General features: G+C 37.1%; 1 protein-coding gene and 2 long non-coding RNA genes across 3 annotated transcripts; 1 reads left to right on the forward strand and 2 right to left on the reverse strand.

Moving 5' to 3' along the window:
• Positions 1 to 9,282: 9,282 nt before the first annotated feature.
• LOC119624908 (uncharacterized) lies at positions 9,283 to 74,552 on the reverse strand. The gene is made up of 4 exons (XR_012093715.1): positions 74,208 to 74,552; positions 73,835 to 73,917; positions 65,637 to 65,735; positions 9,283 to 9,599 (listed from the first exon to the last, which is right to left on the reverse strand). It is a non-coding gene; the product is annotated as an uncharacterized lncRNA (long non-coding RNA).
• Positions 74,553 to 85,110: 10,558 nt separating this feature from the next.
• Positions 85,111 to 106,193, reverse strand: PEX2 (peroxisomal biogenesis factor 2). The gene is made up of 3 exons (XM_008000935.3): positions 106,013 to 106,193; positions 91,937 to 92,080; positions 85,111 to 90,321 (listed from the first exon to the last, which is right to left on the reverse strand). Exons 2-3 carry the CDS (start codon positions 91,971 to 91,973, stop codon positions 89,387 to 89,389), a joined length of 972 nt encoding a protein of 323 aa, XP_007999126.1. The 5' UTR covers positions 91,974 to 92,080; positions 106,013 to 106,193; the 3' UTR covers positions 85,111 to 89,386.
• A 352-nt stretch (positions 106,194 to 106,545) lies between these two features.
• LOC140712212 (uncharacterized) lies at positions 106,546 to 113,154 on the forward strand. Its single transcript, XR_012093714.1, has 2 exons — positions 106,546 to 106,874; positions 107,645 to 113,154. It is a non-coding gene; the product is annotated as an uncharacterized lncRNA (long non-coding RNA).
• Positions 113,155 to 144,179: the final 31,025 nt, after the last annotated feature.

A 144,179-nucleotide genomic window follows, 5' to 3' on the forward strand; every position in this document is an offset into this window, starting at 1 on the left:
CATACACCAAATTCACATTTCCTGAAGGCTGACAAAGATATCACACTTCCAACAGGACACTTGCTTTTTCTAATGTATTTGAAGCAATTACTCCTCACAGCTCTAGTAGCAGTAAAGACGAGTAATATTCCTGTTTTACAGATGAGAAAGCTGCCATTTACTATAACCTAACAATTTAATATAGTCAGCAAGTCCATACAGCCGGAGAACTGGGCACCTGGAATTCCATATCAGGCCTGTGAGATATCAGAGCCCAAGACTGTGAACATGAGGCTGAACTACAGAGTTACACCTCTTTGGAGGTAGTAGAGTTGGTGATCAGGAGCACAGGAGTCCCGTGAGGTGAGACAGGGTTCTTTCACTTATCAGCTATGTGAGTTGAGTAGGCTCTGAGGGAAATTGAGAAAATAGTTATTTCAAATGGAGATAATTAATGAATAATTAATGAAATGGAGATAATAGTTATTTCATAGAGTTTTTGACGGGCTTAAACATTCAGGAAACTTAAATCCTTGGTAAAAAGTAATTGTTTTTATTAAATAACTAATTTTGGAAATGCTTATTTGTTTTACTTACTCTTTGACCAGAGATTTCCAAAGTAAAGCTCCACTCCAGAACAGTAAGTCATCATTCCTGGGAAAAGACCTTAAAATATGAACTGTCATCTCTCATCCCTTGTGATTCTTAGGATGAGGCTAGTTTGGGACACAATGCCTTCGGTCTTTTGGTTCCCCTGCTCAACTTCATACTAACCAATCACATAAGTAATTTGTTAAAGGTCATACCATGCCATTGCTCCCTAGATCATCCCTGCAAATTACAAACCACTCTTTATTTTCTCCTTGATCTATAAAGATTAGCGATGCTATAACAGTATGTCAGATAAGCTTCAGCTCTGGTTCTGTCTGGCACTGAATTATAATTGGTTCAAAGCACACATCCAGAGGGAAGATTGTCTGAATCCTTCACGAAGAAATTGCTTTTCTTAAACAGGTAATGTGCTGAGACCTAGAAAGTAAATCCTCCACAGAGCACCCTCCCATCCCAATCATCTGACAGTCTTTTAAAAGTCAATTCAGAATTCACCCCTTCCAGAATTTGCCACTGACTAATAGTACTTGACTTCAGCCACTTCCACATTACTCTCAGAATTTCAGTTGTGAATCTAGGGAAATAATTAGCATTGGTTACATGACATATGTTCTTAATAGCTGTGGTTTAGTATCTTTCTTTAACTAGATTATATGGAACTTGAAGGTAAGACTCATGTCTGCTACATATTAAAGTTTATGACAGTACAAAAGAAAGAGAAGATATGGTCTTTGCCCTCAAGGAGCAGACAATCCAATTGATGAGTGATATTGATCTGCAACTTTTTTTTTTTTTTTTTTTTTGGACTTTAAGTTCTAGGGTAGATGTGCACAACGTGCAGGTTTGATACATAGGTATACATGTGCCATGTTGGTTTGCTGAACCTATCGACTCATCATTTACATTAGGTATTTCTCCTAATGTTATCCCTCCCCCAGTCCCCCACACCCCAATAGGCCCCAATGTGTGATGTTCCCCACCCTGTGTCCAAGTGATCTCATTGTTCAATTCCCACCTACGAGTGAGAACATGAGGTGCTTGGTTTTCTGTCCTTGTGATAGTTTGCTGGGAATGATGGTTTCCAGCTTCATCCATGTCCCAGCAAAGGACATGAACTCATCCTTGTTTATGGCTGCATAGTATTCCATGGTGTATATGTGCCACATTTTCTTAATCCAGTCTGTCACTGATGGACATTTGGGTTGGTTCTAAGTCTTTGCTATTGTGAATAGTGCCGCACTAAACATACGTGTGCATGTGCCTTTATAGTAGCATGATTTATAATCCTTTGGGTATATACCCAGTAATAGTATTGCTGGGGCAAATGGTAATTCTAGTTCTAGATCCTTGAGGAATTGCCACACTGTCTTCCACAATGGTTGAACCAATTTACACTCCCACCAAGAGTGTAAAAGTGGTCCTATTTCTCCACGTCCTCTCCAGCATCTGTTGTTTCCTGACTTTTTAATGATTGTCATTCTAACTGGCATGAGATGGCATCTCATTGTGGTTTTGATTTGCATTTCTCTGATGGCCAGTGATGATGAGCATTTTTCATGTGTCCGTTGGCTGTATAGATGTCTTCTTCTGAGAAGTGTCTGTTCATATTCTTTGCCCAATTTTTGATGGGTTTTTTTTTTTTTCCTTGTAAATTTGTTTATTTGTAGATTCTGGATATTAGCCCTTTGTCAGACGGGTAGATGGCAAATATTTTCTCCCATTCTGTAGGCTGCCTCTTCACTTTGATGGTAGTGTCTTTTGCTGTGCAGAAGCTCTTTAGTTTAATTAGATCCCATTTGTCTATTTTGGCTTTTGTTGCCATTGCTTTTGGTGTTTTAGTCATGGGGTCCTTGCCCATGCCTATGTCCTGAATGGTATTGCCTAGGTTTTCTTCTAGGATTTTTATAGCTTTAGGTCTAACATTTAAGTCTTTAATCCATCTTGAGTTAATTTTTGTATAAGGTGTAAGGAAGGGATCCAGTTTCAGCTTTCTCCTTATGGTTAGTCAGTTTTCCCAGCACTATTTATTAAATAAGAAATCCTTTCCCCATTTCTTGTTTTTGTCAGATTTGTCAAAGATCAGATGGTTGTAGATGTGTAATATTATTTCTGAGGGCTCTGTTCTGTTCCATTGGTCTGTATCTCTGTTTTGGTACCAGTACCATGCTGCTTTGGTTACTGTAGCCTTGTAGTATAGTTTGAAGTCAGACAGCATGATTTGTTCTTTTTGCTTAGGATTGTCTTGGCAATGCGGGCTCTTTTTTGGTTCCACATGAACTTTAACGTATTTTTTTCCAATTCTGTGAAGAAGGTCATTGGTAGTTGATGGGGATGGCATTGAATCTATAAATTACTTTGGGCAGTATGGCCACTTTCATGATACTGATTCTTCCTATCCATGAGCATGGAATATTCTTCCACTTGTTTGTGTCCTCTTCTATTTCGTTGAGCAGTGGTTTGTAGTTCTCCTTGAAGAGGTCCTTCACCTCCCTTGTAAGTTGGATTCCTAGGCATTTTATTCTCTTTGTAGCAATTGTGAATGGGAGCTCACTCATGATTTGCCTCTCTGTTTGTCTGTTAATGGTGTATAGGAATGGTTGTGATTTTTGCACATTGATTTTGTATCCTGAGACTTTGCTGAAGTTGTTTATCAGCTTAAGGAGATTTTGGGCTGAAATGATGGGATTTTCTAAATATACAATCATGTCATCTGCAAACAGGGACAATTTGACTTCCTCATTTCCTAATTGAATACTCTTTATTTCTTTCTCTTGCCTGATTGCCCTGGCCAGAACTTCCAACACTATGTTGAATAGGAGTGGTGAGAGGAGGCATCCCTGTCTTGTGCTGGTTTTCAAAGGGAATGTTTCCAGTTTTTCCTCATTTAATATGATATTGGCTGTGGGTTTCTCATAAATAGCTCTTACTATTTTGAGATATGTTCCATCAATACCTAGTTTATTGAGAGTTTTTAGCATGAAGGTTGTTGAATTTTGTCGAAGGCCTTTTCTGCATCTGTTGAGATAATCATGTGGTTTTTGTCATTGCTTCTGTTTCTGTGATGGATTACATTTATTGATTTGCCTATGTTGAACCAGCCTTGCATCCCAGGGATGAAGCTGACTTGTTCATGGTGGATAAGCTTTTAGATGTGCTGCTAGATTCGGGTTGCCAGTATTTTATTGAGGATTTTAGCATCGATGTTCGTCAACGATATTGGTCTAAAATGCTCTTTTTTTGTTGTATTTCTGCCAGGCTTTGGCATCAGGATGATGTTGGCCTCATAAAATGAGTTAGGGAGGATTCCCTTTTTTTCTATTGATTGGAATCATTTCACAAGGAATAGTACTAGCTCCTCTTTGTACCTCTGGTAGAATTCAGCTGTGAATCCATTTGGTCCTGTACTCTTTTTGGTTGGTAAGCTATTAATTATTGCCTAAATTTCAGAGCCTGTTATTGATCTATTCAGAGATTCAGCTTCTTCCTGGTTTAGTACTGGTAGAGTGTATATATCCATAAATTTATCCATTTCTTTTAGATTTTCTAGTTTATTTGCATAAAGGTGTTTATAATAATCTCTGATGGTAGTTTGTATTTCTGTGGGATCAGTGGTGATATCCCCTTTATCATTTTTTTTTATTGCATCTATTTGATTCTTTTCTCTTTTCTTCTTTATTAGTCTTGCTAGTGGTCTATCAATTTTGTTGATCTTTTCAAAAAGCAGTTCCTGGATTCATTGATTTTTTGAAGGTTTTTTTTGTGTGTGTCTCCATCTCTTTTAGTTCTGCTCTTATCTTAGTTATTTCTTGCCTTCTGCTAGCTGTTGAATTTGTTTGCTCTTGCTGCTCTAGTTCTTTTAATTGTGATGTTAGCATGTCGATTTTAGATCTTTCCTGCTTTTTCTTGTGGGCATTTAGTGCCATAAATTTCCCTCTACACACTGCTTCAAATGTGTCCCAGAGATTCTGGTATGTTGTGTATTTGTTCTCATTAGTTTCAAAGATCATCTTTATTTCTGCCTTCATTTCATTATTTACCCAGTAGTCATTCAGGAGCAGGTTGTTCAGTTTCCTTGTAGTTGTGCAGTTTTGAGTGAGTTTCTTAATCCTGAGTTCTAATTTGATTGCACTGTGGTCTGAGAGACAGCTTGTTGTGATTTCCATTCTTTTACATTTGCTGAGGGGTGCTTTACTTCCAATTATGTGATCAATTTTAGAATAAGTGTGATGTGGTGCTGAGAAGAATGTATATTCTGTTGATTTGTGGTGGACAGTTCTTTAGATGTCTATTAAGTCTGCTTGTTGTGGAGCTGAGTTCAGGTCCTGGATATCCTTGTTAACCTTCTGTCTTGTTGATCTGTCTAATATTGACAGTGGGGTGTTAAAGTCTCCCATTATTATTGTGTGGGAGTCTAAGTCTCTTTGTAGGTCTCTAAGGCCTTGCTTTATGAATCTGGGTGCTCCTGTATTGGGTGCATATATATTTAGGATAGTTAGTTCTTCTTGTTGAATTGATCCCTTTACAATTATGTAATGGCCTTCTTTGTCTATTTTGATTTTTGTTGGTTTAAAGTCTGTTTTATCAGAGACTAGGATTGCAAACCCTGCTTTTTTTTGTTCTCCATTTGCTTGGTAGATCTTCCTCCATCCCCTTATTTTGAGTGTGTGTGTGTCTCTGCATGTGAGATGGGTCTCCTGAATACAGCAAACTGATGGGTCTTGACTCTTTATTCAATTTTCCAGTCTGTATCTTTTAATGAGCATTTAGCCCATTCACATTTAAGACTAATATTGTTATGTGCGAATTTGATCCTGTCATTATGATGTTCGCTGGTTATTTTGCCCATTAATTGATGCAGTTCTTCTTAGCATCAATGGTCTTTATAATTTGGCATGTTTTTGCAGTGGCTGGACTGGTTGTTTCTTTCCATGTTTAGTACTTCCTTCAGGAGCTCTTGTACGGCAGGCCGGGTGGTGACAAAATCTCTCAGCATTTGTTTGTCTGTTAAGGATTTTATTTCTCCTTCACTTATCAAGCTTAGTTTGGCTGGAGATGAAATTCTGGGTTGAAAATTATTTTCTTTATGAATGTTGAATATTGGCCCCCACTCTCTTCTGGCTTGTAGGGTTTCTGCTGAGAGATCTGCTGTTAGTCTGATGGACTTCCCTTTGTGGGTAACTCAGCATTTCTCTCTGGCTGCCCTTGATATTTTTTCCTTCATTTCAACCTTGGTGAATCTTACAATTATATGTCTTGGGGATACTCTTCTTGAGGAGTATCTTCGTGGTGTTCTACGTATTTCCTGAATTTGAATGTTGGCCCATCTTTCTAGATTGTGGAAGTTCTCCTGGATAATACCCTGAAGAGTGTTTTCCAACTTAGTTCCATTCTCCCCATCACTTTCAGGTACACCAATCAGACGTAGATTTGGTCTTTTCAATAGTCCCATATTTCTTGGAGGCTTTGTTTGTTTCTTTTTACTCTTTTTTCTCTAACCTTGTCTGCTCAATTTATTTCATTAATTTGATTTTCAATCACTGATACCCTTTCTTCCACTTAATCAAATAGGCTATTGAAGCTTGTGCATGCATCAAAATGTTCTCATGCCATGGTTTTCTGCTCCATCAGGTCATTTGTGGTCTTCTCTGTGCTGTTTATTCTACTTAGCCATTCGTCCAGTCTTTTTTCAAGGTTTTTACCTTCCTTGACAAGGGGTCAAACATCCTCCTTTGGCTTGGAGAAGTTTGTTATTACTGACCTTCTGAAGCCTACTTCTGTCAACTCATCAAAGTCATTCGCCATCCAGCTTTGTTCTGTTGCTGGTGAGGAGCTGCTATCCTTTGAAGGAGAAGAAGTACTCTGATTTTTAGAATTTCCAGCTTTTCTGCTCTGGTTTCTCCCCATCTTTGTGGTTTTATCTACCTTTGTTCTTTGATGTTGGTGACCTACAGATAGGGTTTTGGTGTAGATGACCTTTTTGTTGATGTTGATGCTATTCCTTTCTGATTGTTAGTTTTCCTTCTAACAGTCAGGCCCCTCAGCTGCAGGTTTTTGGAGTTTGCTGGAGGTCCACTCCAGACCTTGTTTGCCTGGGTATCACCAGTGGAGGCTGCAGAACAGCAAATATTGCTGCCTGATCCTTCCTCTGGAAGCTTCGTCCCAGAGAGGCAGCTGCCTATATGAGGTGTCATTCGGCCCCTACTGGAAGGTGTCTCCCAGTTAGGCTACATGGGGGTCAGGGACCCACTTGAGATGGCAATCTGTCTGTTCTCAGAGCTCAACCACTGTGCTGGGAGAATCAATGCTCTCTTCAGAGCTGTCAGACAAGGTTGATTAAGTCCACAGAAGCTGTCTGCTGCCTTTTTTTCAGCTATGCCCTGCTCACAGAGATGGAGTCTATAGAGGCCTATGCTGAGCTGCGGTGGGCTCCTCCCAGTTCAAGCTTCCCGGCCACTTTGTTTACCTACTCAAGTCTCAGCAATGGCAGATGCCCCTCCCCCAGCCAGGCTGCCACCTCGCAAATTGATCTCAGACTGCTGCACTAGCAGTGAGTAAGGCTCTGTGGTTGTGGGACCTGCTAAGCCGGGCACAGGAGAGAATCATCTTGTCTGCCAGTTGCTAAGACCTTGGGAAAAGCTCAGTATTTGGGCGGGGAGTTTCTCGTTTTTCCATGTAGTCTGTCAGCACTTCCCTGGCTAGGAAAGGGAAATCCCCCAACCCCTTGCACTTCCCAGGTAAGACGATGCCCCACCCTGTTTCAGCTCGCCCTCCATGGACTGCACCCACTGTCCAACCAGGTACCTCAGTTGGAAATGCAGAAATCACCCGTCTTCCACATCAGTCATGCTGGGAGCTGCAGACCGGAGCTGCTCCTATTCAGCCATCTTGGAACACCCCCTGATCTGCAACTCTTAAGCAATATTTGACATGTGACCAGGAGCAAATGACAATGTTCTGGATATTTCATGAACCCAGCAGACAAATAACATACAAAATTCAGAATTGTCATCAGCTTCCTAAGAAGCCTCACATCTGAGGTTCATACAGTGTTTGCTCTCTTGGGAAGCAAAACAACTCATTACAGATGTTTGAAGAAAATAAAAATGACATTTTCTCTTATGTAACACCTCTGTCTAGAAGTTGTTTTCAAAGTCTGTTCTTTCCTAGTACCTGGACATATTATACTGTAGTCTAGCATTTTTCTTTATTTTTATTTTTTATTTTACTGTAAATTCTGGGAACAAGTGCAGAATGTGTAGGTTTGTTACACAGGTATATGTGTGCCATGGTGGTTTGCTGCACCTATCAACCTGTCATTTAGGTTTTAAGCCCTGCATGCGTTAGCTATTTGTCCTAATGTTTTCCCTCCTCTCTGCCTCCACCCTGTGACTCGCCCTGGTGTGTGTTGTTCCCCTCCCTGTGTCCATGTGTTCTCATTGTTCAACTTCCACTTACGAGTGGGAACATGCAGTGTTTGGTTTTCTGTTCCTGTGTTAATTAATTATTAAAAATATATTTCTGGTTTTCAGCTTCATCCATGTCCCTGCAAAAGACATGATCTCATTCCTTTTAATGGTTGCATAGTATTCCATGGTGTATATGTACCACATTTTCTTTATCCAGTCTATCATTGAGGGGCATTTGGGTTGGTTCCAAGTCTTTCCTATTATAAGTAGTGCTGCAATAAATGTTCATGTGCATGTGTCTTTATAGTAGAATAATTTATATACCTTTAGGTGTATACCCAGTAATGGGATTGCTTGGTCAAATTGTATTTCTGATTCTAGATCCTTGAGGAATCGCCACACTGTCTTCCACAATGGTTGAACTAATTTACATTCCCACCGACAGTGTAAAAGCATTTCTATTTCTCCACAGCCTAGACAGCATCTATTATTTCTTGACTTCTTAATGATTGCTATTCTGACTGGTATGGGATGGTATCTCATTATGGTTTTGATTTGCATTTCTTTAATGATCAGTGATGTTGAGCTTTTTTTCATATGTTTGTTAGCCGCATAAATGTCTTCATTAGAGAAGCGTCTGTTCATATGCTTTGCCCACTTTTTGATGGGGTTGTTTTTTTCTTGTACATTTGTTTAAGTTCTTTGTAGATTCTGGATATTAGATCTTTGACAGATGGGCAGAGTGCAAAAATTTTTTCCCATTCTGTAGGTTGCCTGTTCACTTTGATAATAGCTTCTTTTGCTGTGCAGAAGCTCTTTAGTTAGATCCCATTTATCAATTTTGGCTTTTGTTGCAGTTGCTTTTGGGATTTTCATCATGAAGTCTCTAACCATGTCTATGGTCTGGATGGTATTGCGTAGGTTTTATTCTAGGTGTTTTATGGTTTTGGGTTTTACATTTAAGTCTTTAATCCATCTTGAGTTAATTTTTGTATAAGGTGTAAGGAAGTGGTCCAGTTTCAGTTTTCTGCATGTGGCTTAGTCTAGCATTTTGCAACTGTGACTTGCGATTTATTACCAGGTCAGGTCAGGAAATTTATTTAGGGACCATGACCATTATTTTTATAACATGAAATAGAACAGAGACTATCAGAGATAATGCACATAATAAAAATGACTTTATGAAAATTGCTGTGTATGTATACTAGGTCACAATGTAAAATATGTTTCTTAGTGTGACTTATAGTAAAAAAGAATTTGAGGAACGATGCTTCTAGTCAATATCTCAAAACTGAACCAGATAGTTTTATTAAGAGTATAGGAAAGGTTGATGCTTGCAAGATGTTTTCTTTTTGAAGAAAATAATCTTATCTCGTGGTACTACTTTCCTTGCTAAGTTCAAAACTAATCATGGAGAAAAATTTATTACTCATGTTCCTGACAAAATGTATTAAAGACCTGGTTTAGACGGTTGGCCACAGTGGGCTTCCTAATATGTATTGGGGTACATGCTACTCAGTTGCATGCAGAACTAAGTGACTGCAGATCTCATTGGGGTCCGCACTGCTCCAACAAGCTTATCACATGAAGGATTCTTTAGACCTGCGGAGAAAAAAGAAAGAGCTCAGAAGCATTTCTTTACCCACACTCACCAGTAAGGTACTTCATATTTCCTCTATAAAGGGGGCAGAATAAGTGAGAAAAGTCTAGACGAGTGATCTGGATGAGTGAAAGCAGATGTGGAATAGAGGTCCAGAGTGTTATTCTAGTGAAAATCCCTTCAGGGAAACACAAAGCCATGGAAGCGTGAGGCCTATGAATTCACCTATGCATGGTCTCTTCTTTCAGAGTGTGGCATTTGAGAAATCACCGCCTTCCACAACTTACCTTCTCTGGTTTGAGTTGGATAGTCAGCTGAGGTGAAGGACATCCACTAGGGGAAGTAAATCCGATAACTTATTGTGGGTAAGTTACCTACCCTACCACATTGGCACTACTCTTTCTTTGTGTACTTTCCTGGGGGACCTCTGCGGGCAATTAAACTTTAATACCCAGAAGATACATCTTTTCCATGCACACCCAGACTCCCCCATGTAAGCACACCCAAAAAGTGTAATAAAATGGCACCTATGTAGGCTAGATGTGCTAACAGCAGGTTTTCCACCATGCCCCATTTTGGGCCAAGGCCTGTGTGCATTAGTCATGGTGTTTTCACGCTTATTCTCTGTTCTGTGGTATAAAGATAATGTTTAAAATGTCAAAAGGTCTGAATATATGCCTATAGCTAACAGTATTAAGAAAAAGAGAGAGTATTTATGTTTCTATAGCACAGGAAGTCAAGCTTTTGGAGAAACTGGATAGTGATGTACATATAAAACATCTTACAAAAGAGTATGGTGTTGGAATAACCACCATATATAGCCTAAAGAAACAGAAGGATAAACTGTTGAAGCTCTATGCTAAAAGTGATAAACAGAAGTTAACGAAAAATAGTCTGAGCATGATGACTCACATCTGTAATCCTAGCACTTTGGGAGGCCAAGAGTTCAAGAAGTTAATGAAAAATAGAAAACACTGCATAAAGCTAAAAATGAAGATCTCGATCATGTATTGAATGAGTGGATCCATGAGTGTAATTTCCCCCAAATGTGATTTTATTAATTTAGCCACATAACCAGGGTATCCTTAGATCAACGAAGAATAAATATAAAAACACTTTCTTGAACAGCAGGCTAGCAGTCTGTTCACACAGAGACATGAGTGTGGAAGGTTTTCAAGAGTTTAGCATGAGGCATGCCATATATGCTACAGTCAATGCCTGGAACACCATGACTAAAGACACAGTTATACATGCCTGGCACAGTCTCTGGCCTGAGACTAGGTTCAGTGATAATGATGAACAAGGTGGTGGCTTTGAAGGATTCTGCATGTCAAGTGAGAAAAAAATGATGTCTGATCTTTTTATATATGCAAAAAATATACCTTCAGAGTCCATCAGTAAGCTGAAAGAAGTGATGATCAAAGAAGTTTTTAACATCAATAATGAGGCTCCAATTGTTCATTCATTGACCAATGATGAAATACCTGAAATTGCTCTGAATCAAGGTGTTTGTGATAATAGTGACAATGAAGATAGCATTGTTAACACTGCAGAAAAAGTGCCTATAGATGACATGGTAAAAATGTGTGATGGGATCATTGAAAGACCAGAGCAACATGCATTATAACAAAATAACGTATTATATCAGTTCATAAAATCAAAGAGAAACTTCTAAGATAAAAACCATTGTTAATGAGGCAGATGGCTCTGGAGGAAACATTTTTCAGCAGAATGCCTCCTTATCGCTAGAGGGCCCACTTCCTTGTCCATCACCTGCTTCTGATGCTTCTTCTCACTTAAAAAAATAAAATCTGGTGTACAGTAACCTTCAAGTAAAACACAGCATCGTAGGTAGAGAATGAAAGCCTGCTGCTGTTTGTTGTTGCTATTGTTTAACAGCTGATCTGGGTGTTCTGGTGATGCCACTGTACTTCTTGGCTAACCTAAGCACATTATTTCTTCACCGCACTAATGGTACGTGGTTTTTTTTTTTTTTTTTTTTTTTTTTCTGTTAAGTGCTTATGTCTGAATATGTATAAAAAAGTGATTGCTTATCTGTAACATATAAATTCAGAATCAGGAATCATGGTGATGACAAACAACCACAGATTGTCCACAGGGGTGGCTGAGATAGTGGCGCCTTTGCTCTCTGATAGTTCAGTGTTCACAAACATTGTTTCTTGAACACAATTATTAAAAAGGTATTGTATGAAACTGCCTCCAGGCTATGTGCATATAATAGATAAAAAATCAATAAATTTTGTGTTTAAACTTCGGTCCCATCCCCAAGGTAATTCATTGTGTATATTCAAATATTCTAGACTCTGAAAACATTGGAAATTCAAAACACTTCTGGTCCCAAGCATTTTAAATAAGGGATACTCAATCTCTACATAAAAATATCTCAAACTTAATCATGATACTTTTATCAATTCTTAGGAAGAAATGATGAAACATTAAAGTTTGGAGCTTTCTAAATAAATCAAAGATCAAAAATTCTCAACAAGGGAAAAAAAGATAAATCCAGACTTCTTAAGTTCAAAAGAAATTTGTTAAATTCCAAAAGCTACCCCATCATCAAATTTTCTTATTCTGTTCATTCTTAGTCACCGGCAGGTCACTGTGATACCTGAGTAGATTTTTTTTTTTTTTTTTTTTTTTTTTTTTTTGTAGCTACTTGCAATCTTGGCTATATTCTATGGGAATACATTTATACATTTTCCCTAGGATCAGAATTTGAGTTATTTTGAAACTAGCAATATCAATAAGGGTTTGATCAGAAAACAGAAGCTACTCCAGGTTAGCTTGATTAAAGAGATATTTATTATATGGAATTAGAAGTTTATATAATCATTTGAAGAACTGATGGATTAAGATCCGAATACCTCTTTCAGGAAATCTCAAAGTGTAGCACTCACCAGGAAGTCACAAAAAATGATCCCAGCCTCAGCCAGGTGGGTAATTCTCAAAAAAAATCACAGAAGCCATGGGAAGCCACCACTGTTGTTTTGAGCTGCTTACCTCCAATTACTTCTTTTCTACTTCCTTTCCTACTCTATGAAAATGCGCCTCACTGACCAAAGCTAAGGGTATAAAAATTACCCTGGCACTAGTTCTACACCCATGAAAGTTTGAAACTCAAGCAAATTTGTCTATGGCCACACCACCCTGAGCGCACCCGATCTCATCTGAAACTCAAGCTAATTTCTAGGTCTTTGAGGCAGTTATCTAAATAAAACATTTTTCCTAGAGAGCAGTACTTAGTAAAAATCTAGATCCTTGTGACAGGTATCAGAATAAACTCAGTAGTATTCAGTGGTCTCATTGCCCATAAGTCTAGTACAATCACATGAAATTATGGTTCATGAACATGCAGTCATTTGGGAGAACTCTCTCATTGAGAGTTAGATACAGATATTGATCATGTAGGGAGGAGAGGAATGCACCTATGTACAGCTTCCTCTGTCAGAGAGTAGCATTTGAGATATCACTGCTTTGTTGCAAAATTTAGAAATTTCCCAAGCCTTCTTTGGGCTGCCTTTCTTTCTCATCTATTTAAAATCTCATTGTGCTACCCTTTGAACTCTTTGCTGTTGGCAGCCCAGCAATGAACCCACCGTGGCTTCTGTCTAATCGTATGGCCTATTTTTCTGAGCTAGCATTTCTTGCTGCTACTGTTCATGAATAAGGCCCCTGAATTCTGCTTCTTAGGTTTCATTTCAAAACAAAATTTGCTTTGTTTTGCCTGAAACATTTATTTTGCTTCACCCTAGCGGATTGCTGAACAAAACTGTTGCTGGAGTTTGAGAATCTGTGTCCCTCAAGGCCTGGTCAGACCCAACATTTTGCCACACACTATTTCCCAGAGCCTGTTCTTCCCCAGCCCCTTGTCTCTTCAGGTTGTGAATATCTGAGAAACTTTAATGTCAGCAAAAATGTTTTCTTCTACTGTCACTTTTTCTGGAGTACTACAATGTGTCTCTGTTGTTCCCTTTTTCTTCTGATTTGTTTCAGGGAGACCCAGTTGTGTTCTTACAATTAAAAGCACTTTCTTTGTAGTACCACCCAAAAACCTCATCCTGTTGTCTGGAACTTCCACTTTTCTTTTCAGACATTTATTTTTCTAACATATTCCTCTAGATTTACCCTTGCTCAACTGTCACCAGTCTGTCTGTCCTAGAAGAAATGTGAATTTAATGAACTGTGAGTCTGCCAAAAAACCCCACTTTTCAAACAAATGTGTCTACTCTCCCCACCCCATCCTGTGTTGGGTAATCACACCTAGAAAGCATCCTCTCATCAGATGACCTAATCCAGCACTAACCTTCAACATAAGACTGACAGTAAATTATAGTTCTCAAGAGCCTAGATGCTGGAGCTGGGCCACATGAATTTGAATTCTAGCTACTTCATTTACTAGTTATATATCTTTGAGAAAATCACTTACATTGCCATGCCTTAATTTTCTTATCTGTACAATGGTAATATTAATAGTCTCTCCCTTCTGAAATTACTGTAAATATTAAATGAGCTCTTATGTGAAATTCTAAAATTAGTATATAATGTATATTAACAGGTATTAGACCCTGTCTTCCCTGTGCCTTCCCTTAGCCATACAGTTCTCAAGCATTTTATCTCAGGAAAGATTTTACTACCTGCAATCACTATAGGATCTTCAAATGCACCTACTAATGCCTTAAACATGGTACTCTAGTCTTCTCCTCTGATACATATCCAACTTTTATAAAACCACTCATTGACAGTTGACTTAAGCCTTAGGAGGATGATTATTTGCAGCTTTAATGGTATGCCTCCCCTTGGTTTTCTGGATCGAGGGCTCCCTCTGGGAGAATCATTCCAGTGAGCTTCTGGAGATCTCGCTGCCATTCCTCTTGTAGTTTTCTTTGAACTTCAATCACCCTTCCTGATCAAGTAACAACCAAAATACTCTTCTCTAATCCTATCTGCAAGGACAGCTAAACCTGGGTTCATGACCTTTCTCCTGTCTTATTTGCCCAGCCTGGCTGCCAAGGTTTCTTTTCCTTGCTCATATTGGCTTATTCTCTTCTCTAAAAGCTTAACCTTGCTCCTAAGAAAATCTCTGTCTTCCCCCACTTAACCAAACTTCCTTCCTTTTTTTTTTTTTTTTTTTCACTCTCCAATGATCATGTTCTGATAGTTTTAAAAACCAACCCAGGCCGGGTGGGATGGCTCACGCCTGTAATCCCAGAACTTTGGGAGGCTGGGGCCGGCTGATCATTTGAGGTCAAGAGTTTGAAACCAGCATGGCCAACATGGTGAAACCCCGTATCTACTAAAAATACAAAAATTAGTCAGATGTGGTGGCGGACACCTGTAATTCCAACTACTGGGGAGGCTGAGGCAGGAGAATGGCTTGAACGTGAGAGGCGAAAGTTGGGGTAAGCTGAGATTGTACCACAGCACTCTAGCCTGGGTGACAGAGCGAGATTCTGTTTCATAAATAAATAAATAAATAAAATAAAAAACAATCCAGTTCCTCCTTGTTACCTGAGCAAACTTGGTTCCTGAGAACTGAGTATTCCTGGCACACACCTTTTAATTTGCCTTCTGAGCTTTTGGGTTTGAATATATTTCACTGGGATGCTTCTCTTCTACTTCATGCAAAGTTAGTCTATTCCTTATTTAATAAGGACTCCACTACTGGGGGCTATTTGTTGATGAACCAGAGTCAACTGTAGATAATATGTAGGGACAGAGTTCTTTTGAAACAAACCACATGATACAGGGGGTGGGCCCCTGCATAGTTCACCTCCTTTGCATTAAAGGCAGGTCAGGAAAAAAATTAACTCAGATTCCTATCAATGCCTGCTATGAAACTCCGTTGCTTGAATGGAACTTAACGACTTTTGAAATTTAAAGTCCTAGCTTGAAGGTCTGGAAGGAAAAAAAAAAAAAAAAAGAAGCAGCAGCTAAGATTATTTCCTAAATCCAGTGCCTAAAAAGTCTTCACAGTGATATCTGAGAAAAGAATTCCCTTTTTTCAAGATATGTTTATCTTTTTCTGGGTCTCACCTGCAAGGCTTGGCCTAATTGCCTCTGTGAAATCATGGGCAGCAACAACAACATGCACACACAGACCTGGGCAGCCAGCTTGCTTGGGTCTGTCCCAACTAATAAACAGCCACGCCACTGGAATAACAGCCACACAGAGGCTGCCTCAAAATGCCAGGACTCAATTCTAGAATACCTGGATCTGCAAACTATTAAATGCTTCTGTCTCTTAGCCGCATCCCCATGAGCAAAGACCAACACATGTTATTCCGCATCCATCTTTCAAGGTTAATAAACAGTGCATCATTCCTTTCTTCTCTTGAAACACTCAATAAATAAATAACGCTCCATAGCCACAGGAAGCAGATGACCATCAAAATATTAGCTTTCTTACTGATAAAAGCTAAGCTGCAGATATGGCTTAGGTTTGTATTTTTCTAACTCTTCACTCAGATTTATACTTAGCCTCACTGTCACAGTGAGCTGGGCCACCACAGGACATCCCTGTAGAAGCCTCCTGACCCAAGAAGCCTAGCACGACAGAGCAGAATGTAGACTTTCTATGGGCAGGTAGCTTCACAAAGAGAAGCTGGAATTACTCTGTGTGCTTTTCCAGCTTGCCAGCCAGAAAATCCCATAAGAAGAAGTAAGTCACTAAGCAAGTAGGGAAAGGCCACAAACACCTGTCTATGGGAGCTCCCGCACGGGAAAATGAGGCTAGGCCAACATTTTAGCCTTGGCTTTTAAAGAACTGCCTTAATATTAAAAGACTGAGAGGGTGGATAGGGAATTGTTTAGTAAATCCCAAGGACTTTGCTAATATTTTTCCCAGTTATTAAATGTAAATAATGTGGGTAAAGGCTACTTAGCCATTTGTTCAACATTATAATGTTTGTAGTATGGACAATCAATCACATTGACTACCTAGAGCTAATGTTGATTTTTCTTCTTGCATGTCTGTAAGACTTATCTTACTTTATAGACTGGAGACTTTTAAATTCAATTTAGAAAATAAATCCACAGTAATTATAAAAAATAACTTTTCCAGCATATTTTAGTAAAAATGTAAATCATGTGTAATATTTTTACATTTTTTCTTGACAGTACTTTAGAAACTCTAAGATACCGTACAGAAGTATGATGTTTTCTATAAGTTTGGAGTTTTGTGTAGGGCCTTCATCAAATAAACCATATCTTATTTCTAAAGAAAAATGTATGGGTAGATACAAAGCTTATAAAACACATCTTTAGATTATCTGTTCTGTTTTTAAAATGTTTACTGGCCTGATAGGAGGTTAGATTGATGGGATATATTTTTTCTTCATTGTTAGGACACACACAAATAGGAATTGTTCTTTCTTTTGGAAATAATTAAGTATCAATAATCAATAATAACCAGTAATACCCAACTCAATTACTATTTTTATTTTTGTGTTTTCCTCTCTAGGCTCTCCCTCTGTTATACTCTTTCTCAAGAAAACAGACTAGTCTTATGTGCTCTTTTTCTAAGACTACTTATTGATCAGCTGAAATCGTGTGTGTTTGTGTGTGTGTGTATAATCGTGTGTAATCTGTAATTATTGGAATTGTACAGTATAAGCTGATTTCAAAATATTTCCCACTGACATGTAACTGATGGAATCATTTGCATATGATTGGTATCTCCCTTTTTTGCTAGAGAAACTTCTCTTCATTCAGGCTGCCACATGAAATACTTGGGTTCCATGGGGATCTTGGATAATTGTTGTGATTGATGTGCAGTTAAAGCCCTTCCCATGCCATCTTTCTTCTTCTTCATGAGCGACTGTTTGAAAAGGTATGTAAACATACCTGTCAAGTTGGATTAGTTCCTAATAATACCATTATGTGGCATGGAGGTCTGTGATTTACAGACTCATGTTATAATGTTAGTTTTAATTTCCTTCTTGCCATACGATTATTCTTTAATGAATAACTTAATAATCTTAACCTGAAGATTTCCTTTAAATGAAATACTAGATAAATGGAATGAATCCAAAATCTCTTACACCTTTATGTGCTCAAACTACATTACATTTTCCTGTAATGTAATGTAATTCCTATCTTTAATGTAAGACAAGTCACAAACAAGGTGATTTTGTTAAAAGAGACTGGGGTCTGCTCATAGGAACACATAAGTTCACAATAAAAACATCTAAAATAAATCTTCTGGATTCCCCGTTTTTATCAAAGTAATCTCATAGGTAAGTCAAACAATAGTAAGAGAGACAGCTAAATATATAGACGAAGAATAATGAAAATAGTGTTCTACTTTTAAGAGGTTAACAGGTTAGAGAAGCTACTCTCTGGAGACCCCCAGGAAACTCCCTTTCTGCTAGGTGAGAGGATTTGCAAAGCAGCTTCTATGTAAATTCTAGCCTTCATGCTCTATCCAGTTCCTGTGTTACTCTCATCTCTGTATGAAGTGGTTGACTGATGCAGCTATGCTGTTCTACCTGACCCACTGATGGAATAAATTATCATCATGGTCCTTTTGGCAGGCCCAGGACAAGATAGTACTATGACAGGTATAATATAGGAATAATGTAGATCCAAGTGTAAATAATTAAAGTTGTAATTCAAGCTCAGCTTACCAGTGACACCATTTTTCAATGTCACTAGAGCCTCTCAATGAAATTACAGCTTTATATGTAGAATTTAGATGTACACTATTCATCACAATACATGAAACATGTTCCTGTTATCAATAAGTACTAGATACATTAACATCAAGGGGAAGATTTTCATTCCAATAACTAAGTCTCCATTCTCTTTTCTCCTGCCACTAAACTGAACTCAAAGATGGCCTTTTTTTTTTTTTTTTTTTTTTTCCGGATACAGTGAATATTCTCTTAGTTTAAAAGGGATTGTCTTCCTTCTAGAGGGTAGTTCAGAGAAAAAAAGCAAGGCTAAGAAGGTGAAGGGGACAAGTTTTGGGCAAGTGTGACTTAGTGAGGAGAATCAGACATCCATTTCCTAAAGTATGCCAGAAGCCTCATTTATCTGCATCAGGATCTCTTTAAAGATGTCCATCTTACTGAGATATAAATGTATACATATATCCAAACATGACACTGTGCCCTATTAATTTGTACAATTATTATTCATCAATTAAATATCAAATAAAACTTTAAAAAATATCAAAGAACTTGACTTTCTGTTAACTGATTTCTTAAAATAAGTAAATTATAAGAATGTAATAAAAACCACGCCAGAATATAGCTATTTCAAAATGGCCGTAATACTATGTAGCATAAAATAGAAGAAAATAACAGAAACTTGAAAACAAATTATTCTAAATAGAGAAAATAAGCAGAGCATATGCTTACTATATTTTTAACCAACATTTATAAATCTTCTGAGATGCCCATCTATATGTTTTTTCTAGGTAGAGATCAATCCTGGAAAAATGCAGAAGTAATCTACACTCTTTCAATCTATTGGACTCTCTCTTCATTTATTTCTCTGTCTCCAAACTTCCAATAAGAGAGTATCTCAGGCATGGCTCACACAGGGATAAACAATATGTTTATGTAAACTTAAAAGGACAATATTAAATTATTATGACATATACGCTATTGTCTCAACCTTTTTGGAGGATAATTTAATAGCAAAAGCTTTGAAATATGTATATCCTTTGCTCCTTGAAATTTCTATTTGACAAATCTATCCCAAAGCTATAATTTAAAAGATGCTGAGATGCACAAAATTATGGTCATCACCATATTCTTTATAAAAACAAAAACTGAACACACTGTAAATGGCTGACAATAAGGTGTTTTTTTAGGTTAAGAGAAATCAATCAGTAGAATATTATGCAGTTCTAAATGGCTGTATCATAATGTAGAAAAATGTCTAATGACATAAGACAATCCTTGTAATATACTAAGTGAGGAAAAGCAGGTTAAAAATGGTTTGTGTTGTATGATCTCAAGTTTTTTTTTAAAGCTATATCTTAATATTTAATTTTTATTAATAAAGAGGACTTAAAATCATCTGTAAATTTAGAGATTATGAGTGATTAAATATAGCAGTAATAGCTTATTTAACAATGGTATCTCTGCCAGGCAGTCTTCTAAGTGCTTCACGTGCACTGTTTAATAAACTTTCCACAACACCTGGAAGACAGGCAGTACTGTCCCACTGAGAAGATAAGGAAGTTGAGCTATGCACAAATGAAGAAGCTTGGTCAAACTGAAAATGGCAGACATGGGGTTGAACCCTGGCAGTCTACACAGAGAATACACTTTTAATTAGTACGCTGTAGTAAGATTCTGATTTTTTTTCATTTGTTTATATCTTTGTCCCAGTGGTCTAGAGTGAATATGTATTTTTTTAACCAAAAAAACATCGATTTTATTTTAAAATTATATTTGATATTGTTAACAAAAAATAACAAAGTTTCTAAATAATACAGAATAATATTTCTATTTCAAGAAATAGATGTTCGAAAACTAAATTGATGGATTAGAGTTTCCTTAGATTTTCTTTTTGGATACAGTGAAACGATGTAGCTGATGAAATAACAAATAACTACATTTCTACCTTACTAATCATCTGTTTATTTTTTATAAATTGATTAACCTACACCCAAAACATGACATTTCCATAATATGACTGCATTTGTATTTAGTTCAAATCTTTCCCCTTCATTGCTCCTTTCTAAAGAAGAATAAACATCTCACGTAGACATTTGAAAACTAGTTCTACTTATAAATAAGGAGAGAACAGATTGCAGAAAATGATACCATTGTGGAACAAAGCCTATCATCCTTCTTTCAAAAAGAATCGGTCACAATTTGCTTCGATGGAGCAATGTGTCCCTTGTTACCGATTTATTTTGCTCCGTGGGACTGTGTTAGAAAAACATTATTATTATTAGCAGTAGTAATACTTGGCAGACATTCAGCACATTTCATCAAAGGCTCCAAGAGCTCAGCCATCAATCAAACTTGCCTTGGTGTGCTCTTGGGAGGAGGTGGTATTATTTCTGTTTGGAACAGAGGTTAAGTGACTTGCCCAAGGCCTTGAAGCTGGTGAAATTCAGAGTTGGGAATTAAACCCTGGAGACTTGACACCCAGCATCCCACTCTCCTTCCTGGAGCACATTCCCTCCGTCTGTCTAAAAGATGTAGGGATAAACAAAGCATCTAATAGAAAAAAATGTCCTGCTCCCCAGCATGTGTTCTTGTATTCAAACTCTTCTGGCATTAAATTGAAAAAGCACAAGTAGTTTCATTCAGAACTTGAGCTGGTAGCTTTCAGTTTTGGCACTCATTCATTCTTCACCAAATATATATTCAGTGCTAGCAGGTGTTAGGTATGATGGTAGGAACCCAGTTCAGTTGCTGGGAGCAAGACAGCTATGGCCTGCAGTGAGTTTTCAGTCTAGCAGGGAAGAAAGATTAAACAGAGACCATTACAATACTGAGTAGTTACGACTGTGTCATGGTTCACAATTAAAATCTTAGATTCTCCCTCTTCAGGTGTACCTTATAAATTTTAATGAATCAAAATTTGAGTCACAGAAATCTAAAGCATATGTTTGTCCTTTAAGTAAAGTATAAATAGATACTAATTGCTCTATATCTTTTTTTGTTTTGTTTTGTTTTGTTTTTTAGAATTCGGTAGAGGATAGATATGAAGAAATGTTAGAAGTAGAATGTGACTCCTGAAGAGCAAAATTACCTTTTGTTATTTACTTTTGCAGTATGAAAAGTAATTATGAGATTCAAATACATGTTGTTAGAATTTAAGTTGAATACTTCATTTCAGAAGCAGCAGAAGCAGGGGTAGTATTACAGGCTGCCAACCCACACATGTTTTTTGTTTGTTTGTTTGTTTGTTTGTTTGAGACGGAGTTTCGCTCTTCTTGCCCAGGAGGGAGTGCCGTGGCTCCATCTCGACTCACTGCAACTTCCGCCTTCCATTTTCAAGCGATTCTCCTACCTCAGCCTCCCGAGTAGTTGGGATTACAGGCGCCTGCTGCCACGCTCAGCTATATATATATATATATATATTTTTTTTTTTTTTTTTTTAGTAGAGATGGGGTTTCACCATGTTGTCCAGGCTGGTCTCGAACTCCTGACCTCGTGATCCACCCGCCTTGGCTTCCCAAAGTGCTGGGATTACAGGGGTGAGCCACCGCACCCGACTGCCAATCCACACATTTTTACTGTGATCTAAGTGCCACGCACTGAGCTATGGACAGAGGCAAGCCCAAGAGACTAAGAATCACCCTGTCATTTAGTCACTTAAATTTATTACACGATGAGTTTACAGCCTAGGTAAACATTTATTTAAAGGGATTCTATGTTTCAGATTTTGTCACATAAATCCTAAATTATCTCTGAGGAAATAGAATTGCTCTTAAGAACGAAGAGATTCCTTGTCACCATCCTTAGCAACCATTTTGTTCCTACAACCAACTGGAAGGTTTGACTAGCACAAAGTTGTGCACAGAAGTGAAACTCCTATGTTAACATTACATATCTACAAAAATGTTTCATTTAATCTGTCTGACCCCTATTTCTTCCACGGTAGAATGACTATAGTAAAAAATAATAATAATAATTAAAGTTATCTCAGAGGCTTTAAGGATCAAATGAGATCTTACGGGTAACAACTCTCAGGTAAACTGTGAAGTATTATGTAAAGGTAAGCAACTATTATCTTGTTTGGAGGAATACAATTCTTGAAATACAAACAGTTCCTTTGGGGAAGATATTTCTTGCTTGATATGTCTAATACTAATGAGATGCTTCTTACCCTTTTCCCATATCTGAACAGATAGGGGCAGCAGCACATTATAAACAATATTTTTTCTTAAAATATTTTGCTTTAAAATCCAGACCACAAACAACTTGTGTGTAAACACAAAAGCTACATAGATTCCAATTAATAGTGGGTTCAAATCTTAGTTGCAATAAAGCATACATTTAGGAAAAAGATTCATAGCAATTAGAAATAGCAGATAATATCCTTAATATGAAAAGGGACCTCTACAAAAAAGTACAGCTATCATACTGAGTGCATTCCCTCTAAAATTGAGAAAGAAATAAGGATGCCCCTTCTCATCATTTTGGTTAGGCATTAGAGTGGAATCCTGGCCAACGCAATGAAACAAGAAAAAAGCATGCATAAAGACTGAAAAGAAGAAATATAACTGTTTCTATTTCCAGATGACATAATTATCTATGTAGAACATCCCAAGAAGTCCACACAAACACACATACACACAAACACACACGCACACACACGTACACACAGAGTGAGATACTAGTATTTATCAGATACAAGGACAATTTATAAAAATTAATCATTTTTATACATTAGCAACAAACAGTTAGAAAATAAAATTTAAAAATATACCACTTACAAGAGAAACAAAACCAATTAACAGGAATAAAATTAAGACTTCTACAATAAAAACTGATAGACATTGCTGAGCAAAATTAAAGGGGATATAAATAATTGGAAATATATATTCACAGAGTAGAAGACTCAATAGCATTAAGATGTACATTCTCCCCAAATAGATAAATAAATCCAAAACAACATCTCTTAAAACCACAGCAGAGCTTTTCATAAAAATTAAGAAAATGTGTCTAAAAGTAATATGGAAATACAAAGGATCTAAAGTAGTTAAACAATTTTTACAAAACGATTAAAGTTGGGTAACACGTTTCTTGAGTTCAAAATTTACTTTAAAAATACAATAATCAAAACAGTGTGATGTTTATACAGATAAGCATATAAATCCATTAAAAACAGTATTGAACCAGCCCTTGCACACTTATGGCCAATTAATTCCGACAAAGGTGTTCACTTCCAAAAGAAGAGTAGATAGACTTTTCAAAAACTGGCGTTGGAACAATCGGTTATTCAGATGAAAAAATTAGCTTTGCTCTTTGCCTCATATCTTATGCCAAAATTAATTAGTAATGGTTCATATCTAAACATAAAAGCTAAAATTGTTAAACTTCTAAAAACAAACAGGAGAAAATCTTTGGGCCTTTGGAGCTGGCAAAGCTTTCTTATAAAATAACTAGAAAATAAAAGAGAAAAGTGTTTAGTTGGACGTCATCAAAAGTAAAATCTTTTCTTCATAAGACGTCATTGAGAAAATGAGAAGACAGTATGCAGACTGGAAGAAAATACTTGCCACATACATCTGATAAGGGATTTGAAATCGGACTATATAAAGAATGTTTACAACTCAATAAAAAGAAGAAAATAGCCCAACACAAACAGGCAAAGAGATTTATACAGAGAACTCACAAATCAATGAATTCAAATGGACAGTAAGCACATAGAAAAATGCCCGACATTGTTAGGTAGCAGGGAATGTGAATTCAAACAATATATGACCTCAGACCTACTAGGATAACTAAAATTAAATGACTGACAATACCAAGTGTTGGTGAGGAGGTGAAGCAATTGAAACATTCGACTTTGCTGTCAGAAGAGTGTAGCAGTTTTTAATAAAATGAATCATATGCTTACTATAAGACATGACAATTTTACTCCTACAGTGTTAAAATGAGCAGAGAAAACATTCACAAAATCTTATATCCAAATATGTTTATAGCAGGTTTGTTCATAATAACCAAAACCTGGAAACAAACTCCATCAACAGTTGAATGTAAAACATTTTTTTTTTTTTCGTGCAATGGAATACTACTCAGCAATGAAGAGGAACACAGTCATCCAACAATATAAGTAAATTTTTTAAGCATTACACTGAATGAAAGAAGCTAGACAAAAAAACGACGGCAGAGAATTATTCCAGTTACGTGAAGTTCTAGGAAAGGCAAAACTAATGTATGATAGAAATCAGATCATCAGCTGCCTAGAATGGGGGGTAAGATTTGCTGCAGAGGGCCATGAAGAAACATTATAAATTATTTTGCATCTTCATTGAGGTGGTGGAAACCTTCTGCATCTTCACTGGGAAAGATGGCTTCAAGGCTGTGTACATTTGTCAAAATTCATCATATTGCACACTTAAAATGTTTTACATGCATTTTGATATACATTTTATCTTAATAAGCTGGGTTTAAAAAATCTCAGTCACAGATTTAAGCATTCAATGAGTATAAATTATTTGACTTGATAGCTGGATCTGATATCTAATATTAAAACAATGCTAAAAAGCTTTCTGCTACAGCATGAATTCAGATTTAATGCAATTGATGATTCACTACTGTCCTCTGCTCTGCTCCTTTTCTCAAGAAGAAAAGCTAAAGTGGGCTAAAGTTTTATATTCTCTTTTGCGTATGGGTATGAGAGATAGGAAATAAACTTTCTCATGATGACAGTTTATAGAGGAATTTTCCGTTCAGTGTAATAGTTTCTATCGTTTTCGCCACATTTATTCTTCTGCTTTGTTTTTTTTAAATAACAAATGAACTCAAACTATCTTCTTTAACCTTGGCTTAATGCAACCTCTTCTGTTTTTTACTTTTTATTTTTAGAGACAAGGTCCTATTCTGTTACCCAGGCTGGAGTACGGTGATATGAATGTAGTTCACTGTAGCCTCAAATTCCTGCGCTTAAGTGATCTTCCTGCCTCAGCCTCTTGAGTAGCTAGGACTACAGGCATGTGTCACCATGCCCGACAAATATTCTAAAAAACACTTTGAAGAGACGGGGCCTCACTATGTTGTCCAGGATGGTTGTGAACTGACCTCAAGTGGTCCTTCTGCCTTGGCCTCCCAAAGTGCTGGGATTACAAATGTGAACTACTGTGCCTGATTAAATGAAGCCTCTCCTTTTACATGATTACATTTAGTGTACTCCACTAATAATAATTATTATTATTACTACTAATAATATGTAACTATTATTGTTATTATTTAGTGTAGCCTACTAGTTATTAGTGTACTTCACTAATTATTATTTTATGTACCTCACTAATAATAATGATTCTAATAATATCTTTTATTTTGTTTTATGAAAGGATTTTACTGTACTCTCCATCACTGGGGAATAAAATTAATTAGCCAATGTAGAGTTTCCTTCTTCCCTAGTGCTGTGTTTAAATTCTGGGAAGACTCTATAGTGTCAAAGCACATGAAAAGGGCAACTACCAGCATCCAGTAAGATGTCCTCATTCCTGTGATCTTCAGTTGTTGTTGTCCTCCCAAGTCACTGAGGTGTTGTCTTTTATTTCCGACTGCAAGATGTCCTCAGTTGTTGCTCCCGGCTGTTAGTACCTCGCTCCTACCCTGACGTGGGAAATTATTGGGACTACCTATAGACTTTTCCATCTACAAGACAATCTTTAGCTACAGTGGAATTACTGTACTGTTGTTATGTAATTTATAATAACAAAGATAGGGAATCAACCTAAGTGTCCATAGATGGATGAATGGATAAAATGTGGGATATATACTTAATGGAATACTATTCACCCACAAAAAATAATAAAATCCTGTCCTTTGCAGCAACATGGATGAAACTGGAGATCATTACACATAGTGAAATAAGTCAGGCCCAGAAAGACAAATATCACATGTTATCACTCACATGTAGGAGCTAAGTAAGTTGATCTTATGGAGTTAGTAGAATGATAGTTAAGAGAGACTGGGAAGTGTATGATGGGGGATAAAGGGAAGTTAGTTAATGGGTATAAACATAGACAGAAGGAATAAGTTCTAGTGTTCAATAGCACAGTTGGACAACTACAGTTAGCAACAATTTATTGTGTTTCAAAATAACTGGAAGAGAAGATTGGAAATATTCCCAACATAAAGAAATAACAAATAAAGTGATGGATATCCTAAATACCTTCATTTGATCATTATACATTTTATGAAAATGTCAAAATATCACATGTACTTCATAAATGTGTACAGTCATTACATATAAATAAAAGTTAAAAAATTAAATGCAACAAAAAGTTATGTCTTTCTGTAGGTTATTTTCATCATTAATTTGATTCTTTTGCATAGGTTACGCAGTTGACTTAATCTGAGAATTGTATGGATAGCTGGGTTCCTGTTCCAAGTCACTGTGTGTGTGAAAGTACCTGGAACTCTATGCAAGTAACACTTTCAGATGATAGGGACTACAGCTTCACAATTTTCTATTTGTACAGTGAAGTAAAGCACTTAAAAACCATTCTTTTGACTTGAACTAATTTGTTCATCTTATCAAAAGTAGAGAATGCATGCTGTAAGTAGCTGAACTATTTAGAAATCTCTTAGAATATTTTTTAGAACCAATCCTTTGCTTTTCAGAGTAATACTGTGCAACATAGTATATCAAGATATGAAGACAAACTGGGAATGCTATTTATCCTGAAAGAATAAGATATCTCACTGTGACCTTCAGCTTGCTCCTAGAGATTTGTAGGCTTCTTTAAATATTAAACATAACTAATTTTATAGTAAATTCTGAATTTATTTATTTATTTTTATTTTTTACATTTTGAGACAGCGTCTCACTTTGTCACCTAGGTGGGAGTGCAGTGGCATGATCCCGTCTCACAGCAGCCTCATCCTCCTGGACTCAAGCAAATTCTCCCACTTCAGCCTCTTAAGTAGCTGGAACTACAGGTGTGTATCGTCATGCCTGGCTAAAAAAAATTTTTTTTGGCTAGTCACGGTGTCTCACGCCTGTAATCCCAGCACTTTGGGAGACCGAGGTGGTTATATCACTTGAGGTCAGGAGTTCGAGATCAGCCTGGTCAACATGGAGAAACCCCGTCTCTACTAAAAATACAAAAATTAGCTGGGCATGGTGGCAGACACCTGTAATCCCAGTTACTGGCGAGGCTGAGGCAGGAGAATTGCTTGAACCTGGGAGGCAGAGGTTGCAATGAGTGGAGATCGTACCACTGCACTCCAGCCTGGGCAACAGAGCGAGACTCTGAATCAAAAAAAAAAAAATTAAGATATGGTCTCACTATGTTGCACAGGCTTGTGTCAAACTCCTGGGTTCAAGTGATGCTCTCACCTTGGCTTCCCAAAGTGTTGGGATTACAAGCATGAGCCCCCACACTTGGCTGTAAATTCTCAGTTTAACATTTGTTGGTTCACTGTTGAAATGTCCTTACATTTTATTTTGACTGTCTGTTAGCAAAATGACTTGTCAAGAATCTCATTTGTTAAATTAGTAGAAAATCATTACTTAATGTTTTCAATCACCTCCTTGGAAAAACTACTCTAGAATACATATATATATATATATATATATATATATATATATATATGCAACGGCTTATAAGAATCTATTAACATTAAAACATTACCTTATCTACAAAGAACAATTCTCTGCTTACTTATAACTATCAGTAAGAGTTGGTATTCTATGGGGCTTCCAGATTGCATCCAGCACCAGGGCTTCTGACTAAGAGGCTGAGTCAGGGCTGAAATCCAGACTTCATTCACTTGGTCAAGCTGTTCACCCTTGTGTGAGGCTGCATCTGTCTAGGCTCTTGAAGGGAGAGAACTATGGTTAATTAGCACAAAGGCTCTGTTGGATATCTCTGCTGTCCTGGGTGTTAAGTTTGAAGCTGTATTATACCTTATTAAGCTTTTTTTGTTTTCAGTTAAAATCAAAAGATTTGTCAGCACAGTATTGAGGATTAGGATTAACATAAACGACTTATTGATTTATCCAGAGTGTTCATTCATCCATCCATCCATCCATCCATCCATCCATCCATCCATCCATCCATCCATCCATCTATCCATCCATTTGATGCATATGTACTGGTTTCTTCTCACCTGCCAGGCTTTACACTATGTTCCAGTAGTGCAAAAAGGAACATCAAGGACCCTGCCTTCAAGGAGTGTACAATCTGCTGGTGGCATCATTTGAAAAATTGCAATTCAACAAATAATGGAAGTATGGACAAAGCACATTTGTGAGAAGTTAGAATGCTCTCAGCTGACTCCAGAGAATAATGTCCCCGGCCCTGTCTTAGCCCTCTGTCCCTAACATCATCACCTCTATTTTATCTAGTTTGAAACTCAGCCAGTCAACTTTCATGTGAAACCCTGACTCAGCTAGGCACTAGGTGGGTGCTAAAGCTACACTGTCAGAATAGAGGAACAGAAGATGTGGCCCAGAGTATCATGAGTGTCCTGATTATATTCTAATATTTGCATTAATAAATTATAAGTATTTTTAATGGAAATTCAGAAATTACTTAAGCTCAGCTTAATTTTCACAGGATCTACCCAAAGAAATTTGGTGGAGATATATTGCAGAGTAAGTGGGAGAAGGTGGATTGATCTCGATTGAAAAGAAGAGCTGAAATAAAAACTATGCAGTAACCTAAGTCATACATTTCTAGAGTATTTAAAAATAGATGTGTATGATTCCATAAAATTGAATTTGACTAAATCTTTTTAAAATGACTTCCAAAAATATACTTTTTTTTGCAAAATAGAAAGTATCCTCTTTTTTCTCCCTTAGAAATGAGTATAACAAGTAAAACAGAATGTCAAAATATTCTAGTTAAAATGTACGATGTCAGAGATTCATTTCCATTACTATTATGTTAGAGCAGCATGGTATCTAAGAACAGTGGAACTAGAATGAACACCTCCAGGCCCAGTCTGCTTTATTTGAGTAGAGCACTTTTCTTAGCACTAATTTTCCTGATTGACAGCAATATTGGCAGTGGAAAGGAATATATGGGTATCACTAATGACAAGCAATGGAAGCTTGTAGATATTTTTTGATGCCATTCAAACTAATATGATATGAGGATCTTTACTAGGATGAAATTCTTCATACTTGAAACAGAAATCTAACATGCACAATTTATGCCTGTATGCAGAAGCAGTTTTACAACTTTTCTGAAACTAGGTTGGTGATAGCTTATCAACTGGAAAGCATGACAAAGAGGAAAAACCATCATGAGGATTTTTTGCTCCCCCTTCATCTATGATTGGTTACTCAGCCAAAGTTCTCCTTAATGTTGGTGGTGCTAGGTCTGTATTAAGCGTTGCGCTCAATAGGATGCTTGGCAAATGAGATTGCTCTTAGAAACTGGACAGAAGTGATGTGCTTAAGTACTAGGAGATTACATTAATGTTACCATAAATGGGAAATCAAATTGTCATTGTCTTAGAGGAGTAGAGAGGGAAAAAATCTATTTAGACCAGACACATCATAAAATTAAGTTACTTCACATAAAATATGAATTACTTGAGTCCCAAGAGAAAGCCATTAAATATAGATAGGCATATACAGAGACAGTTTTGACTGTAACAGAAATGAAATAAACTCGGGATCTGATCAGGCCATCACACAAAGACACAGCTGTAATGGGGTGGGGGTAGTCTGTTTCTGAGAAAGCAAGGACTTTTTGCTGTGGAAAATGTGATGATGAAGGAAAAGAATAAGGGGGTGAGAGAGAAGGTGTCAGTCACACCTTTGCCAAGTACCATTTCCCATCCCCTAAGTCCAATTCTGATTACTCTTGCCATTTTAGAAGGCTCAAAGCTGGAGAATCTGATGAGAAAATAGACTAAAAAATTGAACCGCATGTAAACTATTTATAGATTTGCTAGCCCTGAGAAATAGGATGGGAAACAAACAGCAGCAACAGCAAATTCAAAATTGGCTGTAAATCTCAAATAGGAAGTAGAAGGCTCACATTGGGCATGGTATACCAGGATCAGCTTTAGAGCTAAGAGGTATTTTATACATATAAAAAAGAGAACATCTTTCATTAGTTCTCTGAACTTGTTGAAGAAAAACTGCAGCAGAGAATTGGCACCCACAGAAAAGGCCTGCTACTGAGGCAAAACATTGTTTATATTTTCTGCTTTATCACTGTAAGTGCTGAAACTATTAGCAGGTTTGCTGAAGTAAAGAGGGTTGTGCGCCAAATGTATGAGTACGGCCAGAGCTTGCTGGACTCAGACTTTCTTTAGCCCCAGGCAGGTCCTTTAGCCTTTGTGGCTCAATTTAATCTTTCTACATAGCTTGGTGGAAAACTATACCATCTCCCTCAACAGAATTGCTAGTAGCCTAGGGATACTCATGCCTTCTTCATGTCCCCTGGTTATCTGCTACCAGGGGACCAAGCAAACAGCTTTACACAGGGAAGAGATCAGGCAATGTTTTAGGTGTGAGTCTAACCCTAGGGGCATTATCTTATTGGTCCTGGGCATTTTACACTCCATATTCTTGTGTGCTAACAGAGGCAATGTTTAAAATAGTAGAGCAGTTCTCTACTGAGTTACTATCAACTACTGAAAGTTCTTCCTACATGTAAATATGTCCTGAGTTTCAGTTAGGCCAGTTACATTTTATTCATTTTTTTCACTCACTGAAACACATTTTGAGAACAAACACAATGATGGGCACTGTGCTTGATAAGTTGATAAAATTTTTCAAAAGAAAATATATAGCCCAGTCTTCAAGAATGTAACCATCTAATGGAGGAAGAAGATGTATAAACAAATATTTCCATGTAGTGTGATCAGAACGATAAGAGGTCACATGTCTGTGAGTAGCAAGGAAGGGAGTAGCGGACTTGAAGTTAGGAAGTTGGAGAAAGTTACACAGAGATACCGATATTTGAACTAGGTTTTGAAGAGTTATGTGAGAGATGTTCTTATAGGAGTTTAAAAGTAGGGCAAAGGCTCAGAGAAATGGAAAACATGGTGTCTTCAGAATAATTAGAGATGTTTAACATACGGGATGGGGACCGACAAAAGATGAAGTTAGAAAGGTCGGTTGACAGGTTAAAAGGGCTTTGGATGCAGTTCTAACGCAGGTCTCAACACATTAGTTCATCACAGAATCATCACATGGCTTGCTTTCCCAAGACGTCACTCCTGTATTTATGTTGTTTCCTTGGAATCATAAAATTTTTAACCTTTCTTCTGGATCATTCTATATCTATCTATCTATCTATCTATCTATCTATCTATCTATCTATCTATCTATCTATCTATCTTATCTATCTATACACACCTATATTAGCATTTACCATCTTTAATTTAAAAATTCTTCCTTAATGCTTGGTTCTTTCCCACTCATCCCTCTGAGCTACTGTCTATATCTGTCTATATCTATACTTAACTTCACAGATACTTTTCAATATTATCTACTTAGTACGAGTGGACTTAGCCCCTTACCAGTTGTTAGGGACTGCATGTTTATGCTTTCCCTAAATTCATAATACCAATGTGACAGTATTTGGAGGTGGGCTTTTTGAGAGGCAATTAGGTTATAAGAGTAGAGCCCTCATGATGGGATTAGTGCCCTTGTAAGAAGAGACCAGAGACAGCTTGCTTCCTCTCTCTTCTGTCTTTCCACGATGAGGAGACAGCAGGAAGACAGATATTTACAAACCAGGAAAAGGGTCAGAACCCAGCCACTCTGGCTCCTTTATCTTGGACTTTCCATCCTCAAAATCTGAGGAATAAATTTCTGTTGTTTGAATCACCCAGTCAATGATAATTTGTTAAAACAACCCAAACTCACTAAGACACCAGCTAAGACTCTCTGAGTCTCAGTTTTTTCATCTTTAAAATGGAGATAACCCATTCCTGGGTTTAAATGTAGTGCCAACTACTACATATAGTACTACTATTTATATGGTACTACTGGAGATAACCCATTTCTGGGTTTAAATATAGTGCCAACTACTACATATAGTACTACTATTTATATGGCATTACTGGGTTTGTTATAAGAAAATATATATTTATATATGAAATATATAGATTATAGCTATTTTACTATTATACAGTATATAAAAATCTATAATTATAAAGAAATATATATTATAAGGTACTAATATATATGTGTAAAATATGTGTGTTTACAATATTAAGAGTCTGGTGATAATAAATATTATATTAATACAATTTTTTTTTTTTTTTTGAGATGGAGACTCGTTCTGTTGCCCAGGCTGGAGTGCAGTGTCGTGATCTCAGCTTACTGCAGCCTCTGCCTCCTGGGTTCAAGAGATTCTCATGCCTCAGCCTCCTGAGTAGTAGTGACTACAGGCCTGTGCCACCACACCCAGGTAATTTTTGTATTTCTAGTAGAGACAGGGTTCCACCATGTTGGCCAGGATGGTTTTGAAATCCTGGCTTCAAGTGATCTGCCCACCTTGGCCTCCCAAAGGGCTGGGATTACAGGCGTGGGCCACTGTGTCTGGCCAATATTATACAATTTTAGTTTATGATGATGATGATTATTTTCTGCCTACATGACTATTTGGGCTTCTTTGTCCACAGTCTGCTACTACTATATCAGACACTTCTGGTGCTGTGCCTCACATCTTTTTGATTCACCTTTCTTTTCTCAATTATTGTTGGGCAACCAGTTTAGCACATGAGTATCACCGCAGCATTTGGCCTTACCTGTACCAAGTATCTCTGTCCCTCTTTGTATTAGCTTTATTGAGGTATAACTGACATACAGTACATTGAACATGCTTAAGGTGCACAATTTGATAAATTTTGACACATGAATATATCTGTAAAGCCAACATCACAACCAAAACAACTAACAAAGCCCTCAACCCTCAAAGTTTTCCTATGCTCTTTTTCAGTCCCTTCCTTCTGTACCCTCTGCTACTCCCTCCCCAGTCAACCACTGATCTACTTTCTGCCACTACAAATTCATTGACATCTTCTAGAATTTTATGTAAATGAAGCAATAAAATATGGAGTTTCTATAACTATCTTCTGTCCCTGTGAATACTGCTTGAGAGGATTATCCTTGTTGTAGATACTAGTAGTACTTCCCTTTATACTGACTAGTGTTTTATTAAACAATTATATACCCAATCATATTGATGCCTATTTGTATTATTTATAACTTTTGGCTATTAAATCAGCTATGCATATTTAGGTACAAATCTTTTATGGAAATACACTTTTATTTTTCTTGAGTAACCTTGAAGTACAATGGCTGTTCCTTACAGTAGGTATAAGACTGCCTTCTTAAAGAATCCACTGAACCACTCTTGACCAGGAATGAATGAGAGTTCCAGTGGCTCGACATCCCTGCCGACACCTGGTGTGTGTGGTGAGTCATTTTAAATTTAGACATGCTAATAGTTGTAGTTCATTGAGATTATGATTTACATTTCTCACATTACCAATAATGGTGACCATCTTTTCATGTGCTTACTTGACATTCATATAACTTCTTTGGTGCATTAGTATATTAAAATTTTTGCCTATTTTCAAATTGCGTCTTTCTGTTATTACTGAGTTTTAACTGTTTCTTATATGATACAGATATTAGCCCTTTATTATATAAATGATTTGCAATTATTATCTCCCAGTCAATGGCTTCTCTTTTCATTTTCTCTTTAAAAAAAAAAATCTTATTTTGCATATTTGAGGTTTACAGCATGCCTTATGGGATATGCGTAAATAGTAAAATTGTTACTGTATTGAAGCATATTAATCTGTCATCTCACAGTTGCCTTTTTTGTGTGACAAGAGCAGCTAAAACCTACTTACTTGAGAGGAATTCCTAATACAATACAATGTTGTTAGCTCTGGTCCTCATGTTGTACATTAGACCCCTAGGCTTATTTATTTATTTATTTATTGAGGCAGAGTCTCCTATGCTTATTTATCCTACATATCTGCTACTGGTATTGTTTGACCTCCATCTCCCCATTTCATACCTCCACTCCCCATAACCACTGTTTCATTCTTTTTCTCTGTATATTTGACCATCTTGAAAAAAGATTCTGTATATAAGTGAGATCATGTCATTTTTTTTTTCTGTCTTTGGCTTATTTTACTTAGCATAATGTCCTCCAGGTCTAGTGTCATACCTAGAAAATTATTGCCTAACCCCAAATCACTTAACTTTCTCCTGTTTTCTTTTAGAAATTTTACAGCTTTTCGATTTACATTTAGGTTAATGATACACTTTGAGTTAAATATCTTATATACACACATATATATACATATACACACATATATATACACACATATATACATATATACACACATATACATACATATATGTATGTATATGTGTGTATATACACTTATATACACTTTGAGTTAAATATATACACATATATACATATAAATACATATATACATGTATATATACATATAAATACATATATACATGTATATATACATATAAATACATATATACATGTATATATACATATAAATACATATATACATGTATATATACATATATACATATATACATGTATATATACATATATACATATATACATGTATATATATACACGGTATGAATTATGGATTGAAGCTCTTTTTTTCTTCTCATTTTCTTCTTTTCAATAGGATATTCATTGTATCAAGTACCATTTGTTAAATAAAAGACTCCATTCTCTAAGAATCATTTTTGTCAATATTTGTTGTTCATATGTGTAGATATAATTCTGGGATCTCTATTCTTTTCTGTTGGTTTACTTATCTATCTTGACATCAATAACATACTCTCTTGATTATTATAGCTTTATGTCTTTAATTCAGGTAAAGTTTGTCTTCAACTTTGTTCTTCTTTTTCAAATTTATTTTGGCTGTCCTAGAGTCCTTTGTATCTCTATGTAAATTTAAGAGTAAGCTTGTCAGTTAGTATGAAGAAAAAAAAAAAAAAAAACTTGCCCAGATTTTGTTTGGGGTTGAGTTGGATCTCTAGATAAATTTGGGGAGAACTGACATCCTAACAATATTAAGTCTTCTAATGCACAAACACATTTACGTAGGTTTTTAAAATATATACTACATAAATATTTGTGGTTTTCACATCACAAGTTTTTCATATATTTTGTCTGATTTATTGTTACATATTTCATGTTTTGATACCATTGCAAATTATATTGTTTTTTATTTTAATTTCTGATTGCTAGTGTACCAAAAAATAATTGATCTGGGGATATTAATCTCATATCTTGGAACCCTGCTAAACTCCTATAAGTTCTAGTAGCTTTGTGTAGACTCCATAGGAGTTTCTGCAAAGATGCTGCCTGTGAATAATTTTACTACTTCTTCTTTTGCAGTCTGACATCTTTTATATATTTTTTCTTTTCTTTTAGACACAGTCTTGCTCTATCACTCAGGCTGGAACCCAGACTATGGCATGACCATAGCTCACCATAACTTATTCCTGGGCTCAAGTGATTCTCCTGCCTCAGCCTCTTGGGTAGCTAAGACTACAGGTGAAGCACTACGGTGCCTGGCTAATTTTTGTTTTTATTAAAGATAAAGTCTTGCTATGTTGCACCTGGCTGGTCTCAAGCTCCTGAGCTCAAGCAATCCTCCCACATCAGCCTCCCAAGTATCTAAGTCTTCAGGTGCACGCCATAATGTCTGGCTAATTTTTATTTATTTATTTATTTATTAATTTATTCATTCATTCATTCATTTTTTTTTGAAGAGATGGGGGCTCGCTATGTTGCACAGGCTGGTCTTGAACTCCTGGCCTCAAGTGATCTTCCTCTCTTGGCCCCCAAAGCACTGGGATTACAGTAGTGAGCCAACACACCTAGTAAAATGTACTAATTTTTGTAATGCTAAACTAATCTTGCATTGCTAACATAAATACCACTAGATCATCATACATTTTAAGTGTTCACAGATTTACCTTGCTGAATTTTAAGAATGTTTACAGCTATGTATATAAGGAATACTGGTCTGTAATTTTCATTTCTTGTAATAGTTGTCTGAATTTGGCATCAAGGAAACTATTGTCTCATAGGATAGGTTCAGAAATATTCCCATGTCTTCATTTTTCTGCAAAAGTTTGTTGAGTTAATATTATATCTTCTTTAAATATTAATTAGACTATTCCAGGGAAGTCATTGAAGCCTAGGGTTTTCTTCATGTGAATATATTTAACTACAAATTCAATTTATTTAATAGATATAAGGCTATTGTGGTTATTTATGCTTTCTTGTGTAAGCTTTGGTAGTTTGTGTCTTTCCAGGATTTTTTTTTTTCATTTCATCTAAGTCATCAAATGTATTGGCATAAAGTTGTCCATAATATTCCCTTATTATCCTTTTACTATCTTTAGATAGAGAAGGCTATTGATGAACGTAAATTATAACCTTAGTACCAGTTGCAGCAGTGGGGACTATAGCTTACTCAATCCCTCAATATTAAATGTTTTGTAGAAATTAAGGCCATTCATTACCTTGAGTGTCCTCCAATAAACTAAGCACATCTGAGTGGTGCAAGGGAAGGATAGTTTCAGACCTTCTTATGCCCCATCTTACATTCTTTATGGTCACCTTTTATTTCAGTTATTGCTTTCGCAACCATCTTTCTGCAAATATAACCGAACAATACCTTGTCTTAGCTGTACCTCATATCTCTATCTTCCTGCTCTGATTCTTGTTTGACTCCACGAAAGACAGCATCTCTCAATAGTGGAGCATGTGAAAATCTGGAAGTGTAACACTCCATAAACAACTCTTGACCACTGGGGAAGGAAAGCCTATAGAGAGATGTTCTTCTCTTCTATCCCACAGGCAGTCAAACCTGAGGCACATTCTACACAGCTTCTCAGAAGGTTCCGGGCCTCCCATGTAGAATGTGCCTTACGATTGACTGCCTGTGGGATGGAAGGAAGAACATTTATCTATAGGCTAAGTGTTGATGAGCTTAATGCATGTTTGTGTTGACTTTCCCTATTTTTCTGTTTCATTATCATCAATCCTCCATTCCTATTCCCTGGCATCATAAACCAAAATAAACCACCTTTATTGTCACCTTTGTTTTAGACTGTGTTATCTTTGGGTAGAAGGTCAGGTAGGGTAACACAAATGAAAAAGTCATCCATGACATGTACAGTGGTAATTTCTCTCTCCTCATCTTATTCCGTCTCTCGGAAACATTAGACAAGGGTTGATCATTCTCTCTTGTGACACATTTCACTCTCTTATATTCTGTGATGTACATTTACCTGGGACTTTTCTACTACCTTAGTAGTTTGTCCATCTGAGTGTACTGCATTAGTGTAACATTTCATATTCCACCTGTAAGTGTTGGAATGTGTCAGGGTTCAGTCCTTGAACATTTTTTACTTAAAATATCTTATTTAGTCCCTTGACTGTCATCAAAATGCTGATAAATACCATATTTATATCTCCAACCATGATCTTCCCACTGACCTCTAGACTCCAATTCATTTGCAACTGCATGTGCTTGACTCCTCTGCTTGAATGTATAGTGGGCTTCCCAAAATTATCTCATGCAAAACTAATTTCTAAAACTTTCTGAACCAATCTTCTCAGTCAGCCGTATTGCTGAAGACTGAGTTAGTCTCTTTCATTTATATTCCAAGTACAACCCATAAGCAAGTCCCATCAGCTCTACTTTAAAAATATATATCACACATACATCACTTCTGTTCATCTTTACTGCCACCCATCCCATCATCTTTACTACCTAGTCTAGGCCATTATCATCTTTCACTTAAACCATGGTAATAGTTTCCTAATTGGTCTTCCAGCTTCTATTCTTGCTCCTTAGAATTTATACTCAGCACAGTAGAGAGAATGACGTCTTAAATTCATTAATCAGACATGTCATTTCCTGGCTTAAAACCCTCCAAAAAGCTTTCTGCTGCACTTAGAATAAATCTAATGACTTACCATAACCTTTGAGACCCTACATGAACTGGTTGCTGCCTGCCCGTCTGACCTCATCATCTATGATGCTCCACCTCTCTTATTATGCTACAGCCACATTGGCCTTTTGACTAATCTATGAATTCATCAAATATATTCCTGCCTTAGGGCATTCTTACTCTCCGTCTCCTCTTTCTGGAACAAGCTGCCATCATATCTTCATAGAGCTGAATCCTTCTTGTTGTTTGTTTCAACTCAAATGTCACCTCCTTAGAGAGAGGCCTTTGAGTCTATCTACTAAACCACATTCTCATGCCTATTCAATCTATATCATATTTTCCTACTTTTATATACTTACCACTAGCAAAAATGGCTATGTTCATTTATTTGTTAATTGCTTATTGTCTCTTTCTCCCCTGGAAATGCAAGCTCCATCAGAGCACTTACATTCTTACACTGAAATACATCTAGTGCCCAACATTCTACCTAGGTGGGTTTTAATAAACATATATTGAATGGAATAAGAGATTTCACTTCAAAGCAAGGTTCTACTTAAAAAAAAAAAAACTTAATACTATGGCTCCTATTCTGACATGTGGTTAAATATTTACTCTTTGCAATTCTGTCAGTTTTATCTTATCTCACCTTCATTTTTTACCTTAGTAACTTCCTCCACAATTCCTAAATCATGGGACTATATTGCAGTAATTAAAGAAGTATAGGCACATAGCTATTCCTTACTTGATGTGCCTATTCATGGATATCATTCTCCTGGCTCATTATGTATTGGCTATAAATTGAAATAGTGTTGTATAGCTGGAAAAATACCAAGTTGAAGTTGAAAAGTTAATCTAGTATCAGTTCATTAATTTGTAATACAATTATAAAATTGGACTGCTTTGCCTCGATGTTAACTAAAGTCCCTAAAGAAATACAATTACAGAAGAAAGCACTCACACCTTTCAAAATAAGGCATTTGAACCCTTATGCAGGATTTTCAAAGGTCTGGCCCCAAACCAGTTTTATGATCTTCAGCCCACAATCACTCAAGTGAATAAAACAACTGAGTATGAAGGTACTGGAAGAGAGGATGTCTTTGGAGAGAGCTATTGCGGTTTGTGGTGTTTTCTTTGAGCTCCTTCTGGGAGAGAATTGAGTGTTGCTTCCCTTCACTGAAGCCATGGGGAGGTGCTTCAAGTAGCCCACCTACAGAACCTGCTTCATGAGCCCTGGAACTTGGGTAACATGGCTGGTGTCTATAAAATGCTCCTGGCGTCAGAGTGGTGACAACACTGTGAGCAAGCTGACGGTAGGTCAGAGTTGTATATGTATTCCATGGACTGAGGAAGGGCCCATTGGAAGAGAACAGGCCCAAAGATTGTTTTAAAAGAAGTCCAGGTGGCCAGGAATGGTGCCTCACCCTTGTAATCCTAGTAGTTTGGGAGATGGGAAGGTCACTTGAGCCCAGGGGTTGAAGACCAGCCTGAGCAACATAGTGAGATCTTTTCTCTATAAAAAAGTAGAAACATTTGCAGGTGTGGTGGCATGTGCCTGCAGTCCCAGCTACTCAGGAGGATGAGGTGGCAAGACAGATTGAGCCCAGGAAGTTGAGGCTGCAGTGAGCGATGATGGCACCACTGTACTCTAGCCTGGGTGATGGAGCAAGACCCTGTCTCTAAATAAATAAGTAATCAATTAAAGAAACCCAGAAGAGATTCTTGGAAGACTCCATGGCTTCTGCAATCCGTAACATGCCACAGGCTGCTATCTATAGCTGCTAGCAGCCTGTGGCATGTTACGGATTGCAGAAGCTGTGGGGTGTTGTAGACATCTAACTGGAGAAGAAGTATCACCCAGTGTCAAAGGAGTTGCTGTGAGACATTCTCCATAGATACGATTCTTAGGAACTCATAGAAGGAAGATTTACCTTTAAATGCCTTCAGTTAGCATTACACTGTATGCTAGAGACTGAATACTTACCCCCAAGATTGAGAACAAGCCAAAGATGTGCGCTATTACCACTTCTATTCAACTTTGTACTGGAAGCCCTACTCAGTACGATGAGGCAAGGAACATTAAAAAGGGGCACCTTTAATTGCGAAAATCATCAAACAACCCTTGTTAATGTGATACTTTTATACATGAAATTTGGCACTTTTATACATTGGAATACTAAACAATAACAACAACAATTGACTAGTTTATGTAACAACATAAATGAGTTCAAAAGCATTGTGCCAAATGAAAGGAGCCAGACACAAAGGCTGTATGCTATATGATTCCATATATATGTGTGTGTGTGTGTGTGTATATGTGTATATATATGTGTGTGTATATGTGTGTGTGTGTGTGTGTGTGTGTGTGTGAGACATTTGGTGAAACGCAAAACAGCAGGGAGAATAATCATATCAGTTGCAGAGGGAGACGTTTGACCAGGAAGAGGCAAAAGTGAACTTTTTGGGGTTATAGACTATGTTCACGTCTTGATTGTGGGAGTAGTTACCTGAATGTATATGGTTGTCAAAGTGCATACTGTCCTCTTAAAAGGGTGAATTTTTCTCAAGAAATTCAATAAATTTGACTGAAAAAGTGAATTATGCCATATGTGGTAATAGAGATAAGTAGAGTAGGTGAAGAGAAAATAGGCAAGGAAAATATAACCTGCAATGGGGTAGTGAAATGCTCTGATATAAATACAGGCTCTATATTTATCATCCACAAGGCACTGAGCTTTTAGTGGTCAAACAAAATACCTGAGCTGCTGAGGCTGAAGAGGTTGTTGGATCACATTATATGAAAGTATCAATACACAATGTTTCTGTCCACTTGACTATACGCTCCCTGAAAGCAGAGATTTGATCTCATTCATTTTGTTATTCCCTGTGCTTAGCACAATGTTTGGAAATTCATAAGCACGCCACCAACCCTTCTTGATTGACAGACTGAGCTGCTAGTGGGATAATGCTTTTGAGCTTCCAGGCTCCAATAGGAAAGTTACTCTTCTCAAAAGTAGGAGTATAGTTTAATACACTTAGCCTATTTCCACATCAGGGCCAGATCACAGAGATAATGATCAACAACTACAAACTGTTCCGATTGGAAAAAGGAGGGAAATTTCAAGCAAACCGGGTTATTGACAATAAGTGGTGGCAGAAATTTTGCAAGCAGAATTAAAAAAAAAAAAAAAAAAAAAAAAAAAAAAAAAAAAAATCATGTCCTTAGTAATCCTGGTAATAAAAACATCCTGAGGAGTGCAAATGAAAACTTAGACAATCTGGAGATAAAAACTCTGTACAATTAATCCCTCAGACTCATGTGGAACAAGAACAGTGTGAGACACACAGAAGAGTCTCAGCCAAATCTGAAGATGAAAAAAGGAGAGAAATCTAGACTGCCCCAGAGGAGACTCCTTGCTTATTCAAAGTTATCTGGATAAGGGATTTCATTTATTGGGGGAGAATATGAAATTAATATTAGAACTATATTATATGTCATTACAGTTTATATGTGTATATTTATGCCTCCTTGATCTTACATTAAATTTAACTAACTCTTTTATTCTTCCCATAAAATCCAAATGATAAGAACCCCAAGTTCAGGTATCAATACAGCAAGATACAGGGTCTAAAATCATTCTGCCTGACATTGAACCAGGAAGATTTCACAAGAATGAGAAAAAAGGGCAAATGATGTCTTTTTTGAGCTGTTGTTGTAATTAGATTTGTTACAGACTGGGAGGAGCTATGCATCTCAAAACCAAAGGTTCTAATTGGCATTCGAGGATCCGGGTTTTTTTGTTTTTTTTTTCTTTGAGACGGAGTCTCACACTGTTGCCCAGGCTGGAGTGCAGTGGCATGATCTTGGCTCACTGCAACTTCTGCCTCCTGAGTGCAAGCAATTCTCCCACCTCAGCCTCCCAAGTAGCTGGGACTACAGGCGTGTGACACCACACCCAGCTGATTTTTGTATCTTTCAGTAGAGACAGTATTTCACCATATTGGCCAGGCTGGTCTCGAACTCCTGACCTCAAATGATCCACCCAGCTTGGTTTCTCAAAGTGCTGGGATTACAGGCGTGAGCCACCATGCCCGGCCTCTAATCCAGGTATTCTTACCTTTCTTGTCCCATGTTTCTTCTTTTGCAGATGTAATTCAGATCTAGACTAATTAACTATTTGCTTGTATTGTGGCAGTATCCCCAAAGAGATGGTATTTATCCTTTCACTTTTGCCCACCCTTCCATAGATTCTTAAGTTTCAACTACACCTTCCACAGATTCTTAAGTTTCAACTACATCAAAATGTTTACTGTTGTTCACTCATATTCATCCTTATAGGTAGATCTGTACACTTCCTCCTGGAAGTCTGCTGTTCTCCGGAGTCTGGCTGAGTGCTCATCAGGTGTGTTATTCCTATTAGGGTGCTTATCACCTTGTATAAGTCTATATTTATCTCCCCCCTCTAACTAGACCATATGGTTCTGTGCCAGGACCTAACTTTCTGTGACTCATCTTTGTATCCCAGAACTGAATACCATGCCTCATTTATACTATATACTCTATAAATATACACTGAAAAGAAGTGAATATTCATGACTTTAATTTTCTTCACATTAATTATGAAGTTAAAAGGCTAAATAAAAACAGCTAGAATTGTAGTAGGGCTAAATAACATGTAACCTGCTTGAGAGTTTTCTAAATTAGCATCACTAGAGTCTGAACCTATTTTTATTTTTGTGCCAGTGAAGTACAAAGTTAAGTAAGGAATAAGGCCAGACAGGGAATACAATACATTCTTGTAGATTTCTTTTAACCTCCCACTAGGAAACTAATAAGATGGAGACAGGGCAGTGGTAGTAAGGAAAGAATAAAATATCCTCTGAATAATGGTTCTACTTAAATATTTCCTTAATAAATGCCACCGCATTTGGGAATTCATTAAATGGAAGAACACTCTTTTCTATATGTTAACTGCAGCTTCAGCAATAGGAAAGATGATTAAGAGATTCTTTGAATGAAGTTCAACTTTCTCAGCAGCAGCCTAATAGCTATGATTTTTCTAAAAAGAGCTTTCCTAATAACCTGTAAGCTTTCCTAATCCCTGATTCAGGACTGTTTTCTGTCTACTAAGAAAAATAGAATAGATCTAGAACTCAACCCTAAAATGCTTAAAATTTAGAATTTCCTTGAAAAGAGAAGACAGGTTGGCTAATAAGCATTTTCTTTTGCTGAATATTTTTATTTTTGTTCCCTATTTCTTACCTATACAGGGCTCCAATTCAAGAAAGAAATCTCTAGCAATATGTGTTCATAAATATCACCTTAAAATTGGAATGCATCATAGATAAGTTAGATTACTTTGTTTAAAAAATGTATTTGTAATTAGTACTTGAAGAAATAACAGATTTCAGATACACAGAGTAGATATAAAATGTAAAACTATAATATCTGAAAAAATTTAGGCTCCAGACTTATGAGGTCTTTTCAGTATCGGGAAAATAACATGAATATATTTGTAACAACAATATTAGCATATATAACTCTATAGAATGTCTAATGTCAGCTGTAAAAATAAAGCATAGAGAGTTTAAATAATTGTCTGAATGCAAGGGGTAAAACATTCCATGATTAATTTACATTTCTCCCACCCAGATAATTTATCTTAAGATAAAATGCTCAAATGTTTCTATACTAATTTAATAAAAGCTAAGTTAAGGATAAAACTGAAGTAATTATGTAAATAATCTAAATTCCCATAGAATTTCTACCTATAATGTCCAAATTATTGGGCAAAAGCTTTTGTCCTTGGGTTGCCTAATAATTTCTTCAGGTCTTCATTTTGTGCAATTACATCCATTTGTTTCAGACACTATCAATACTTATGCACAATGGGAATGAGAAATTTACATAACACCATCAAGAACTCATATACTCTAACATAGTAAGCTAAGAAATATATGATACATATATGAACTTAATTTTCATGTGTTAAAAGATAGAAAATATGTCTAATTCAAAATCTGAATTTTGGGGATATTTTCATAATAAAAGAAGAGCCTCATCAATAAAGAAAAAATTAGGCCTGGTGCTGTGGTTCACGCCTGTAATCCCAGCACTTTGGGTGGCCAAGGCAGGTAGATCACTTGAGGTCAGGAGTTCGAGATCAGCCTGGCCAACATGGTGAAACCTTGTCTTTACTGAAAAATACAAAAATTAGCGGGCATGGTGGTGCACACCTGTAGACCCAGCTATATGGGAGGTTGAGGCAGGAGAACTGCTTGAATCTGGGCGGTGGAGGTTGCAGTGAGCTGAGATGGCACCTGGGCAACAAAGAGTCTGCCTCAAAACAAACAATAAATTGTTTTAAATTCTATATTTTCCTTAAAACAAAACCCGTACATGAATTGTACGTTAAAACCAAATTTTAAATTTGGCACAAATACCACACTTTGACCAATTTTTAATTTTTGAAAGTAGATATTCGTATGTGCATACGGATGTGCATTAAAAAAGCCTTATTCAATAAAGTTTGATTGCATACTATGTACCAGACTTTAAACTATGTGCTCTGCTGCCACATATACAAAAACACAAGTAACCATAGAATTCCTTGGAAAAACAAGAAAATTTATGAGCCAGAATATTTCCATTTTTCATCTAGGACGATTCTTTTTAACCTTGGGCTACTTGTGGGTATTATCTAAGAGCTTCTAAAAGTTTGATACCCAAAATTTACTAGTTAAATAAGAACCTCTGGAGGTAGGACCCAGTTGGTTTTCAAGTTCCCCATATGATTCTAATGTCAGGCCCACTAGCTTAGAACAAGTAAAGGATAGGGAGATGAAATTTTCATTAACTCAGCAGGTGGAATCAACACAAATGGAATGAGCCATTAAACGATCTTTCACCTTGATATTCAACATGCATTCTCTAAAAGCAGTCAGCACCTGCTATTCACAACAGCAAAGGCATGGAATCAACCTACATGTCCATCAATGATAGACTGGATAAAGAAAACGTGGTACATACCCACCATGAAATACTATGCAGCCATAAAAAAGAACGAAATCATGTCCTTCACAGAAACATGGATGGAGCTAGACACCATTATCCTTAGCAAACTAATGCAGGAGCAGAAAACCAAGTACTGCATGTTCTCACTTATAAGAGGGAACTAAATGATGAGAACACACGGACACATAGAGGGGAACAATACATATTGGGGCCTATTGGAGAGTCGAGGGTGGGAGGAGGGAGAGGATCAGGAAAAATAGCTAATGGGTACCAGACTTAATACCTGGCTTATAAAGTAATCTGTACAATAAACCTCCAGGACACAAGTTTACCTATATAACAAACCTATGCATATAGCCCTAAACTTAAAATAAAAGTTTTTTTGTTTTGTTTTGTTTTGTTTGAGATGGAGTTTCGCTCTGTCACCCAGGTTGCGGTGCAATGACACAATCTTGGCTCAGTGCAAAAAATGTTTTCAAAAATGTAAAAACACAAATAAGACTGCAGAAAAAATTTCCATTTGTGTATAAGTTAAATTTCAATTCCTGAGTTTTGAAGATGAAACGAATGCATTCAGCTCTTCCATATAAAATAAAAGGTTTGAAAAATCTATCTATACTTATGAATTAGGATGTGTCCAATTTGCTAATAATCACCTCTACACATATGTTAATTCTTTCCCCTGAAAAGGATTTCTCCTCTTTTTCCTTTTTCCCATTGGTACATTTCTACTATATTTCAAATTATAGATAAAGTATTATCTTCCTGAAGAAGCCCTCAGTGACCCTCCAGTCTGATGTATATGTTGCTCTTCTGTGCTCCCATTTCATGCTAGCTAGATGTATTAAAAGAGCGGGCTCACTCATCTCTCTCTCCCACCTCTAAGCAAGTTCCATAAAGGCAGTTACCATAATTGGCTCATCTTTGTATACCTGGGACCTAACAAGGTGCCTGGACCACAGCAGCTACTTAAACTCAGTAAGATATTCAGTAAATTTCACATCTCTAAGACAAAACCTATTAATAAACACAACATTTGACTTTTTAAAAAAATTAATCAGTGCTTGAAAATTACTTGTGTGATGAGCAAGTTACTTACACTCTGTGCTGCAGATTGCTCATCTGTGAAATGGGGATTATGATATAAAAATTAAATGAATTACGTTCAAAACACTAAGACAAGAGTCTGGAACAAGAAAATATAAGTACTATACAGGTGTCTATTAAGTAAATATCAACTTATAACAAAGCAGCATTATTATGTTTTTTAAAGTGGTTGTATTTATTTTTTGAGCTATACTACTTTAATGCATTTTGAAAATGTTTTATGCATATTCTTTACACAATGGAGGAATTTATTTCTTACAGTTATGGAGGCTGAGAAGTCCAAGGTCCAGAGGCCACACATGGTGACAGTCTTCTTGCTGATGGGGTCTCTCTGTAGAGTCCTGAGACAGTACAGGGCATTATATGGTGAGGGGGCTGATCATGCTAGATCAGGACTCTCTTCTTCTTTGTATGAAGACATCAGTCCCACTCCCATGATAACCTATTAATCCATTAACCCATTCATGGATTAACCATTTATGAAAGCAGAGCTCTCATGATTCAATCATCTCATGAAAGCCCCACTTCTCCATACTGCCATATTAGAGATTAAATTTTGACATGAGATTTCAGAAGAAACAAACATTCAAATCATGACATTTTCCCATGCTTTCTTCCAGTGATTTCATAGTTTCAGGTCTTTCAATTAGGTATTTAACCCATTTTGAGTTGATTCTTGTATAAGGTGAGAGAACAGGGATCCAGTTTTATTCTTGTGCATGTGGTTATCCATTTTTTTCCAGCTCCATTTATTGGAGAGGGTGTTCTTTCCCCCTTGTGTGTTCTTGGAACCTTGTTGAAGCTCAATTTCCTGTAGATGTGTGAACTTATGTCTGGGCTCTCTCTTCTGTCACATTGGTCTATCTGTCTGTTTTCATGCCAGTACCACGCTGTTATACTTACCATAAGCTCTGTAGTATATTTTGAGGTCAGGTAATGTAATGCCTCCAGATTTTGTTTGTTTGTTTGTTTACTTAGGATTTCTTTGGCTATTTGGGGTCTTTTGTGGTTTCATACAAATTTTAGGATTGTTTTCCTATTTCTGTGAAGAATGCCATTGGTAATTCAATAGAAATTGCAATGAATCCGTAGATCACTTTAGGTACTATAGTAATTTTAACAATATTAACTATTACAGTCAATGAAGATGAGATGTCTTTCTTTTTTTGTATCTAATGTGTTTCATCAAAGTTTTGTAATTTTCATTGTAGAGATCTTTCATGTCCTTGTTTAAATCTATTCTTAGGTATTTTTATGTGTGGAGTGGGGGCTATTGTAAATAAAATCTCTTCCTTGCTTTCTTTTTCATCTAGTTCATAGCTTATGTATAGAAACACTACTAATTTTTGTACATTGATTTTCTATCCTGAGACTTAATTCATTTATTAGTTCTAAGAGTTTTTTGATGGAGTCTTTAGGTTTTTCTTTATATAAAATCATGTCATCTATGAACAGGGACAATTTGACTTCCTCCTTTACAATTTGGATGTCTTATTTTTCTTGCTCTTGCCTAACTACTTTGACTAGGGCTTCCAGTACTATGTTAAATAAAAGTGGTGAAAGTAGGCATTTTTGCCTTGTTCCAGTTCTTAGAGGAAAGGCTTACAACTTTTCCCTGTTCAGTATGATGTCAGTTGTGGGCTTACTATACATGGCCTTTATTGCATTGAGGTATGTTCCTTCTATATCCAATTTATCAAGAGTTTTTAATCATGAAGGATTTTGAATTTTATTAAATGCTTTTTCTGCTTCTATTGCGATGATCATATTATCTTGATGTGATGTATCACATTGATTAATTTGCATATGTTTAAGCATCCTTGCATCCCTGAGATAAATTTTACTTGATATGGTGTATAATTTTTTGATGTGATGTTGAATTTGGTTTGCTAGTATTTTCTTGAGGATTTTTCCTCCAGGTTTATCAGGGATATTGGTCTGTAGTTTTCTTTTTTTGTTATACCTTTGTCTGGTTTTGGTATCAGGGTAATGGTAGACTTACGAATGAGTTTGGAAGAATCTTCTCTCCTATAATTTTCTGGAATGCATTGAGAAGAATTGGTTTTAGTTTTTCTTTAAGTGTTTGGTAGAATTCAGCAGTAAAGCCATTAGTCCTGGTTTTTTCTTCGCTGGGAGAATTTTTATTATTGCTTCAATATTGTTTGCCATAATTGGTCTTTTCAGGTTTTCTGTTTCTTTCTGGTTTAATCCTAGTAGGTTGTAATTATCCAAGAAATAGTCATTTCCTCTATGTTTTTTGATTTGTTAGTATATATTTGTTCATAGTAATTTCTACCGATCTTCACTTTTATGGTATCAGTTGTAATGTCTCCTTTTTTCATTATTTATTTTATTTATTAGGGTCTTCTTTCTTTTTCTTAGTCTAGCTAATGGTTTGCCAATTTTATTTATCTTTTCAAAAAACCATGTTTGTTTGTTTTGTTTTGTTTTGTTTACCCTTATGATTTTGTGGTCTCTATTTTGTTTATGTCTGACGTGGTATTTATTACTTATTTCCTTTTTTTTAAGGGTTTGGTTTATACTTCCTTTCCTAGTTCCTTGAGATGCATAATTAGGATGTTTATTTGAAATCTTTCTACTTTGTTAATGTACATGTTTATTGCTATAAACTTCTCTTTTAGTACTGCTTTCTATCCTGGAAAATGTTCCATGTGTTAATGAGATGAATTTGTAATCTGTGACTATTAGATAAAATATACTGCAAATGTCTGTCAGGTCAATTTCGTCAAAGTGAAGTTCAAATTTGATGTTTCCTTGTTTATTCTGTCCAGACGATCTATTCAATGTTGAGAGTGGAATACTGAAGTCTCCAACTATTATACTGGAGTCTATCTCCTCTTTTAGATCTAATAATATATATACATATACATTTGGGTGCTCTAGTATTGGGTATGTATATATTTACAGTTGTTATATGCTCTTGGTGTATTTATTCCCTTATAATTTTATAATAACTTTCTTTGTTTCTTTTTACAGAGTTTGATGTGAAGTCTATTTTATCTGATGTAAATATAGGTACTTCTGCTTGCTTTTGGTGTTCATTTGTATAGAATACTTTTTCCACCCCTTCACTTTCAGTCTTTGTGTGTCTTTACAGGTGAAGTGAGTTTTTGTTGGCAGCATATAATTGGACCTTATTTTTTTCCATTCATCAATTTTATATTTGGGGGAAATTAATTCATTTACATTCAAGGTTACATTGATAGATACAGACTTACTTCAGTAATTTTGTTAATTATTTCCTGGTTGTTTTGTACACCGTTCGTTGTTTTCCTTCTCTCTTAGTGCTGATCTTTCTTTATGGCTTGGTGGTTTTCTGCATTAGTAAGATTTGATTCCTTTCTCGTTCTTATTTGTGTCTCTGTTCTACAAGTGAGTTTTATACTTTTGTGTATTTTCATGATGGTAGCTAATATAGTTTGGTTATTTTTCCCTTCTACATCTCATTATCTTCATTGTTAGAGGTTGAGCCTGGTGGGAAGTGTTTGAGTCATAGAGTCAGATCCCCTGTGAATGGCTTAGTGCTAGCCTCATGGAAATAGGTGAGTTCTTGCTTTATTAGTTCTCATGAGATATAATCATTACAAAAAGTCCAACATCGTCCTTTTTTCTCTGTCTTGCACCCTCTCTCACTATGTGACACATCTGCTCCTCCTTCACCTTCTGCCATGATTGGAAACTGTCTGAGGTCCTTATCAGAAGCAGATGCCAGTACCAGTTCTTGCACAGTATGCAGAACCATGATCAAAGTAAACCATTAAAAAAAAAAAAAATCATTCAGCCTCAGTCGTTCCTTCATAGCAATGCAAAAATCGACTAAGATAGTAGCTATTGCCTTTGCTTCCACATGTATTTCCTTTAGTACTTCTCATAAGAACAGTTTACTGGTCATTAAATCCTTGTTTTTGCTTGTCTGGAAAAGACTTTATTTCTTTTTCATTTCCGAAGGATAGATCTACTGGGCATAGTATTCTTGATGGACAGTTTTGTTTTTGTCTGTCTTATAGGACTTTAAATACATCATCTCACTATCTCCTGGTCTGTAAGCTTTCTGCTGAGAGATCTGCTGTTAATCTATTGAAGATTCTCTTATATTTGACTTGACATGTTTTTCTGGCTTTAAAAATTCTGTTTTTGACTTTCAGATTTTGCTTTTAATGTGTCTTAAGGAGATCCTTTTTGAGTTGAGTCTATTTCAAGATCTTTGAGCTTCCTGGATCTGGATGTTCCTATTATTTTCAAGATTTGGGAAGGTTTCAGATATTATTTTGATTAAATTAAATAGGTTTTCTCTGACTTTTTTCATCTTTTCTCCTTTTGAAATTCCCATAATGTAAACATTTGTTTGGCTAAAGGTGTCACATAATTCCAAGAAACTGTTTTCATTTCCTTTTTTTATTCTTTATTATTCTTTTTTGTTATTACAGAAAGAGGAAATTTATTTTGTTACTGGTTTATTTCAAAAGCCTTGCCTTCAAATTCGTAAATTATTTCTTCTGCTTCATCTAGTCTGTTGCTGAAGCTTTATTGTATTTTTTCTTTTCATTCATTAAATTATTCAGCTCAAAATTTTGTTATGTGCTTTTTGATTTTATATATATATATATCTGTCTGTTAATTTCTTACTCCGATCATGAATTGTATTCTTAATGTGGTTAAATTGTCTATCTCTTCTCTTGCATCTTACTGAATTTCCTTAGAATCACTATTTTTAATTCCTTCTTTGGCATTCGATTTCCTTTTCTTTGGGGTCTGTTTCTGAAGAATTATTGTGTTCTTTTGGAGGTGTCATGTTGCCTCATTTTTTCATGTTTCTTGTGTTTTTACATTCATATCTGCATATCTGGTGGAAGGGTCACTCCCTCCAATTTTATAGAGTAGTTTTTGTAGAGAAAGGTTTTTCCCGTAAATATGTCCTATATTATGAGTTGCATAGGATGCTTTGGCTTTGGTTCTGGGTGGGCACAGTAGTATAGTCTCTGTGTGATTTCTTTGGCTGCAATCAACATGAGAGTGCCTCTATGGTCTAAAATGGTTTTGGAGACAGTGGCATGACTTTGCTAAGGGCAGGCCAGTTTTTGAGCCATTGGTGGGCATGCATCTGGCACAGTAGCTCTATTATTATAGAAATTGTATTGATGGCTGGAATATACACTAAACAGGTTTGTCTTCAGTTTCTGAGGGACACAGTTGTATGGGGTAGCATAGCTAGCAATCACGAGGACTTTGTGGGCTGATCTGCATCACCTTGGGGGGAACATAAGCCTATGGTGGCTCTGCCACAGAGGAGGTAGGGTCGATGGCCAATTTGGGTGCTCAGTCCTTGCCTTATTTTCAACTGTAAATGGAATTATTGTCTATTCCAGCATTAAGCATGACAGTTATTAAGATGTCATAAATATTTATATCATTAATAAATTATTCCTTTTTGCTAAAAATGTATCTTTAATATAAGTAGATACTAAATTTATCAGTTACTTTTAGGTCATCTATTAAAATGATCTTTGATTTTATTCTTGTGACCTATTAAAAGAATTAATTAGAGTTGATCGTTGAAAAACATGGGTTTGAACTGTACAAATCCACTAATATGCAGATATTTTCCAGTAAATATAAATTAAAATATTATTGCAGATTGGTGATAATTTGAAAAAATTCACAGATGAACTATGTAGCCTAGAAATAATGCAAAAGTTAGGTATGTTATGAATTCAGAAAATGTACATAGATATTTGTCTGTTTTATCATTTGCCACCATAAAATATACACAGATCTATTACAAGAATGTATCAAAATTTATGCACACAAACATAGCCTGTCTGTAGCATCATTCATAGTTGAGAGATATGAAAGCAAACATAAAGATGCAATACTATATCATAATTGCATAAAATTAACTGTAGTACATTAACTGTAATAATTTTGTAGCCACCTCCTGTCGCTTTTGCAGTGAGCTCAAGTGTTGTGAGTTTCTGCCTAAAACACCATGGAACACTAATCATCTCCACCTGATCAGTTTATCTCTCCAGTAAATTGTATGTCACAATAAAAAGAGGTATTTTGTTGTTCTTGCATATTTTTCATCGTGTTTAGTGCAATAAAATGTATCTTGAATATCACCATGTGACCCATATGAAGTGTGACTAGTGATGCTGGAAATGCACCCAAGAAGCAGAGAAAAGTCATGACATTACAAGAAAAAGGTGAACTGCTTGGTATGTGCCATAGATGGAGTCTCCCACTGTGGTTATCCAGAATTTCAAGATAAATGAATCTGGTCTAAGAACCATTGTTAAAAAAAAAAAAAAAAAAAAAAAAAAAAAGAGAGAAAGAAAAAGAAATTTATAAGGTAGTCACTGCAGCTACACCAACAGGCACAAAAACCTTGCAATTTTGGTGAAATACCTTTTTATCTTGTATTGAAAGTGCAGCTTTTATGTAGATGCAGGATTTCTATAAGAAAGGCATACCCATAGACTTTAATATAACGAGAAAAAGTTATTAAGTAGCAACTTAAAGTAGAAGGAAGATAGAAGATTAAAATTTTGAGAATTTAATTCCAGCAAAGGATGGTTTGATAATTTTAGAAAGAGGTATGACTTTAAAAATTTCAAGATAACAGAAGTAGCTTCTGCGACCAAGAGGCAGCAGATAAATTCAGAAGCCTGAACAGGTTTTTAATGCAGAGGAAAGTGTTCTATTCTGGCGGGGAGAAAGCCAGAAAACAAAACACTTAATAATAATAAATAAAAGTGAGCATCAGGATTTAAGGCAGGAAGGAATAGGTTAACTCTACTGTTTTGTGCAAATGCAGTCAGGCTTAGAATCAGGACTGCCCTTATCTATGAATCTGCTAACTCTCAAGCCTTGAAGAAAAAAATATAAATACTAGCTGCCAGTCTTTTGGTTGTACAACAAGAAGGCGTGAACAATGAGAACGCTTTTCTGGAGGGGTTTCATCAATGCTTCGTCATGTTATGCATGACTTCACAGGATTTAAAACAGAGCCAATCAAGGAAATCATGAAAGAGACTGTGGATGTGGAAAAAAAGAAAAGTGGGGTTTAAAGGATTTCAAGATATGGATCTTGAGAAATTCAAGAGCCAACAGATGCCACACCAGAGGAATTAACAGAAGACGATTTGATCTGGAGATGAGTGCTTCCAAACCAGTGCCAGACAATGAGGAAAAAGCTGTTGAAGAAGCGGTGCCAGAAAATAGATTGGCATTAGACAATCTGGTAGAAGAGTTTTGATTATTAAGGACTGCTTTTGATTTCTTTTATGACAGGGGCCCTTTAATGATACAAGCACTTATACTAAAGCAACTAGTAAAAGGAGGATTGGTACCATATAGAAACATTTTGAGAGAAATTAAAAAGCAAATAGACAGAAATTACAATGTCTTTCTGTAATGTTACACCAAGTGTACCTGCCTCTCCTGTCTCTGCTTAGGCTTCCTCTACTTCTTTCTCCTCTGTCACCCTTGAGACAGCAACACCAACCCCTTGTTTCCCTCCCAGTCCTCAGCCTACTCAACCTGAAGGCAATGAAGATGAAGACATTTATGATGATTCACTTCCACTTGATGAATAGTAAATACATTTTCTCTTTATGATTTTGTTAATGACATTTTTCTCCAGTTTAGTTTCTTATAAGAATACAGTATATAATACATATACCATACAAAATACGTGTTAATAAACTGTGCTATCAACTGGGTGCAGTGGCTCACGCCTGTAATCCCAGCACTTTGGGAGGCTGAGGCAGACAGATCACAAGGTCAACAGGTTGAGATCATCTTGGTCAACATGGTAAAACCCCATCTCTACTAAAAATACAAAAATTAGCTGGGCATGGTGCTGTGTGCCTGTAGTCCCAGCTATTCAGGAGGTTGAGGGAGGAGAATCACTTGAACCCAGAGGCAGAGGTTGCAATGAGCTGACATTGTGCCACTGAACTCCAGCCTGGGTGACAGAATGAGACTCCATCTCAATAAATAAATAATAAATAAACTGTGCTATTGGTAGGGCTTCTGGTTAACAATAAGCTATTATAGTTAAGTTTTAAAGAAGTCAAAAGTTATATACAGATTTCTATGTATATATGAAATGGTGGGGGTTGCCATCCAACCTGGAATGTTGTTCAAGTGTCAACTGTATATTGATTCCTAACAGAAAATTACAGTTACATCCTTTTTTTATATAGTGCTGGGTTTATTTGCTGTTATTTCATTTTAGTATTTGCATCTATTTTCATAAAAGAAATTGTTCTATTTTTTGTCAGTATCTTATGACATGGTTTGTTAACAGGATAATTTAATTGTTTTGTTTATTCTTTATATTAATTGTAGGTTTTTCCCTTTTTAATTTTATGGAACTTTTTTTTTTCGGATAGGATCTCACTCGGTTGCCCAGGCTTGAGTATAGTGGCACAATCAAGGTTCACTGCAGCCTCAACCTCCCTGGACTCAGGTGATGCTCCTATATCAGCTTCCTGGGTAGCTGGGACTACAGGCATGCCCCACCATGCCTGGCTAAATGTTTTTGGATTTTTTGTAGAGATGAGGTTTTGACATGTTGCCTAGGCTGGTCTTGAATTCCTGGGCTCAAGTGATCTGCCCACTTTGGGAAGCCAAAGTGCAGGGATTACAGGCATGAGCTACTCCTCCTGGCTCAGAACAACTTTTAAAAATAGAATTTATTCTTGAAAGCTTTGAATAATTTAACTGTAAAATAGAGTGGATCACATAACTTTTGAAAAAAAATTCTTTTACAAGATTTTAAATTTTATATGTATTGATTTATTCACATTTTCTCTTCTTGAGTCAGTTTTGGAAACTTTAATTTTCTATGGGTATCAAGAATTTCATCAAGATTTTCAAAATTATTATATAATTTTATATATAACATTCACTTACACTTAAAAAAAAATCTGTTTCTATGAAGAAAAAGAAAGTGCACCCAAGTAGGAAGAGAGCAAGTCAAACTATCCCTGTTTGCAGATAACATGATTCTATATCTAGAAAACCCCTTAGTCTTGGCCTCAAAGCTCTTTCAGCTATGACTTTAGCAAAGTTTCAGGATACAAAATCAATGTACAAAAATCACTAGCATTTCTATACCAACAGCAGCCAAGACTAGAGCCAAGTGAGGAAGAAAATTCCATTCACAATTACCACAAAAATAATAAAATACATACCTAACAATACAGCTAATCAGAAAGGTGAAAGATCTCTACAAAGATCTCGACTCTACAAAGAACTCTACGAAACACTGCTCAAAGAAACCAGAGAAGACACAAAAAAATGAAAAAACATCCCATGCTCATGGATGGGAAGAATCAATATCATTAAAATGGACATATTGCCCAAAGCAATTTATAGATTCAACACTATTCCTATCAAACTACCAATGGCATTCTTCACAGAACTAGAAAAAACTATTTTAAAATTCATATGAACCAAAAAAGTGCCATAGTAGCCAAGGCGATCCTAAGCAAAAAGAATAAGCTGGAGGCATCACATTATTTTATTCAAACTATAATGCAGTGTTATGCTAACCAAAACAGCATGGTACTGGTACAAAAACAGACATATAGACCAATGGAACATAATAGAGAACCCAGAAATAGAGCTGCACACCTACAGCCATCTGATCTTTAACAAAGCCAACAAAAACAAGCAATAAAAAAAGAAGAACTTCCTACTCAATAAATGGTGCTGGAAAAATTGGCAAACCATATACAGGAGAATGAAACTGGACTCCTACCTCTCACTGTAAACAAAAATTGACTTAAGATAGATCAAAGACTTAAATATAAAACCCCAAACTACAAAAACCCTGGCAGAGAACCTAGGCAATACCATCCTAGACCTAGCAGCAGGCAAAGATTTTCATGACAAAGACACCAAAAACAATTGCAACAAAAGCAAAAATTGACAGATGGGATCTAATTAAACTTAAAAGCCTCTGCACAGGACGAGAAACTATCAATAGAGTAATCAGACAACCTACAGAATGGGAGAAAATACTTGCAAACCACGCTTCTGACAAAACTCGAAAATTCAGCACCTATAAGGAACTTCAATAAATTTACAAGGAAAAAACAAATGACCTCATTAAAACATAGGAAAAGAACATGAACAGACACTTTCTTTTTTTTTTTTTTTTTTTTTTTTTTTGAGACGGAGTCTCGCTCTGTCACCCAGGCTGGAGTGCAGTGGCCGGATCTCAGCTCACTGCAAGCTCCGCCTCCCGGGTTCACGCCATTCTCCTGCCTCAGCCTCCCCAGTAGCTGGGACTACAGGCGCCCACCACCTCACCCGGCTAGTTTTTTGTATTTTTTAGTAGAGACGGGGTTTCACTGGTTTAGCCAGGATGGTCTCGATCTTCTGACCTTGTGATCCGCCCGTCTCGGCCTCCCAAAGTGCTGGGATTACAGGCTTGAGCCACCGCGCCTGGCCAACAGACACTTTCAAAAGAATACATATATGCCGTCAAGAAGCATGCTTAAAAAAAAAAAAAAAAAAAAAAAAAAAAAAAAAAAAAAAAAAAAAAAAAGCTCAATATCACTGATCATTAGAGAAATGCAAATGAAAACCACAATGAGATACCATCTGACACCAGTCACAATGACTATCAAAAAATAACAGATGCTGGTGAGGTTGCAGAGAAAAGTGAACACTTACACAGTGTTGCCAGGAGTAAAATTACTTCAATTATTGTGGAAAACAGTATGGTGATTCTTCAAAGACCTAAAAGCAGAACTGTCATTCAACCCAGCAATCCCATTACTGGGTATATACCCAGAGGAATAGAAATAATTCTGTTATAAAGACACGTGCACATGTATGTTCATTGCAGCACTATTCACAATAGCAAAGACATGGAATCATCCTAAATATGAATCATTGACAGACTGGATAAAGACAATGTGGTACAGATATACACCATGGAATATTATGCAGCCATAACAAATAATAAGATAATGTCTTTTGTGGAAACATGGATGAAGCTGGAGGCTATCATCCTTAGCAAACTAACGTAGAAAAGTAAAATCAAACACTGCATATTCTCACTTATGAGAGCTAGATAATAAGAACTTGTGAACACAAAGAAGGAAACAACAGACACTGGGGACTAATTGAGGGTGGAGGGTGGGAAGAGAGAGAGGAGCAGAAAAGATAACTACTGAGTACTGGCCTTAATGCCCAGGTGATGTAATAATATGTACAACAAACCCTCGTGACACCTGTTTATCTATGTAACAAACGTTCACATGTACCCGCAAACCTGAAATGAAAATTACAAAAAAAAAAAAAAAAGGTCACCAATGTTTTTACAAAAAAAGTAAATAAAAAGCAAGCTTTTTATTAATTTTATTCTTTTTTGTTTTCTGTGTCACTTCTTAAATCTATAAAAGCACATTCCCCTCCAAATATGTTTTTACGGGTCCTAGGATTTGTAGCAGAAGCTGTTAGTTGCTTACCCAATATTCAGGCTCAAGTTTTAAACTAAATAACAGAATCGTAATATTAATTTGGACAGCAATATGTCTTTTTTGAAAACTGCATTTCCCAGTTTCCTTTCAAGTTAAGTATGACCGTGTCACAATGTCCTGGCCAATGAAATGTAAATAGAAGGTGGAGGGTGAGACTTCCAGATAGGCTTTTAATGGAGTTAACTTTGCCTTTCCTACTTCATTCTGCTGGAGTATGGATGTCATGGCCAGAGATTCAGTAGTCATCTTGTGGTTCTGAGAATGGTATCAATGTTCAAAGGATTGTATAGCAGAAGGTTAGCAGAAGGAACTTGGGTCTCTAATGTCTTATGAGACCTCCAGACCAGACTTGGGATGCTCACCTCTGGATTTATTTTTTCATATGGGAGAGAAATAAATTTGTCATCTCATTCTGTTTCACCACAATCTATTGTCAACCTAATAGCCACATTTACACTTGCAAAGTGAAAATCAGATTATGGTTCTCCTTTGTACTAATCATTATTTGTCTTCACTTTGAATTTGGTGATTATTGACACTGGCTTCTTTGGTTTGATGCTTTTGTCTTAATATCTTTTGTAATGCTTTAATTTTTCACCTTTTTCTGTCATTCGGTTTTAGGTACGACATAAATTGATTAGTATAAAATTTAACTTTGTTTAAATTTAGTATTTAATAATGAGTGCTTTTATTGAATACTTACTGTGTGCACGGTGCCAACCACTTTTCCATGTTTATTTTTCTTTGTTTTATCTTGAAACTGTCATAGATTTTTATCATAAGTTATCAGGTATACTCTTATCACCATTTTATAGATAAGATAATTGAGGCTAAAAGAGGTAAAGTGATTTGTCCAAGAAAAAGCAGAGAAATAATTTGAACTGAAATATCTCTGAGTCCTAAGATTTGCTCTGCCATCTTAGAGAGTCCATGACTTGTACACACGTATTGTACAAGTACTGTTTCATTAGTATATATGATTATCTTAGATTATGTAATGTTTTTTGTTGTGGTTCAATATTTTTTTCCATTTTGCTTTATTCAAGTTTTCCTTCAATTTCTGTAATTCATCTAATGAGGGGCTGGACTAACCAATATAGTCAAAGATTTTCTGGAAAAGCAGGACTAGTTCATTATAGGCTAGACAGCTTGGAATAATCACATTGTTACCAAGATGCCTGCACTTGGGGCCCCGCATAGTGTTGGACAGAGGAAGGATGTGAAGGAGTAAGAAAAGAGAATAAGCCCCGGTGGCTTTCTCCTTCTGTTACATTTGGAAGAGGAATTCCTAGAGGTCTGAGAAATTTACATTTGAACCTGCCTTCCAGGTTGTTATGGAGGACATATTTTTCAGAACAGAATTGACATTTTATTTAACAGTTTGTTAACTGAATTTGTAATTTTAAAATATTTGAAAAGATGGTTTGTGAGTTTCCATTTGTACTCTTTTTAAAATTATTTCAATAGCTTTTAGGATACAAGTGGTTGTTTTGTTACATGGATGAATCATATAGCAGTGAATTCTGAGATTTTAGTGTACCCAGCTTCCCAGTAGTGAACATGGCACCTAATGTGTAGCTTTTAAATTACAAATTTGGGGTAGTGATCCACCTCAATTTGAGAGAGTTATTGGGAAAGGTGGATTATCTGAAGAAACCCAGACTTCCATTATGGTGGAGGAGGAGCTGTAGTAATCAGAAAAATGGCTCTCTCAAATACCCTAATACTCCCAATCCCTTATGCCCAGGATCTGTGAATATGTTATTTTACAAGGCAAAAGGGACTTAGCAGATGTGATTATGTTTAAGGATTTTAAAGTAGGGAAATTATCCTGGATAATCTTGATGGACCCAATCTAATCATACTGAGGCCTTAAAACCTGAGAGCCTTTTATATTTGTGGTCAGTGAGAGATGGCAATGCGAGAAGGCTCTAACATCCTGATTCTGGGACATAGGACCATAAACAATGACCATAAAGACACTTCTAGGAGCTAAAGGTCCCCATTGCCAGTCAGCAAGATAACAGAGCTCTAATCCTGCAACTGTGAAAAACTGAATTCTGCTCATAGCCAAATGAGGACACAGATCTCCCTAGAACCTCCAGACAGGAACACAACCCGCCAATACTTTGATTTTAGCCTGGTGAGACTCATACTGGATTTCTGACTTAAGAACTGTAAGATAATAGATTTATGTTGTTTTAAGACACTACGTTTGTGGTAATTTGTTAGACCAGCAAGATAAAACTAACATTGGGACCACTGTGGGAATAAATTAAGGCATTAAAGTAATTTACTGACCAAAGAATGGGGATTTTAGAGAAAAGATTAAAAATGTCTAGGGGGATACTGACATAGGCTTCTTGAATTTCTGAAAATGTACGTATAATTTATTTTTTAAGTGCCATACCTTCTCTCATAAACTTACATGGCAATATAAGACTCCAAATTGTATATGTTAAAATAGAAATGATGTAATATGAAAAATGTGAAACATCAGTTTGACAATTAGTCCTTAAAATTTTTATAAACTAAAATTAAAACTGTATTTTTATATTAATAAAATTCCACAAACCCATTGCCTTTTGTAATTAAAAAAAATTAAAAATAACAAAACAAACTTCATTTTTATTGCCATAGGAGATTAACTTATAAATAATAAAAATGATTAACTTCTTGGCTTCCAGTCTACTACTTAAATCTAGAAATATTCTAGAAATGACTTAGTCTTAGTCTCAGGGCAGAGCCCAGCTCATATGACCTTTTGAAAACTGCTCAAAAGAAAGGAAAAAAAAAAAACACAGAAACAGAAACCAAACAAGGAAAAAAAAAACAAAAAAAAAAACCCTGCCTCTCTGCACCTTCTGTGATTTCACAGCAAAGATGAGTTCCAATCCATCCCATTTCCATTCTAGTCCTGTAAGCCCCACTGGTTTGGGAAAACTGTTCCTGACAGAGGGAAGAAAACAGATGGGAACTTGCCTGCATTTTGCTGAGGTGCAGAAGAGATCTTTCCCAGAATTTCCTCCTGGCAAAAGCAGATCTTTCAATTTACATAAAAGTGACTGTGTTTTTCCTTTTACACGTACCCTTTTGATTTACATTCTTCCTTATTGACTCACTTCTTCCTGGCGTGTTAAAAATCACTCCTCCAATTCTAGAATGACTAAGACTCCTCTCTGGCTCTTTTTCAAGCCATGCTTCTTCCTGACCACACTCTTTCTCGTCAAAGGCTGCTTCACTGTCATGACTGGCCTAGAGAATGGGCTCCTGCAGAGGTGGTCTCTGTGGACCTATTCTCTCTGCATATGGGGGAAGTAGAAACTTACTTATTGCACAAGCCCCTGTATGGCATGTTAGTACCTAAAATATTTGAAATATTATTTTTGTTAAATAAATCAAATATATTAAAAACAGCACTCTAGATAGAAGAATGTCAACTTTAAGAATATAAAGAATGAGGATGATTTAGGGAAGACTTACAAACAAAATAAATGCAATAAGCTTTTGTATAGTTAAATTGATGGAGAACACGGAACTCAATAATAAAAGGACCATAGGTTTGAAATGAGATCGAACTACCTTTCATGTGAACAAAAGTTCCATAACCTATTAGCTCTGTGACCTTTGACTTAACACTTAACCTTTTAGAGTCTCAGGTGTCTTGTTGCGATTGTCCCCATCTGTAAAATGGTGATATCTACATTATAAGGCAGCTGTTGTGAGAATTAAAATGCAGTAATTCCTGACACACTGAACAACTTATGTGCATTAAGCAGGGAACGATGTCTTCTCACTTTGTTTTTTCTCATGCTAAACACAGCAGCCACTGGCAGACATGCAAAAGATACACAATGAATGACTGAACAAGAGCAGTGGTGCAAATAACCTAGAATATCTGATAACCGGAGTGAATGGTATTCCTGGTGGTGGAAGTTTCCATGTGGCTTTCCATGGAATGAAATTTACATGATTCATGGTTAGCCATTATTTGCAATTAGATTGCACTGCTTGGGAATACAGAGGTGGAGAAGAAGGCCACTGGAGACCTTGCTGAACAATTAAGGGGCAACTGGCGCAGGACTAACAACCCTTATAAAAATTAAATTGAAGTCAATAACAATGCCAATCATTTTACATGTATTCTCTTTTTAAATTTTTAACCCTAGAATCAGTGGATCCAGGCTAACACCTACGGAATATCATACTGTAGTTAGAGCTTTTCTTTTGGCATATTCAAATAAAGTATTTGTATCTTATGGGGCATTTTGGCCCACTTTGGGATTTTGATTCTTTTCTCCACAAAATCTTTAATCTCAGAGTATGAAAAGAACCCTAAAATCCAGAATTGAGCAAAGATTAATTTCAGTGGCAGCTTCAATTTATGTCTAACTCCCATGGTTTTTGTAACAGGCTTTCACTCACTTAAAACCCTATAGTGGGACTATCATTGAGCTAAAACTCGGAGATTTTTTATTTAATGAAAATAGTAACCCAAAGAATAATATAAACATTACCAGTGATTAAGAAAGTAATTGTTTTGAAAACAAAATTTATGGGAAAGTAATTGTTTTGAAAACAAAATTATGGGTTATTATCGGTATTATTTTTAATCTGACTTGCTGTGGGTTGCATATAACCAAAAATCACTCATAAATATTTTAAAGCCATATACTTTGAAGACAGTCGATTAAATCTAAATGATACACTTGTTTTAAAATGACATATTTAAGCCTTCAGCTACAAGGGCTCTTTAAACCTTAGAATGGCATCATGTTTTACTGGATCAATTATTGCACCAGAGAATGAATATGAACCATGCTTAATTTTATTAATCTATTTATAGTGCTGCTTATTGTCTGAATCATCAAAATATTTATGGCTTTTAAGGAACCTAATGTTTTACTGTTCTTTTGTTTGCAATAATTTAAGAAATTCATATCATATGTCACTTGTAAATGCCTACTATGAGTGGGAAAAGTAATTAAAGACTGTGATGACAAATATTTCCACTCCTGATAGAATAAACCCAATGGATTTAAGCAATTTAACAAATAATTTAGCTTGTAATTTTGTAGCAATAAATATAATGAAGAGAATCAGATTATATTTTTTAAAAGAAAACAGAACAAACATGTTTTTATTTAATTAAATTGATTCATTAGCTATATTATCATGACTAGCACACTAAGGAAAGTAATTGTTAAATAATTAAATATAGAGGCACTCCGTAGTACCATATTGCATTGTTTTAATCGAAGTATCAGCTCCAATAATGTAGATACCAATGTGTTAAGGACAAGGAAAGCCAAATAGGTTTAGGGGATAGAGATGGTGGAAAGCATAGAAGTAGGTAAAGGGTAGAGATGATACAGTGGTTAAGGCTGAGCTAGGGTTCTGAAAGCAAGTCCAAAAGGTGGGTAAGATATGGGGAAAGAAAAGGGGGGAGGTTTATAATACAATATTAAAAGAAAATGAGCTTTGGAGTCCAACACGCATTGGTTCAAATCTCAGTTCCACTGATTATTTACAATATGACATCAGAGACTTATTGAGCCTGTTTTCTCATTTGTGAAATGTGGATACTAATGTTTGCCTCTTATGGTTAGTTTAGGTATTAAGATAGATAACTTGCATAAAACATGAACACAATACTTACTAAATGACACTTTTTTGTGACCTTGACACAGCATTCCATATTTATTTCATGTGTTCTTACCATGAAGGATTATCTTTCAATTAGTTCCCACTCTTCAGGAACTTACATTTTAAAACACAAGAGAATGTGTACACAAACAATGACTATAGCATGAAAAATAGGAATAATGAACTCAGCTTGGATAGGCAAAAGGAACTGCACAGAGAAGGAGATATTTAATCCTTATATATCCTATTATTGACTGTCCAAGGTAAGCATCTGTCTTAGTCTGCTCAGGTTGCCATAAACAAAATACCACAGACTAGGTGGTGTAAGTACCAGACATTTTTCTCATATTTCTAGAGACTGGAAATCTGAGATCGGAGTGCCTGCATGCTCAGGTCCTAGTGAGAGATCTCTTTCTGGCTTGCAGATGGACACCTTCTCACTGTGTTCTCACACAGTATTCCCTCAGTTCGTAGAGTGAAGAGAAAGAAAGATCTCTTCCTCTTAGAAAGCCACCAATCCCATCAGGTCAGGACTTCAGCATTTTAACCTCATTTAACTGTAATTACCACCTACAATCCCCATCTCCAAATAAAGTCCCATTGGGAACTTGGGCTTCAATATATGAATGTGCGGGGGGCACAATTCAGTTTATAGCATCATCTAGTCAGAGGCAGGCGCCAAAGCTTTAGGATTAAGGGACAATGGATGCAGAATCCATGGAGGGAGTCTGAGCAAAAGAAATCAGAAGCCTGGACAAGTAGTCTTGTCCACTGGTTATTCTTTACTAGAATTGGAATTCTTCACAATAAGGTAGCAATTTTTCTCCAACTGGGGAAATTTTGCATATTTCCAATTTTTTAGGGAAAAAGTCTCCAAGTGTGGTTATCTGGGGTCATGTGGGAGAGCTCTGAGGGAGTACACAGTTGGATAAATAATGATGGTATAGAAAGGGATGATAGAGAAACAGGAAGAACTGCGATCTCATCCATCTTTGATTTTTCCATGGGGCCTGGTACACTCAGCAGGTGTTCAATACATGTCAGTTTAATCAACTTGATAGGAAAATCCAAATACCTAAAAATAAACTTTAGTTTTTGCCCCATTGGTGACAGATAGTATCTTCTTTTCAGAAAAGAAATAAAATTTCTGCTTACTGTTTCAGGAAAGTTTAGGTATTTGTTAAAATAGCTGACTTATCTCTTCTACAGCAGCTTATATATGTTCAACTCATTGAAGACTGGGTATAATGACAGTGCCTTGGTCTAAATTCTATTTCCACTACCTCTTCCATATGCATGAGAAGACTGCATTGTGCAGTCTTCCTTACAGGTAAATTGGATCCATGCAACCAAATACTGGCCCATGGGATATGGGCAGGAGTGATAAAAGCCACTTCCAGGCCTGCCTCTTAAATACACCTTGTGTGGCTCTGAACCTCTCTCTTCACTGCTGCAGGTGGCATGCTGTCTTGGAGACCACTCATTCCATGTTGTGAAGTTGTAAGACTGAAGGGGCTCATTTAACCTGCATTGGCTTTGCACACGTAAGGAGATTTTTATTGTGTTAAAGACATTTAGATATCAAGTATAGGTTAGTCTATTCTGACTAATACATTACCCTTTACATGAGTGAGGACATTTATTTTATCTTTTACTTACTTTTATTTATTTTCAAAATAGCTCTTCTCAACCTGCTAAATTGATTAATGAATCCTAGGGGGCTATGATCTGTAGTTTGAAAAACACATTTTAGAGACTGCTAGAGTTCAGATAAAGTAATGAAATGCTTGCCATGAAAACAGATGGAATGAATCAGATTCCAAAAGACTCTGGGGCTCTGGTTCAGACTAATCACAATGAGATGGGTCTGCTCTCTTCTTAGATAGTTAATATCTCACCCTTCTCCTCATTGATTGGTAACAATGGGCACTAACTCCAGATACTTGTCTTTTTCAAAATGCAGCAAATATACTATTCAAACATAAATATTAATAATTCAATTCATAGAAAGAACAAAGAAATGAGAGATCAATTTTTAAATGACTGTGTTTCTTTTCTTCTGGATCTTTGATGTCACAGACTGTCTTGTCCTGTTTTATTTTCATGCACTGTCTTCTTCAGTCTAGGTTTCCTACCTTTCAATTCATATCTGTGTCTTCCTGGAGCAGTATGGCTGTGGTGCATCCCCAGGAACTATGATCTGTCCAGTTGCTCTTCCTCCTTGAGGTTTGAATCTTTTGAGATAAACACAAAGCCAGTTAGATATTGACCTTTCAATTAACTCAAATAGTTAAGATCCTAGTAAGAGAGGTTATTGTTTATTATTTATTTTTAAGAAATATGTTACTCAAGCAAGGGGGTATTGAGCTTAAAGAGAGCAGATCTCTTTTAAAGAGAGCAGATCTCTATCACTTTTGAAACTGTAGGAAGTCTGGATACCCTCATGTATTTCAGGTTTAGATCTGATCTGTCTAAGCCCAACTTTCCATCTTTGGGTTTCAAATTATTTTAAACTTTTAGGAGACTTTTTATCTACCCTGTCTCTACTTGAACAATGAGAAACGCTTGATAACAAGGAGCCAAGCGAGCTTTCTGCTGATAAGAAGTTACGTTAAATTCTTTTTTGCATTAAAACATCTAGATGTTTCAACATAACATAGCAAAAGAAAATGTAAGACACATTTAGAACTAGTTTCTTCATAGGTTCAAATCCTCTCATGTTACTTAGTATGGGGGAAAACGATTAGTAAATGTTTCAGTAAATGTGGTCATGCTCTTATATGAAGATTCCATAATCTGTGGACTTGCAGAGCAGGAATATTAAAGTTCTTACAGTTTGAAAGTATATTAAATTCACTAAGTGTCAGATAATGAGCAAGAGGTACAAATAATATCATAATCAAATGTGCTGCTGTCATTTACAACAGGGTAGAGTCTACTAAGAGTGGAAATGATAAATTTATATCACAGTTTTAAGAACAGAAAAACCATCAGAAATCATGGTGAAATTTAAAGTGCCATCTTTAGGGAATGTATTTGATTCACAATAAATAAATTTCAACTACTAGTTTCTACCTTGATTTTGAAGAATGATTAGTATTCAAGACCACAGAAAATTGACATGAACTAGAAACAAAGATAACAGGTTGTTGGAGCCATGTTAGTTCTTGACATTTGCCAAGAAGTGGGAAGTATCAGAATTATAAAGAAGTGGGAATCATCTGAAGCACACACAAAAAAAACCCTGGAAGTTTATGGTGTTTCCATTGTGGAGAGCAAATGGGGGAAAGAATCAAAGGTTCTTGAAGCCATGCCAAAAGAATTAGGCATTTCTCCTTTTACTTAAATAGGAAACCATCAAAGAACTTTTAAAACAGTGTAGAGGCCTGATATGGTTTTTGCTGTGTCCCCACCCAAATCTCATCTTGAATTGTAGCTCCCATAATTCTCACATGTCATGGGAGAGACCCAGTGGGAGGTAATTGAATCATAGGGGTAGGTCTTTCCTATGCTGTTCTTGTGATAGTGAATAAGTCTAATGATATCTGATGGTTTTTTAAGGGGGAGTTCCCCTACACATGCTCTCTTCCCTGCCGCCATGTATGACCTTTGTTCCACCTTTGCCTTCTGCCATGATTGTGAGGCCTCCCCAGTCATGTGGAACTGTGAGTGAATGAAATCTCTTTCCTTTATAAATTACCCAATCTCAGGCATGTCTTTATTAGTAGGATGAAAACAGACTTAAAAGGTCTGATTAATTTAAAATTTAAATGGCAAGCAGCATTGTTAGAGATGTATTGGGTGTCTAGATAAGAGACAAGGAAGTCAGAGAGTATTATAATCCAAACTAGGGCAGGGAAGTAGAAATGAAGAGTAGTGAGTAGAAAGGATATATAAGGCAATACAAATGTAGAATTGCAGAGCTGGGGGGAACAACTGAATGGAAGAGTGAGAGAGGAGGGGAAGTCAAGAAATAATTACAGCTTCTCCTTCATTGTAACTAAATAGATGGTGGGACAATTAAAAGAACATAGTAAAGAGGAGGGTTTGGGGATAATGATAATCAGTTCAGTTTTGAATCTTTTGGGTTAAATTTTCAAGTAAGATAGATCCAATCTATAAGTCATTGAAAGCCAGGTCCAAAAGTTTAGCTTTGATAAAGTAATTAGACAAGAGCTATTGAAGAACAGAATCACAGGATAATAAAAATGGTGCTACAGTATAATTTATTGCATAACAATATATAACTTTTAGGAACAACTAGATTAAGAAGAAATCTATCTTTTCAGAAGTTAGTGATATTGGCATATTGATAACAATAGAAAAATTTAGGAAGCAACCAGAGAAGGGGAGATTAGAAATCATGTCAGGTAAAGAACACAGGTCCCCTAAACTCAGATGACAACTTTGTCTCAATAAGAGGAAGGTTCCTTCTTGAGATAAACTAAATCATATAGATAAAAAGCATGACAAGAGGACCAAATGGAAGTACTTTTATGAAAATTATAAAAAGACATCTTCTATGGGTGGATACAGTCCCAGTGTTGGGGTCCAACACTTAACACATAGAGTGTAGCCTGAATTTCAGCTCCCATGCTACTTCTTGACCCAGCTTCCATTGCAGCATGGGTGTATGGTTGGTGCTAGGGGTGACTGACTGGACATGAGTAAATGAAGACAATCATGCTGTGTTTTACTTCAAATATATAAAGAACTCTCTTGAGGAAGGAATATTCTACTTTTTCTAATGGCTTTACAAGACAGAATTACAACCAGTAGACAACTATTTTTAAATGACAGGTAAACACTTTAAGTAAATAAAACATCTCAAAAGCATGACTGATTTTTTCTTAGGAGACTGTGAATTCAGTTACTGAAAGTAATAAAATGGAGTCTGAATACCCAATTGATAAAGGTTTTATAGAGGTATTCCTTAAAAAAGTACTTTCAAGCCTGTGATTTTATGATTACTTACCAAATAAGCACTGTGGCCAGTAAATCTATGATCACAGATAAGAGCCCACTATGCAATGGAAGAGGAAGAACATTTGGGTTTTATAAAAGGAATAATTCCTCAACTACAAAGATTCAGGAAAAAAATAGAAGAACCTTGGGAAACATTTAATTTTTTACATTTGCATATCAGTATAATGTTTACTACAGTTGACTGTGATTTTACATAGCTTTAGCCTAAAAATCCTACTTGATAGATTTTTTTAGTATGAAGAATTGTGGATGAAATCCTGATTAGTCTTTGGCTAGATTATGTGCCTGCATTCCCCATATTGTCTAACGTACATAATGAGATCGCTAGTGTTGTTTTGTGCTTCAAACTCAATTGCTTTGACTGGACGTACTTTAGAGCTAGGACATCATTTTTATTTCAAAACGGAGGTCTTCAGTCAGGGCCTGACTTTGTTAATAAGTGTACAAGTATAAAGTATCTATATTTCACTGAAACAAGAAAGTAAGAATCATAAACATCAAATACCTTGTTTTCACTGAATATTAACTTGACCAACTAATTTAAAGAAAATAAACTTTTTCCATAAAAAATGTAAGTTAATAGAAAAGTTTTGTTGTTGTTTTTTTTTTCCAAATACTTCAGCAGTAGAGAATGCTGAAAGAAAACAGAAAAATGGAAAGAGCCCACTAAGAAGGACAAAGAGGAACCTGAGCTAGCAGGTTAGTTACACAGCTAATGTTATTGCTTCTGTCTTTTCAAAAGATAAATAGAAGGTCAGGAAGATAAAGATCCTGTTTCCTGGTTCAAGAGGTTGCTAAGCATCTTGGAACACACTCTGCCTTCCAAACCATAGGCCTCACTGAAGATTAGAAACAGTTTCTGACAGATCAGAGTATCTTAGAGTTGGTGTTTTTAACTAAGTAGAACATTGGGTCTAGCAATTATGTATACAAATACCTATTTCTGGTGATAGCAGTTTAATCAGAATTGTAAGAAATAGAGGAAAATAAACACTGGAAAAATCGGTGGTACAGTGAACTCAGTTAAACTCAAACACCTTACTATTTAAAAAGAAGGACTCACATTTAATTTGTAGGAAGTCTATTCATCAATATTCATTTATAGAATGTTACCATGTGACAGGCATTTAAGATAAAAACTGTAGCAGCAACAGCAATAACAACAAACACAATACCCTTTTCTTCATTGTTTTTTATTTCCTTGTTGGCTTGATCTAACAAGCTAACTAAAAAAAAAAAAAATTTGATTCAAGTAGCATTTTTTAATTGACTAGAAATGTACACCTTTATGATATATCAACCATAATTGAATTTAGGATATTATCATTGTTACTAATTGAAAGTATTGTATGTCAACATGCAGAAGTTATCTTCCTTAATTTTCAGTCTCAGTCAAAACACCTCAAGTGACTCAATGTAAGCTTTCCTAGGATTTATTCCATAAATTCCTTAACATATACATATGTAAACCATAGGAGTGCATATCACTTTGTAATATACATGTTTTGCATAATTCATTGTCCCCATTTCTGAATGCTTTACTGTGACAGATTCTGAGAAGTAGAAATCTTGGGTCAAAAGCTATGGGTTGTTTAAGGCTCTTCATTCATACTGGAAACCTGCTTTCCCCAAATATATCATTACTGGGCTTTCAACAATAATAAATATTCATATTCATATAGTACATTGTTATTCTAATTTGATTCTAATCACCATTTCTTTCATTGCTGGCCAAGTAGAACATATTTTTATAAGTCCATTAGCCATTTTCATTTCTTTTTTTCTGAGGATTGTTTTTTCTTGTATTTGTGCTCATTATTTTTTGGTAGATAGGTGGGAATTAAGTACATTAACTCTACTTTTTATATAATTTGAAAATATTTTTCTCATTTTGTTGCTTGCTTTTACATTTTTATGTTTTTTTAAAATTTTGGTTTTTGTATTTTTGTTTTTGTTTTGTTTTTTGAGGCAGGGTCTTGCTCAAATTCTCAGGCTCAAGCAATCTACCTGCCTCAACCTCCCAAGCAGCTTGGACTATAAGCATGCACCACCATGCCCAGCTAATTATTTTTAATTTTTTTGTAGAGACACGGTTTCACTATGTTGTCCAGGCAGGCCTGGAACTCCTGGCCTCAAGCAATCCTATCACCTTGGTCTCCCCAAATGCTGTGATTATAGTCCTAAGCCACCAGCCTGATCCTATTTTTTTCCTTGTATAAAATAATTATATATTTATTGTAGAAAATTTGGAGAATACATACAATCACATAGAAGGGAATACAAATTACCTAAATCTCCCATAGATGGCTACTGCCAACATTTTTACTACGAATTTATCTAGTCTTTTATAATAGACTTAAATATAAAAATATACATGTTCTGTATTTAGGAAAACAGGACGATATTGTACATTTTGTTTATAACCAACTTTTACTTTTTACTAAATAATAGATAAGAAAATACTACAGTATTATTAAATATTCTTTTACAGCATGGTTTATGTAATGTATCTCCTTTGGGAGATTTTTGGTTGTTGGCAATTTTTGCCATAGTAAATAGAGATGCACATCCTGGTAAATAAATCCTTCTATTAGCAGTATTAAATTATAGAACTATAATTTCTTGTGAAAAAGGAGGCATTTTCTAAAGCTGCTGACGCATATAACCAATCTGCTCTCCAAAAAAATTTATACTGGTACAGTAGTTTAAGAAGATGCTATCTTCTCTATACTCCCAATAATACTTGGTATTTTTATTACAAACATCACCACCAGAAAATAGCTTTGCCAATATGTAAGTTAAAATCAGCATCTCTAGTGTTTTCCCTTTCCCTTGACATTCATTCTTCTAGTCATTCAACAAGTAATTATTGAGTACGACCATGGATAAGGCACAATGTTGAGTTCTGAGAAAACAGTAACTCTTTCCTTTCTGAATCATTATCCTCCCTTTCTTAAGTCAAAGAAAGTCTTGACGTGGGCTTTTCCTCTCATGTATCCAAGTATCTCAGGAATATACTGTATCTCTCCTATCTCAATTTTATCTACTCAGGACATTCTAGTTGTTTTCTATTCTCATATCGCCCCTACTTTAAGTGGTTGTTCCATCTGAGTGACTTTTTTTTTAATTTGACACATTTCTGATTTTTGTTGAGATCAGTGTATTGCAGAGGGTATGGACAAGCCAGTTAAACAATGAGCCTCTGGCGACTGGGCGTTGTAGAAAGAGGGTAGATTTTGCATCAGAAAGACCTCAGTTCTCACCCTTGCTGTGTAACCTTGGGGAAATTACTTAGTTGTCTCTTTTGTAAAGAGTGTCTTATAACACATCTCACAGAGTAGAAAGTTCTAAAAGGGTACCACCATCTGGTAGAATGATGAATTTTTGGTTCATTTCAGCCAAAGTTTGTTTGCTACTTGGTCTGTCCTCTTTCAACAGCCTTTTCTCTAGTTTTGCTTCCCTTTGTCTTCCAAGGCATCCTTAGCCTTCCCTAGTGGCCCTGGAAAAATCTCAATTTGGGATTACCAGTCTGTGCTTTCTTTCCTAAAGGATGTCTTATGTTATGACTCCATCTTCACCTTGTTCTTGCATAAAATCCTGTTCTCACTGGACCCTGTTTTCCATAGTGATTAACTAGTTTTCAGGAAAACTGTGAGTTTCTTAAGGGCAGAAAACATGTCCTGTATTTACTGTCCTTGCGTCCTTGATGCTTACCTAGCACAGTGTCTGGCAGAATGTGAGTCCTTGATGATTGTTGAATGACTACTCATCTAAACTTGGCTGTTAGGGGCTCATGTGTTAAGTCTCAATAACTTACATACTCTTAAGATATTCTTGAATGTTATTATTTTCAGATATGAGGAAATCTATCGGTTCTGTGTATACACACACATATCTATAAAAACATATGTATAGATGTCTGTGGCTGACATGTGTGTATACATGTGTGTATATACCATTTTGATGTCCTTTTTAAATTTCTTTACCTGAAGATATCCTATATACCTAAAGACTAAATCAAAACGTCATTGTCCCCGGAAGGCCTCTACAGGTCTCTGATGAAATAAATCACTCATTTCTCAATGCTCTCCAAGTACTTTGTCTATTTACTCCCATTGCCTTCTCCTTTGGTAGGCTCTAATCTCCTATTTATTTTTGGATTCTTAATGCCCAACATACTGAAAAAACATATTGAAAAACGTGTTCAATAATCATTTGGCTGAATGAGGCGGGAGGCTAGGCTTAATCATTCATGTGGCTTTAAGTTTTAGTTTGTATAAAGGAGAAGCCAGTTTACAATGATCTTAGAGGGCCAGATACAGTGGCTCACATCTATAGTCCCAGCACTCTGGGAGGCCGAGGCGGATTGCTTAAGGCCAGGAATTCAAGACCAGTCTGTGAAGCATGACAAGACCCCTGCCTCTAAAAAAATAAAATAAAATAAAAATAAAATGGCCACTGCACTCCAGCCCGGGCGACAGAGCGAGACTCCGTCTCAAAAAAAAAAAAATAAAATAAAAAATAAAAAAAAATAAAATGAACATGAATTTAGAGGATAGTAAGTAAAAAGAGGTAATGTATAAAAATAGTGGTTAGGGAGATGAGGAAAGAGAATAGATTTTGATTGGTGGTTCTATAGGTTATAAATGTATGTATACGAGCCACCTTTCTCCCACTCCAGCTGCCTCTAATCTCTGACTGGTTCTAGCAGGAAATCCACAAAAGGCAGCAAATTGCATGGAATTTACATTTTAGATAATGCTCTGCCCTTATAGACATACTACTTTCAATTGATGATTAAATTCCAGGAACCATGGCAGATCTAAGGGCAGATATTTATACCTTTAAAACACACGTGGAGACCTCTGCCTAAGAGTGACCCTGCAGAGACCAAGTCCATGGGCATTACTTCTTTAACACATTAAAGGAAATATGTGGGTAACTAGAGCTGCAATAGAAGGCAGAGGAGGAAATGAGGACCAGCTTCAGAACCAAATTGGCGATCTTGAAAATCTATCACTTCACCCTTGCAATAGCTCATAACTTTGTATTATAAGTAAATTTAATTATCATGCTTTTGATTCCACCTTTCAATCCAAGGATGATGTTCTTAAAACAGTTGGACTTTAATTTCATAAGCCTTTTAGGAGGTATTTAATCTTCTGAGAGAAATCTTTTGTACTTCTGAGAAATTTTCTTTTATCATATATGGCCTTAGACCATCACTGAGTCTGCAGGCTTTCCCCCACTCTTATTTCCATATTTTATACTGAATACCCATCTTCCACTTCTCAACCTTGAAACGCTAGACAAAACCACACTCAAGTTATCAGTGGAGGAAATTTACCTGAGGAAAATTCTCAGGAGCTCCATTAATTGATAGATGGACACTTCTGCATCTCCCCCAGCCCTCTGCCTGACTTCCTTACCCTGGGGTAAAAAAAAGAGTGAAAATAAGCACGATTGAAGAAAAAGGATTTAGGTTTGGGAAAATTTTTGTTTCTCTTAATAGTTCTGCTTTGATTCCAGGGAAAAGACTGAATGTCATTGTTTCAAATATGAAGAAATCTGTTGGTTTTGAATTTGCTACCAGTTATCCATCCATGTGTGGAATCAACATATATAGGAAAGCAAAGGAGTCTGATTTCTTAATTTTTAAAAAATAAAACAGATGAGACAGCAAGTGATATTCAATCCTATTAAAGAGACTAAGCACCGACCTTTAAAAAGTCCTTATGTTCTTTGCATTGGGATTGTGTGATATGGCTCCACAATTCAGGAGGACTGGAAATTACAGAACATCTGCAATGAAATTGGTTTTCTGTGAAAAACTGATGAATCACTTACTGCCAATGACTAGAAGGAAAAGCACTTGCTTATGCCCTTATGTAATGAATTTTTATGAGGTGAAGTTTGCTGTTTATAAAAAATACACTTTACGCGCTATAGATGTAAAATAATAGAATTCAGAATTCACAGCAATGCATTACTGTGAAGACAGTCACCAGCAGAATATTACCTGCTTACAAAACACCAAAACAGGGCTATTACTTCTATAATGGAATTTAAAAAAAAAAAAAAAAAAAAAAAACCTTCATCTACTCAGTTGGATTCTAGAAGAAAAAAGTATTTAAAGAGACATAGTTAAAATTGACAGGTCTGAAATTGCATGTACTTTCAAAGCAAAGTTATTAATTCTCTTATTGGGCTCTTGAATTCCAACTGTTTTTTTCTCAAAGCAAGAATGCTACAGGATATTTTTAATTAAAAATGGCTATCTTAAGATACACTACAAACCTGAAGTGTGGCCTTTCTACAACATCATAGACATGCATATAGAATTCTCCCTACACTAATACCATCAGCTACTCTGCTCAATCCTTGTGAACGGCTTGATGATCAAACTCCAAACTGTCTTGGTTTCTACAGACATTTACAGAGCATCTATATTGTGCCAGTCAGTTTTTGGCTGTAGTGCCACAAAAATGAGAAAGATACAGTCTCTGTCCTTACTGAGCTCAAAGGTTATTCTCCTGTTTGAGAGAGTCATCAAGTTGAAACTGAGAAAAATTCCACTAGGTCTGAGAAGGAAAACTAAGAAATAATGCTCACAATATTGGATGAGGATCCTTGCTCTTAATTTTTTTTTTTTTATCCTCTATATTTAGTCTAGAACTAAGTAGTTTTAAAGCAAGTAATTATAATTTCATTTAGTGAAAAAGAACTGAAGTATTTTATTATTTCTGGTGACTAGAAAGGCACTCTTACAAATTGGTGTGGATTTAAAATAGAGGCTGTCAGGAGAGGATGATATTTTCTGAGTGCATGGTGAGATATATTTACCAAGGAACCATTCTGAAAACCTCAAGAACAGTAAAGACTTAAGTTCCAATAATTCAGAATTACTTAATATATTTTCTTGAGACAGAGTCTTGCTCTGTCGTCAAGGCTGGAGTGCACTGGTGCGACATTGGCTCACTGCAACCTCCGCCTCCCAAGTTCAAGCGTTTTTCCTGCCTCAGCCTCCCAAGTAGCTGGGAATAAAGGTGTGCACCACGAGGGCCCAGCTAATTTTTGCATTTTTAGTAGAGATGGGGTTTTGCCATGTTGGCCAGGCTGGTCTTGAACTCCTGACCTCAGGTGATCCACCCACCTCCGCCTCCCAGAGTGCTGGGATTACAGTCGTGAGCCACCGCGCCTGGCCAACTGTGACTATTTATATTAGGTCTCAGTGGAGATTCAAGTTTGCACTGTCTCTTATTGGCAGCAAAACCATAACAATACTCAGAAATGTCAACATTTTTGTGTTGATATCTGGAAGAAACACAAAATCCTAGGTCAGACCCTGTATCTTAGATTCTTAGTTGTGGAAATATAGTGACTTTACAAGTTTAGGCAGTTGACAATATTCAATATTCATGTCACTTGTTCAGATCTGGTGTATTAGCTCTAGATTTTTAAAGTAACTAAAATACATTTTTGTTTTTATTTTTTATTTAGAAACACTGTACAAATATTTTGGAAAAGGAAGTAGGAACTTTTATTCCTTTTTGCCTACATACTTCTAAGTGATTAAAATGCACATATTACATGGAGTCAGATATTTAATATATAATTTAAGACATATGAGATAATTCAGACTTTCTACAGTTGTGATTGGCTGTAAAGGCAGGCTTTATTTAATGCAAAAATAGGTACTATAGTAATTTAGAATCTTCTACCTCCTAAATTATCTCACATCAAAAGACTTGTTTACGAGTTGTGAAGATGGTTTATCTTTGGATTAACTGAAACAAAACTGGCCATGAGATTTTAAAGAAATAACCTGTTTTGGTCTTATTAAAAATAATTATATGCTCATTGTAGAAAACTTGGGAAATACAGAAAAACATAAAGAAGAAAATCAAAATTTGATTACCGAGAGGTATTTGTTGTTAGTAAGACATATTATGTGCCTATTTATCTCATTGGTGAGCTCATATTGTACTTAATTTAGTATCCTATTTATTTAATTTAGTATTACATTATGAGGACTTTCTCATGTAATTAAAAATATTCATAAATATTTCTGCATGAAATTCTTTCCTGTTGTATTTATATTGCATTACTGTAGTCAACTAAATTGCTACACTCTTTTATTTATTTCCCTATTGTTAAGCATTTATGTTGTTTCACATCTTTCTTTATTATGAATAGTCTGGCACTAAACATTACCATTTCCTTCAGATAGATCTCTTGAAGTAAATAAATATAAACATGTCCACATCCACCTGATTTTGAAAATCAGTTTTACTTAACTAAGTAGATATACAATTTATTGGTTCTGAGGTTTCAGCATAGACATAAGTTGAACCTGTTAATGAGAATGTATTATTCTGCTGCTAATGGGAAGGGAAGTGAACTAACTACAGAATACTACACTTAGGGATCTCCTGGCCTCAAGAGTGACTTCTCTCAACCTTGTTTGACTTTTTATAGTTTCCAGAATAACAACTCAATTCAGGATTAGGTAAAAGACATTATACAAAATGGTGCTTACTTTATTTTTTCCCAATATTTTAAAACCATAAGCTTTTTTTTTTTGGAAAAAAGGGGAAATAAGAGACTACTCGGAAACATGAAGGCATATTCTAATATTCTGTCTTGTTTCATGATTTACATACTCTTTGAAAGATAAAAGAAATAGATATAAAAAAAGTTGATTTTGCTCCCCTCAAGATGGGGGATTAGAGACTTTTAATACATCTCAGCCACCTGGAAATAGCAAGACAGTGCATAAAGACCAAATCTGTGAGCTTTAATTCAAAAAGGAAAATAGGAATCCATCAAAATTGTGAAGGACACCCCAGATTCTATCAGTGTCCAGCTGATAAAAATGAGTGACCCCCAGTATGTGAAAGAGGCAGAGGGCCTCCCTCTGAAACTCACCTTTCCACTGCAGATTCAAGAAACCCAGGCCAAGGGAGAGCACTTTGTTTCTCCCAAAGCCAAGAGCTAATTTGGGGAGAGGCTTGGAGACTTTGTGAGGAAAAGACATTGGGAAAAGCTGCAGGTATTTTCGCACACCCAGGACTGAGAGTAGAATGCCATTTTTGATAAGGGTGCATACAAAGTCTCAGTCATTCTTTGGTGACCTAGCAGCACAGCCACGCACACATTGTAGTATCAGGCCAGAGACTGGAGCACTTGCTCTGGAGCAGAGTAGGGACTCCACAGCCAGAATTGTGGAAAGTGCCTCAGCAGTAGGTACTGGAATTGTGCTCTCCCCTGTTGCAGGCCTGAGGTGGGAGGAGATCTGGTACAGCTGCAGTTTCTCCTGGATGACAAGACTTGCAGCCAGGGCCAGCTTGGCAACCTGGAACTAGTCTGCCTGTGTTACCACTGGGTGTCCCTCCCTGCTCCCCTGAGATTGTGGTGCAGTGGGGCCTGTTCCACTCTACCCCCAGGCAAAAATCTAGGCATCTGGAGCACCTACTTGCCTGGACCAGTAGCTTGGCTACTCCATCCTTCATGGATGTAGATTATGGTGGAATAGGGCCCTTTCTGCTCCATCCCCAGGCAGATCTCCAGCTATTCAGAGCACTCCCTTGCCTGAATCAACAGCCTGAGCTGTCCCACCCTTCCAATGCATAGATCATGGTGTCGGGGGTAGTGGTGGGGGCCATGTTAATATACAGGCAGATCTCCAGAGATTAGGAGCACATGCTCCCCTTGTTCAGCAGCTTAAACTTCCTCATGCTTTCTAGACAAAGATCATGATACAGTGGGGCCCTCTCTGCTCCACATATAGGCAGATCCCCAGGCATTTGGAGTATCTGCTCACCTGGACCAGCAGCCTGAGCTGGCCCACTTCTCCTGGGCAGAGATTCTGGTACAGTGAGGCCCTCTCTGCTCCCTACCCAAGCAGATCTCCACTCATGGATAGGGAGTTTAGGCTGCCCCTATGCCCTGTGCAGAGAACCTGGAGCTGAGAAAGTTTCCCAGCTCCATGCCTAGGCATGCCTCTGGGCACTTGGTGACTCCTCAATGGATTCTCCCTTGGCACTTCTGCATGTGCATGCCATCAAGGGGCCTGCAGGCAGACCTGTCTACTCCAGCCCTGCCCATCTTGGCCCCCACCCCATTGGGGCTAAGGAGGGAACTCAGATACCTGTGTACTCTGTGAATAAGCCCATTGCCTGAGGCAACAGAGCTTCTCCAGTATACAATGATCAAGTATATATCCAGCTGTGTTGGCCCAAACTGGCTCTTACCCATGAGCACTATCCACTGGCTCTTAGGTTGAACTGCACAGCCCAATATAAAACCTGACGACAGAAGTGCCTATTAGGGCAATAGAAGTAAAGCCAGAAGATCCTATACAGCATTCTTTACAGTGATACCACTTAGGGAGAGTGGGAAAGGGAAAGTGGGGAAAAAAAAAAAAAAATTATAGGGCAAGAAAGAAAAAGAAAAAATCCTACCCCCACACAAATAACTACAAAAATTAGAAACACCAATGTCTCCAGATGAGAAGGAAACAGCAAAAGAATTCTGGCACCATAAAAAAAAAAATCCAAATGCAGTGACATCACCAACATTCTCTCTCCAGCAATGGTCCCTAACCAAAATGGAAACTCAGTAATGACAGATAAAAAATTCAAAGCATGATAGGATCAAAACCTCACATACAGACATTAACCTTAAATGTAAATGGTCTAAACACCCTACTTAAATGGCACAGAGTGGCAAGCTGGATAGAAAAAAAACATCCATCTGTTGTCTTCAAGAGATCCATCTCACATATAACAATACCCATAGGCTCAAAGTCAAGGGTTAGAGAAGATCTATCATACAAGTAGAAGAGAAAAAAGACCAGGGGTTGCTATTCTTATATCAGATAAAACAGACTTTAAACAAACAATAGTAAAAAAAGACAAAGAAGGTTATTACATAGTGATAAAGGGTTCAATTCAACAAGAAAACTTAACTATCCTAAATATATACAAACCCACCATTGGAGCAACCTGATTCATAAATCAAGTATTTCTAGACTTCTATAAAGATGCAAACAGCCACCCAATAATAGTGAGAAATTTTTAACACCCCACTGACGGCATCAGATCATTGAGGAAGAAAACTAACAAAGAAATTCTGGACTTAAATAACCAATAGAACCTCATAGACATCTACAGAATACGCCACCTATCAACTACAGATATACATTCTTTGTTATCTGTGACAGAACACACTCCAAGATTGACCATATGTGCAGCCATAAAGCAAGTCTGAATAAATTTAAAAAAAAATCAGTATAATACCACCAATCACACTCTTGGACCACAGTTGACTAAAAAGAGAACTCAATACCAAAATGATCTCTCAAAACCACACAATTACATTACATAACTTGGAAATTAAACAACTTGCTTCTGAATAACTTTTGCATGAACAACAAAATTAAGACAGAAATAAAAAACTTCATTGAAATAAATGAAAACAGAGACGTATCATGCCAAAATATTTGGGATGCTGCAAAAGCCGAGTTAAGAGGAAAGTTTATAGTGCTAAATGTCTACCTTAAAAAGTTAGAAAAATCTCAGATTAATAATCTAACATCAAAACTAGAGGAACTAGAAAAACAAGAACAAATTAACCCCAAAGCTAGCAGAAGAAAAGAAATAACTAAAATTAAAGTGAAAATGAAACTGAGACTCAAAAATCCATACAAGGAATCAATGAAACCAAAAGTTAGATACCTGAAAGGATAAACAAGATTGATAGGCTGCTAGCTAGATTAACAGCCTGCCTCTCTCTCTCTCTGAGAAAGATCCAAATAAGTATAACCAGAAATGACAAAGGGACATTACAACCCATCCTACACAAATACAAAAGATTCTCAGAGACTACTATGAAAAACTGCACACAAACTACAAAATCTAGAGAAAAGGGTTAAATTCCTGGAAACATGCAGTCTCCCAAGATTGAATAAGGAAGAAATTGAAGCTGTGAACAGACCAATATCAGTTCCGAAACTGAATAATAATAATAATAAAAAAAACCCTACCAACCAAAAAAAGCCTTTGACCAGACAGATTTACAGCTGAATTCTACCAGATGTACAAAGATGAGCTGGTACCATTCCTACTGAAAGTATTCCAAAAAATTGAGGAAGAGGCACTCCTCCTCAACTCATTCTATGAAGTCAGCCTCCACCTGATTCCGAAACCTAGCAAAGATATAATAACAACAACAAACTATAGGCCAATATCCCTGATGAACATAGATGCAAAAATCCCCAACAAAATTACTAGCAAACTAAATACAGAAGCATATCAAAAGTTAATTCATGATAATCAAGTAGGTTTCATTCTTGAGATGCAAGGTTTTTAAACCTATGAAAATCAGTAAATGTGATTCACCACCTAAACAGAATTAAAAATAAAAACCATATGACTAACTCAATAGACACAGAAAAAGCTTTTGGTAAAATTAGACATCCTTTCATTATAAAAATCCTCAAGAAACTAGGCATCAAAGGAAAATACCTCAAAACAGTGAGAGCCACTATGACAAAACCATATTCAACATCATACTGAATAGGCAAAACCTGGAAGCATTCCCCTGAGAACTGGAACAAGTCTAGGATGCCTATTCTCACCACTCCTGTTCAATACAGTATTGGAAGTCCTTGCCAGAGCAATCAGGCAAGAGAAAGAAAAGACATCTAAATAGGAAAAGAAGAGTGAAACTATTATCTCTTTGCTGATGATACAATTCTACAACTAGAAAACCCTAAAGTCTCTGCCAAAAGGTTCCTGGAACTGACAAGACTTCAGCAAAGTTTCGGTATACAAAATCGATGTGCAAAAATCAGCAGCATTTCTATACGCCAAAACATTCAAGCAGAGCCCCAAATCAAGACTACAATCCCATTTATAATAGATGCAAAAATAAAAATAAGAATAAAAAACCTAGGAATATATCTAACCAAGGAGCTGAAAGAGCTCTACAAGAACTGCAAAACACTGCTGAAAGAAATCACAGGTGATACAAATAAATGAAAACACATTCCATGCTCCTGGATAAAAAGAATCAATATTGCTAAAAAGGTCATACTGCCCAAAGCAATCTATAGATTCAATACTACTCCTATTGAGCTACCAATGTTATTTTTTAATAGAACTAGAAAAAGGTATTCTAAAGTTCATAGGGAACAACAACAAAAGAGCCCAAATAGCCAAAGCAATTCTCAGCAAAATCAACAAAGCTGGAGGCATCACATTACTTGACGTCAAACTACATTATAAGGTGATGGTAACCAAAAGAACATGGTACTGGTACAAAAACAGACACATAGACCAATGGAACAGAACAGACAGCCAAAAAGTAAAGTCACACACCCACACCAATTCTTTGACAAAGTTGGCAACAATAAACAATGGGGAAAGGACTTCCTATTCAATAAATGGTGCTGAGAAAGCTGTCTAGCCATGTGCGGAAAAATGAAACTGAACCCCTACCTTTCACCATATACAAAAATTAACTCAATATGGATTAAAGATTTAAATGTAAGACTTCAAACTCTTAAGAATCCTATAAGAAAACCTAGGAAACACCATTCTGGGTATCAGCTTTGGGCAAGAATTTATCACTAAGTCCACAAAAGCAATTGCAACAAAAACAAAAATTGACAAGTGGGACCTAATTAAACCGAAGAGCTTCTGCACAACAAAAGAACTATTAACAGAGTATGCAGAAAATCTACAGAATGGGAGAAGATATTTGTAAACTATGCATCCAACAAAGGTCTAATATCCAGAATCTATGAACTTAAATAAATCAACATGTAAAAAACATGTAAAAAAAAAATGTAAAAAAACCCATTACAAATGGAAAAAAATATATAAACAGATACTTCTCAAAAGAAACTACACAAGCAGCCAACGAACATATGAAAAAATATTCCAAATCACTAATCACAGAAATGCAAATCAAAACCACAACGAGATATCATCTCACACCAGTCTGAATGGCTATTACTAAAAAGTCAAAAAACAACAGGTGCTGGCAAGGCTGTAGAGAAATGGGAATGCTTATCATACATTGCTGATGGAAATGTACGTTAGTTCAGACCCTGTGGAAAGCAGTTTGGAGATTTCTCAAAGAACTTAACACAGAACTCCCATTTGACTAAGCAATCTCATTAGTGGGTATATATGCAAAAGAAAATAAGCCATTCTACAAAAAGACACATGCACTCCCATGTTCATTGCAGCATTATTCACAATAGCAGAGACATGAAATCAGCTTAGGTGCCCAGACACAGTGGACTGGATAAAGAAAATGTGGCACATATACACCATGGGACACAATGCAGCCATAAAAAGGAACAAAATCATGTTATTTGCAGCAACATGGATGCAGCTGAAGGCAGTTATCCTAAGTGAGTTAGTGCAGGAACAAAAAACCAAATGCCACATGTTCTCACTTATAAGTGGGAGCTAAACAATGGGTATTCATAGACATAAAGATGGCAATAATAGACACTGGGGACTACTAGGTGGGGAGACACAAAGAGGGTGCGAGTTGGAAAAAAAACTATTGGGTACTATACTCCGTTCCCTGGGTGACAGGATCCACTGTATTCCAAACCTTACCATCATGCAATATATGCAGGTAACAAATCTGCACATGGTACCCCCTAAACATGAAGTAAAAGTTGAATTTTTTTTTTTTTGACAGACTCTCACTCTGTTACCCAGGCTGGAGTGTAGTGGCATGATCTCGGCTCACTGCAGCTTCCACCTCCCGTGTTTACGTGATTCTCCTGCCTCAGCCTTCCGAGTAGCTGGGAGTACAGGCATGCATCACCAAACTCGGCCTTTTTTCTTTTTTTTTTTTTTTTTTAAGTAGAGATGGGGTTTTGCCATGTTGGCCAAGTTGGTCTTCAACTCCTGGTCTGAAGTGATCCACCTGCCTTGGCCTCCCAAAGTGCTGGGATTGCAGGTGTGAGCCACCATGCCCAGACTGAAATTACTTTTCTACCAAAGAAAAATATTTGCTAACTTATTTGTCGTGATGAGTATAAATGTACACTACATAGTAGTTCTAGCTGCAGAGGACCACGGGTCATCAGTTCTTTATACAACATGGCCAACTGGTTTGGCTAAAAAGCATGTTTAGAACTGTTTTCTTGCTGAAAATATCTTGTCTTAAACAGTAACACTTACTGAATGTTTTTGCTAAAATTGAATGTTTCAAATAAATCAAACTTTTGCCTCTAAGTGCCAACCCATTTTGAAGGCTTCTCAAACAGAGCAATACTAATTTCTCTGCCTTCTTAACCAAATCATACAGAATATAGGGTAGATTTCGTTGATGATCTAAGGTCATTTTTTAAAACCACAATTACCATTCACGGTTAGTCCTCAGAGCCTGTTTGTCCCTACTCTAAATGATACCAGATTAAAGTCTTTTTTAAGTTTTTCTTTTTTGATATCAAGTTGCTCATTATTGCTTGTTATGGTAAACCATGCTTGCTTTTACCAGTTTTCCTCTTCTCTTTTGTCTGTTATTTTTAATCTGTTGGTGAAAATTGTTTAGAATTATATTCAAAATAAAGCAGCCTCTAACTGGGGACTTGAGAAACTCCCACAAGTATAGTTTTGGTGATAGAATCTATTAAAATGTACTTAGGTTTCTTCAAGCTTTATTTCAGATTGCAGACCATTTCAGTGATACTGTTAATGGGAGTAACAATCATGGCTCATGTTGACTATCAGCTATAGCCTTTGACCTGTTTTCTTGCTTTGACTCATACCTCTGCACAAATTATCCAGAGTGATCCCTTAAAAATGTAAATCTGATCATGTCACATCTCTGCTTAAAATCTTCCTCTGGCCTCCTCAGACCTGGAATAAATTCAGGTATTGTCCCCTTGGCTTGCATGACCTCACCTCGCCTACCTCATTTCCAGTCTCTTTCTGGTTCACTGGGATTTTCTGCGGTTCCTCAAAGAGGTAACAGACTCTCATCTCAGAGATTGGGCACCAGCCATTTCCTTATCCTAGCACCCCTTTTCTGCTTGGCTTTCTCCCTGTTTCCTTCAGATTTCTTTTTAAATTTCACCTCAGAGAGGCATTCCACAAGCACACAATTCAATACAGCAACCCCTTTCACTCCCCATTTCTCAATCTATTTTCTTCAGAGTACTGCTACCATTTGAAATTACCTTTATCATCCCTCTAAGAATGTAAACCCCATGAGAGCAGGGGCTTTGTGGTATTCATGAAGGCATTCCCTGAGTACAGAAAAAGAATATTTGCAAGGGCTCAACAGATATTTTTTGAGAGAATGCTTTATTTAATTCCCATTAGAATTCTAAGAGGTAGACATCACTGAATGTCCATTTCATAGGTGAACAAATTGAATCTTAAAGAAGTTAAATAAACTTGTCCCAAATCCAGTCACTAAATACTGAAAGCAGGGGAGCTGAGAGCAAAGTAGTAGGACATACCTTATGGGAGCTCTGATTGATATCTGAGTAATTTAGATATGATCACTGAAGTTGCTTGGGTACTTTAAATACAAAAGTAGCAAGCTTGATTTGAGAGCAAGTGCATGGGAGAGAAAACAAAAATGTTAAGGGTAAATGTTTTTATTTTCCCAAGGAAGAACATTTATAACCGATGGTTACCTACTTGAGGCTAACATGGAAACATATCATGTTGCTAAATCCCACCCAGTTTTCCTAAAGTTTGGGCCTGGAGGCTGCTGGGGAGTAGAAACAGTTGCACCAGAGGTAGAGCAATTCTTTTGGCAGGGTCCAGAGAGGCAGAGACTGAATAGAGTTCCTGGGGGCTGACATAGCGACCTGGCCAGGAAGTCTGGTATCTGCAGTGGGGCAGAGATACTCAAGAGACACCTGGGTGTGTCAGTCAGTCATAAATCTATTGTTTATAAACTGAACACTACCTGGCATTAGTGTGTTGTTTGTCAAGTGTACTATATGCAAGAAAAACAAAAAAAAGGAAACTATAAAGGAAAAAATGGACAGTATTAGATGTGGTACACACCAAGATATGCCACCCAGCTCCTTCTGCAAGGATGGACATAGTGCCCAGCTGTGGAGTGTGGTCAGTGGACTGCCTCCAGTTGCTGGATATGCTTCCGTGACAGAGCTGCCATGCTTGAGATCACAACCTTCCCAGAGCTGCCCACACCCAGTGACGGATAGAAGTGTAGGTAAAAAGGTCTATTTACTTTGGCCTAATTTAAACATTCTGACAGATGACACTAGCTCAGAGCTCCCCTCTGGGTTGGCCAACTTTTTTCAGGCCTGCTTTAGAGCACTCCCATTTCTTCTGCCTATTCCTGCTTCTTTGCTCTTTCCCTTCACAGGCATGCATCCCTGAGAGTTATACATAAAAATCTCTTGTACTTTAAACCGCTTTCAGTGCCAGCTTCTGCAGAACCCTATCTGTGACCTTAGGTTTATTCAGTAATAAAACATTTCTATTGCCACACTAGAACTAAAAGGCTCTGGCTATCTAGTGATGAACAAAACAGTCATGGTCTCTGAACTCACGGGGATTATCACCTAGAAGAGGTAGCAGATGTTAAATAAAAATGAAAAATAATAAAAATCTATTTTCACTAAGTGGCATTAGGGTCTATGGAAAAAAGTACCACCCCCCCCCCCAATACTCACAAGTCTATCAGCTAGCATATATGTGAAGTACTGTTTTCATGCTAAGATTTTGACAATATGGATAACAACCACTTAGAAGTTACTCTATCAAAATAACAAAATTGTTGATATAACAAAATTTTGTTGACTTTATTTAATCCTTTCAAATCTGCAATGTTGAGGAATCATCCAGTTACTTATGAACGTCCTTATCAAACTAGATCACTGGTAAAATGAGACTGCATGTGAACTTTTGAAATGAGTAAGGCAAATGTAGACTCTAACTAGTAGAGATCTATCTGCCAACATCCACTCTTCTTTTTTTTTTTATTTATTTATTATTATTATACTTTAAGTTGTAGGGTACATGTGCATAACGTGCAGGTTTGTTACATATGTATACTTGCAGCATCCACTCTTCTAAGAACACCTCAGTTTCCTGTGGTGAACGGCCTCCTCCAGGACTCCTTTAGGTTCATGTGGTATATGGGAGGAGTGTCACCTACATTTAAGTAACCAGGAACAGTATTTTCCATCCCCTAGCTATAGTGGTTGGTTCAGGAATATGCACATAATCCAAGGGAGACCAGTAACAGTGAGCTCCTGGACTTTAGCGGGAACTATTAGGCAAGAGTATCTCATGCCAGTGGGATCAGAAAACTAGCAGAATATAAGCCTTGAGTTTCTAGTGGCCATCATTCTGTGTGAGAATGAAACTGACTCAGAATAATACTGACAACAGCAAAGGAAAGCACTACTATTATATCCTATTTAGTATGTGTCAGGTATTGTTTTAAGAGCTTTATTTACACTAAACATGTAATCCTTACAATGTACAGATGTGCAGAGATGTGGCACATTGCCCTAGGTTATACACAAGTGGGATTTGAATTCTAGCAGGATCTGTGTCCCTCATGCCATGTAGACGCATCATAAAAATGAGAGCCAAGGGCTAAAGCCTGTCTCAAAGAGAACCAACTGAGCACCTACATCCAGATTGGGCCTGTAGTGTGCAGCTGGTCTCTTCACTTAATGAACTCAGATTCATCATTGCATTATTCACAACAGAAAGTGAAAAGCACCTAAATACTCTATGACGGTGGTTAAATAATAATAGGAATAGGAATATGATGGCATATGCATAGCCTTTTGAAAATATATTATGGCCGGGTGCAGTGGCTCATGCCGATAATCCCACGACTTTGGGAGGCCAGGGTAGCAGGACTGCTTGAGCCCGGAAGTTCAAGACCAGCCTGGGCAACAAAGTGAGACCACATCTCTACAAAAAATTAGCCAGGCATGGTGGCATGGGCCTGTGGTCCCAGCAACTTGGGAGGCTTAGATGGGAGGATCACTTGAGGCCCAGGAGGGAAAGGCTGCGGTTAGCCATGATCGCACCACTGCACTCCAACCTGGGTGACTGGGTGAGGCCCTTTCTCACCAAAGAAAAAAAAAAAAAAGACGTTTGTATATATTTTTATTTTTTTAGAAACGACCTCAAACTCCTGGGCTCTGCCTCCCTAAATAGGGAACCTGAGATTACAGGCATGAGCCATTGTGCTCAGCCCTAAAATATTTTTGAAGAATATTTATGCATATGAAAAAATGCTATTTTTCAAAAATAACAAAATTGCATATTCATTAATTTTGTAGATAAGAAATGTATGTGCAACAAATCTACAAATATAGCAAAATATAGTGATGATCTCTCTCAAAAAATTGTGGGAGAGTTGATTTTATATTTTTTCCTGAATTGTTGATGTTTTCTACAATAATGTTTTAAAATTACAGGAGGCAAAAGAAGGAAAACTCTTAAGATGTAAAATACTCTTAACTCAAACTACAAAACTTCTTCAGTATCTTACACTAAATTGAATCTAAATTAAACTTACAGTTCATTCAATCACAGAACGTAAACTCCAAGAAGGTAACTTTCTTTTTCTTGCTTAATGTAGTGTTGTGCCTCCAATGGCTACGTCAGTACCTGGCACCTGAGTGCTTTTCAATGAAAGATGAAGAGAAAAATGAACTGGCAGTGTATTTCCACCATACTAGCAAGACATTTATTTAAAAACATTTAAAAACTGTTTTTTAAAAAAATTCTAGTTAAGACTTGAGATAATTCAATGTTCAAGCTAATAATTCTATACAATTTTAAGAGTCTAAATTTATTTTTAAGTAAAAAAATGCAGAGAAAAGGAGTGAACGATACAGAATTATCTTGATATGCGCTGCTGTATTATTACCATGCTAAAGACCTCTTTTATTTCAATAAAACTATCAATATTTACTGAGAATGAGAGCTCTGAATCAAAGGCAAGAGAAAGAGACCTGTAAATAGTGCTGTACTAATTGCCCCCAGTTGTTCCCAGGCCTCACTTCCAAGTTGCCTTAAGTAATTTTTGCTTTCTGAATATAAAGCCAACTGTGGAGGGGTCAGACAGTTGAGGACTGAACTTCTTAAAAACTGACTTCGGAGAAAAGCATAACGTTACAACTGAGGTGGCCGGGCACTGGCTCACGCCTGTAATCCCAGCACTTTGGGAGGCCGAGGTGGATAGACCATAAGGTCAGGAGATCGAGACCATCCTGGCTAACACGGTGAAACTAAAAATACAAAAATTAGCTGGGCATCGTGACACACACCTGTAGTCCCAGCTACTTGGGAGGCTGAGGCAGAAGAATTGCTTGAACCCGGGAGGCGGAGGTTGCAGTGAGCAGAGATTGCGCCACTGCACTCCAGCCTGGGTGATAGAGCGGGACACCGTCTCAAAAAAAAAAAAAAAAAAAAAAAAAAATTGCAACTGAAGCGTCAGGTCTTAAGGTTTAAAACAACAGTCTTATAGTTGTCACATTATCATATTATGTCATCTCTGAAAATAAATGCACACTCATCCCAGAGTCTCCAAAATGTTTATCTTTAGAATCCCACTTCATTTTAAGAAGTAGTAAAATGAAGGAGCATTGTTAGTAGTCACCTGACAAAAGCTGTCCACTATTCTTGACATTAAAAATTGAATGCAATGATTTAAATAACATTTCCATAATATATTTAGAATCACATGGTTTCTAGTGATTAGAATTTAGTCATGACTGGAAAGGAGCAGAACACAATGGCTAGGCAGCACATTCCTTATAAAGGATACATAAATGGTTTACTTAGGATGACTAACATTCAGAATTTAAACACGGTGCATTTTTTTTCCTCAGAGGAAGCAATTTTAGTTTCTAAAGAGCATTTACTTCTGACATCTCAATTCCTGATTTCAGTGGCTGCAGACTGTGCACTTCTGTGCCACACTTAGGACAAGTAAAGTACATGTCAAATAAGAAACTACTCTTAGCACAGAAATAACAGAAAATATGCTCACATCCTATGGTGTGAGGCATGGTGGGCCACTCTCCACAAAGAGAGCATTCTTTGCCACTAGTGGCTAATGTATTGTCACTATTAGGTGCACCAGTAAGAGGGATACACCATGAAGACAGCTTGGCTTTCAACTTCTGGACACTGATAAGTGGTAAGAGAAAAATCAGAAATTCAGCAAAACCATGCCAGAGAAGTTCCCTATTCATGTATTCAAAGCCAACTTCACGTATGTTTTGAGGCTTGCAAAATACAGAATGAATGCCTAGGAGACGTTCTGTCAAAGTTGCAAACTTTCCCCTCTGAAGGAAAATCAAAAAATTAATCAGTCCACCTAATTTCAAAAGTCCAACCACAAAATTCACACACTGCTTGACTTTCCCAAATGATGCTAAATGACGGTTTCGAAACAAATCATAGCATCGTTCTTCTAACCACCTCCCACCAATTGTACAAACAGCATACCAGATTTTTTGATTTTTACTGGGTGGCTGATATCTCAGGTTAGGGGAAAAATCATTTTTGTACTGAATATTCAAAACTGACTGTCCCACTGTGGCATTTTTGGAGTAGATGGTGAATCTCCACAAGAAAAGCCATAAGCACGCTTTCACCTCTGGCTCAAAGCGAGCTAATAGCCCAGGTTTAAATCCATGAAAGCACTGAGTAAACTGGGACCAAACTAGCTGCTCCAGGGCCTTGTTTAGTTCAAGCGCATCCAACTGGCTTATTCTTAGCACTCTGTTTGCACTCTTTGCATTCTCTTTTCTGGAAGCCATGTCTTCTCTGAAGGTCTCTAGGAAAAAATACAATTGAAGAACATTAACAAAGAGTTGCAATCTTGTACAACCCCCTCAACTTATGCCTGGAAACTGTCATACACAAATTACACAGGATACATAAGAGATGAGCCTTTCAGTAGTCTAAAACAGTACAGCGGATAATCACTTCTTACTTGAAACTTCTGTCTCGTCTCTCAGAGCCTTTCTTTCTCCCCCTGCCTTTTTAAAATTAATTTCTTTTTCTTTTTTCTTGGCCCTCCTCATCAAAGAAATAACAAAACAAAACAAAACAAAACCTGTACCCTCTTTCCACAAATATACTTCTAAGCAATACTCTTTGGTCAGATATTCTAGCAGGGAAATACTAAAATCCTGAAGTTAACAGAAAGGAGGCTGAATAACATGACTAATGAAGAGACATTGGAAGGTAATAAATACAACAACTATATAGAACATTTCAATAGATGGTTAAGTCAAGACCTCAGTTTATTTTCCAGCACTTCTACTGACTCCAAAGGTGTTATTTTTCAGCAAGAAATTTACTCTTTCTCAAATACATTTTATATGTGTAAAGGAAGTTAAAAAGAAAAATAAAAGAACAATACATGGTTACTATTCTATCACACTATTGCAGAAAATATATAGTACTAAATCTTAGTATGAGGGAACAAGAATGCAGAAATATCATTATTAACATACTAAAAATGTATACATCATACAGTACTCTAAGAAAGCTATGATATAAAAATATATACCACAATAATGTCATAAATACACTAAGGAAACAAATTGGTGCTAAAGGCAAAAAAACTTAAATGAAATGTAAGAGCTGATTAATGGTTAGCTAGGTACAGCTTACTGATTCACTATACATATATTACTGATTCAATACCCATATACGTATTATGTGCAAGCTGATATAATTAAAACACCAAGTCACTGCTATAATCCAGTATACAGACCAGTTCAGATACTTTAAATATTATTAACTGGCAAATCCACCCATGACAAAAAAAAAAAAAACACCATTACATTGCACACTTTGAATATATACCATTTTTACTTGCCAATTATACTCCAATAAAGCTAGGGAAAAAAAAAAAAAAAACACAAAAAAATTAAAATGGGCTATCACCACACTGGGCTTCGTTATCATGTCTAGGCCTTTAAAAGGCCAATACACTAACAGAAAGAACAGTTATTGAAGGAGGCATGGATCCTGCCGGAGCTCACTGCCACGCTCTGGTCATGTATTCTTCGACAAGTCATTTCCCCGACCCTGACCTATGCCTTGGTTTCTTCACTGATAAAACAAAGGGCTGGAGATAAAACAGCCTTCAAAGTCTTTTCCCATTCTATTCTGTTATGATTTTTAGTAAAAAAAAGATAAACACAATTTATTAGAAGGTAAAATAAACTTGTACTTCTTGAAATTGGGAGTATCTTTGACAACCGAAGATGTTTTCAAGAGGGAAGTTCTAAATTTACCCATGCATCCTAGAAGACTTAGTGGCAGAAGACTACATGTTTAACAAGTTCAAGTCCAGGAAATAAAAGTGATCACTGAATAACAGGTTGTTTGGTGCTATTTTTCTCTCAAACCAGATATACAACAGGAATGCTTCTCACCATAAATGCCAATGATCTTCTGGGCAGATCTCACCATTTTCCCGTTCCTGCAGCTCCCTCAAGACTGGACAGCCTATAGCTATGGCAGTGGGAATTTTTGCTCCAAGTTCTTCTGTGAAACCCTTGCCTCATACTTGCCAGAAGCTACACACAAAAAAGAATAAAGTTAGAAAGGTAGTTCCCTTTCCTCACTCTACAAATCAAATCCATTGCCAAGGACTGTTGATACGTGGTCCAAAATTTTTCCTAATCCATCTGTCACTCCCTATCCCCCGCAAACCTTTTCCTGAATTCTGGCTGCTCTCCTCTCTCATGGATTCCAACAAATTGGTCTACCTTACCTTCTGCCTCCTTCAGTGCATTCCCCACAATGCCAATGTTCTAAAACACAAACCTCCCCAAATCCACTCCCAGCTTGCTTTCCTTCTTTACGCATCATATCCAGTCAAAAAGTACCCTTCTTTTGTTCACCAGTAGACTTCACTGTCCTTCCCCTTTGTGTGGAACAGTCTGTTTCCAATCTTTAACTGAAAACTCATACTAAGTTTTTAAGTACTGGCTCAGACATCACTTCCTTCTGACTTCAAATTTGGGTAGCTGCCCATCGAGTTGTTCCCTTGGCACGCTATTCTTTCTCTTTCTTGGCCTCTATCTACTATACGTAAACTACTTATAAATTGTTTATTTCCTCCACTAGAGGATAAGCACTGTTGTAAAGATTATTTGAGCCTTATTACAGTTGAATCAGAACAACTATCTCAGTTCCTGGTACACAGAAGGCACTCTACAAGCACTAGATAAATGAATAAATGAATAGGATGAAAGTCTGTGATGTGTGAAGGATAGAAAATATAAATTTCCATCCATTACCCTTTAAAATTATTTCAAATTACCATATCCAGAAAGATGATTATTACTAATTTCACTAATTTCAACATGTTTATTGTGCATCTGTTATTTACCTGTTAATGTGAGAACTAGTGATATAATGGTACAACAGACACTGTCTCAACCCTTGTGGAGCCTATAGTCTACTGTGGAACGAGAGAGAAAAGTAAGGGTGTGCTATATAAAATAAACAGGTGATTACAATAAGGTGCGATCAGTGATCTGCAAGGGAAAATTCAGGGCACTATGGTTACAACTATACTTCAGAAGGTCAGAGAAGGCTTCCTGGGAGAGGAAATACCTAAGCAGCCACCTGAAGTATTAGCATGTCAGCCTGGTAAAGGAGGGTAAGATTATTATTGCCAATGGTGGGAAGAGTAGGTACTAAGGACTAGAGGTGCACAGATGAGATAAGGCTGGAAAGAAGCAGGAGACAGGTCCTAAAGGCCCTAGAAGCCAAGCTGAGAAGGCTGTATTTTATGAAGAAGGTAATGGGAAGCCCTCAATAGTTGTATGCAAAGAACTAATAAGATTTACATTTTAGACTGTTTGTTCTGACCACCCTGAGGAAAGAATGGATTCGAGGCTGAGAGAAAAGACTGGAAACATAGAGACTAGTTAACAGGTTGTTAAAATGATCTGGTGAGAAACTAATGATGGTCTAAATTAGGAAAGTATCAGTGGTGATAGAGAGAAAAGGGTATCTTTGAAAGCGATAAGGTGGTAGAAGTGACACTATCTGGAGAGAAATAAGCCAAGAAAAACTGACTTAAGTAATTGAGTGATAGGGATCCAAGTCCCTGAAACAAGAAATCCATGAGGCAATACAGGTTTGAACAGAAAGATAATAAATACATGCAATGTTAAAGATCTGAGGCTCCTATGAGACATCTAAGTGGAAAAGTTCAGTAGGCAGTTATATAAATACGACAGAAAAAGTCTAGGTAGAATTTTAGAAGTCTGATGCCCCTCTGGTAAAACTAATCTATTTTAAATCTACTTGATCTATGTAAGTGCTAAAATCAAGAAGGCAGTGATTCAAAACAAGATAGATCTTGTCTATGTGTAACACATTCAACTTTCTTTGTAACAACATAATCTTATTCTGTTAGTTTTTAACTGCGAACATATATTTGCCTATGATAAAGATACATATATCTCTGGACTTTTAATCCGTCTAAACTGTGGTCTTCACCATCACAGTCCTGTGGTCTCTGTTCCTCTAGTCTAGTGGTTTTCAAACTTGTGAGTTCATCAGAATCACATAAAACAGACATACCTCAGAGACACTCTAGGTTAGGTTCCAGACCACTGCAATAAAGTAAGTATCACAATAAAGTAAGTTACACAACTTTTTTGGTTTTCCAATGCATATAAAACTTACACTTTCACTATACTGCAATCAATTAAGTGTGCAATAGCACTGTGCCTTAAAAACAATGTACATACCTTAATTAAAAATTACTTGATTGCTAAAAAATGCTAACAACCACCTGAGCCCTCAGTGAGTTATAATCTTTTTGATAGTGGAGGGTCCTGCCTTGATGTTAATGCCGGCTGACTGATCAGGGTGATGACTGCTGAAGGCTGGGGTGGTTGTAGCAATATCTTATGACAACAACAAAGTTTGCTGCATGGATTGACTCATTTCATGAAAGATTTCTCTGTAGCATGCGAAGCTTTCTAAAGGACAGCATTTTACCAAGAGTAAACCTTCTTTCAAAATTGCAGTAAATAGTCTCAAACCCTGTCACTGCTTTATCAATTAAGTTTATGGGCTATTCTAAATCCTTTGCTATCTTTTCAACAATGTTTACAGCATTTCCCCAAGTGTAGACTCCATCTTAAGAAACCACTTTCTTTGTTTATCCATAAGAAGCAACTCACTGGGTGCAGTTATAGGCTCATGCCTATAACTCCAGACCTCTGGGAGGCCAAGGGAGGATTGCTGGGCAACATAGGGAGACACTGTCTCTACAAAAATTAAAAAAAAAAAAAAAAAAAAAGCCAGGCATGCTGGCATGCATCTGTAGTCCTAGCTACTAAGGGGAGGCTGAGGCAGGAGAGTTGCTTGAGCCCAGACTGAGAGGCTGCAGTGAGCTGACTGTGCTATTGTACACCAGCCTGAGTGACAGAGCATGATCTTCGTTTCAAAAAAAAAAAAGGAGGGGGAGCAACTCATTGATTCAAGTTCTTTTATGAGATTGTAGCAAATCAGTCACATCTTTAGGCTCCACTCTAATTCTAGTTCTCTTGCTGTTTCTACCACATCTGTAGTTATTTCCTCCACTGAAGTCTTGAACTCCTCAAAGTCATCCACAATGGTTAGAATCAACTTCTTACAAACTCCTGTTCATGTCGATATGTTGACCTCTCATGAATCATGTTCTTAATGGTACACAGAATGGTGAATCTTTTCCAGAAGGTTTTCAATTTACTTTGCCCAGATCCATCAGAGAAACTGCTATTGGCAACTACAGCCTTATGAAATGTAGTTCTTAAAAAATAATATATAAAAGTCAAAATTACTCCTTGATCCACAGGGTGCAGAATGAATGCTGTAATAGCAGGCATGAAAACATTAATCTCCTTGTACATCTTCGTCAGAGCTCCTGGGTGACTAAGGTGCACATCGATGAGCAGCAATATTTTGAAATACTTTTTTTTGAGCAGGTCTCACCTGTGTGCTTAAAGTATTCAGTAAACCATGCTGCAAACAGATGTGCTGTCATCCAGGCTTTGTTTTTTTTATTTATAAAGTACAGGCAGAGCAGTTCTAGCGTAATTCTTAAGGGTCTTCGAATTTTTAGAATGGTAAATAAGCACTGGCTTCAACTTAAAAGCTACCAGCTACATTAGCCCCCAACAGGAGAGTCAGTCTGTCCTTTAAAGCTCTGAAGCCACATATTGGCTTCTCCTCTCTAGCTATCAAAGTGTTACATGGCATTTTCTTCCAACATAAGGCTTTTGTCTACCTTGAAAATATATTGTCTAGCCTAGCCACCTTCATCAATTATTTAGCTAGAGCTTCTGGATAACTTGCTGCAGCTCTGATGTCAGCATTTGCTGCTTCAGCTTGCATGTTTATATTATAAAAGATGGTTATTTCCTTAAATCTCATGAACCAACCTCTGCTAGCTTCCACCTCTTCTTCTGCAGATTTCTCACCTCTCTGTCTTAAAGAATTGAAGAGAGTTAGGAACTTGCTCTGGATTAGGCTTCGGCTTAAGGGAATTTTGTGGCTGGTTTGATCTTCTATCTAGACCACTAAAACTTTTTCCACATCATCAGCAACAAGGCTGTTTACTTTCTTTAATTCATGTGTTCCCTGGAGGAGCACTATTAATTTCCTTCAAGAACTTTTCCTTTGCATTCACAACTTGGCTGTTTGGTGTAAGAGGTCTATCTTTTGTCCTCTGTTGGCTTCTGATATGGGTTCCTCACTAAGCTTAATCACTGCTAGATTTTGATTTAAAGTGAGAGATGTACAATTCTTCCTTTCACTTGAACACTTGTTCAAGTGAAAGGGCCATTGTAGGCTTTTGTAGGCTTATTTTAATTGGCCTAATTTCAACACTGTTGTGTCTCAGGGAATAGGCAAGTCGGTCGAACAGTCAGAACACACAATATTTATTAAGTTCACCATCGTATATGGATACCAGTTCTTAGTGTTTAATGAAGGATTCTACCATGTGCCCCAGAATATAAGTTCACCATCTCATACGGAAACAGTTCTTGGTGCCCCAGAATATTTATTAAGTTCACCATCTTATATAGATACCAGTTCTTAGTGTTTAATGAAGGATTCTACCATGTGCCCCAGAATATAAGTTCATCATCTTATATGGAAATAGTTCTTGGTGCCCCAGAATATTTATTAAGTTCACCATCTTATATGGATACAGTTCCTGGTGCCCCAGAACAGTTACAATAGTAATAACAAAGATCACTGATCACAGGTCACCATTACGAATATCATAATAAAAAAAAAGTCTGAAATATTGCAAGAATTACCTAAATGTTACACAGAGACACAAAGTTGAGTACATGCTGTTGGAAAAAACTGTGCAGATAGACTTGATTGACTCAGGTTTGCTACAAAACCTTTAATTTTAAAAGCAGTATCTGCAAACCAGAAGAAAGCACAGTAAAATATAATGAGGTATGAACTAGGCTATACCAACTAGGCTTGTGTAAGTACACTCTATGATGTTCGCACAGTGATGAAATCATCAAACTATGTGTTTCTCAGAATGTACCCTCTTGATAAGCACAGCATAACTGCATCTCTTCCTCAGGTTCCTTAGTGATATTTAGTGAGCAACTGGTCAGAGGGAGTGGTTTCTCAGAAGAATCATATATTTCAAGTCTCTTGTTTTTGGAGGAATCACACTTAAAAACATTCAGTAAAAATAGGAATTTTTAATGACTGCCAGAAAAGGAGACCTAAACAGTCTTTAACCAATACAATATTTAACAACACTTATTATCAAAAAATTCTTTCTTATCCCTTCTGTTACAGTTTAACATTTTTTTCTTTCTTCTTTTTCTCCCCAGGCCTGGCCTCAGTGTAGATTAGGAACAGCTGGGCTTGCTCTCCTCCCTACGTAAGACTCTTTAATAGACCAAAAGACTATTATTAAACTGTTCTTCAGCCTTTGCTCCTCCAGATGAATAATTTCTCTATTTTTTGTTTTAGGTTTTATTTTCCAACATTTTAGTCATTTTTGTGACTTCTTTTAGCTGTAAACATAGAACAGACACTGTCTATTACACATCATAGTTCATTAAAGTGGAATACTTCTCCCAGGCTCTACATTCTTCTTTAGGCATCTGTCATAGAGTGGAAAAAGCAGATTTAAAATCAAACAGGCCTGGGCTCAAGTTCTAGCTCTGCCACTTACTTGCTATGTGATCTTAAAAAAATTCATTAGCCTCGGATTCTTCTCCTAAAAGTTGGAAATAACAGCTACCTCACAAAGTTGTTGAGATTAAACCAGATAATGTTATGAAAGTGGTTTGGAAGCCATAAAGCAGTATTATTTATTACATTATTGTTGCTTTGGCTAGGGATGGGCATGAAAAGTAACACGCCCCAAACTAATTTTGGCAAATCTCATTTCAAAAAACTGAAACCTTCACTATTAGTCATAGTAATGCCTCAAACAACCTGTATCAAAATGTTTTTCCAGGAAATATTGACATCGTTAAGACATAAATTGTGGCAGTTAAACCACGAACATGATGTCACCCTTCTGTGTGCATGTGGGAGGGGCCAGGCAGGAGTGGGCAGAGATATGGTTCAGTGGAACTCATTGTCCACTTAACTTCCACCTTGTCTGAAAGGATATGACACAGTGTGGATTGAGAAAAGAGATGGGTTCCCACATGACCTGCTCCCATGATTATTTAGCCCCATCAACACAGCTGTGCCTGTTATCTTAAAATAAAGAAACCTCATGAATGCACACTTATAATACTTGACGCTAGGGTGCTTTGCTGCACAGAACATGGTACAGGCAGTCCAACACAAGCCCACAAACTTGTGTTCATCACCAGCACATTACATTCAGTTCTTCCTCATCGCATGAACTCCCACCCCACCCCCTCTTTCTGGTAGGTACAGCTATTCTAGAATACTCTCTAGAAAAGGGCAGCCAAGGAGTAGAAGAAAATGATGAAACCAAAATAACTAGAAATTCAACTAACCCAATTATGGAATCTTCTTCCCTCTACAGCGGTACAACATTTGTTATAATAGGTATGAAGCACAAATGCCACAAACGACTTTATATCACATAAAATTATTCCCAATATAGGGTAAGCTGTTTGTGTTTTAGTGAATTCTAATTCTCTGACAAATGGTTACTCAATATAACCAATATACACTGGACACCTACCAAATACAAGGCATTCTCCTAGGTACCAGAGATTCAATCTAAATATTTAACTGTCAGCTAACTTCTTTTTATTCAAGCATTTTAAAAGACATAGAAAATCAGGACTGGCCATTGATCTCTGAAGTGAAGAATGGATCCCAAAACATAAAAACATTATAAAGGATCACAAAACTTCCCAGGCAGAAAAGAGAAAAATGGTATGTAAGGTAAGGGAACAGGTTGTGTGAAAGCCCAGATATGTGCAAGCTCCTGACCATAGCCTAGCTGGGACATATGGAGACAGGTTGCAGCATGAGCTTCATCCTTGGTTATTTAAGTCCCGTCAGTGTGGCTACATCTGTTATCTGGAAGCAGACAAGTCATCTGCCATGACCAAGCAGGCCAGCAGGAGAGACTCACTGAAGTGTCGACCTAGCCACATTGTAAAAAGAACCTGTGTTAAGGAAATTGTATTGATTCTGCAGGCATGAATAATCATTGAAGAGAAGAGACACAATGGGATATAAATTTCAAAAGATTAATCTGATGGCAGAGTTCAATAAAACTGAAGAAAAGAAAAACTGCCGTTCTGGGAGACCTGATTTATAGGATTCCTGCAACAATTCAGGGGCCTACCTATGATGCTAACAACTTCCTGGAAAAGTCAAAGTAATTTAACTTACTTAAGAATCATGGAAATCAAGAAGAAGACTATACTATCCCTTCACATTTTTGGGTCAAAAATTCCCAATGCTTTTGGTAAATTAGTACTTTCCTGACTTCTGTTACAAGGATTGCCAATACCCATGCCCAACCACTGGTAAGTCTATTTTGACTTTACTTTCAAGAATTTAAGTAAGTTTAACAATTTCTATATTATTGGTTATTGTAAATTAGTATTTAGTTTCATAAATGTAAGCTCAAACTTGAATATTTTTAAAAATTACAAGCTAACTCCTTTTTTAAAAAAGTAGGAATTGCTTTGAATTGAAACCACCACCATTAAATTTAATTCTAATTGATTTTTCCAAAATGCCAAAACAAACAACGCTTTTTTCTATTCTATCTTTTCATACACAATCCTACCAGTCACCCACTCCTGCAACTCTCAAACTATACTAACTTTAAGATTCCAAAATGCTAACCCAGGGGAGGGGAGAGATACATTTATTCGTTATGTAAAGAGATATATAAAAATATGTAACTAAAATTATAATTGGCACTAAATAATCTTAGTGTTTAGTGAAGGATTCTACCATGTTAAGGATATGTGAAAAAGATGCGTAAGGCAAAATCAAGACCAGATAAAAACTATAGCATCTACTATAGTTAGTGTGATTAACTTGTCACATAAATATGTTTAAGACAAAATGATCTAGTACTAAGAACTATTAAAAGGGTCTCCTGCTGACATTTTATCACTAAACATGTCACACTGCTTTTCTTTCACAGAAAAAGACAACTAAAAATTATTTACTAAGATCAGCAATATATAACCTTATCCCTTAAATAACTCATGCTTTCCTTTTATGTTTTTCATACTCCAAAATAAAAACTTTGCCATCTATATCACATTCCAAAAACTAAACAAGTGACTGTATCTCACTGAGGAAGAAGGAATTTTTCAGGATCTATTTTATAGTTTTATTGAGTCTAGTACAAATTATGAATGAATATATTTTCTTTAAAAACATGTTATTGACAGAAATCTATCAATAATAATGTGGGTATTGTCAAGGGCCTGTCAATATTAACGTAATTATGATTAAGGGGATAACATGGATTTTAGCTATAATACCATGTAACATCTCCTACATCGCTGCTATCAATACACACATTATTATTGACCTGTTCCAAGACTCTCAGTATTAGATGTATTACCATTAGGCATATTTGTCAATGCATACTGCCTACAAAAATTCTGCATTTAAATTTACAGTCCTGTAAACTTTGTCAGCAGAAACATGCGATCTTCAAGTAATCTCTATGGTGTCATACCCACTCATGCACCCCCTGCCAGGCTACTCTTTTCCATCTCCACAATAATAAACTAAGTTTTAGAATGAAAATGTCACTGCCATACTATCTTAAATGTTCTAGCAATCAAAGTGGATGAGACCACATTCATTGTTTCCTCTTTCTGAAAATGTTAAACTTAGCATTTCGTATTATGAGGTTATATGAATAAAATTCTATGACTAGACATCTTAAGTTTTGAACCTATAACCTACCATTTTATTTCCTTTGTATAGTCAGATAGATTTACTGTCCACTGTATTGAAATCAATACTAATAAATGGGACATGCATCAAAGAGGGATTTAACTGGACACCGATTCCCAGAACACATTTCAAATATGGGCAAAAGAAAAAAGGCTATGGTTGAAGCCCATTAGAACACTGTGACCTCTGGCACTGTGAACAGGCCTAACAACTCTAAGTTCAAATCCCACTTTTGCCACAGACTTGCTAAGTGCCTTGTCACTACTTTCTTGTTCTTCTCTTTCATCATACATAAACTAAGTTTTAATAGTTTATAGACATCTGATGTTGTAAATCCCAGTTGTGCTCATTTGGGTATAGCCAAGATATGTGAAATTTTAAAACTGTGTTGTGTCCAATAGACATCTAAATTACTTTTAACTTCAACTAACATTGCCTCATCAAAATCCAAATAGGATTTTTCTTTTTGAAGTGGTAGTGGGTACATGACAAAACACTTCTAAAATGTATCTGAAAGATAAACTTCAAAGTTACACATATTTCTCAAAAATATGAACAATGGTTAAGTAACCTGCCCTAGAAGAGGGGAAAATACTTTTGTTTTCCCCATTTGGGGAGAAGAGAAAACTCAATACAACTCAAGACTATATTGAGTCTTACACAATCAACTGAGTGCCTTACTTATCTCATATACAATATAGTTATTCAAGTATCTAAAACTAGCACAAAATACTTTTTTAAAACCTTAGGAAAGAATTTCCAATACTTGGGCCTAGCTTTATAAGTATGTTTTTAAGATAACAGTATGGCACTCGTATTTTTTTTTTCCTTTCAGAAACCTGATACTTCTGAGTCTGAGAATGCTTATTGTGAAAATAAAGAACAGATGCTGAAGCGAATATTGGGGAAAGCAGAGTTAAACTGCCTCTGATTAGGTATGTATTCTAACCCAGGTTCACTAACACATTGTGTGACTCTAGACAAGTCATTTTATTACACTACACTCTTCACTGGTTAAAAAAAAAAAAAAAAAAAAAAAAAAAAGCAACTGTAAATGTACCTACCTATCTAGAATCCTTATATAAACTGTTTTAGGAAATCTTGGAAGGGAAAGGGAAAAAAATAAAAGAACAGCTATTTCTAACTGCAAAAGAGCAATATAGGACATGAGGAATAGAGAAATCAGAGCAGGACACAGGAGACAGAGACAGTATTCATAGAGAGTAACAGTGAACCACTAAGGAAGACAATCCCAATGAACTTGTTTACAACCAGAGAAAACACATAACACTTAGCAGTTACTGAATGCTAACAAGTGACTACTATAACTAATTACTAGGTACAAGTTTAAATATTAAATCATTTAATCCTTATAATACTAACAAAGATGTTCTGTTATTAATTCTATTCTAAAACAAGAAAATTAAGGCACAAAGAGATTAGATGACTTGTGTAAAATCCCATGACCAGAGGGGGCAGAACCAGCTCTAAACCAGTGTCCTATACTGACAACGTGGTGATGGACCCAGAAGTTTAGGATGGTAACACAGGTCACACAGATGGGGCTACCTTAAAGAGGCCAAGTACTAAGAGTATAGGCATAAACTATGGGAAAAATACTAGTGCGACTATGAACAAACAAGACACACATGAAATGTATGAGCAGCTAGATCTTTAAATACTCTATAAATTTAAAAACCAGGCTTTAGAATCTAATTGCTTAAGAATTCTAAATGACTTGAAAATAACTGAAACAAACATTTAATTGCACATTTTATGGTACAAGAGAATGTGGAAATATCCCCAAAGGAATAAACAGCCATTAGCAATGGAATAGGAGGAACTACCATGTGATATATATCATGTACAAGGCACTATAACTTTTCTTTACATTCTTTATTTCATTTAATCTTACAACACAGTAAGTACAATATTATCATCTCCATTTTAAGAAGACAAAAATTAAGGCTTGAGAAGATTAACAACCCTTCTAAGTCAAGCTGGTAATTAGTAAATTTATGGTAAACATTAGAAAAACTGTAGCACATACAAAATACACTTAGTGGAATGGATATTTGCTAAGCTTGGATCAAATTTAATCCCACAGAACTCAAAAGAAATCTTTTTTCCTTTCAAGATCACATTCAAAAGACCAGACTGCCAGTCAAGCTGTCAGGACTGTAGATGGGGAAAGAAATTAAAGGAATGAGGTACAGTTTTCCTTGTTACTTGGGATGTATCTTGTCTACATTCCCTCTCCCTGCCTCTCTATACATGTGGTCAAAGGACCATTTTAAGGACCATGTCAAATCTGAACAAAGGGAATAGATTAGTGAAAAACCCAAGGTGTGAACATTAACTATTATGAACACATACACGCAAGGTAGAGGCAATGCCAACTCATTCATCTAACACTAAAAGACAAGTGGGCCGAGGTGGGCAGATAGCCTGAGGTCAGGAGTTCAACACCAGTCTGGCAAACATGGTGAAATCCTGTCTCTACTAAAAATACAAAAATTAGCCGGGTATGGTGGCACGCGCCTGTAATCCCAGCTACTCAGGAGGCTGAGGCAGGAGAATTGCTTGAACTTGGGAGGTGGAGGCTACAGTGAGCTGAGATCATGCCACTGCACTCCAGTCTGGGCAACAGAGCCAGACTCCATCTCAAAAAAAAGAAAAGTGGTTAGGAATCATCAAAATAAAATTACACTGAAGTTCTTGGTTTTTGTTTTACTAGTAAGAAGAAAGAAAAGATAACTTGGACGGAATTTGATCTCATCTTATTGACAGGCAGTAAGAAGAGAGATCTCTGATAAAAAGAAAATATATTAAATTGAGTAAGAAGCAACATAGAACAAGGTATTTTTGTTGTATAGATGTGAATATGTTAGGAAGAAGATTAATATCCCACACGGAGAAGGGCAGAGGATACTACACATCCCTTCCTTGCCTCCACTTCCATGTAAAGAAACCACAGGGCTGGGTTTTAAAGAGCAGGATTACAGACACAGGGCAAATGGAGCAATTTAGGGCTTTTCTCCTGAGGTTTCTTGTACATTCCAAAGGAAGGGAAAAGGAACATGAAACATTTACAAACTGTTATCACTTCACAGAAAAGAGGTATAGACAACATCCAAGTTGCTTCTAGGTGGTCCAACTCAGATCATCAAAAGAGGAAAAAAATGAAAATTCAAGAGAGAACTTCTGGCCAGAAATAACGATTGTGCATATTCACACATTTTCCTTGTGCTATAGGAACCTGAGCATGTGGACGGTGTACAAGAGGGAAAGAAATTTACAATTATTTGATGTTGTGAGAAAAACATGGGGCTAAGACTGAGAACTTTTAATCGATGTGATGATGAGCAAGCCTGCTAATACCTTTAACGTTCAGCTACCAAATATGTAAAATGGAAAATATTTGTCCTCCCTACGGTAAGAATCATTATGCGCATCAAATATACGCAAAATTTTATGACTAAAATAAAAGGATATGAGGAAGACAGAATAATAAATTCTAATTTTGATCATAAAGAAAACTTTCAAATTTGTATTTATAAAATAAATTGAAACAGAGTAGGGACATATTTGTAGCTTTTAGAAATAAATTAGCTGTGAATATATTATTTTTAAAAACTGTAATAAATAAATGTACATTGACTACAAATGAATATCCAAAAAAAAAAAAAAAAAAAAAACAAACAGAATTTTACTGCTAGAAGAAAAGGTAGATCATCTCGTTTAAGATACAAATTTAATCTTCTTAACAAGAACCTTGTTATTCAAGTGGAACACATAAATAGCTGCTCTTGTTAAAACAAACCTGAGGGTGGGCTTGCTTTGTCTCTCCCTGCATGGCTCCAGAAAATTTCTACACAAGTTCTCCTATGGAACAGTTTTAAAACCCCAGCCCGAGTACTAACACTAATTTCTAAAAATAAGAATACGGCCAAGAGATAAAACTGTACAAAGGCAATCAGAGTCAGGACTAGAATCCAACTCTCTTGATTTAGTCTAATACTCTGTAGTCTGATAGTCTAGTATTCACTCCATGTCCTGTTACTTATATTTTTTTTTAAGAAAAAATATGAAGGGTTTTTGTTTGTTTGTTTTTTTAATTCTGTAAATAGTTCTTTCAAATATCTTCCTGGCTCAAGATCACTCAACTGTAATCTTTCTGGAAACAAGTAATTAATAATATAGGTGAGATCAGATAAGTTAAAAGAGTCAACTCAAGTTCACTCTGTTCAGGATTAAGTAAAGGTAACACTTTAGGGGAAGGTGTTTAGACTACAAGCTGTGGTGTTGAGAGCGCCCCAGTATCATCTAATTGTCCGAAACTTCAAGATAAAATATTTGCGAGGGGCATCATGGAAGTTTAAAAGAATGTGTTAGACTTGAACGTTCAAGTCTTGCTCATCTTGCTAAAAGCCCTTTCACTAAATGTGGGAAATGTGGAAAATGGTACCTCAATAACGATTTTTAAGAACCCAGAAAAAAAAAGTAAACGTTTCTCACATTCAGACTTCTTATCAAAAAACAATGTGAAATATAACTAATTCATAGCAAGCAATTTTATCAGAAACTTTTCATTATCTCTTCCCCCATAAGAAAATCAAACTGCTTTTACGTGCCCTTTCGACAATGTTAGAAAACTAAGTATACTCAAATTTTTTGTACCACATATAACACTTTACATGAACTTTCAGATATTAAGTAAAGCTTGGATCCTCAATTCTTTATAAAGCCGTTTATAAGAGGTCAATATCCTCACAACCGCCAAGTGAGAGAAAAAGATTTCAAAGTTCGTCTCTTAAGTCACTACGTGGAATGTAGAGGGGCTCAACTGCAGCTGTGTGTTTATTTTTAATGGCGCGATCCTAAAAACATCTTTTGGAATTTAGGTTTGCTTCACTGCCTTTCCCGACATTCAGAAGCTTTGATTTGCCTCTTCCAGGAAGATAGGAAGCCAATAAACAGGGGAAAAAAGCAATCGGCGACAATTACAGGGTCGTGAAACTCCACGACCTCCCAGCTGAAAACAAGACCTCGGGTTTGCACTCCGGCTCTCTGGGGCAGACACTGACCTTAGGAGTCTGCGAAACGCCCACGCTCCACGTAACTTTCTCTGAAACATTCTCTGGAAAGCTTGTCTTTTCCTAGCAGAATCTGGATTACCAAGGCTTCCGGAACTAGCAGGCTTCCGGAGCGACGCAGGAGCCGGAAGTGGCTTTAAAAAAAAAAAAAAAAAAAAAAAAAAAAAGGAAAAAGAAAAAGAAAAAGTTACACCAACGAGCACTGCGCTTCAGCGGCGCTGCGGAAGGCCCGGGATGGCCAAACAGCCGCGAACGCCGACAAGCCGAAGAACCGAAGGGCCGAAGGGACGAAAAGCCGAAGCGGACACCAGCGCGCGGTGATTGGTCGGTTGGCCGGATGAACTCTGTCTCTGATTGGCAGGGGAGTCACGAACCGGTCAGCCCCGGGTCAGGGGCCGCAAGTGAGGACGCACAAGTGTCAAGGGGCCTAAGGGAAGCCAGGGCTTGTGAGAGCCGGGCTTTCTCTGCTTGCGGACATCGCGAAGGGCCTCTGGCAAGGGTCGCCGGATGTCGGCGAGACGCCTCCGTGCCTCTGGGGTTCCTTGTTCGCTGTCGGAGGAGGACTGGCTGAGGGAATGGCCTGGTGGGGAGGGAACCTCTGGCAGGTGGCTGCGTCGGGCCTAGGGCAGTTGCGCGGCGCTTGGAGACCTGCCCGCCCTCGGGGCCTGTGTGCACAGGGAGGATAGCTTGTTGATCTGCAGGCTCAGGAAGGAAGGTAGCTGGCCCGTCAGTCATCCGCCCTGCAAAGCCCTCCCGGGAGACCCCGTAGAGCGGACCGGACGCACTCTCGCCTTAGGGGCAGCGAGCGCCTGGCCTCAGGTTTCCCGCCCTCGGAGGCCCTCGGATCTCCCCGGTAACGCTTAGGAGGTCGCCTACCCCTTGGGGAGTCGAGGCAGAGCTTCTGGGAATGGGGTCTGAGGGAAGAGTACTCACCAGGCAGTGACAGGTAGCCGGCGTTGAGGATCGCCACTGCCATCTGGTTCTGTGGTATGAATGGCTGTGTCTCTGGAGAGTTAGTTCTAAGGTTTGAATGATGGTAGGCACTTGAGGATTCCAGCACGTAGCAGGGTTTAGGAACGTCTTAGTTCTTGCCTCCAGTCTCGACTCTCCGTCCCTACCAGGAGCAGGCACTTCTACGAAAGCTCTGTTAGACCATCGAGAAAGAGCGTATACTGTAGAACCACAGTTATTAGGTCTTTTTTTTTTTTTTTTTTTTGGCTTGTATTTTTATTTCAGAAACTACCCATGGAGCAGACTTGCTAAAATGAAAGTTATTAATGAACTCTAATGCTATCCAAATTGTGAAACAATGGTACAAATTGAGACAGAGTAGAAGCTATAAGTTGATAGGGTATGGGAGTTTAGGGGTTTGGGAGTGGATTTTCTAGAGCTGCAGCTGTCCAGTATAGTAGTCACTGGGCACCTGAAAAGTGGCTAGTCTGAACTGAGGTCCTCTCTAAGTGTAGAATATGCACCAGATTTCTAAAGCATGGTCTGAAAAGAAAAAGGAATGTAAAATATTTCATTAATTTTATATTGATTACATGTCAAAATGAGAATGTTTTGGAAAATTTTAAATTACGTGGTTTCCATTCTATTTCTATGCATACTGCTGTTCTGGAGAGTAAAAATCTCGCCGAAGAAGAGTAGGCCTTTCCTTTAGCAATTGTGAAGAAAACCAACCACGCTGCACCTCTTTCAGGTAGCCTACACATATGCTGTGCTTCACTTAATTTTTGAGAGGAACAGGGTAAAGTACTCACAAAGACTTGACGTAGAGGACATTTTCAGAAAGCAAATTCTAGTTCGTAGAGCCTTGTGTATGTCATGTGCACATCACACAGTAGCGAATGAAAATAATAAAGATAACAAGAAACTTGAAACATATTTAATCTCATTCAGAATGTGGGGAAACATATAACCCTTAACATTCTGTTGAAAATGTTTAAAATAAGTTCTGGATTTTAATGTTTAACCTGTAGATACAGTATATCTTGTTAGTTTTCCCATGAGCTAGTGAGCTGAGGTTCCAGGGAAGCTTTATTTCCAGTTTTTTAAAGATATATTTATTTTTCATTCATGTATTTAACAAAAGCTTTCTGAGGCCCGGGAGTTTTGCTAGGCAGTGTTGATAAAAATGTGAAGACAGAAAACAGACACAGCTCTTACTCTCTCAGAGCTAATTCATATAAATTCAGAGGCAGTGAATAAGTAAATAATAACCAAGACAGAATATTTTGCTTGTTAGTAAATGCTTACCTCTGTAAATGCAAAACATGAGTTATTTTAAACCTAGAATTTATATATTCCTAGTGACATGTTAAGCGCCTTTATTAGAACTTGGCTGTGGACTTAAAAAATATTAGGAAAAAAAAATCAAAGTTAATTTGTTCATTAACTATGAGAAGTTAAAAAATTAAAATTGAATTTTTTTACCTTTACATAGAAAAGATGAAAATATTTTGTAATAGCATTTTATATCCTCTATAGCCTTTTAGCAACTTTTAGATTCTAAGAATTTAACAATAAAAATGTAAATAAGACATTGATTTATGTCCTAATATAGTTTTAAAATGCTGACTTTAAGAAGTTAAATTTATTCTGGAATATTATGTAGTTCCTAAATCAATATGTTTGAGTCTTTTAGGAAAAAGTGTGGATCTTTTATTAGTTTACTATTAATACTATTTCTGTAACAAAGTTAGAAGCTCGAACCACCACCAGTTTGTTACCTTACGGTTCTGTAGGTCAGAAGTTCAACATGGTTCTCAATGGCCTAAAATCAAGGTGTCCACAGGACTGTGTTTCTTTCTAGAGAGTTAAGGGAAGAATCTGATTTTTTTTTTTTTTTTTTTTGCTTATTCATGTTGTTGGACAAATTCAGTCCCTTGCTGTTGTAGCTGTTCTCCCTGTTTCTTTGCTGGCTGTCAGCTGAGAGCTGTTTCCAGCTTCTAGAGGCCACTCACATTCCTTAGTTATGGCCCTCTTTGTCTCCAAAGCCAGCAACAGTGGATTGAGACCCTTTCATCATTCTAAATCTTCCTTTCCTCTTCTTCCATTGCTGTATCTCTCCAATTACAGCCTTTTAAGAATCCATTGATTAGACAGAATCTCCCCCTCTCAAGGTTCATAACTTTAATTACATCTGCAAAGTCCCTTTTGCGGTAATAATGTAACATATTCACAGCTTACAGGGATTGAGGAATGGATATATTTAGGAGCCATCATTCTGCCTATCTCAGGTCTCAATTGGGGCCATGCAGTATATCCAGTGTTTCATACCACTATTCTCAATACTTTATATTAGAATAATAATATTGATAATAGGTAAATTTTATTGGTTGTGTAATATGCTCAAGGTACTTTTCTGAGCCCTTTTACTAAATTTACTCATTTAATCCTCAGAACTACCGTAGGAAGCAAACACTGTTATTGTTCCCACTTACAGATGAAGAAACAGGTACTGAAAGCTGAAGTAACTGGTCGAATTTCTCACAGCCATTAAATGGTGAAATGGAGATCTGAACCTAGGTAGTCTGGTTCCAGAGTCTATGCATGCTCTGAAGCTCAACATAATAAAAATAATTTCTCCATATCTGGATTTAACCAAACACGTGTTGATGATACAGTGGCTATGAATTCAGGTTCTAGCATCACATTGTGGATTCAAATTCCACCTACCCATTACTGAATGACCCTGGGCAAGTTACTTAACCTCTCTGAGACTTAACAATAAACTGAACCAATGATAATATTTGAGAATTAAACAAATACTGTATGTAAGGTAGTTAGAGCACTGCCTCTACATACAGTCATTCATAACAGTAGGGATACATTTTGAGAAGTGTGTCATTAGGCTATTTTGTTGTGTGAACATCATAGAGTGTACTTACACAAACCTAGATGATGTAGCCTACTACATACCTAGGCTATATGGGATAACCTTTTGCTCCAAGCCTACAAACCTGCACAGCATATTACTGTACTGAGTACTATAAGCAGTTGTAACACAATGGCAAGTATTTGTGTATCTAACCATGTCTAAACATAGAAAAATTGCAGTAAAAATACAGTATTATAATCTTAGGGACCACTGTTATATATGTGGGCCATCATTGACTGAAACATCTTTATGCAGTGCAAGCAATAGCTAGCTGTAATTATTTATGACAATTCAACTTTTAAAAACAGTATTTATTATAAAAAGAATTGCCTTTAGATATCAGTCTCTCCTGAAAATAAAAACTGAAAATTAAAATTTTAACTTTAATACACTACAGTACTATCTCCTTTCTCAGACGCTGATTTCTCCTCACTCTAGGCTAGCATCTATCTTTCTAACCATGGTAGCTTCACTGTTACCTGATCATGCATTCTAACTACTTTGTCCAGATCCTAGTATCTGCAGGCTAATGTTCAAACTCTCTAGAAGGGCACCAGGACTTTTCACACATTCCAGAGACTCTCTCTTGCTGTTCTTCTGCTGGGTATTTACACAGTCATCAATTGTAACTTCTCACTGCTCTCATTTGCTATTATTATTCTTTGAGGGAGACTTAGGTGTGTGGAGGGGATTCTGGGGAGTATGGACAATGTCATATCCTGGGTCCCGGTCCATAATGCCTGCTAATACCACTCCAAATTCACTCTCTCTTTTAATAATCTTTCCTGCAGTTGCCTTAATTCAAACCCTCATTATCCTTGCACGTTAAGCCATCTCTTAACAAATTGGTGACTTCCAGCCTCACTACCCTTCAGGCTTACTATCCTTGCTTGCTGAAATGATCTCTAAACTATAAAACTCTGTATCTCCTCCTTCATACTATTCAGTGTCCCCTCTGCCAGTTCCTACAAATATTTTTCTTTTTTCTGTGCCTCTTGGTACCAGCTACATGCTTCTACCATAACTTAACAGGTATCACACAGCTGTTTATTTCAATACTTACCTTCCCTTCTAAATGAGGAAGTCATGGAGAATAGGGCCATAAGAGATGGTTTTGCTTTAATGAATTTATGTTATTTCATGAAAATATAAATTATTGTATTATTGTGTCATCTGTCTCTTGTCACTAATCTGTGAACTCTCTAAGGGGAGATTCATTGTTTTATTCATTTCTCTTTTTCTTCTATGCCTGTGGCGTAGGAGGTACTTAGTAATTGGTCAACAAACAATTTGGGAAGAATAATCCAGAATATATACAGTTTTTTAGTCTGCTTAAGTCTAAATAAATATATGAAACAATGTATTGGGAATATATATGATTTAATTATGATTATTATATACAATTCAGTTATGATTTTAGAAGAAGCACAATTCAGGTACTGTGGAGCCGGAGTGCCTGAGTTTGAATTCTAGCTCTGCCACTTACAAGCTTGGGGAAGTTTGCTTGGGAAAGCTCATCAAAATTGTGTTTGTTCTTTGTCTGTAGAAGAAGAATGATAATAGTGACTGTCTTGTAAGTTAATAGAACTAAATGAATAATATTTATAACGTATCTATGACTTTAGACTCTATAATAGTGTCTACCACATAGTAAATGTTCTTCAAGTGTTTGTTAAATAAAAACGTAGTAGTTTTTATTCTCATTGCTTTTGATGATAGTTAATGGTCTTGAAATACAATGATTTAGAAAAAATAGTCGCATGCTTTGTAATGGTGTTTTGAACTAAAAGTTTTTTTACTCAATGATTTTTAATATTGTACATTATAGAATGATCATATATATTCCTTCAACATTTAGAGAGTACCTGTGTGTGATATCTCTAAGGACACACTTACATATTTTCTCTTTCTATTATTTTTCTGTTGCCATTATACCAAATTGCCACAAACTTAGTTGCTTTAAACAATGTAAATGCATTATATTCTTGTTCTATAGATCAAAAGTCCAACAATAATCTCACCAACCTAAGATCAAGTTGACAGCAGGGTCGCACTCTTTACTGGAGTGTGCAGGCTAGAATCTGTTTTCTTGCCTTTTCTCATTTTGGAGGCTGTCCACATTCATTGGCTCTTGGCCCCCTTCTTCTACCTTCAAAACCTACAATGCTGCATCTCTCTAATCATTGTGGCATAATCACAGGTGTTTCTCTGACCACAGCCAGGAATGGTTCTCTGCTTTTAAAGGATTCTTGTGATAAAATTGAACCCACCTGGGTAAACCATGTCAGTCTTCCCATTTCAGGAACCTTAACTTGATTACATGTGTAAAGTTCCTTTTCCTATGTAAAGTAATTTATTCACAAGTTCTATAGATTAGACTATGGACCTCTTTGGGGGATATTATTCTGCCTACCATGCTGTTGTACTGTAAATGAGTCACTGCGGAAAGGTAATAGGTTGTACCTTCTGAAAATAAAGATAATGTTAGCGAGATTGTGAACAGTAGTGTCAGTATCATTTATGCCTCTACTGGTTGTTGAGAGCAAAGTTGGCTTAGGTACTGCAGGGCTCACTGATTATGTCTTTGTCTCCTAGGAGTTTTATTCTATTAGAGAGGGAAGAATACATTCGTATTTGTTGCATATCTGCTGTGTCCTAGGTAGTCTACAATGAATTACAGATACATTAAGACCATTTAATTTCTACAATAACTTTATGAGGTGTGGTAGGAGACCTTCTAAGATGACCCAATGATCTCCATCACATAGCACTCACCCCCTTGTATAATCTCCCTCCTTTGAATGTAGGCTTGACCCAGTGACTCTACCAATGAGCAGAGTAGGACAATAGTGATATTACATCATTTCTGAGATTGGGTTCCAGAAAACTATGACTTTTCTCTTGCTTACACTATCTCTCTTTTACCCTCTTATTTGTTTGCTTTGATGAAGCAAGATGCAATGTGGTAAACTGCCTTTGAAAGAGACCCACATGTCAAGAAACTGAGCATCTCCTATGGCCAACAACCAGCAAGTAACGGAAGCCCCAAGACGAACGGCTTGTGCAAAACTCAATTCTGCCTACAACAAGAGCATGAATTGAGATGCAGATCCTTCCCTAGTTGATCCTTGAAATGCTTGCAGCTCTGTGGACATCTTGATTGCAGCCTTGTGAGAAATTCTGAACCAGAGGACTTTGTATGCCTTACCCATAGGACTTAGAAGACAATAAATGTTTTTCAAAGAAGTAAGTTTGGGGATTATTTCTTATGCAGCAATAGATAATGAATAATAAAGTAAATATGGTTTTTTGGTATTGACTTCAAAAATGTTTGAAGATTTTACTGTTATATAATTGTACATATTTATGGGGTACATGTGATATTTTGATACATGCATATAATGTGTAATGATCAAACTGGGGTAATTTGAATATCCATCACCTCAAATGTTATTTAGTGGTATTGGGAACATTCCAAATCTGGTAGGTATTTTGAAATATACAAAAGTTATTTATATATATAAATATATGTAATATATTTATTAATATGCCATATATGTGTATGTATGTATAAATGCCATATATATACCATATATATTCATTATATGTGAGAGACATGTTTTCTTTTATACATTTATCCACTGATAAACACTTAGGTTCCTTCCTTACCTTGGCTATTGTGAGTAGTGCTGCAATAAACATGGGAATGTATATAGTCTCTTTGATGCACTAATTTTCTTTCTTTTGGATGTATACCTAGCAGTGGGAAGGCAGGATCATATGGTGGATATATTTTTAGTTTTTTGAGGAACTTTCATACTGTTTTTTACAGTGGCTGTGCTAATTTACATTACCCCCAATGGTATGTGAGTGTTCACATCCTTGCCAGTATTTATTATTTTTTGTCCTTTTGAAAATAGTCATTTTAACTGGAGTGAAGTGATATAATTGTGGCTTTGATTTGCATTTCCTTGATGATTAGTGATGTCGGGCATTTTTTTTCATATACCTGTTGGCCATTTATATGTATTCTTTTGTGAAGCATCTATTTAGATCATTTGTCCATTTGTAAATCAGATTATTTGCTTTTTTGCTATTGAGTTGTTTGAGTTTCTTATGTATTCTGGTTATTAATCCCTTGTTGGATGGATAGTTTGCAAATATTTTCTCCCATTCTGCAGGTTGTCTCTTTATTGATTGTTTCCTTTGCTGTACAGAAGCTTTGCTTTAGTACAGATAAGAAAACAAAAACTTGAAAAGATTAGGCAACTTCCTGGATCACTTTATTATTAGTAGAAGCTCTTTCCACTGCAAGTAATGATGATAATAGTAATAAAATTAAAGTATTGGTAGTTGCTTATGTTTACTGAGCACTTACTAGGTATTAGACACCTTTCAATGCATTTTATATGTTATAATCTTAGATTATTACAACTTTATAAAGTAGGTACTATAATTATCTCATTTGATAAATGATGAAATTGGATTTAAGAGAGGTTAAAGTATATTCCCAAGATCCACAGTGAGCCAGTAGATTGGCAAGATTTGAACTCCAGTTGTATGGCTCTTGAATTCTCACTCTTAACACTATAATAAATTGTTCCCTAAAGATCCATGCTATGAGGCAAAAGGTGATGGTGCAGCAGGAATATATGAAAGGTTGTAATTTGTCAGGCAGATGAGATTATCCCTGACCAAGTTATTACGAAATGCTGTGGCACTAGGAATGTATCCGACCTGGCTCTAGAAGGCTGGGTAGAATTTAAGATTCTGGCTGTTAGAGGAAAGAGCATAATCAGCTGAGTAAGATAGCTGGAGAAGCATGAGATGGAAGACACCAGCTCACAGCGTCTAGAGCTGCATCAGGATGAGGAAAAGTGGGAGATAAATTTAGAAAGCTGGTTTGGGGCCTGGAGATAGTTATGTAAAAAAAGAAAATGAATGTATTGTTTATTAAAAAAACTGATTCTTGAGGTTTGTGACTAGTAGTTTAAATCAACTACATCTTAAACGGTTTAGTGGCAAAATTATAGAGATAATATTTGGGTAGAGTTGAAACACACAGGGAATCAGATTGTATAGATTGTATGAAAATATGAAATTTAGTTTCAGTACAGTACAAAAGAAAACTATGAATGTACACTGTACATTTTGTGAGGTTAAACTTCTTGACACGTTAAAAAATGTGTTAAATTTATATTTAGTTTCAGCAAAACTGCATGAATCATTATATATGAACATGTGCAGGCATTTTTTTTCTTATAAAAATAGTATTATTGGTGATTACATTCAAAGAACATTAAGCATTCCACTAAAAACAGAGCTTGTAGAAATGAAGAAAAAATATCATTATGATGGTGTTTTAGTTACCTGGGAGTAGGCCTTAAAACCACAAGTATTTTTTCCTCAAAACATCCAGATTCACTAGATGAAAATTTAATTTTGTAGGATGTCTGTACTGTTCAACTTTGATTATGGTGTGAACTTTCAATTTAGACAATTTATCATTACATGGAGAGGAATTTTTTCTCTTAAGCCAGATTGAGTTTTCTTTCCAGGGAATAGATGAATCCAGGAGAAATTTTTCCACAGCTTATATCTAGCCAAAAGCAGTGGCCATGGAGGAATGGACAGCTCATTGAATAATGACAAAAGGAAAATATGTAATATCTTTTCCTATAGTCTCTCTTTGACCTTGACATATCTCAAAATTCTCCACTTCATAGATTAAAGCAGTTTACATTTTGACTCCTAAATTTGGGGGTTGGACTTCTGCTTCAAAACAGTACAAAGCAGGCAGTTGATAATATAAAATATATGCAGAGGCCTGACTGATTTGTCTCTGACAGTTGTGTGACCTTTGTAAGGTCTCTTAACTGTCAAGGCCCTCAGTTTCTTAATCTCTCATCTGCTTGACATGTCCTCTAAATTTTTTGTTTTGTTTTAATGTATTAAGATTCTACAGACCAATTTTTTATGGCTGCAGTTTCAACCTGATTGTGCAGTTAAACATGTGGGCTTTTGTGCTGTCTATATGTTTTATTTGAAGTCATCTTTCCTATGTCTGCAGCTTTACAGGAATAACATAATTACATCCATAAGAGAAGCTAAGTCCTAAATTCCTAGCCTAGCCCAAGTTTGGCTCCTATTCTTGCTAATTTTGATCTCAAAATTTAGGAAAGGCTACTCCCTCTACCTCATAGGCAGACAGATTCTGTACCATCCCAAGAGGAATGATCTTGAAGTCCTTTCATTTTAAAATATCTCCCTTTTCTGTATGTATTTAAGTGTTTGTACTGTATATCTTACTGCCATAAAAGAGGAAGCCAGTGAGGTAATGAGGAAAAAATATATGGCAATTATTTGACCTGACATCATTAACCTTAACAGCCTCAGCATCCAATACCTAGCTGCATCCCCAACCCCTATGCTCTCACCCCTGGAAGACTGCAATGACTCTTAAAAACAGGACATTTCTTTGAAAAGAAACCTTGGGAACTCTGGATAGGGTATTTTGAACAAGAGTTCTTCACTCATTACTTCAGTTTCAGGACGAGTCTGAGGTCAATATTCTTATATCACTCAAAAAATATGAGTAGAATAAAGGATTATATATACATAACACTAGCATTTCACATGATTTCCAAACAGAAATTATCCAGAAGTCCTGGTTTTTCTTGAGTTTCTGAATTAATGAATTTTTCCTCCTCATTTTAGAAGGATATAATGATTAAAAATTGTTCCCAAGTACTTCTGGGCCATAGAAATTCTCCGACAGTTGGATAAAGAAGATTCTGTAGAGTTGCAAGAACTGGGCTTGAAGTTAAGGAGACCTGATAGCTTACATCCACATATGCATTGAGTTGAGTGCCCTTGAGCAAATGATAGAACATCTGAGGACTTTAGTACCTCATGTGAAAATGAAGAATGTGGGCTAGATAAATTTAGTGAACTTTTATAATTCTAAATTTATGTGATTCTTTTTTTTTTTTTTTTTTTTTTTGAGACGGAGTCTCACTCTGTCACCCAGGCTGGAGTGCAGTGGCGTGATCTCCACTCACTGCAAGCTCCGCCCCCAGGGTTGACGCAATTCTCCTGCCTCAGCCTCCCTAGTAGCTGGGACTACAGGCGCCCGGCACCACGCCCGGCTAATTTTTTGTATTTTTAGTAGAGACGGGGTTTCACGGTGTTAGCCAGGATGGTCTCGATCTCCGGACCTCGCGATCCGCCCATCTTGGCCTCCCAAAGTGCTGGGATTACAGGCGTGAGCCACCGCGCCCAGCCTAAATTTATGTGATTCTAAAAGTAAGTTGCCAGATGTCTGTAGATACTTTGGATTACATTCAGGCACCAAGGCGAATGTCAACAGGTAGTGCTGCTTAGCTAGGCTTTGACATTATCCAGAGTAGTAGAGGTGGAAGCTTAATTCACTTGGTTTCCAAAAACTTCTGAGGGATGGGTTGCCCTGAGAATATAAGACAAGGCTAGTCTTTGCTACACCATCTTGAAGTGTTTTGTTTTATAATCAGTTTACAGATATTTAGTAAATTTAAGGTGACTTTTAGCCATTATTACAGAAAGACAGTATGAAATCTATGATTTCTTTACTTATTTGTTTTAAATCCTATTATTTAAAAATTATCCTTGTTAGAAAATCTTACTAAGGTTTATTAATCCAATGGCAATCAATGAAATAAGATTTCATTGATTGTACTGAATGTATGACACTGTATTAGTCACTTTGGGAGGATATAAACATTTATGGGAACGTGCTTGCCCTTAGTTTGTATGTTAGGAGAAGAGAAAAGTCACAAAGAAATAAAATATGAAGAAGAATGAAAGAATCAAAATGCTCAGGACATTTTGCAGAAGAATGGAATTATTCTAAAAGAAAGAATGTATCCTTTGGATTTTTAATGAAATAATTTTGGCAGTACTTTTTAAAATTAAAGATTATTTTACTCAGAAGCAGATTGAAATCTTTCTTTTTCCAGCCTGCAGAGCTCTCTTTAAAGATAAATGTTGCAGTGGTATTTTTAATTATTAAGGCTGGACACTTATTTCCTTCTTACACTCACACACTTCCAGGGGGATTTGGAACATGGAAGAATTTGATAGCTATTTAGAGAAATGAGAACGTAGGTCTTTATAACTGCAAACGTTACTTTCCAGTTCTAAGTTCAGGCTCTATTCTCCATGGTATTGAATCTTCCAAGTTGTAATACATCAATATAATGTATGATCTGTGCCTGAACATCCAAATATTTGTAAGTTTCTAGGATGGATGAAGGCAAGTTTGTTTCAGCTAGCTTTGTTATGGTTTACTTTTTTCTAAGTGCTTAGTAACTTACCAATTAAATATATAATTTGGAAAATAAAATGTGATGATTTTTTTTCTTTCACAAGTAACTGTAGCTCAAACACAAAGCAATACTAATGTAGTCTGGCTGTCTATGGGCAGATTACCTGAAGCAATGTCTGAGCATGTTTACTCATAAGCTTAAGACAGCCCGAAAATATTCATTTTGGGAAAATAATGATTTCTGCTCACCTATCAGAACCTCAAACTACATATGTGCTTAAGTATCGTTTAGTGAAGGTAAATAAATTTTTTTAGACATGGTCATTTTATTTAATAATACATATACCATGTTATCACTATAGAATGTAAATTCAGGTTAGACAAGAGAATTTCAGAAGTGTAATAGCATTCTGTAGTATATAAAAATGTGTATACACTGACCAAACCAGGTTGCTCATAAAACATTAATCAATTATATTATAGGTAATTTGTTTAGTTTAATGTTTATAATCCTTATGGAGAAAATAATCAAAACACACATTTATTTATTTATTTAGAGACAGGATCGCACTTTGTTGCCCAGTGCAGTGGTGTGCAATGGTGTGATCTCGGCTCACTGCATCCTCTGCTTCCCAGGCTCAAGCAATTCTCCTGCCTCAGCCACCCGAGTAGCTGGGACTACCAGTGTGCGCCACCATCCCTAGCTAATATTTGTATTCTGAGTAGAGACAGGGTTTAATTATGTTACACAGACTGGTCTTGACCTCCTACACTCAAGAAATCCACCCACCTCGGCATCCCAAAGTGCTGGGATTACAGGCATAAGTCACCGTGTACAGCCAGCAACGCACACGTTTAGAAAGTGTTTACCTTTCCATGAGTGCTTAAAATACAAATTTATATTTCAAGATGATATTTAAAAATTATTCTAATATAACAGCAGCAATATAATTCTACAATTACAAAAGAACTAAACTAGAATCCATAAGTTATTCTCATTGTTTATAATTATGATTCTTTAATAAATACTACTAGTATGAAGCTCTATTGTAAGCTTTCTAGATTTGGTTTAAACACATACACATACACACTTTCAGCTGTGGGAGGCTTTACAGATTCTATTCCATGCGCTTTCTAGACAGAGCTCTAAAAGAGCCAGCCAGTCCACAAGACAGATAGATAAAAAGTTAAATTAACTGGGGCAAATAGGGCTCTTATATAAATTCCCAAACATGTGAGATTCTGCAGCAAACTGGGAGTACTTCAGGGTTGGCCTGCTGTCTTCTTTAGAACTAATTTCTCCTCGATAGTTTAAGAAGGTGGACATTTTAACACTATCAAGTGCATTTAGGTGACATGTTTCTTTTGTGTTAACTTGACTCCCCTGAATGACCTAGTTGGTAAACTAGTCACGAATAGTTTGATCACCAGGCAAATCAAGCCTGCAAGAAAGGAAACCAATATTCAAAATGCCGTGTTACCATCTGAACCCACTCAAATAGTTTATTTTTAACATTGATATGTAACTTCAGTAATGAGATGTCTAACTAAAGCAAGCTCCTCCAATGAGACCAAGACAGCTTCACTTCTAAGGCTTAGGATTGCCCAGAATTCCTAATACGTGGAATAGCCCAAGAGCCATTTCTCCTACAATGAAGCCTTGGGAAGGGACATTTTAGTATTTCCTCTGCTCTTTGATTTGTATAATCTATATGCAACAATTGCTGCAAAACCTGCCAATCCAATGGGGATGAATGGTATATCTTTAGCTTTTCTAATAAGTTTGGATCCCTGATCTTTATCATATGAAGAAAGGGAAGCATCTGTGTCTGTTGACATAGTGATTGCTTTAAGAATCTCCCTAGAGCGAACAAACCCCTCACATGCCAGCTGGCTCAAAGCTAAATATTTCTTAAGTATTGTCATATATAATTTTTAAAATAATGCTAATTTTTAATAATGTACTATAGGTGGCCCAGATTTCTGATTAAAGGTAGGCTATTTCCCTCTATTTTATAAAATAATAGTAATGGTTAATAGTACCAAACATCTGCCACACACTATTCTAAGTGTTTTGCATTTATTAATCTTCATGCACTTTACATTTGCAACAGCCCCGTGTAGTAGGCGTTGTTATTACCACATTTCCATTTTACAGATGAAGAAACTGAGACACAGAGAAATTAAATAAATTACCCCAGATCAAAAAGTTTATAGGGCCAGAATGTAATGTCAGGCACCCTGCTCCTGGCATTAGTGCTTTAATTACTATACTATTCTTCCTCTCAATATAACAGTCTGCACTTCAGCTCCCTTCATTTAGACATGGAGCCACATTCTAAACTTGAGCACCTGCAGCCAAAATCTGTTTTTCAGTTAATCACTCAATACTGAACGAATGAAATGGGAAGAAGTCAAATAACTAGCTTATGGTCAGAACTGGCTACATTATTTGCATGGCTAAGTCCGTAAAGAAACTGCTTGTTCAAAAAGTAGGAAAAAAATGTATAATTAAATATACTAAAATATAAAGCTTTTCGTTTATTTTATAATCTTTCTCCTGTCATGATAGTTTTTGTTTGCCATTTAGTGTCATCTTAAGAAAGGAAAATTAAAATTTAAAATGATTAACATACATTTTACCATTCATCTGTGTATTGTGCAATACCTATTTTTAAATGCAAATATGGGAGTATTTAATTTGTCTGTGGAATCACCAAAATTCCACTATGGTTTTATTTTTATTTTTTTTTGTAGTTTGCACATGAATATCTTTTTTTTCCTTACCCAAACAGTGGAAACTGTATAAACTAACTCAACTGCTTTTATTTTACTTCTTGACATGCATACATTCTACCAACATTCTCTACCTTCAGCTTACTGATGAGTGATGAAAGACAGAAAGAAAATGAAATATGGGTTGTCCTGTTTTTTTCTTTCCTCCTTTGTCATCATTTTCAATGTAAGTAGGTCATTAATACAGGAAACTAATATGCATAAGAAAGTATGATAAGTTTCCTTGGTTGTTCATGTTTCTTAGAACACTATTGTTTTCTTTCTGTGTTTGAAGCAAGCTCTGGTTTGAATAAAAATCATGGCCTTTTCGGGCTATCAGTGCCTTTCCTTCCTCAGTAGTGGACATAAGACACCGACCTTGAATACTTGATTTGATTCTCTGTGAACTTCCACTTAGCATGGGTCCACCAGAATCCTGTGCTCCTGGACATCACGAACACTGTGTGAACTGGGAGCTAAGGAATAGAACAGACCAAGATACTTGCATTTTGCTTTGTATCTCCTCTGTTCCCATGTATATTCCCCTGAAACACTGGACTTCACTTATGAATATGTTTAAATATGAAATTGTTGGCAATTTCAACATGGCAATAGCAGATCCTTTTTGAGTGCAAGACACTGTATGACTACACAGGTCCTACACCTCTGAACTGGGCCCTGCTCAGGGCCATTAGATGAATTGAAAGCTGGATTGGCCTCACACCATTTTTCCAGTCAACCCTAAACATGGTACTAAAGATAGAAAGAATTGGCCTAGAAGGGTTAGGTGTGATCACAGGTGATCAAGCCAAGGTGAGATTGACTTCCAAAGAATACTTGCCCTTTGACCAAGAACTCTTAAATATCCAGTCCCTAGTTATATCCGGCAGCCAGTAGAAGTGGTAAGGACTGATTCTGAACAGGGCATGGGTTACCTGTGTGGAGAGGTTCTGAAGTATCTTCTAGCATAGTTGAAATGGTAGATCTTTCTACAGAAGGGAAAGGTGGCAACTTCTACACACCAAGAGAATCCAGAGAGGGTTGCAGAGTCAACATCCTCGGGAAAATCCAGATAGCACCGTCACAGTTATCAAAATCTGTAGTTTTCCTTCCTAGGGCTCTGACCTTCACATAGCAAACCTGATTTGACTGAGTTTTCAATCATCTTTGGAACTCTGCAACTCTCACAATTAGTTCTCCTAGCCATTTGATTCTCTCTCTCTCTCTTTTTTTTTTTTTTTTTTTTTTTTTTTTTTTTTGAGATGAGGCTTCGCTTTTGTTGCTCAGGCTGGAGTGCAATGGCATGATATCAGCTCACTGCAACCTCTGCCTCCTGGGTTCAAGTGATTCTCCTGCCTCAGACTCCCGAGTAGCTGGGATTACAGGCATGTGCCACCACGCCCAGGTAATTTTGTATTTTTAGTAGAGACAGGGTTTTCCATGTGGGTCAGGCTGGTCCCGAACTCCTGACCTCAGGTGATCCACCCACCTCAACCTCCCAAAGTGCTGGGATTACAGGCGTGAGCCACCGCACCTAGCCGAGTATTCCTCTCTTTTAATATGCTACTGCCATCCAAGCTCTGTGGTTCTCACACTTAGCCATTAATCATATATTAATGTCAGGCAATCTTACGCTATCCTTCTGAAGCACCTAATTTCAACAAGGCAGTAACCAGCCAATTTCACTGTGTTGGCAGGCATGATTCATCCTATATATCTCATATGCCAGCATCATGGCGCCTTCCTCAGCATTCCCTTTCACCAGGACATTTTTACAGGTCATTATCAGCAAAATGATTAGCCACTGAACTTCACCTTGTGCCAGGGTTTATTCGACTCCTACCTGCCTATCAGGGCAGTGTCCACTTTTCCATTAAGTGGTTGGTAGGCCAGTGCCAAATCTTCATCTTACTCCTATTTTCTTTTTTTTTTTTTTTTTTTTTTAAATTTATTTTTTATTATTAAACTTCAAGTTGTAGGGTACATGTGCACAACGTGCAGGTTTGCTACATATGTATACTTGTGCCATGTTGGTGTGCTGCACCCATCAACTCGTCATTTACATCAGGTATAACTCCCAATGCAATCCCTCCCCCCTCCCCCCTCCCCATGATAGGCCCCGGTGTGTGATGTTCCCCTTCCCGAGTCCAAGTGATCTCATTGTTCAGTTCCCACCTACGAGTGAGAACATGCGGTGTTTGGTTTTCTGTTCTTGTGATAGTTTGCTAAGAATGATGGTTTCCAGCTGCATCCATGTCCCTACAAAGGACACAAACTCATCCTTTTTTATGGCTGCATAGTATTCCATGGTGTATATGTGCCACATTTTCTTAATCCAATCTGTCACTGATGGACATTTGGGTTGATTCCAAGTCTTTGCTATTGTGAATAGTGCTGCAATAAACATACGTGTGCATGTGTCCTTATAGCAGCATAATTTATAATCCTTTGGGTATATACCCAGTAATGGGATGGCTGGGTCATATGGTACACTTACTCCTATTTTCTTAAGCCAAATTTACTCCCACTTCCTTTAGTTTAGATCCTCCAAAATGCAAATGCTTAGGCAAAATTAAGCATGTAAGGATTTTAGTAGAGCAAACACCTGCAGGCAAAGAAATAGGGAGAGAGTTAGACAAGGGTGGGAAATCTATTAGACTGTGAATGAGGGAGAGCAGGAGAGAGAGTGTGTTGAGGAAAGGTGCCTAAGCTGCTTTACAGAGGAAGGTAGGCTCAGCAAAGCTGCTAAGGTTGGTCTAAAAAGGGGGTACCGAGTATCCCAGGAACAATTCTGTTTTAGGTTTTCAACTCACCCTCACACAGTCTTTGGTGAAGAGCAGGACATGACAGTCATGGCCTCTACTCCAAGGCAATGAAGGGTGTATCACTGGAGCCCCTCTAGGTCAAGTGTGCACCCTGTATTAAAACCTGCACACACATTCTCATGGCCTTCACAGACCCTCACACTGTTTATCTAGTAGGACTTTACAATTGTTAATAATTGTTGACTGCTCTGGGTCTTCCAGATGGAAAGTTTATTGTGACGATCTTGTTTCTGTTCCATCATTGTAGATGTACATCATTGGAGACAGATAAACCTTTTGTTCAAAAGTCTCGTGGGAAAAAGGAACCACATTCAGACCAGTTGCAGAAGTCAATCCAAGCTTTAAGGTCTGTGTCAGTTAGCATTTGCTGCATAACAAACAACCACAAAACGTTACCAGTGTGTAATAGATATTTATTTAGCTCAAATGTCTGCAGGTCAGTAACGTTCAGCTGATTTGGGTTGGGCTCTGCTGCACAGCTCTGCTCCAAGCCTTAGTCCAGCTGGATGTGGCTCTTCATTGAAGTTTGGGCTCAGGTCTGTCCACATGTGTTCAATGGAGGCCGAGCCAACAGGGAGCTCTTCTCATGGTGAAGAAAGAGTTATAAGACAATGTGCCCAGCTACTAACCACATGTCAATTCCCTGCTTGTGGTCTCTCTTCTAGCGGTCTATTGGCCAAGGCAAATTAACAAAGCTAAGGCGAAGGTCAAGGAGAGAGGCATGGCAGGAGGGATGGGAGAGAGGACCTTTAAACAGTAGTCTATCACAATGCTCTTTCCAGCAAAGACAGACTAGCCATATGCATTGGTAGGAAAACCAACTTGGATACCTCCCCTGACACAGTGTCCATCAGCATAGGCCTTACAACATTCTTTGGCATACAGGAGAGGATGATGCTCCAAAGTGTGGAGGGCATATCAGAACCAACCAGGGGGATATTCTGAGGTGTTTCCTTTTTTATCTCTTGCTGTGTGAGAAACACCTTGTAGTGAGCCACTATTATCCATTCACTCAGCAGATACAGACTAAACAACTACATATGACAGACTCAAGGTGGGGCCCTGAGGAGACAGGGAAGATCCAGCCCCTGCCCTTATGTGGTATAGTAAAAGAGACAGACATTAGGAAAAAATAATAATGATTAAGCAAATATTTAATTACAATTGAGGTAAGTGAAATAAGGAAAAAGTAACAGGGAAAACTGAGTTCGCCTGACTGTTGAGGAAAGATTACCTAAGAAAGAGACATCTGAACTGTGATCTGAAGAATGAGCAGAAGATGCCTCAGTTTGATGGGTTAGAAGTTGAGGTAGAAGATTCTGGAATGGGGTTCCAAGAAGTGATGGTCCTGGGACCATCTCATTCTGTCACATATGCTGGAGTGCAATGGTGCGATCTTGGCTTGCTGCAACCTCCGCCTCTCAGGTTCAAGCTATTCTCCTGCCTCAGCCTCCCAAGTAGCTGAGATTACAGGCGGGCACCACCACACCTGGCTAATTTTTATATTTTCAGTAGAGACAGTGTTTTACCATGTCGACCAGCTGGTCTCAAACTCCTGACTTCAGGTGATCTGCCCCCCTCGGCTTCCCAAAGGGCTGGGATTACAGGCGTAAGCCACTGTGTCCCAGCCCATCAGTCAATTTTCAAGTCTGAAACCCACTGGCTGAAGAGGTGACTGGGTCCCTAAGAGGAAGCCCTCTTGAACTCTGACATTTATATATCATGACAATCACCTCATCTTTCCCCAAAAGGAATTACATGGACTTAGGAAATAGTACACTGGGTAGACAAGAATAGCAGAATATTTGAGGAGTATTAGACTCAAGGTCTGAGTTGACATTGAAGCCAGAGACCCAAAGTGTCATCATGGCCTCCTGTTGAGGTGGGGTTATGGAGGACAGGTAGTAAATGAAGACCTAACTAAAATTCATGTCACAGTGAGTCCACTTGTCCCAATGACCCACTCAATGGTCATTTTTCCAGTCCCCAAGTGTATAATCAGAATTGATATACCAGGCAATTGAATTCTCACATTGGCTCTGTGGAGAAAAACCTATTTTAATAGGGGAAACTAAAGAGAAAACTTTGAAATTCCCTCTCCCTAACCCCCAGCCAAGATAGTAAATCAAAACAATATTTTATCCCAGTGGAGATGGTGGAGATAAGTGGCACTATTAAACCGCTAGATGATACAGGAGTAATGGTCTCTGTCACATATCCATTTAATGCCATTCTGACCCCTGCAGCAACCAGATTGATCCAGGAAAATGGCTGTAGACTAATGCAGGCTAAACAAGTAGTAGCCGTGATTGCAGCCACTGTGCCAGATTTGGCACTGTTGCTAAAACAGATCAACAAGGCCTCAGGTACATGGATGTAGCCAGTGATTTGGCAAATGTGTTATTTTTCATTCCAATGATAAAAGGAAATCAGAAACAGTTCTCATTTGTATGGGTCAGATGACAAGGAGGAAGAAAATGTTCAAGTTTGAATTATCAGTGGATCGGGTAGGTAGAGTGTCAGCCAGAAATAGAATATAACTATATTACTGTCTCTCTACAGACAGTAGAGGCAGCAAATCTTCCCAATGGAAAAACAAACAAACAAGCAAACAAACGAAAACAAACTAGTGTACTTGGTAATCTACTTTGTGTGGAAGGAGAAATAGCCTGAGGTGAGAATATTCATAGATTCCCAGTCAGTAGAGTGGCCAGCAGCCAGGTGGTCTTCAGGGGTCTGGAAGGAAAATGACTGAAAGGTTGGAGATAAGGAGACCTGGAGGAGAGGCGTGTGGATAAATGTATGAGAGTGTGAACAAAGTGCAAATTGTTCTTTATCCTTAATGACCACCAGAAGACACCGATAGCAGAAGAGGCACTAGGAAACCAAGTACATAAAATCACTTGACCAGGGCCGGGCGCGGTGGCTCACACCTGTAATCCCAGCATTTTGGGAGGCCCAGGCGGGCAGATCGCCTGAGGTCAGGAGTTTGAGACCAGCCTGGCCAACGTGGTGAAACCCCGTCTCTACTAAAAATACAAAAATTAGCCGGGAGTGGTGGCAAGCGCCTGTAATCCCAGCTACTTGGGAGACTGAGATGGGAGAATCACTTGAACCTGGAAGGTAGTGGTTGCAGTGAGCCGAGATTGTGTCACTGCAGTCCAGCCTGGGTGACAGAGCTAGACTCCGCCTCAAAAAAAAAAAAAAACTTGACCAGGTAATATGAGTCAATGCTGGCTACCCTAGGACTGACATGGTGGGCACAAGAATGAAGCAGTCACAGAGGGAGAGACAGGCTATTTATAGGACCAACAGTGTGGATTCCCACTTTGGCCCAAGGACAACTCCCCAGTGGGTTTGCTAGTGAATGGCAGTCTAGATTGCTTCCACCTAATCTTCTTTTCTCTTCTTCAGTCAGGGACAGACTTGTATCATTGTCTGACAGACTCTCAGAGCCTTATCTGACTCCCTTCCTATTTCCTTTCACATAGGAATTTTCCCTAATAAAATCATTTCGTGTTTGATTCTGTCTTGGAATCTGCTTCTTGCAAGACCTTGTCTCACATAGTTTCCTAACCTAGGAATGCAGAAATGTGCTTTGATTAGGTTCCAGTTCTATTCCCTGAAATTAGCTCCCTTCTCTTCTGTTTTCTGTGACCCTTAACTCTGGTTTTCTTCTACGTCACGCTCCATGACCACACCTGAAGAGGGCATCGGAGAGTGAGTACTGAGTAGTTTACTTTTTTCCTTTTTTTTTGGAGATGAAGTCTCGCTCTAATCCCCCAGTCTGGAGTGCAATGGCAAGATCCCGGCTCACTACAACCTCCGCCTCCCAGGTTCAGGTGATTCTCCTGCCTCAGCCTCCTGAGTAGCTGGGATTACAGGTGCATACCACCATGCCCAGCTAATTTTTTGTATTTTAAGTAGAGACGGGGTTTCACCATGTTGGCCAGGCTGGTCTTGAACTCCTGACCTCAGGTGATCTGCCCGCCTTGGCCTCCCAAAGTGCTGGGATTACAGGCATGAGCCACCACACCCAGCCTTGAGTAGCTTTCTTAGCACCTGCTTTCTGCTTCTGAGTGTTAGGAGCCCAAAGGACATATTAAGTAACAAATGACCACAATCTCTTTTTCTTCAGGTAAGTGATAGTACAATTCTCTCAAACAGTTTTGTATCTGTCTAACTCTGGTTAGCACAATTTTCCAATTGTACACCCATGATGCTTTTTGAAAGATATCCCTCTCTTTAGACTTAATTGTTGGTAACTTAAAGGTCCAATCTTCTGTGGAAGAGCCACTTCTTCAGATATCTTTCATTGAGCTATTTTGACCAATGGAAAAAATTTACTTCATTCTGCTGTAGAATATTTACTCACGTAATACCACACTGACCCTCATCCAATTTGCCTGTTTGCTCAGTTTTTGTTTTCCAGAATCCTCATGCTTCTTTGAGGCTTCATTTTCCCACTTGAAGTGTTGCTATTTGACCATGTTTTCTATATTAGAAACACCATGTTTCAGACAATGCTGTTAATTGAACCTTCACACACTTACTGGATTCCAAATCTTCATTTTCCCTCTCATGCTTTTTCAAAATTTCCACAAACAAACCAGAGATCTATATCATTTCCACACTTTTCCTCATTTTCTTTAGTTTACTTTGCTTGAAACTCACTCATTTGTTTTTTCACTTCTACTAAACCAATAGAAAAGAAGAACAAGGACCATAGCTGTAGACACTTTAACATGTAAGTATCAAGGAGAAAAAGAGGAACCAAGTGAAACTGAGAAGGATCAACCAACAAAGGAGGGGAAAAACCAAGAAAGTGGGGTGTCCTAGATGCCAAGTGGAGAAAATAGCAATTGTCCTCAATGTAGTTGAGGACATCTCATTTATCATGAGATGAAGACTGAAAATTGACCATTTGCTTTAGCCACACACGTCACTAGTGACTTGGAATAGAGTGGTTTGGGTGAAGTGATAAGGTTGGTGCCTAATTGCAATGGGTTTAAGAGGAGATGGAATCTGTGACTTGTTTCTTCATTAGGTAAATAAATTTCTCCCTCTCTCCCTGTTTCTTCAGTTCTGCATCTCTGCCAATCATCTCAATCAAAACTGAACCATCCCAGTAGCGAGACCTGCAAAGGATGTTTCCTTAGAAAGTGGGAGAGTTGGTTATTATATCCATTTTAATACGTTGTCTTCGTCTCATTCATTGGTCTAATCTGCTTGTAAAACCCCTGAAACCATGATTGTATTTTACCTCACCACTTAGCATCAAGGTTAACACTAAGTAGTTTTAATTTTGGAGGCGGTTTGCTTACCCTTCTAATTCAGAGTGTTTTTCTTCCTATTTAATCACATGCCAGCTGGAACTAGGATTTAAGGGGCTGAAATTATCAGGTTTTGTTTCAAGGCAGTTGGAAAAAGAATAGAGTTGGTGGGAGTCTTGGGTTCTATCCCTGATTCTAAAAAAATTGTGTGATTCAGTCAAGTTCTTAGCTGTAAGAGTATCTGGGCAAATTACTAAGAAAATGTTAGCTCTGAAATGAAAGAGTCTTTCAGGTTTCCCATATCCATAAAAGTCATACCTTATTGCCCTCAGCTCTTTACACAATTTAAAAAAAAATCAACATATTCTTCCTAAATGTCTGAGGAGGCACATAATATTATTCATGTTTTAGATATTTGGAAATGAAAACTAAGAGAGTGTAGATAATTTACCATGTTTTCAAGTTGATAAGAAGAAGAACAATTTATAATTGCAAGCCATGAAGCCAAATGGCCTATGTCTGCAATCATGGCTCTGTAACTTACTAGCTGTGTGACCTTGGAGAGCAACCTAAATCCTGAGACTCAGTTACTTTAACGGTGTAATGGGTCAAAGGCCAGCATTTACCTATGGACCATTGGGGGCATTAACTGTGATAATCTAGGTAAAATGCTTTAATATTCCTCAGCGTGCAGTATGTCTTCAATAAGTATTAATTCAGAATGAAATGTATTTCCTTTTCTCTTCAGTATCGGTCTGCCACTTGCAACTGAAGTATATACCAATTGCCTGTCTGGTCTTTTAAACCCCATTTTTATTTTGGAATTCTACTTGTTGGGTTATCTGACAAACTAAAACAGTTTCTAAGGAACGAATTAGTATAAAAGTAAGAGGAGTTTTATCATTTTCTATCACTTTCCAATATCAAAACTAACAAATCAAGGCAGCTCAAATTTGAAAATGTGTAGAGAGGAAGATCACCACTAAACCACTTCATTTATTTTCTCTTTCAAAAATATATATTTTTAAAACAGCAAGATAAAAAAAGGAAAATTGCATTAGAAAAAAGGCTGTTACCCTACTACATTTCCCCCAGTGATTGATTGTATTTTCTCCCAGGAATTGAAGAAAAGGAGAAGAGAATATGAGAGTTGATTGCATCAAAAGTGTGACACGAATAAAAGAATCAAGAAATCACATATGTCTGCACAGAAGTCAACTAATAAATCAAAAGCATGTTCTTAGCTAAGTCAGATGTTTCTTTGAAACAGCATATGGTGCAATTCCAATATACTCTATATTCAGCTACCTAACAGGCTGTCTTGTTGCTTTCAACTAGTGAAAAATATGGCAGCACAAATGTTTATAAGGCTGGTAAAACATTTTAACTTTATTTTATGCCCTGATTAGCTATTGCTGGCCTGGCAATTACATTGTAAAACCTAAAATCATAAATGAAGAAAATAACTTGTTGGCAGGAGTGAACACTAATTGTTACAATGTCCTATATTAAACCTGTTCATAGTTTCTTTTTAGTAGTTATTTTGATGTAAAATTTAACAAGTTTTCTTTTATCCTATATCAAGACTGTATTTTAAAAAGTTATGGATTTAAATTTCTGCATCATTTGTAGAATTTAGTCAAAAAATTGACATTTTTCATCATAATTTTAACCAAATCAAATCCTCATGATGGAATCATGCCTTAATCAGGAAAGAATGAAGATTATAACCCTTAAAATATTATGATGGTAGTATCTTGCTATAAAGAATAAATAAATGTTAGTATAATTGAAGAAAAGTAGTTCACATGGATTTTTACACTTTCAAATACTCAAAAGTTTGTGACTATGTGAAGCTTACTCTTTGAAATACTAAAAAGTTTGTGACTATGTGAAGGTGGCTGTGAGTGAATGTAACTTTGTAACCAAAGGAGAAACTACTATAATTAATTGACAATAGTAGAAGACGTAATTTTCAGTGAATCATCATGCTCTCCATTTTTTTTCAGGATTATCTTTAATTGCCAGTATATTATAAGGTTAATGGGAATCAATGTCAAATCTGAAAACTGTATTATACCCCCATACATACCTTGACCCCAAAATGCAACCACTCATATTTTTTGGTCATTGGTAACAAGTGGGACAGTCTTGAACAGTAAATTGTTGAGCCCTGTATTTTATCAGACCCAAAAAAGAAGGAGAGTTGGAGGATATCAGTGAAAGGGTAATTTTGGAATAGAAAAGTGATAATGGAGACATTGGTATAATTTTATATCCAGCTCTTTTACTCTCTCTAAATATGCAAGTTATTATGAATGAATACTCAAGATCACATTCAGCAGTGTCCATGGAGCACATGAGGAGTAAGAGTGAACTCTTTCCTACCTGTATAGATACTTAAGTGTTCTGAGAGGGCCCTACAGGTACTTTGCCAGGATTCTGAAAACCATGTTTTTCTGCTTATTTCTTCTTACCATTAGCCTTACTCATTATTTCCCAAGGCCACTAATTCTGTATTTAGTGTCTGTTCACAGCATATAGCTAGTATTAGTAGCTTATTAGAGCGTGGTGCTCTCAGTAATAGCAAAACAACTAATGGAAATGTTATGCTAAAACTCTACATGGTCAGATGTTGGTGGGACTGGTTATATGTTGTAGAAGGTATTACTTGTGTGATTTTTCTTCCCCTCAGTTTCCTAAATAATGTAATTGAAAAGAAAAGAAGAAAGAAAATGGTACTAGTGAAGTGTTTCCTCTGTGATAGATACTTGGCACACATTATCATAATCATTTTCCCAGTGATCCAAGCCCAAGACCAATTCTGTTCATCGTTGAAAAATACTAAAAAGCTTTGGCACAATAACTTGCTGACTCAGCATCAGGCCATCCACCTGAATGGCCTTGCCCATTGCTTGTGCTCCACTTGTAATAAATAACTGGTGTTGTCAAGCCTTTGACTAAAAATGTGACCTTTCCCTGGCTCCTACTTAATTTCTCCATAACTTGTCCTTGAATCTTATCCAGCTTTACCTAATACCAAACTCCTGAATGCCTTTGCAATTTCTTCTGTTTGCATGTACAGACTTCTTGTTGCTTGCAGCTGCTTTCTACTGGTAGTTGGGTTCCATCTTCAGGAGCTGCTGCTCCAGGCTGGATTGCCTGACTGCTTACATTTCTTTGCTTGCTGTAATTCCCTAACATGCCACATGTGGATTCAGAATTACTCTGCCTACTTTGGGATCCATCCCTAGTAGCCTCCTCTTTTTATTCTTGTCAGCCTAACTTTACTGTCTGACCTTTGCTGTGTGCTATGGTTCTTTGATTATAAGAGCAGGGAAGGACAGTATGTGCTGAGGGACTGGAAACATGGCAGTGGTGAAAAATCTGAACTTTGAAGTTTTCTCTGCTTTGGAACTGTCCTGGAGAGATTCTTCCATTTATTTATTTATTTTTTTTCCTTTCTAGTTGTATGGAGACGGGATTTGTGAAGTCTTGATTAATTTGGAGCTAGTGGGTATGTCATCTCACAGGTAGTGATTTTGGCAACTATTTTGAGTTTATCCACGTCAGCAGCTATAATTGCAAGCTTCTTTCTTGTTAGTTCTTGGAGTTGCCTATCTTCTTCCCCTGCTGTAAAATTTTGTCCCTCTCTGAAACAGAACACATTTTTTTTCCTGATATGCAAAGCACACTCATTAATTTCTCACTTAGTGATGATTCATTAATCATAGAAGGGCATGTAAGCTGCAGTAAAAGCAACTCCTTTAATTTAATTTAATTTAACAAACATTTATTGAGTGTTTAATGTGCAAAGCAACGCGCAAAGCATGAGACCCAAAGAGACCTAGTTTGGGTGATATGCAAATTATTTTTCATCAGGATAAGTGTTTAATAAACTTTTCTGAATCAAATCTAATTGGCAGAGACTTTATTAGGGCTTTCAGTTCAGATAATAAGTTATAAGATAAACTGTTTAGTAATACACTTAAAGAAACATACTTAGAATGTTTCCATAGAGAATTAAGTAACTATTTTGGGAGGTAACTAATCTGCAGTTCATATTCCGCTAAAAACGGTGTCTAGTCAATATTAAAACCTGCAAAAAACCACTGGTTTTTTTCCTTGTGTGCTCTATTTCTTCTTTGTAGATTCCATTATGTGGGAATAATACAGGGCTATAATCAGAAAAACAGGGAAGAAATGATATTTAAGCAAAACTATGACACAGTGTGAAGTGGTTATTTTAATTAAATTAATTATATGTTAAATTGCAGAATCATGAAACATTAGGAAAGATGACAACCTGGGGATCAATCCAATTTCAATCGTTTTACAGGTAAGGAGGCTCAAATCCAGGGAGAAGATGTGATTTGCCTACGGTTGCACAACTAGCTGAAATTAGAAACCAGCTTGTGGTTTATATCTGAAGTAGTTAATCATGACTCTTTGGATGGTAAGAAATGGAAAACAGTTCAAGCTAACTTTTGGAAAATTTTGGGTCGTGCCATTAAGAAGTCAGTGGATTGCAGTCATGGCTTGATCTAGGGGTATCAATGCTTGTAGTTTCATTCACCTCTCTCTCTCTCTCTCCATCTCCAGAACTGGCTTCATTCTCTAGTGGCCTCATTTACTTCTCCTGGGGACAGGCTTCACTCAAAACAACAAAAACAATGGTTTCATAGCCTACTAAATTAGAAAAAATGTTAATTTTTTAAAGTTTCATATAATTAAAAATAATATATTTGAAACTTGACTTAATAATAACTTAATACTTCTGGAATGTTGCAAAAAAAGTGGGAGATATTGATGAGGAAATTATTTGCTATATTGTATCTTACTGCAAACATTGAGTAATTTTTGTCAGCATACTATACTCTTTCCATAAACTTGCCCCAATGTTTCAAACATATCCACTAATAATTAGCAAACTCACCTTTCGTACTCTGTCTTCACCCCTCTTATTCTCAACTGTAAAAATCCAGGTAAACAGCATAAAAATCATATATGTATAGGTTTTTGGGACATGGAAGGTATTTGGTTACATATGTTTTTTAGTGGTTATTTGTGAGATTTTGGTGCACTCATCACCCAAGCAGTATATGCTGAACATGATTTGTAGCCTTTTATCACTCAACCGCTTCCAAACCCTTTCTTCTGAGTCCAAATTCCATTATATCATTCTTATGCCTTTGCATCCTCGTAGCTTAGCTCCCACTTATGAGTGAGAGCATATGCTGTTTGTTTGATTTTTCATTCCTAAGTTACTTCACTTAGAGTAATCGTCTCCAATCCCATCTAGGTTGCTGTAAATGCTGTTAACTCATTACTTTTTATTGCTGACTAGTATTCCATCTCATATATGTGTGTGTATATATATATATAAAATATATCCATCATATATATGATGTAATGATATATATATGAGATATATGATTTGTGATATATGTGTGTATATATATACACATATGTGTGTGTATATATATGCATATATATACATATCTCACAGTTTCTTTATCCACTTGATTAATAGGCATTTCAGCTGTTTTCATATTTTTGCAATTATAAATCGTGCTGCTATAAACATGTGTGCACAAGTATCTTTTTCTTATAATGACATATTTTCCTCTGGGTAGATAGCCAGTACTGGGATTGCTGGATCAAATGTTATTTCTACTTTTCATTCTTTAAGGAATCTCCATACTGTTTTCCATACTGGTTGTACTAGTTTACATTCCCACCATCAGTGTAGAAGTGTTCCCTTTTCACTGCATCCACACCAACATCTATTATTTTTATGATTTTTTGATTATGGCTCTTCTTTTGGGAGTAAGGTGGTATCGCATGATCATCTCAATAGATGCAGAAAAAGCACTTGACAAAATTCAACATCCCTTTATGATTAAAATCCTCAGCAAAACTTGCATACAGGGGACATACATCAATGTAATAAAAGCCATCTATGAGAAACCTACGCCAACCTAATACTGCATGGGGAAAAGTTGAAAGCATTCACTCTGAGAACTGGAAGAAGACAAGGATGCCCACTCTCACCACTTCTATTCAATATAGTACTGGAAGTCCTAGCCAGAGCAGTCAGACAAGAGAAAGAAATAAAGGGCATCCAAATTGGAAAAGAGGGAGAGAAACAGTTGCCATTTGATGATATGATTATATGCTGAGAAAACCTTCAAGACTCCCCTGAAAAGCTCCTAGAACTGGTAAATAAATTCAGCAAAGTTTCAGGATACAAAATTAATTTACACAAATCAGTTGCTCTAGTATACAACAATAGCGACCAAGCTGAGAATGAAATTAAGAACACAACCCCTTTTACAATCGCTGCAAAAAAATAAAAATATAAGAATACTTAGGAATATACCTAACCAAGAAGGTGAAAGACCTCTACAAGGAAAACTACAAAACGCTTCCAAAAGAAATCATAGACTACACAAACAAATAGAAACACCTCCCATGGTCATGGATGGGTAGAATCAATATTGTGAAAATGACAATACTACTAAAAGCAATCTCCAAATTCAATGCAATTCCCATCACAATACCACAGTTATTCTTCACAGAACTAGAAAAACAATCCTAAAATTCATTTGGAACCAAAAAAGAGCTCCCATAGCAAAAGCAAGACTAAGCAAAAAGAACAAATCTGGAGGCATCACATTGTAATTTCAAACTATACTATAAGGCTGTAGTCACCAAAACAGCATGGTACCAATATAAAAAATGGCACAGAGAGCAGTGGAACAGCATAGAGAACCCAAAATACAGCCAAATACTTACAACCAACTGATCTTTGACAAAGTAAACAAAAATATAAAGTTGGGAAAGAACACCCTATTCAACAAATGGTGCTGGGATAATTGGCAAGCCATGTGTAGGAGAATGAAACTGGATCCTCATCTCTTACTTTATACTAAAATAAACTCAAGATGGATCAAGGACTTAAATCTAAGACCTGGAACTATAAAAATTCTAGAAGATAACATTGGAAAAACCCTTCTAGACATTGACTTAGGTAAAGATCTCATGACCAAGAACCCAAAAGCAAATGCAACAAAAGCAAAGATAAATAAGTAGGACTTAATTAAACTAAATAGTTTTTGCATGGTAAAAGGAGAGTACACAGACAACCCACAGAGTGGGAGAAATCTTCACGATCTATACATCTGACAAAGGACTAATATCTAGCATGTACAAAGGAATCAAATAAATTTACGAGAAAATAATAAACTATCCCTTCAAAAAGTGGGCTAAAGACATTAATGGACAATTCTCAAAAGAAGATATACTAATGACCAACAAACATAAGAAAAAAATGCTCAACAGCTCTAATGATCAGTGAAATGCAAAGAAAAATATCTTATTAAAAAAAGTTCATTACCAAGACAATCCTAAGCCAAAAGAACAAAGCTGGAGGCATCACACTACCTGACTTCAAACTATACTACAAGGCTAAAGCAACCAAAACAGCATGGTACTGGTACCAAAACAGAGATATAGACCAATGGAAAAGAACAGAGCCCTCAGAAATAATACCACACATCTACAGCCATCTGATCTTTGATAAACCTGGCAAAAACAAGAAACGAGGAAAGGATTCCCTATTTAATAAATGGTGCTGGGAAAATTCACTAACCATAAGTAGAAAGCTGAAACTGGATCCTTTCCTTACTCATTATACGAAAATTAATTCAAGATGGATTAGAGGCTTAAATGTTAGACCTAAAACCATAAAAACCCTAGAAGAAAACCTAGGTAGGTAATACCATTCAGGACATAGGCATGGGCAAAGACTTCATGTTTTTTTTTTTTTTTTTTTTTTTTTTTTAATTTATTTATTATTATTAAACTTCAAGTTGTAGGGTACATGTGCACAACGTGCAGGTTTGCTACATATGTATACTTGTGCCATGTTGGTGTGCTGCACCCATCAACTCGTCATTTACATCAGGTATAACTCCCAATGCAATCCCTCCCCCCTCCCCCCTCCCCATGATAGGCCCCGGTGTGTGATGTTCCCCTTCCCGAGTCCAAGTGATCTCATTGTTCAGTTCCCACCTACGAGTGAGAACATGCGGTGTTTGGTTTTCTGTTCTTGTGATAGTTTGCTAAGAATGATGGTTTCCAGCTGCATCCATGTCCCTACAAAGGACACAAACTCATCCTTTTTTATGGCTGCATAGTATTCCATGGTGTATATGTGCCACATTTTCTTAATCCAATCTGTCACTGATGGACATTTGGGTTGATTCCAAGTCTTTGCTATTGTGAATAGTGCTGCAATAAACATACGTGTGCATGTGTCCTTATAGCAGCATAATTTATAATCCTTTGGGTATATACCCAGTAATGGGATGGCTGGGTCATATGGTACATCTAGTTCTAGATCCTTGAGGAATCGCCATACTGTTTTCCATAATGGTTGAACTAGTTTACAATCCCACCAACAGTGTAAAAGTGTTCCTATTTCTCCACATCCTCTCCAGCACCTGTTGTTTCCTGACTTTTGAATGATCGCCATTCTAACTGGTGTGAGATGGTATCTCATTGTGGTTTTGATTTGCATTTCTCTGATGGCCAGTGAGGATGAGCATTTTTTCATGTGTCTGTTGGCTGTATGAATGTCTTCTTTTGAGAAATGTCTGTTCATATCCTTTGCCCACTTTTGGATGGGGTTGTTTGTTTTTTTCTTGTAAATTTGTTTGAGTTCTTTGTAGGTTCTGGATATTAGCCCTTTGTCAGATGAGTAGATTGCAAAAATTTTCTCCCATTCTGTAGGTTGCCTGCTCACTCTGATGGTAGTCTCTTTTGCTGTGCAGAAGCTCTTTAGTTTGATGAGATCCCATTTGTCAATTTTGGCTTTTGTTGCCGTTGCTTTTGGTGTTTTAGACATGAAGTCTTTGCCCATGCCTATGTCCTGAATGGTACTACCTAGGTTTTCCTCTAGGATTTTTATGGTATTAGGTCTAACATTTAAGTCTCTAATCCATCTTGAATTAATTTTCGTATAAGGAGTAAGGAAAGGATCCAGTTTCAGCTTTCTACTTATGGCTAGCCAGTTTTCCCAGCACCATTTATTAAATAGGGAATCCTTTCCCCATTTCTTGTTTCTCTCAGGTTTGTCAAAGATCAGATGGCTGTAGATGTGTGGTATTATTTCTGAGGACTCTGTTCTGTTCCATTGGTCTATATCTCTGTTTTGGTACCAGTACCATGCTGTTTTGGTTACTGTAGCCTTGTAGTATAGTTTGAAGTCAGGTAGCGTGATGCCTCCAGCTTTGTTCTTTTGACTTAGGATTGTCTTGGAGATGCGGGCTCTTTTTTGGTTCCATATGAACTTTAAAGCAGTTTTTTCCAATTCTGTGAAGAAGCTCATTGGTAGCTTGATGGGGATGGCATTGAATCTATAAATTACCTTGGGCAGTATGGCCATTTTCACGATATTGATTCTTCCTATCCATGAGCATGGTATGTTCTTCCCTTTGTTTGTGTCCTCTTTGATTTCACTGAGCAGTGGTTTGTAGTTCTCCTTGAAGAGGTCCTTTACATCCCTTGTAAGTTGGATTCCTAGGTATTTTATTCTCTTTGAAGCAATTGTGAATGGAAGTTCATTCCTGATTTGGCTCTCTGTTTGACTGTCACTGGTGTATAAGAATGCTTGTGATTTTTGCACATTAATTTTGTATCCTGAGACTTTGCTGAAGTTGCTGATCAGCTTAAGGAGATTTTGGGCTGAGACAATGGGGTTTTCTAAATATACAATCATGTCGTCTGCAAACAGGGACAATTTGACTTCTTCTTTTCCTAACTGAATCCCCTTGATTTCTTTCTCTTGCCTGATTGCCCTAGCCAGAACTTCCAACACCATGTTGAATAGGAGTGGTGAGAGAGGGCATCCCTGTCTTGTGCCAGTTTTCAAAGGGAATTTTTCCAGTTTTTGCCCATTCAGTATGATATTGACTGTGGGTTTGTCATAAATAGCTCTTATTATTTTGAGGTACGTTCCATCTATACCGAATTTATTGAGCGTTTTTAGCATGAAGGGCTGTTGAATTTTGTCAAAAGCCTTTTCTGCATCTATTGAGATAATGATGTGGTTCTTGTCTTTGGTTCTGTTTATATGCTGGATTATGTTTATTGATTTGCGAATGTTGAACCAGCCTTGCATCCCAGGGATGAAGCCCACTTGATCATGGTGGATAAGCTTTTTGATGTGTTGCTGAATCCCGTTTGCCAGTATTTTATTGAGGATTTTTGCATCGATGTTCATCAGGGATATTGGTCTAAAATTCTCTTTTTTTGTTGTGTCTCTGCCAGGCTTTGGTATCAGGATGATGTTGGCCTCATAAAATGAGTTAGGGAGGATTCCCTCTTTTTCTATTGATTGGAATAGTTTCAGAAGGAATGGTACCAGCTCCTCCTTGTACCTCTGGTAGAATTTGGCTGTGAATCCATCTGGTCCTGGACTTTTTTTGGTTGGTAGGCTATTAATTATTGCCTCAATTTCAGAGCCTACTATTGGTCTATTCAGGGATTCAACTTCTTCCTGGTTTAGTCTTGGAAGAGTGTAAGTGTCCAGGAAATTATCCATTTCTTCTAGATTTTCCAGTTTATTTGCGTAGAGGTGTTTATAGTATTCTCTGATGGTAGTTTGTATTTCTGTGGGGTCGGTGGTGATATCCCCTTTATCATTTTTAATTGTGTCGATTTGATTCTTCTCTCTTTTCTTCTTTATTAGTCTTGCTAGTGGTCTGTCAATTTTGTTGATCTTTTCAAAAAACCAACTCCTGGATTCATTGATTTTTTGGAGGGTTTTTTGTGTCTCTATCTCCTTCAGTTCTGCTCTGATCTTAGTTATTTCTTGCCTTCTGCTAGCTTTCGAATGTGTTTGCTCTTGCTTCTCTAGTTCTTTTAATTGTGATGTTAGAGTGTCAATTTTAGATCTTTCCTGCTTTCTCTTGTGGGCATTTAGTGCTATAAATTTCCCTCTACACACTGCTTTAAATGTGTCCCAGAGATTCTGGTATGTTGTATCTTTGTTCTCATTGGTTTCAAAGAACATCTTTATTTCTGCCTTCATTTCGTTATGTACCCAGTAGTCATTCAGGAGCAGGTTGTTCATTTTCCATGTAGTTGAGCGGTTTTGATTGAGTTTCTTAGTCCTGAGTTCTAATTTGATTGCACTGTGGTCTGAGAGACAGTTTGTTATAATTTCTGTTCTTGTACATTTGCTGAGGAGTGCTTTACTTCCGATTACGTGGTCAATTTTGGAGTAAGTACGATGTGGTGCTGAGAAGAATGTATATTCTGTTGATTTGGGGTGGAGAGTTCTATAGATGTCTATTAGGTCTGCTTGCTGCAGAGATGAGTTCAATTCCTGGATATCCTTGTTAACTTTCTGTCTCGTTGATCTGTCTAATGTTGACAGTGGAGTGTTGAAGTCTCCCATTATTATTGTATGGGAGTCTAAGTCTCTTTGTAAGTCTCTAAGGACTTGCTTTATGAATCTGGGTGCTCCTGTATTGGGTGCATATATATTTAGGATAGTTAGCTCTTCCTGTTGAATTGATCCCTTTACCATTATGTAATGGCCTTCTTTGTCTCTTTTGATCTTTGATGGTTTAAAGTCTGTTTTATCAGAGACTAGTATTGCAACCCCCGCTTTTTTGTGTTCTCCATTTGCTTGGTAAATCTTCCTCCATCCCTTTATTTTGAGCCTATGTATGTCTCTGCGTGTGAGATGGGTCTCCTGAATACAGCAGACTGATGGGTCTTGACTCTTTACCCAGTTTGCCAGTCTGTGTCTTTTAATTGGAGCATTTAGTCCATTTACATTTAAGGTTAAGATTGTTATGTGTGAACTTGATCCTGCCATTATGATATTAACTGGTTATTTTGCTCGTTAGTTGATGCAGTTTCTTCCTAGCCTTGATGGTCTTTACATTTTGGCATGTTTTTGCAATGACTGGTACCGGTTGTTCCTTTCCATGTTTAGTGCTTCCTTCAGGGTCTCTTGTAAGGCAGGCCTAGTGGTGACAAAATCTCTAAGCATTTGCTTATCTGTAAAGGATTTTATTTCTCCTTCACTTATGAAACTTAGTTTGGCTGGATATAAAATTCTGGGTTTAAAATTCTTTTCTTTAAGAATGTTGAATATTGGCCCCCACTCTCTTCTGGCTTGAGGAGTTTCTGCCGAGAGATCTGCTGTTAGTCTGATGGGCTTCCCTTTGTGGGTAACCCGACCTTTCTCTCTGGCTGCCCTTAAGATTTTTTCCTTCATTTCAACTTTGGTGAATCTGGCAATTATGTGTCTTGGAGTTGCTCTTCTCGAGGAGTATCTTTGTGGCGTTCTCTGTATTTCCTGGATTTGAATGTTGGCCTGCCCTACTAGGTTGGGGAAGTTCTCCTGGATGATATCCTGAAGAGTGTTTTCCAACTTGGTTCCATTTTCCCCCTCACTTTCAGGCACCCCAATCAGACGTAGATTTGGTCTTTTTACATAATCCCATACTTCTTGCAGGCTTTGTTCATTTCTTTTTCTTCTTTTTTCTTTTGGTTTCTCTTCTCGCTTCATTTCATTCATTTGATCCTCCATCGCTGACATTCTTTCTTCCAGTTGATCGAGACGGTTACTGAAGCTTGTGCATTTGTCACGTATTTCTCGTGCCATGGTTTTCGTCTCTTTCATTTCGTTTGTGAGCTTCTCTGCATTAATTACTCTAGCCATCAATTCTTCCACTTTTTTTTCAAGATTTTTAGTTTCTTTGCGCTGGGTACATAATTCCTCCTTTAGCTCTGAGAAATTTGATGGACTGAAGCCTTCTTCTCTCATCTCGTCGAAGTCATTCTCCGTCCAGCTTTGATCCGTTGCTGGCGATGAGCTGCGCTCCTTTGCCGGGGGAGATGCACTCTTATTTTTTGAATTTCCAGCTTTTCTGCCCTGCTTTTTCCCCATCTTTGTGGTTTTATCTGCCTCTGGTCTTTGATGATGGTGATGTACTGATGGGGTTTTGGTGTAGGTGTCCTTCCTGTTTGATAGCTTTCCTTCTAACAGTCAGGATCCTCAGCTGTAGGTTGTAGCTGTAGGAGATTGCTTGAGGTCCACTCCAGACCCTGTTTGCCTGAGTATCAGCAGCAGAGGCTGCAGAAGATAGAATATTTCTGAACAGCGAGTGTACCTGTCTGATTCTTGCTTTGGAATCTTCCTCTCAGGGGTGTACTCCACCCTGTGAGGTGTGGGGTGTCAGACTGCCCCTAGTGGGGGATGTCTCCCAGTTAGGCTACTCAGGGGTCAGGGACCCACTTGAGCAGGGAGTCTGTCCCTTCTCAGATCTCAACCTCCGTGTTGGGAGATCCACTGCTCTCTTCAAAGCTGTCAGACAGAGTCGTTTGCGTCTGCAGAGCTGCTGCGTTTGTTATTATTTACTGTGCCCTGTCCCCAGAGGTGGAGTCTACAGAGACAGGCAGGTTTCCTTGAGCTGCTGTGAGCTCCACCCAGTTCGAGTTTCCCAGCAGCTTTGTTTACCTACTTAAGCCTCAGCAATGGCGGGCGCCCCTCCCCCAGCCTCGCTGCTGCCTTGCCGGTAGATCACAGAGGGCTGTGCTAGCAATGAGGGAGGCTCCGTGGGTGTGGGACACTCCCGGCCAGGTGTGGGATATGATCTCCTGGTGTGCCGGTTTGCTTAAAGCGCAGTATTGGGGTGGGAGTTACCCGATTTTCCAGGTGTTGTGTGTCTCAGTTCCCCTGGCTAGGAAAAGGGATTCCCTTCCCCCTTGCGCTTTCCAGGTGAGGCAATGCCTCGCCCTGCTTCAGCTCTCGCTGGTCGGGCTGCAGCAGCTGACCAGCACCGATCGTCTGGCACTCCCCAGTGAGATGAACCCAGTACCTCAGTTGAAAATGCAGAAATCGCCGGTCTTCTGTGTCGCTCGCGCTGGGAGTTGGAGACTGGAGCTGTTCCTATTCGGCCATCTTGCTCCGCCCAGACTTCATGTTTAAAACCCCAAAAGCAATGGCAACAAAAGCCAAAATTGACAAATGGGATCTCATTAAACTAAAGAGCTTCTGCACAGCAAAAGAAACTACCATCAGAGTGAACAGGCAACCTACAGAGTGGGAGAAAATTTTTGCAATCTACTCATCTGACAAAGGGCTAATATCCAGAACTCAATCAAATTTACAAGAAAGAAACAAACAACCCCATCCAAAAGTGGGCAAAGGATATGAACAGACATTTCTCAAAGTAAGACATTCATACAGCCAACAGACACATGAAAAAATGCTCATCATCACTTGCCATCAGAGAAATGCAAATCAAAACCACAATGAGATACCATCTCACACCAGTTAGAATGGCAATCATTAAAAAATTAGGAAACAACAGGCGCTGGAGAGGATGTGGAGAAATAGGAACACTTTTACACTGTTGGTGGGACTGTAAACTAGTTCAACCATTGTGGAAAGCAGTATGGTGATTCCTCAAGGATCTAGAACTAGAAATACCATTTGACCCAGGCATCTCATTACTGGATATATACCCAAAGGATTATAAATCATGCTGCTATAAAGACACATGCACACGTATGTTTATTGCGGCACTATTCACAATAGCAAAGACTTGGAATCAACCCAAAGGTCCATCAGTGACAGACTGGGTTAAGAAAATGTGGCATATATACACCATGGAATACTATGCAGCCATAAAAAAGGATGAGTTTGTGTCCTTTGTAGGGACATGGATGCAGCTGGAAACCATCATTCGCAGCAAACTATCGCAAGAACAGAAAACCAAACACTGCACGTTCTCACTCATAGGTGAGAACTGAACAATGAGATCACTTGGACACAGGAAGGGAAACATCACACACTGGGTCCTATTGTAGGGAGGGGGAGGGGGGAAGGATAGCATTAGGAGATATACCTAATGTAAATTATGAGTTAGTGGGTGCAGCACACCAACATGTCACATGTATACATAGGTAACAAACCTGCATGTTGTGCACATGTACCCTAGAACTTACAGTATAATAATAAAAAAAATTAAAAAAAAAATTCACAGCCTGGGCAACATAGTGAGACCCTGTC

This window comes from Chlorocebus sabaeus, chromosome 8 (genome assembly GCF_047675955.1).
Source record: "Chlorocebus sabaeus isolate Y175 chromosome 8, mChlSab1.0.hap1, whole genome shotgun sequence".
Taxonomy (NCBI): domain Eukaryota; kingdom Metazoa; phylum Chordata; class Mammalia; order Primates; family Cercopithecidae; genus Chlorocebus; species Chlorocebus sabaeus.

Coding starts and splice junctions, on each gene's coding strand:
- PEX2 (XM_008000935.3), bottom strand. CDS start 91,973: ATGGTGAGATCTGCCCAGAAGATCATTGGCATTTATG. Junction 90,322..91,936: donor GAAGATCATTGGCATTTATG/GTGAGAAGCATT, acceptor ATTTTTTCCTAG/AGACCTTCAGAGAAGACATG.